At 35.8% G+C, this 144,179-nt stretch overlaps 2 protein-coding genes and 1 non-coding gene across 13 annotated transcripts; all 3 read left to right on the top strand.

Moving 5' to 3' along the window:
* The first annotated feature begins 24,574 nt into the window (after positions 1–24,574).
* Positions 24,575–41,941, top strand: LOC138712167 (UPAR/Ly6 domain-containing protein crok-like). Of its 3 annotated transcripts, none has more exons than XM_069843659.1 (3): positions 24,575–24,786; positions 32,362–32,505; positions 38,324–41,941. In XM_069843659.1, exons 1-3 carry the CDS (start codon positions 24,741–24,743, stop codon positions 38,554–38,556), a joined length of 423 nt encoding a protein of 140 aa, XP_069699760.1. In that variant the 5' UTR covers positions 24,575–24,740; the 3' UTR covers positions 38,557–41,941. The 3 variants fall into 3 exon arrangements, 1 of the variants encoding a protein (XP_069699760.1); XR_011335649.1 differs by lacking the exon at positions 24,575–24,786 and adding an exon at positions 28,905–29,811; XR_011335648.1 differs by lacking the exons at positions 24,575–24,786; positions 32,362–32,505 and adding an exon at positions 36,204–36,479.
* Positions 41,942–42,349: 408 nt separating this feature from the next.
* Positions 42,350–141,984, top strand: LOC138712166 (uncharacterized). 9 transcript variants are annotated; one of them, XM_069843654.1, is made up of 5 exons: positions 42,351–42,661; positions 64,173–64,254; positions 127,809–127,919; positions 131,636–131,788; positions 136,601–141,984. In XM_069843654.1, exons 3-5 carry the CDS (start codon positions 127,844–127,846, stop codon positions 136,822–136,824), a joined length of 453 nt encoding a protein of 150 aa, XP_069699755.1. In that variant the 5' UTR covers positions 42,351–42,661; positions 64,173–64,254; positions 127,809–127,843; the 3' UTR covers positions 136,825–141,984. The 9 variants fall into 9 exon arrangements, with proteins under 9 accessions (XP_069699758.1, XP_069699755.1, XP_069699752.1 ...); XM_069843651.1 differs by having other exon boundaries at positions 64,162–64,254; XM_069843657.1 differs by lacking the exon at positions 64,173–64,254 and having other exon boundaries at positions 42,350–42,661.
* Positions 44,351–44,422, top strand: TRNAY-GUA (transfer RNA tyrosine (anticodon GUA)). Its single transcript has one exon. It is a non-coding gene; the product is annotated as a tRNA-Tyr (tRNA).
* Positions 141,985–144,179: the final 2,195 nt, after the last annotated feature.

Here is a 144,179-nt window from a genome sequence, read left to right as displayed (position 1 = left end):
ATTACATGCTTTAAGTTATATGGAGTTCCGGTCCTTTCGAACGATAACTCCGATTCTGGTTTAACTTTTATCATGTTGCGAAAAGTACTACTGTTTGTAGTTTATTTTACTGAACCGACATTCGAAAGACAAACAAAAATTTTCATCAAAGTCAGATACTTGCCTTAAATATTACAATGTGAACCGTAAGTCAAGTCATCAATTTCAGGGGTTCAATCTTTGAGATATCACGAACAGATTCTAAGTTGAATACAATTTTGCTCGCTTCTGCTTACGTTTCGAGAAAAAATGTTTCGAATTAAATGTTTATTAGCATATTCTATTGATTAAATTCCCAATATCCTCAATCAGTTTTAAAAAAGCAGTGAATTCTGGTAATGTAAGATAGAACAAATTTTAGTTTATGTATGTATGTATGTATGTATGTATGTATGTATGTATGTATGTATGTATGTATGTATGTATGTATGTAATGTAATGTAATGTATGTATCCTATGTATGTATTCTCTCTCGCTATCATAATATTAACACTCGATCATAACGCGATAACACGCTAGAAATTCCACTTCACACATCATCTCTGTATTCCCCATCTTTCACTGTTGCTACCTCTCATCACTGGAACCCTCTGCCGCCTGAAGTCAAGGGCTGCCGAACATTGAAATCTTTCAAATCCAAGTTAGAAAATTATCTTATGACGAGTTGCCAAACTAACTTACTATTATGACAAGTGTTGTATTGCATGTTTCCACATATTCACATTTTTTTCATGTTCTAGTGATATTTAACTTATTTTATATTTTTGTTTTCATATTTTCCAATAATGGTATATCTATAATGTGATAAGCTGAGCTATATATAATCATAATTTTCCTTACTGTGTGTACCTAAAAATATTGTATTCATTGTATGCTTTGTACTGCACTATTTTATTACTATTATTATTATTATTATTATTATTATTATTATTATTATTATTATTATTATTACTATTCTTATTTTTATCATTATTATTATTATTATTATTATTATTATTATTATTATTATTAATAATTGTCTTATTTTTTATACTTTGTATGTCTCATTTATTTTGACCTGCTGTTCACATTTTATTATGCTTTTTCCTTTCTTTCTGTATGTTATATATTATGTCTGATTTCTACTTACTTGTTGTTTACATTTTATTATTATTATCTTATTCAGTTTTGTGTGTAAAATTGTAGTGTACTTTGTAAATTTGTAGTGTTTTTTGTAACGCAGTTTTACTCCTGGTTGAGTGTTAGAGAAGGCCGTATGGCCTTAACTCTGCTAGGTTAAATAAATTATTATTATTATTATTATTATTATTATTATTATTATTATTATTATTATTATTATTATTATTATGGCGTATGTGTTATTACAAAGATCAGCGCTTGTGGAAAAAATTGCATTGATTTGTATGTTAAAATAGAACTGATCTATCAAAGTGATATCTTCCTCTTTTATAGTAACTTCTGATATCACGTACAATTGGTTTGATGCACTTCATGTGTCCCAGTCCGTCTAGCATGCTTATTTAAATAAACTATTAGTGTCTCCACGACGACTACTTAATGGCAATCTGGATCAATGAAATGCCTTATTGGTTACGTAAGAAACTGGATATACCACTCCGATCGAGAGAGAACAATTGCATGGAACACATACACTCCAACGTCTGAATTTTATGAAGAGGACAGGCTTCAAATTCAGCTAAGTCTAACAATATGTGAAATACATGGGTCATTCAATAATTAGTGGCAACATTTGAATTAACAACAAAGAAAACATTTTTGGTACAGTCACATTGTTGCAGTGCTCAGAAGTAATGTCCTCCAACATGAAGAACCCTTCTCCACACCTCAGGGAGGCGACGGATGCCATCCACAGCGTCTTGTTGTCCTAATCTTCGAACAGGCTGCTCTACTGCTGCTATAATTGCCTGTCTGGTTCTAAAGCAACTCCTCTAAGTGGTAATTCCTTTTCGCGAAAAGGTTAAAATCACATGGACTCGTACCTGGAGAGTATGGAGGATGCTTCAGAACTTCCCAGTTCCATCTGCGAAGTAAATTAACCACATGGGCAGCTATGTGAGAGCGAGCACCATCATGTAGCACAACAGGATGAGAATTTAGGAGATTTAGACGTTTACAAAGCACCGCTGGTTGTAAATGGTGTTCCAGAAAGTAACTGTACTATGCACCGATCATAGATTTCCGACAGGAACTGAATGAGTGAGAAGGATTCCGTCAAAATCATAACCAACAACGGTGTTCTTCCAGCAGCGCTCTTACAGCGTTCACTTGGAGATGACGGTCTGCCAGCTCCACGTTTTTTATGAACATCTTCCTTCCCGCTGCGAAATTCATGTGCACACCTAGCCACGGTACGATATGGTGAAGTCTCTCTACCACAAGCTTCCAGTAATGCTGTATGGCATTGTCGAGCATTCTTGCCTCTTGCAGTCTGAATTTCAATAAAGCATCTTTGTTCGTATTTCCTAAACATTTTAGAGCGCTATAGAGAACAGTCTACAAATTAAACTCACTACAAATATCTCATAAACAAGTTTATTGTCTTCAAACTCACAGATAACACACATAAGATGCTCTTCTTTCTCATTATTATCATCTTGCATCATTTACAGCTGATAGTGCCACATACAAATATTGTTGTCACTAATTATTGAATGACCCATGTATACGGTGGACAAAGGTGGTGATGGAGCAGGTTTTCCTGGTATATTACGCTTTTCTCCCGCTAAAATTGTATCTCTTCTCTCTTCATTGTATTTTTTTTTCTTCCCTTAACTTCAAGCAAAAGCCACTTTGCAACATGTATCCATTTCCTCTTTGGTATCAACATATGAGCCGTTCAGAGCAAAAGTGGTGTAAGTCAAAATTGGGTAATGAGGTTTAAAGTAAAAATTCTGTAAGATACAGTGCAAAGTAGCAATTAATATGTCCTTCTTGCTATCCACTGACTACTAATAGTTTAAATAAATTGAATATTAATTGCTTCTTTGCGCTCTATTTTACAGAATTTTTACTTTAACCCTCATTACCCATTTTTGACTTACACCACTTCTGCTTTGAACGGCTCATGTCAACGCGTATGAACACAGAAAAATAAGCAGCAGAATATGCATTTCTAATTAACAGAATTTCAAGATGTTGAAGGTCCATAAACAAGATGACAGGGCTCCTTCTGAAATGGAACAAGTCCACAGTTCAGCATATAAATCAGACATCGCAAAATTGTGTTTCGTGAAACAACGCCTGAACTTTGACGTTAGTTCCACTTACAACAACCCTCTACGCGCTGAACCCCTTCCTTTAACGCTGCCCGTGCTGCTTAGCAGAGGCTTATACCATCTGGATAGTGATTTGGCGTTATAACAGATATTTCTGGATAGCTGAACAAACTAAACTGTTGACTTCAAGGACGTGATAAGTTGACATGTATGACGCAGTGAAATCCTTTTCCGTGATTATAAACGTTTGGAAAGTGCAATTGAAAGAAAATGACTTTCATAATTTTTTTTGTCTGAAGTCACTTTCAAATGTTTCTGATTCATAAATAGGTAAATACTGCGACAACCTCGAAACATTACTGTCAGAATTTAGAGATAGAAGGTTTTATGATTTTAAACAAATGCAAAATGATTTCGCTCTTTTTTTCTAATCCTTTTAACACACCCATTCTGAAGGTACGACCAAACTTACAATTGGACGGAGTTACGCAATAAGAGACCAACCGCCAAAAACCTGTTTTCGAGATATTGACCACTGAAATAAATCTGGTTTTATTAAATATTTTATGCAAGAAGTATTGTAACATTGATACAATTACAAAATAGCACAAATAATAGTAAAAAAGGGCTAACCGATTTTTAATAACAGACCAGCAGTTGATTTAATATTGCAAAGCAAAATAAATAAATAAATGTTATGCAATGAACGAATTTTGCTTATAAATAGCAACAAAATGCAAATATCGCATTCTTGATTTTTTCCGAGTTAAAAAATCCAGCCAACAACAGAATTGTGCAAATGTCTCTCTCTTTTTAATTATCGGTTGGTCTATTGTTGCGTAACTCCGTCCAATTTGAGGTTGCTGATCTCCAACTGATACCTTTGTGAAAAGCAACCGTAAGGATTGTGTTGGTTTAGGTATATTTAAAAATATTGGCTCCTCTAAATATCCACGTCTTAGATCATTTGCTGCCACAATCGCAATTATGTTCGGTTCTACTTATATTTGTGAGTATTCCTTTTCAGATTAAATATATTAAAATAAAGAAGAAGGACACACTTAACAATCTTCGTGCACATTTGGCAGTGATTACTTTGAGGCAACCCATAAATTTGAGATCTTACCGAATGAAAATATTTTAATAAAAAAATAAACGAATCCACATTAAAATAATATAATCCTAAGAAGGTATTCATTTCTTCTTTCTCTTGTTATTTCTTTATTATGAACACGGAAGGTAGTGATGATCACAAACCGCCTCTGCTATCTACTTACTGCAACCGATGCTCCCCACTCCTGTCTTCATCGTGTGTGTAGCGGGTAGTATTTATATTGCGTCATGAATTTGTGACTTTTGCGATGCCTGATATAAGCGATGAATAAGGCCGTGACATCGGTACATTTGTATCAGTTTCAGGTCGATTGAAGATGAACACAAGACGCCGGACGTGTTTCAAGTACATGCAGCGGAAGAGAATTTGACACACGCCTAAGCAAGCACTTTCCGTGTTTTGTACACGATTATTTCGTATTATAAAATCAAGACAATACAATCATCGTATATAAGGGTAAAAGGGGCCATACAGATGTTTGACGGAAACGATGTAGCTTCCATAAGTAATGCCCAAATTCTTCTTGGTGACCCAAATATTAAAAAACAGTGTAAATATATTTCATATAATTTTGGATTTATCACCTTACAATCGAATGTCTCGAAAAGAATGGTGTGAAAATGGTGGAGCAAATTTCGACAGCAAATAATCTCAGCTCAAAAGTGAATGATCTGCAAGATGATATAAGCAAAAAGATGTGTGCGAAGATGAACACAGTAATAAAAAAAACAGTGGTTTCAATTCATTATGTAAAATTGCAAGAGTTTTGTCAGATGATAAGTGCGATTGTTATCAACTTGATGTAGAAATGGATGATGTGAAATATTTTACATATGCGTCCTTGGTTTCAGCCGATGTTGAACGCAGTTTTTCCGCATACAAGGTTATACTATCCGACACTCGGAAGTAATTTTCATTTGAAACTTTGAAAATGAATGTTGTTGTTTATTGCAGCAGGAACCGAAACCAGGAGAACAACATGCAAGAAAAGTAAGGTACGGAATACTGGGTGTTCATTTCAAAGTGTGTCATGACGTCACTGTTGTGAGTCAGCGATTTGAAGCGAGTTTCAGCTTTTATGTCAGAGAAGTTGCCCATTAATCAAGGCGTTCAATCTGAACTTGAGAACGTGTACGTTATAACTTGAACGTCGTAGCAACAGATGGCGGTCTGTACGGTCTGTGTGCTACCATAACCTTTTTCGAACTGTGTTTTGCGCGGGCAAGTCGTACGTAAGGTATTTGTTATCATCGGTTGCGTACGACAACATTCCACAATACAAATCAAATTCTCCGTGTCCATGTTGAAATCAACAAAAACGTAAGTAATCATCTTAATCCTCTCCACATATCCCGACAGTAAGAAAACAACAAACCTCATTACGTGTTTCCAAACAGTTCACATTCCTGCCACTACAGGTGTTACCGTAGATATCAGTAAGTACTCTTCAGAATGAACGCCGTACTTGCTAGGCAACTTCTCTGGCACATAAGTAATACGCCTCTGTGGAAGTGTAGGAAGATTGAATTCTCTAGGCTCAACGACTAGCCACATGACGACAACATACAGCGAGCCATGACACACTTTGAACTGAACACGTAGAAGATGTGATAAATAAATTAAAGTAACAGTTAAATATAGGGGAAGCAAAATTGTACGCCATATACGTTTTTAGCATTCTAAAACTGTAACGGAAAACTCTAAATATAAAAAAAAAAAATCTTTTCAGATTTATGTTTTACCACATTTGTGACAGTTTGATTTTCAACAATTATTCTCAACCTCACCAGCATTTTAGACATTTCCGATATTAACCCTTATATACAATGATTGTATTGTCTTGATTTCATAATACGCAATAATCGTATACAAAACACGGAACGTGCTTGCTTAGGCGTGTGTCAAATTCGCTTCCGCTGCCTGTACTTGAAACACGTCGACTACATTTTATCAGGCGTCATGTGTTCACCTTCAATCTAATAGAAATATACCGATGTCACGGCCCTAGTGATGAAATAAACATATCAGATATTACTGTATTCTCATAACATAATTTTCCGTTTCAAATATCACACACTGCTTGCAAATAAGTACAGAACTCGTTCCATCTTGCCCTGCTGAGTAAATATTTAAAACCAATATTTGCGAAACTTGCTGGAGATTAAGAACGTGAGTATAATTCATCGATCAGGTTTTCCAGCAATTATCAACTCTGTGTCAGTCATGTTAACTTCAAGGCTGGGATTTATCCCTACTGAAACCTCTTAGGAGTGATGGCATACGTCAGCTTAACACGATAAGCGGATTCTGCTCGCCCTTGTCTCTAGTAGTCCAGTCTGATGGACGTAGTGTACAGTACATGGCTTTTGACTTAGCCGGCAGATGTATCTCTGAATTAAAACAAAAATCCCATGCGTCACGTAAATAAAGCCTATCTGATATACACAGAAACATTAACGTAAATTATTTAACTCAACGTGCTTGCAGTTTGCAAAGAAGTGGTTATATTTTATTTCCTCATTAAAGAACATATTGTCGTCTTGCAAATTGATTTCGAGATACAGTGGACTCTTCTAAGTTCATTAAAACATAATTGAAAGTTCAGTCCAATAAGAATAGTGGGTGTGACAGGTGAAATGAATACAACTTCTTATTGGTTATCCATGAACGAATACAGTATTATGTTCTCCAACCAGGAGATAAACCGTGAAAGGAATGTGCTTACTATTGCATCATCTATTGGAGCGAAGTAGATAGATATACTACCGTTATAACGTCAATTTAAAAACCATGCGCTCTCCTGCATATGTTATTTCCTGTATGGAGGGATTAAAAGACCATGAGATTAACAGTGATCTAATTTTGTAACTAGGGTAGTATAAAAATGTGTATATCAGTGTTATGGTTTGAGCTTTGAGAGATAGCCAATAGAGATACGAGTATCCACGTGTGTGATCTTATGACATCAACATTCATTCACAGCATCACCCCGCTTCTTTCATTCCCTGGAGACTTTCTCGTGGTTGAAGTATAGTACTGTACTTGCATTTTCTGCCCGCCCCGAGACTTGTGTATGCGCTTCTAGTACCACAGTGGGTTTCGACAGTTCCGTCTCACAAACGGCACAATTCTCAAATAGAAAAAGAAGAGTTCATTAATAGGGACCGGATTTTTATGTAATTACATATTATATTCCTTTTTCCACCTAACCGTATATAAATAACAAATCTTTTCGAATCTTGTAATTACGATTAATATATTAAAATTTGATACTACATATTTTTACATATTTACCCCACATTACATATTATGGCTTGGTATTACATAAATTTACATATTTTGGGGTTTTATTCATTTTTACTTTTTTAAAAGGGAAAGGAAAACTTCTGCTGGGGAAGTTTACAATTTGAAATACACAGATTTAAAAAGCCTTTTTACCTACCCGAGAAAGGATATATTTCGGGACGAAACATAACATCTTAGTTCCAGGAAGTAAAAGAGGCACTCACCCCTTACCGCCCACTGTAAATATAAGTGAACAAAAGGCAACCTTTCTCATACAACTAATTTGTATTGTAAAAATCAAGAAGGGAATAATCTCTTACGCATCTCATAAGCGGACGACATAGTAGTAGGGTCTAAAGACCTTACAAAGTTACAAGAAATAATAAATATCACGGTAAAATGGTACAATAAAAACAATTTTGATATAAATGTGAACAAAACAGAAATGATGATACTCAGAAATGGGGGAAGACACCAGAAACAGAAAAATCATTATGAAGAACAGAAAATTAAAAATTGTACCAGACTACAAATATCTAGGCTTAACAATACAAACCAGCGCAGATATTGATATTAAATATTTTCATTATTTTACTATTTTGGTACATATTCAGCTTATTTTTCTTACATAAATATGTACATATTTCACACCTTGATATTAGGCCTACATAAAAATCCGGTCGCTATTCATTAATTTAAAATCAGTGATCAATATGGATGTCTTAATCAATAAAATATTCTGTTTTCCTTTAACAAAAGTATCACTACAAGACACAGAACCAATTCCCATTCAAATGGCAAACCCATTTCTTAGTGCCGGAATAAGGGCGTGTTTAATTCTCCTACGTAAACAGTCGAAGTATAGCATGTCGAACTTGATTTCTGTCGAAATTAAGAGCTTCCACTGTACTCTAAACAAGGGATTTCGTGATGAGAGAACTTGAAAGTAGTTGGAAGACATCGTGGATTTTAAATCTAAAGTCTTACTCCAGTCGAGTTATAGTCGAATTATTGCTAAAGTTCAAAAGCTCACGGCGTAAATGTTCTAAATCCAAATCTCATGTAAATGAGTATGTTACGGTTAAATCCCTCAGTCTCAACCGAACACACTGAAGAGACATCTTCAGAAGCCTGCTGAGAGCTCCGGAAAGAGCTTGCAGCTACTATGAAGTCCGCAAGCATCGAGATGTCAAAGTGATGGATAGAATTAGGCTGGGTATAAAGTGGAGACGACAGTGACGCGGATATCAGTGGAGGCTGATTGCCGCACAACGAGATAATGCGTCGCGGCCCACGGGGCGGCAACTCACACAGGGGCCCGCGGCCCACGTCTCAATCAGAGCCACGAGTCAGCGCCCACCACTTCCTCCTACCACCCGGGAATCGCGAGTCAGTCCTGATTCACTCAGTCGATGGCTTCTAAAGTTACGGATCAGATTTCTATCCCCATTATATCCTGCGACAAAGCGGCCAAGCCGCCCTTAGTGATTTAGTAGTGTCCGCATTTACCGTTGGGTCCGAGGCTTTCGGGTTCAATCCTGACCAAGAGTTCTAAATGTTTAGTACCCCATAATATTACACATACAAAATGTGAGATGTATACTAGGTAAAAATACTTAAAGTTATGCCACAGTCTAGTACAGGGACATCATTTTATTTTTACTAACATTTTTAATATTAACTTGGCTATACCTCTGCATCAACGCCGTTTGCTACCCCCTTCCACGACTGGAGTTCGATGATACTGGCGTAATATACAAACAAATCACTTTACTAGGTACAGGAGGGAAGACAAGTAGTTCATCCATTTACGTAAACTAGGAAATATCGCGCTTTTGAGTTTGATCATTTCAATTTTGTTTTTGTTTAATCAAAATACAGTGCAGTATTAACAATGAGTGTTTTTACTCACGAACTGAACTGTCCATGCGAACGTATTCATTATGCAGTGTATATTATACTATCTACAGCACATTAACGTACAATATAGAGAATGAAGTTAAATTGAAAAATAATCATAATGTGGATATTTAAACACATTTTTTTAAATGGTGGCCGTTCATTTAGATACAGGCTTCAGTTCTAATGTGCATATTATCGCACTATAGACTATTGTATGTAGTTCCAATTACCAGGTTCGTACTTCGTATCAGTAACTCATGTTGAAATAATTCTGCACCTACTCTATAAAAGATACCTTACGTACTGTAAATTCAATCTTCACTTCTGCCTGATCCGAAAAGATAAAATTACTCAGACATGCTATCTACTGTCCGTCCAAGTGGTTACGTCGCAGCGTCGTAGAAAGGGACGAAATCACGTGACAGTTAATTACTTAACGAGGTCCTTTTATTTAAGTTATTTTAAACAGTTGTATAATATTACGTAGACGTCCAAATCCTAACAGAAATTAATATTCTCAGAAAAGAGCTAAGTCAGCCCAGCCACTAGCTGGCGAATAAAAGCTGGTGTGGGAAACCGGGATACGACGTAGGCAAATGGACGACAGTACCTGTGCGAAAATGATTCAATATTGAAAGCTCTTTCGCCACTGGAAAACGCGAACATATTTTTGGAACGTACTGTTTACTATGACCGTAAGGCTACTATGACTGTATATGCGGTCTTGGATCTGTGTGGAGGACGGTTGAACTTCATTAGTACAAGGACATCATTTTATTTTTACTAACATTTTTAATATTAACCTGTTTATCCCTTTAGAGAACCGGAAACACCGCTTGCTCCCCCCTCCAAGACTGGAGTTCAATGATACTGTCGTAAAACACAAATCACTCTACTAGGTATAGGATGGAAGAAAAGTAGTTCATCCATTTACGTAAACTAGGAAATATCGCGATTTTGAGTTTGATAATTTTCATTAGGTTTTTCTTTAATCAAAGTACAGTACTGTATTAAGAATAAGTGTTTTTACTCACGAAGTGAGTTATCCATGCGAACGTATTCATTATACTGTCTACAGCACATTAGCGTACAATATAGAGAAAGAAGTTAAATTGAAAAATAATCATAATATGAATATTTAAACACAATTTTGAAAATGGTGGCCGTTCATTTCGATACAGGCTTCAGTTCTTTTGTGCATATTATCGCACTATAGACTATTGCATCTAATTCCAATTGCCAGTTTCGTCCTTCGTACTAGTAACTCATGTTGAAATAATTCTGTACCTACTCTACGTACTGTGAATTCAATCTTCACTTCTGCCCGACCCGAAAATATAAAATTACTCAGACATGCTATCTACTGTCCGTCCAAGTGGTTATGCCGCAGGATTGTAGAAAGGGAGGAAATCACGTGACAGTTAATTACTTAACGAGGCCCTTTTATTTAAGTTAAATTAAACAGCTGTATAATATTACGTAAACGTCCAATTCCTAAGAGAAATTAATGTTTTCAGAAAAGAGCTAAGACAGCCCAGCTTTTACAGAGGGGCGAGCAGAAGCAGGTGGGGGAAATCGGGATGCGACGTATGCAAACGGACAGTACCTGTGCGAAAATATGATTCAATATTGAAAGCTCTTTCGTCACTGGAAAACGCGAACATATTTCTGGAACGTACTGTACTCAGTAACTCAGTACTGCTTACTATCTGCGGTCTTGGTTCTGTGTGGAGTTGGAACTTGCTTAGTAGAAGGGGTGGGAGTGAAGTACATTCAAAAACTCAGGTACAATAAAAATTGAAGTAAAAATAAAATGATGTCCCTGTATAATGGAATCAATAGAAATTTATAAAGACTATTATGCTTTTACTACGTCATACTACTTTTTAGGAATAAAACGATACGTAACAAAGTCTTTCAACCAATCATGGCTGCTTATCCTACAAATTGTATCACCTCCCTAACATTTGTTTCTTTGTGTGCCAACATTGTACTTTCAATAATCGTACCTTTTAAAATGATTCATGTTTATTTCATCATCATTAATTAAAACTTTTCTTTCATTTACCTTGTTTATATTATTTAGATTATGTTATAGCTTCTGCTGTATGAGATAATGGATAGTCACGTATCCGAGATTGTTTAATACACATTGTGATTCACGAGGATTTACCGCTCCTTATGCAGCTTATTTCCGAAGACATTCTGATCAAAAAATGTCATATAAAAATTTATCCTAATCTCAATATTTTCAGAATTACACTAATTTGAAATTGTTTGTAAAATACAATTATTCTTGAGTTAAATGCTACAGGCTCATGTCAGTAGATTTACTGGCATGTAAAAGAACTCCTGCGGGACGAAATTCCGGCACACCGGCGACACTGATATAACCTCGGCAGTTGCGAGCGTCGTTAAATAAAACATAACATTTAACATTTACATACACTACACACATAGATTACATTACATTACATTACATTATATAACATACATACATACATACATACATACATACATACATACATACTCAATGTGCAAACAGGCATTGTACTATCGTTTGAGGCAGAATGGAATTACAAATTAACCGGTTAGACTCCATTCACGACAAGAAGAATAGCTCCTTGTGGGATTAGCAGCGGCGTGGGGTTATACGACCATCGCCTCATCGTGTACAGTTGAAGTTCAGATAATTCCCGGTGCGTATTATCTTCTTCAGGCGGAATAAAGTAGCCGCCATCAATTTTCTCCTTCACAGAATCTTCCTGACCTCTTAATTAGCTTCTGGCCTTCACCTATTTTATGAGTCATCCAATAAAAATCAGTAGTACAACCAAGTTAATAATTTACTTATTACTTATGTGGTGTAATGAACTTACAGTAAGTAGACGTTTAAATTGAAGTTTGGTTAACAGAATTAAACAAATCGCACTTTAGAAACTTCAGCTTCGCTCACCTAAAAGGCCTCTCTCTGTCCTTGATTTACGACTTGATAGAGGGCTCCAGACTAGATTTGCCTGCCAATTGATCATTCATCGCCTACGTAAAAATTAATCTCTAAATACAGAACAACAAGAAAATATTATGCGTGGTCTAACTGAGCTTAAACCAACGTCCAGCTGCAGACTTAAATTATCCATCCATCGTGAAGAATAATCTAGATTTTTAACAATGCATTGTGACTTAATTGTTCCAATATTTCGTGACTATTCATAAGTTAAAGTTTTAGGGCAGAGTCGAACCGAGTGGTTACAACACCAAGTTGGACAAAAGACAACCTAGTCAAAGCGGATGTAGGCCCTAGATACAGAGTGTCCCATTTATCTTGACCACCCAAAATAACTTTGTACGCAAGCATCAAATGAAAAATTATTTCATTCAAAAGGCGTACAACTGAAAGGGAGAAATAATACAGGACTCCTACAAACGACATTTCTGGTTTCGAACACAGGTAATTTACGTTCTATGAATCTGAGGTGCATGAATTTGTACCAATGGAAAGAGAAACTCAAAAAGTTTAGTTCCTTACTTTAAAGATGTTCAATGTGTCCCCCCTTGGTAACACGGCACACATCAAGCCTATAGTCAAGTTCCACGTAGGTACGAGGATTTTCCGACCCCCAGATTCTGAGGTTATGTCTGTTCACCTTACCACAAATATGAAAAGTGGCTTCGTCAGAAATACCACGGAACGAATAAATTCATCATCGTTTCCAATTAAAGTCTGCATACTTATGCAGAAATTTCTTCGTAGCACTTTGTCCTCTGGTTTTAGGGCTTGAAACAACTGTAGTCGGTACGGTTGAAATCGCAACCGCTTGCGAAGAATCTTACCTTAAAATCAGTGTACCATTTACGGATTGTATGTCCACAAGGTATATCTGCACAAACTTTGTTCGGTAATGCCGTTGCATATTATTAACCAACTGGTTCGCATGAAAATCAAGCACACAAAAAAGCCATTTCGGCTCAACAATGAACACATTTGTTTATATGCGCTATTGTGAGGCAACGTTACCAACTAGGAAAACAATGTTGCTACAACTAAACTTTTCGAGTTTCTTTTTCCATTGGTGCTATTTTCAGACACCTCATATTCATTGAACGTAAGTTACATGTGTTCGAAACCGGGAAGGTCTTTTGTAGGAGCCCTGTACTGATTGGGAGACAATCTTGTTAATGAGATACGATTACTACCATTGTTTCTTTAAATGACACTATATATTTACTATTCAGTTTTCAATTAAGCTGTCGCCCTCGGTAGCGCAGTTGGTATAGCGCTGTTCTTCTATGCTCGAGGTTGCGGGTTCGATCTCTGTCGAGGTCGATGGCATTTAAGTGTGTTTAAATGCGACAGGCATTTACTGGCATGTAAAAGAACTCCTGCGAGACAAAATTCCGGCACACCGGCGACGCTGATATAACCTCTGCAGTTGCGAGCGTTGTTAAATAAACCATAATTTAATTTCCAATTAAGCCCGTCAACAGTTGTCCAAAAAGTATCACAGTCGGTCATTAATAAACGGATCGTTATTTCGTCGGCTTGGAGTGTAAACCTGCTAACCACGAAAAAGAAAATTTTACAAGGCAAGCAAAAAATTGAGTTTAAATTAACTGTGAAACTTTAGGACCAAGTCCGAAGTACAGGTACAAATATCAACTTTACTTTGGATTTGGTCGTAAAGTTTCAGAGTTAATTTAAACTCAGTTTTTTACTTGCCTTGTAAAATGTTCTTTTTGATGATTAGCAGGTTTACACTCTAAGCCGACGATTTCATGTCTTGACGGCATGGTTCCTGTGCATAGTACATACAAAGGAAGTGATTTGACTTTAAATTGATGTAAACAATACATAGTAGGCCTACATTGCAGATACCCAGGGTCGCGTAACCTGTTCCACGTAGTTTTCGGTTACAGTAAACACATGAAACCAAATGTAGCACAGACCACTCACTCAGTCATCGGTGTTCAGCGGAATAAAACCAGAACTGCGTGAAATGGGTTACGCCACTCTGAGTATCATCTGTAATGTATACTACGTATTGTTTACACCAACTTAAAGTCAAATCACTTCATAAAACTGACAAAGGATTTTCATCATCATCATCATCATCATTATAATCATCATCTTCTTCAAGGTTTAGGGCCTGGTGGCCTGTTCCTTCCTCTTGGAAAGTGTCCTCCCATCTATTGCGGGATCTTCCGACATTCCTCCTTCCTTCCGGTCTGTAGTTCAGTATTTTTTGGGAATCTGTCTTCATTCATCCTTAAAATATGTTCTTTCCAGTTTTTCTTTTGCCTTGCTAATCTGTCGTTTAAGTTGAAAATTCCCAGTTCCGTCCTTATGTCTGTGCTTCTTTTCTGGTCCAATAGAATGTAACCTGCCAATGATCTCAAAAATCTCATCCCTACAGCCTCTATCCCTCTTCTTTCTGATCGAGTCAATGCCGAGTTTTCGCTGCCATACACAAGAACAGGGACTGCCATTACTTTATAGAATTTTAGTTGGGTCTCTTTTAGTGTTTTCCGTTATTTTTATTGTACCGCACATTCTCTGGAAGAATTTTCCTGCTCTAAATGTCGCCCTGAATCATCTCGTCAACGGTTGACCTTACCTTTTGAATAATCCTGTATATTAGATAGTAATATAATGTCCATAGCGAGGAGGATTGGCACCGTTATTGGAATTGGTCACACAAGTTACCTATATTGGTTCATGACTTAATACTTGTAACTAAGAAAAATATTTTAAAGTGCAGCACCTTACCAAAAATTTAGCTGTTTTCATATCGATGTTATAGATACATACTTTATGACATAAAAAGAAGCAAAATGAACATATTTTGTTGCACCTTTTCGTGAGATTGCACATTTATATGGAAATCAGCCTAGATTTCTTTGGCCAGAATTCTGCAAGTAATCCAGTCATGCGGACAGAGGCGGTATAGCTCAACTTAAAATGATGCAAAGAATAACGCTCCGAACGAATCCGTTCCGTTAAATGAACACCTACCTTAAGAGTAGGCCTATCGTATCCGAAAATAAATATTTTCAATATGAAAACAAAAGAGGTCACGAATTCACTGGACCACTGTTTATTTTATAGTTGAAGCTGAGGTAAACAGATAGGAAAACCACACAGGAGTGCTCATCATTTGCTGTCAGTTGTTACCAGCCGGCGGTGTAGCCTTGTATGAAATGCCATCCTATTACCTCTTTCTGCCGTGCGGATAATGTGACCGTTTATTGATTGTGACTGTAATGTCATCTGTCACTCCAATATGCGCTTGTGGCTTTAACCCGCTGCACCACGAGTACGGGTCAACAGATTAATTGGCGTAATGTTTAGTTTTAATTATGTTTGGTACTACTTAAAGAAACATTTTAAATATGAAATACACCATTAATTAATTCAACCAATCAAATTGATTTGTAATTTTGTTGAATGTGGGTGTGATATTTAGAGCAATGGGTAATGTTTATGGTTCTAGAGACTTCCAATTTGGCTGCTGGAGTCTCACTCTGTTCCGAGATTAGGTTCGATTGTAGGCTTAGATGTAATTGATGGTTTAAGAGGAGCTTTCTGCAGGGACATCACTTTATTTTTACTTGCATTTTTATTGTACCTGCGTTTCTGAATGTACTTGACTCCCACCCCTTTCACTAATGTTCCTGCTCCCGTCAGCCACACAAACTTACGGCCGCTGTTACATTCGAAGTCTGCTAGCAGTGAAGTAAACAGTCCAGAGTATAGTGCGTTTCAGAAATATGGTTGCATTTTCTATAGAAGAAAGAGCGGGTATTAATGGAAATTTTGAAAAATACAATTATTTTGAAATTGGAGTATTAACTCAGTATGAATATTACTTTCCAAATAATTAATATTAAAGGTTCGTTGGATTCTGGTGAAGGTGCGGTATGGCCAATAGACAATATGTGTTGGATTGAGACTGTATTTAACACACATGCATTAAACACGAAAAAAAACTTGCAGCCCTCAAATTAACACTTTCAAATTATTAGTGAAATGTTGAATTCTCCGTCTTTTTTGTTCACTAATGTGCTCAGAACACCTGGAATACCATGCAGTGTAGCCTACTTCGATATTGTAACAAATTCAAAAGAAAAAATAGTCCGAAAAAATAACTCAGGATATGAAATTCGCTAAAAACAACAAAATAATAATAATTCGCGAATGTGTTCATATTTCGCTATTAGAAATCTATTTCGCGATTTGTCGTGATAATTTTATCCGCATATTATTAATCAGAATCACTTAATTCGTAAATATTAGTAAAAATCTAATGTATATCTATTATGTCGTGATTTTCGTGATCTCCATAAACACCTGGCCCTGCTTATTTCGCACAGGTACAGTGTGTAGCATGACTGAATAACTTTATCTGTGTGGACTGAGCAGAAGTGATATTAGAGTTATCGAAAGTACGGTAATATGCTGAATAAAGTAGCCATTATATAATGAATACAACCGCCTGAAGAGTTGAGTTTTTGAAAAAAAAAACTGTTACTACTCTACTGTATTTTGATAAAATACCGTAAAAGTAATAAACAAACTGAAAATCGTAATATCGCATTTCCCTGTAACATAAGTGGATACACTACTTTTCTCTCCTCCTATAGCTAGTAAAATGATTTGTTTACATATTGCACTAGTAACACCAAACTCCTGTAATGGAAGGGGGTAACAGTGTTTCCGAGTATAGCCAGGTTAATGTTAAAAATGTTGGTAAAAATAAAGTGATGTCCCTGTATTAACAGCAATAGCATGCAAGCTTTTATGTCATTGCACCTGAATGAAATATTTGTTCAACGTGAGTGACAAGTAGATACTGAACACTGCTTGTAGCTTCCTTATTTTTAATATTATGAAGAAACTCTATATATGTAAGTCACAGGGTGTGAATACTTCGAATATACAGAATGGAACAAAAGGTAGTACATTAATTGTAGGATGCAATTCCTTAAAATATAACTAACAAAAAAGTCTAATATTATTTTGCTCGTTTTTTGCGAGATTTTTTAAGAAACAATACTTTTATGCCGACATTTCGATCGCGAATTTTACGAATACTGTTTAAAATATGCTGTACGTCCAACTGCACACTAATGCAATGTAAACATCACAGCAGCTGATCAGTTGCGAGCACTACAAAAACCGTCTGCCGTCTCGACAGCGATGCCAGATTTTTAGACCACCTGTACGTCACTCGACAATCAATGTTTCCAATATTTCTTCAATCGATTAATTCGAAATCTGTGAATTTTCTAATTAAAATACTGCTGCAATATAAACATAACAAACGTTCTCTTCGTTGTTATACAAGAAATTAAACGTATTTTAAACAGTATTCGTAAAATTCGCGTTCGAAATGTCGGCATAAAAGTATTACTTCTTCAGAAACCTCGCAAAAACGAGCAAAATGGTATTAGACTTTTCGTTCGTTATATTTTAAGGAATCCCATCCTACAATTAATGTACTACCTTATGTTCCACCATGTATATTTTAAACTACGAGTACGTTATTGTATTTATAAAGAGTGCGACAACAAATCGGTTTTTAATAACACCAAATTTAGGACACGCATTTAAAAGTGCCAGAGGAATTTTAGTGTTAGACAGAAATGTCTGAAATGTTGAAGGGTTATTACGACGCTGTATCAACATCTAGGTTATTTAGCGTCTGAATGATATGAAGGTGATAATGCCGGTGAAATGAGTTCGGGGTCCAGCACCGAAAGTTACCCAGCATTTGCTCGTATTGGGTTGAGGGAAAACCCCGGAAAAACCTCAACCAGGTAAATTGCCCCGACCGGGATTCGAACCCGGGCCACCTGGTTTCGCAGTCAGACACGCTGACCGTTACTCCACAGGCGTGGACGAAATGTTGAAGGAAGATAATTAAACCTATAGGAACATGATGGTGCTATGTGTATGCATATGGAACCTGGAAATAGTTCATAGCATATTATTCATACTTACGAGCCGCCATTGCTCTCTTACTTTCTCCTCTTTCTTTTTTCCTATCACCTTTCCCGCTTTCCTCTTCCTCAACTTTATTTCGTTCACATTCCCTTCCGCTTTAATTTTATAATTTCCCTTTATTATTTTAGTCTTTCACTTCTTCATATCTCTGTCTTATTTTATTTTCACTTTCCCACTTGTCCTTATCTTACCTCTTACCTCTTTTCCTTTTGGCTCCTATAATATATACTCTAGGCCCAGTTTCATCGACAGGAGTTAAAACTTAACCTCGTGATATACAGTTTTAACTCTAGATTTGATTAAAATTCGGTTTCATCAACAGAAGTTAGTTTTAACACTGGGTTAAGCTTGGGGTTAAGTTAACACCTACTTTCAGTTGGGTTAAATGTTTAACTCGAGGGTAAAAACAAAATGGCTACTGTAAATCATGTTTTAACGCAGAACTGCTCTATTTAGACAATATGTTAAATGGTGTTCCTAACATAGACCTCTGAGAAATGATTTTCAAAATCAACTTGAGGGACAATTTGTAAGGAGAAATAGATTGTCGAAAGCAGTGGTCAGTAAGATTGTCGATGAAAGTCACAAGCGCTTAGAATACACAACGGACAGAAACAGGCCCCCCCCTCTCTCTCTCTCTCCTATGCTACAGATACGTACTATTAACATTAAGATATTATTACGCTGCAGGGTGTTTTCATAATATGGAGACAATGTTGGAGTTTTAAAAGCTACTGTTAGTAGAATTGTCTCCAAGGTGTCTGCAGCTGTAGCATCAATGAGACAAAGGTATGTCAAGTTTCCTTCCGTTAAATAACGTCCATGTATTATTGACGACTTCTATCAAATGTACCATTTTCCTAACGTTTTACTTGTTTGCTGGTTCTGACGATATCGTAGGCAACGCTATTGAACTCTTCTGCAATTCTTTCCCTTTATTTTTAATCCCTCTTCAATGTCTTTATATTCAATTGTTAATTCAATTAGCAAAGATTTTTCTATTGCCGAAAAATTTGATCGTCTGCTTCTCTTCCTAGCCTCTTCCATTTTCTTGGTCACTATTATGGAGTTGTGGAAGAAACAAAAGAAGCGTGGAACAAGATGCGTTCATAAAAACAAATTCTCGGTCACGGCCTTCTACTAGATTAGGACTCTTCCTCGTTCCCTCGAGGATTAAAGTGAGGTTAGTTAACTCTTTGTTAAAAAGGATTGGTGAAACGCACTAGTTATAAGAACGAGTTGAAGTTTTAACCTGAAGTTAATAAACTCAGGATTAATATAGGCTATATTATCCTCTGTTGATGAAACAGGGAATTATTTACTATTCGTCTTCTGTCTCCTTTCTCTTAGTTAACCTCATTTTCCTCTCCATCTTTTTTCTTTTCTTTTATTTTCTACTCATCTTATTCACTTTTATCACTTCTTGAATTTTTTCCTTCTATACCACGGCTTCTTCATTTCCCTTCTCCTCTTTCACTTCTCTTATTACTATCTTTTCATATTTCCCTTCTGTTTTTCTATTTAATTCTATCCCTTTCTTTTCATAATTCCCGTCCACTTTTCCACACCTCATTTTCTTTAAAGTTATCGCTTTCCTCCGCTTGTTTTCTTCATCCTCACTTTTCCCTCTTACCTCTTCCTTAATCTCATTCCACCTCTTTGACCTCCATTTCTTCTAATACGTCTAAACTCACTGACATAGTTGTGTGTTTAATTACGTCATTTTAGCCATCTTGTAATTCCTCGTTAAGAGACCGCAAACATCGCCTGAACTGTGTAAGGTGCCGCTCACGAAACACTGAGTGGCAATCATGCAGATTAATTAAATGAAAGAGAAACTGCAGATGTGCGCAAGGTCGTCACAGAATCATAATGGGTCACTATGCAGACGCTGGTTGTTCCGGCAGCGTGGCGTGTAGCTGGACACAAGGCCGGTACGTCGACACATAGCCTACATAAGTTGTTGGAAAAGTTTTGAATTCTGGGCTGTAACTCGTTTATTAATTGTTGAATGTGGAAGATGTTATACTCAAAATAAAGTTTCAAATGTTCTCTTTCCAAGGAGTAGAGATTTATCAATACAGTCCTCTGGCAGCCTGCGGAGAAGAATGAGACCGCCTGTTGACGACACTGACAACGCATTACATTGGTGACTTTGTCAGAAACTAAACGCTTGTCCATGGAGCAAAGGCATCCGTCCTTCCCTCGTCTCAAGAAGTTCCAGACACGGCCATCAGCTGGCAAAGTCATGGCCACCATCTTTTGGGACTGTGATTGAATTTCTGGAAAGTGGTACAACTAGCAACTCAGCGCGCTACGTGCAGACGCTGAAGAAATTGAGTGCACTTCCGTTTAGAGTTCGCAGAAAAATTTAATTATTCGCATGGCATGAAACAAGTCCAGCCGCGCTGGAGAGCTGCAGTTCCAGAATGTTTTACCACATACCTTACAGCCCGACCTGGCGCCATATGACGTCTGGCTCTTTCCGAAGCTCAAAGAACATCTGAAGGATACACACTTCGCGTCCGACGAACAGTCATCAATGCAGCGACGACATGCAGAAACCAGTGCACCAATGGCGGAACTGCATCAAGGTCTATGGGCACTATATAAAAAAATTATGTACTCTTGGGAAAGAAGATATTTCAAACTTTTTTTTATTTTGAGTGTAATATTTTTCATATTCATCAATTAATAAACGCGTTACAGGCCAGAAGGCAAAACTTATTGAAAAACTCCCTATTAATACGAGTACATTAAAATACTATAAATCTCAAAATCTTGGACAAAATGAATGTTCCAAGAGTTTCTAATGCAGCACCCCCGTTTTTTGTCAACATTTATTTATATTTACAAAAAACCTATTTAAAAATAAGCTAAGTTGTACCAATATTTGAGTGTAGGAGAAGACTGGTACAGCTACCATATTTTCTGGACTTCGACAATACAAACAGGTGCTGTAATCATCAGCACAGTACAGCCATCTTTCTTCTTCGATTACTATAGTCTATCCCTTGATGTAAACATTGGCCGAAGTACCCAGGACGGAAGGTATTGTATTTGTGGAATAAATAAAATTGGCATTTGTTATATGGAGAAAGTTTTTCCATCAGTTCAGCCTGGACTGACAATTGGAAACAAATCTCCATTCTCATTCTTGATCACGTTTACTCTTGCTTGATATCCTTTCTTAAATTCCTTTATGGCCTTATATAAATCTCTAATGTTTTTATTCTTACTATTTGTTTTTACTTCAATCAGATTTTCCTTCAAGTAATCCCTCTTTTTGTTTCTAAATGTATGACTCGCTTCCCGCCTTTCATTGAAATAATTATCTCTACTCGCCTGGACTGGATCCTACAAGAATTCCAATTTTTCCTCTTTCCTTCGCTCTACTACCATGGAGCAGTCTTCATCAAACAAAGCACGGTTTCTTTTTCTTAGTTTCGTAATAACCTATGCTCTGCTCAGCTGCAATTTTGATATTGACTCTGATATTTTCTCACACACTATTAATATCTAACTCTTTTTCAACTTCGTCGGAACTTCCTAAAGCGGCAAACCTATTTGAAATTTCGACCTGATAGTATTGCTTAGTTTCCTCGTATTTTAATTTCGGAATATTGAATCTACTAATATTAATTAGTTGCTCTACTCGCTTAGCTACTGATAGTCTTCTTCTTAATTTTCCAATTACCAAATAATGGTCAGAATCACAGTCTACTCCTCTGCAGGATCGAATGTCTACTATACTAGTATGTCTTCGTTTATCAAGATAGGGTAAACTAGGTAGTTATTGACCAGTATACGGTGATTGACCGGTTCCTTTTTTCAAGTATATTGTGAATAAACTACGATCGTGATTTCACTTTTTGCTGCATATACCTCTAGTAACAACCCTTATTTGTGGTTAGTTGTCGCTGTTCATCCCACTGAGTTAGTGTCTGTTGTCTGAGAGGACTGAAATCGACTGGAAATGCAACTGAACTTAAACAAGTGTAAGTAACTAGAGAAATTGCTAAGAATAATGCACGCAATAATTTATTTATTCTGCAAAGGATACATAAATTCTGGTGCTCGTTTTTACACTCACAGTGTGAGAAAAGGTATAAGGTTTCCGACCACAGAATATTATTTTGTAAAAGTTTTTATATGACATAAAAATGCCCCGTGGTCAATCACTATAAAGTGTATGTCCGCAAACTACAGTGATTGGTCGTTCATAAATTATTTGTTAGAATAATAACCAATGTGCTTCAATTCTATATATGTTATCGGTTAAACGATGGGGATTTTTACAGGACTGATACTATATTATAATGCCTAAGCCAGGTAAAGTGCATTATACAGGGGAAGCTTTACGAAACGCTACAGAACCTGTCCGCAGTGGATTTGATTTAAATGAAGCTGCCAAGAAGTTTGGTGTCCTAAAAGCAACCTTAGCGTCCAGAAACAAATATCCCGTTAAAGGAAAAGTGTTCTTTGGTCCTCGTCCAGTGCTGGGTGAAGCCATTTGTAATAACATCAGAGAAATGACACACACTTGCTTCTGATAAGGCACAAAAGAGAAAAATGGAAGAAGAGGCAAGAGAAGAAAGGAAGCGAATAAGAAATGAAAGGAAAGGCAGCGAGAAGAGTTCTTTTCTTATTTTTTTTAACTTGGTTATTTAACGACACTGTATCAACTACGAGGTTATTTAGCGTCGATGGGATTGATGATAGCGAGATGGTATTTGGCGAGATGAGGCCGAGGATTCGTCATAGATTACCTGAAATTTGTCTTACGGTTGGGCAAAACCTCGGAAAAACCCAACCAGGTAATCAGCCCAAGCGGGAATTGAACCCGCGCCCGAACGAAACTTCTGATCGGCAGGCAAACACCTTTGCCGACAGAGCTACGCCGGTGGCGAATAGTTCTTAATGAAAAAGATCAGAAGAAGAGAAACGAAACAGACAAGAAAAAAGTGAAAATTGTGAAAATGTGTTGTTCAATCACTAAGAAATGAGTATTCAATAACTGTTCAGTAGACGGTCAATCACTAATAAGCGTGTGGTCAATAACTGTGCAGTAGACGGTCAATCACTATAAGCGTGTGGTCAATAACTGTGCAGTAGACGGTCAATAACTGTAAAAGTGGACTTGTTGTGTTTATTTAATTTATCTTTGCATTAAAATTTTATTTTTTCTTTTGTTTATTGATTTTGATTTGTTTCTGAATCTTCACTTGATCCAGTGCCTTTAAAATTCTCTCAATAAGTTACCACTGTTTTCCGCTATTTCATTGTTTTATTATTCATTAGCTTAAGTGGTCAATCACTATACAGTTTACCCTATGTTCCATTTGATTGTGTGTCAAGCCATCTGGAGAAGTCCAAGTATACACAATAAGGGACATTAAGGGACTTAAGTTTTATAAAACAATGATAGCCGCTATCTTAAGTTACGGTAGCGAAACATGCACAGTAACAAAAAACAAGAACAGAAAACAGAAAGTTTAGAATTGAACTTCCTGAAACTTCTAACCGGACACTCCTGCGTGGACAACATAGGAAATGAAGAAATAGAGAACAATTACGAATATTCACATTGAAAGAAAAAAATAAAAAATAATATAAATGGAGAAACACGTGGGAAGAATTAAGGATATCGAGTTCTAAGATATAGACCGATAGGATCGAGACGAAGGGCGACCGAAAAGAAGCTGGGAAGATTGCTAGAACGAGCTTTGAGGTTTGAAACTCGAGTAATGGAGATATATTCTAAGGAAATTAATCCCTTTTCGCTGGTCTCAACTCTTATATTCTATTATTATCGAGGGACTCTAGTGTAGAATCTCGTCCTCAATCGATCATGTTAAAATTTCCTTCAACCGAAAGTCTGTATTATCAGTGGTTTTTAAGAGAATGCAACTGTTTTACTTAACAATAATAGCCATGGCCCACATGATGCTAAACTTAAGAAATGAATGTCGGTCGATATCGGAGAATGTGATATAGCCTATAGGTACTAAGTGTGTTTTGTACGCAATTTTACGTAGAATGATATTAATTTTCTTGGTGATGTGTGGAATTAATTACACAGAGTTCTAATTATATATTCGCAGCGTTGTAAGTCAGCAAGGAATTTTTCGAATGTTCTGTAACTTAGTAAGGACTAAATATGAAGATGATATATATGCTTCTTCTCTCGCCATTTTTTTGTTGTGGTAAGTTGGAAAATAGGATATCGGTTGGATTAAACCTGTATCATATTCTCACGGTTTTAAATTTAATAAATTAGAATGGGTACTGATAATTGAAGGGTTCAGAGCCATAGTGAGCCAAGCACCATATTATTTAGAAAAGGAGGAAAGAGTTAAAGTCAAGTGAATACCATAATTTAATCACAGTCTAGTATATACAGTCACGAAACTTAATACGTAGTAAATATGCATCTATACATAGTTGTTAACCACTAGGATAGCTAATATCGCCTCATTACAGACAATGCGAAATAGTACCGGCACAGTCCATTGTTCCTAGCACCCTCACAACTCGAGCTTCGTGACTGTATATACTAGACTGTGATTTAATGAAACATATAGCAAGTAATATAAAGTATATGTATATTAAAACTAAATGATATGTCAGTCTTCATTAAACTATGGTATTCGTTCAACTTTAATCTTTGCTTTCTCCGTTTTTAATAGATGGCGCTTGGCCCACTATGGTTTTGAACCCTTCAATTGTGAATATTCAGTTCTTTCTTTACCCCTGTAGTCTGGTAGTGTTGAATTCCGTTTTTGAGGTGAGAGGCAACTATGCAAGCGGATCCATTGCTCCTATATGATAAAATTACAGACATGGAAGATGACTAGCAGAGATGTTGATGTAAGTGAGAGAAGTTTAGTATTTTTTGTAACCTTTCAATTAGGAACAATTTTTTTTTCAACGTTCCATATTACGACTTTTTTTTAGGAACATCAAGAATTACTTAAATGTTTCTAAATTAAGAATGACACTCATAAAAGATACAATGCTTATTGCTTGTAAATAGAATTACCAGACGTCCGGATTTCTCCAGTCAATTCTTAGTTGGCCAGAGAGAGAAATCGTCTGTCTAGAGTCCATTAGAAGAATTATGTTAGATTTTTTTTAAATAAATTGTCCTGTTTTTTATTTTGTAATCTGGTAACCCTATTTGTGAAGTGTGTGCCCACCGAAATAACGGTTTTTGTTACATAGCGAAAAAGAAAGCTATAGATCTTGTTACACCTGGAAGACAGATGCGTTAGAAATATAGCAGAAAAAGTCGCTGAAGGATTCAAAAAGTGCTATTTCCTCCTTATTTACTACATAGTGGGACTGTAGAACTTAAATCTATACTACTAAAGAATCACATCTCTATAAACCAGAATATTATTTGAAACAACACTTGAACAAATATTTTAGTCTTTACTTGATGCAGGCTCCCATTTCATACAAAGTGTACAGGAAGTAACTTATAATAGTTCACAATTCTGTGGTTTAGTACAAAAATACTATAACACTCACATACTTTTTTGTGAGAAAATCGAAGTAAAATAAAAATTTAACAACGTAAGCATTGTACAGCAAACAATGGAAATGCGGTTTGTTTGTCATATCTCTTCTATCTTTGATGTTGGTACTTAGGCCTACACAATAAGAGATATGACAAATAAAAGGTTTAGATCTATGTTAATCATATCATCTAACTTTCTGAGGGTTACAGGGTTCTTTCACTGAACCACGGAATTCAAACGCCGAACTAAAACTGTGAAATGCCTTGCTTACGAAAGAGTGACGTCAGTAGCTACGTTGATATGTATTAAAAAGAGAGAAAATTAAAAAAAAAAAATGTAACATTATTACACGTGTCATGTGTGAAGTTTAGTATTGTACGTTATTATCAGCTACAAACTATTGTGATGCTACAAAAACTAACTTAGAAGTGTTTGTTCAAATTTACGTTATTGTCACCCGATACCAAAAAATATAACTTTGGACATGCTGTTAATCTGTAAAGAATGTGTAAAGAAATTTTTTCGAAATTATTGAATCAATTTTGCTTAGGAGCCAATTTATCTGGAAATGGAACACATAAAATGAAACGTTCCTTTCTAAAAGGGCCATGGCCCAAAAAAATGTTAAATTTGAGAAAAGCTGAAAAAACTGATCTGTGTTGCTCTTATTCAATAAATGACATTATTAGCATTGTTTTTAGTAGGTTATTTTACGACGCTTTATCAACATCTTTGGTTATTTAGTGTCCGTATTAGCATTGTGATGCCAGAGATGTGATAATAATGTATCTATATAATATGGAAATGACAATCAAAAATTATTTTCTGCTTATGTTATAAGTTTCCAAAAGCCTGGACTTAAGCCCATTTAGGAAAAAAAATTAATGTTTTTTTCTGAATACGTTTACGACAACTCGATACATAACCACAACAAAATCTTTATTGTGCTCGTTTTTGCTTCCTTTTCGAGATAAGAATTGTTTTAAATGAAACATTTCATTGCGTGTTTTGGGAAAGCTATTGATTTAATTCCCAATATGCTCAATCAATTTAAGAGAGCAGTGTATTATGATAACAAATTATTGAAAGAATTTTAGTTAATGTCCTTTAAATTTGCAGAAATTTGATCCGAACAAATGTAACACTGTAAAATTTCTTTGCAAAACGAAAATTTACATGTGTTCGGATCTTCTTGTTTGAAAACTCCCTCAGTCCTGCTAAAGTTCCTATTATTCTTGTAATTTACAGTATTCACCTTCTTCTTTCTTGAAACATTATCTTGATCCATTTTTACTTTCGAAATGAACCAACAACGATACAACAGTCAAAGTACTACCAACAGAACATTAAAATACAAATTATTAGATATATTTTGATTATAATTATCAATCCAATCTCATATATAAACCATGGTTGGCAACAGTTTTTTTCCAAACGGACCACAGTCCAGGACTGACGTTCATTTGTAAAGGAACAACATTCCTACACCTACAGTTCACACATACGTATCCACTGGACTGACGCTCTTTGTTGTAAAATATGCGTCGACCCCAAAACTGCAAATTCCTATGGAAAACTCGTTTTGTAAAAAAGTAGACTGAAGCCCTTTTGGAAAGGAGCGATTCAAATATAACAATTTTTATGAAAAATTAATGGCTATTCATTTGAAAATAAAAACACAAAATGACACTCCATTTCAAGAATCGTCAGGCGACTTTCTTACCGATTTCTTGTATCATATTCTGTAAGCACAATAATTAAATGATGAGGGTAGTAACGCTATCAATCAAAATAGTATTGCTAAGAGACATTTATTATTATTATGATGATGATGATGATGATTATTATTATTATTATTATTATTATTTTATATTTTATACCCATTATTGTTCCGATAAGTTTGTTAATTTATCAATTTTCTTAAAGTTCGTCCGTCAAAAACTTATCTTATATATTAGTGTGATATTTTATTTCATTCTACTTGATGAGCGTTTTCGGTTTTTATAAACCATGTGATCTGAAGATGGTTTATAAAAACTTAAAACGTTCATCAAGTAGAATGAAATAAAATATCACACTAATATATTAGATAAGTTTTTGACGGATGGACTTTAAGAAAATTGATAAATTATTTATTATTATTATTATTATTATTGTTGTTGTTGTTATTGTTGTTGTTGTTGTTGTTTCTATCTTTCTTTGCGAATTTTGTTATATTCCGTTCCCTAGAAGAAAATCCGGGTAGTGATAATTTTGTCTGGATCTCTTTTTTTCTTCAAAGGCAATGTTCTTCCGCATGGCGTAAAATCTGTGACACAGCCTTCCCCCCGCTTTATTTCTCTTCCGAAAGGAGAACGGCAATGCTGTGTCTTCACAAAATAATAATACAGAATTTTAATTTTGCAGCAGAGGTCTGCGCAATTAATGTAACGTACCATCAACAGATGGAGCTATCATACGCAATGTTGCCTTGCGTCATCTATCGACGAAGCTACGACTCTTTACAACAGTGCAGCCACTGACCAAGAATAAAATATACCAGATCTCAGAGAAAATTGTACCAAACTATACTTTTTCTGTACCAAATCTAACAATCTCTTGCACCCGCCCAACAAATTACAAAATCTGGGAAAAAGCATAAATTCATAGGCCTAACAGAAAACTAACATCAAATTTGTTGCTATCACTTTACTATATTTACTGCAATACGAGTTTTATTTTTTCATTACATAGGCTACTGTACCCACTGTTGTCTCAAGGTCATTTCTATTAATTATCCTAGACATCACCATAACAAAAATCGACAACAAACACATCTTCAAAATATACAGAAAACCAACCACCACCACCACACACATACACAACACATCTAACCACCCCATACAATACAAACATGCTGCATTCAGGACAATTGTACACAGATTACCCAACATACCCATGAACCAACAACACTACAATGAAGAAGTGAACACAATCAAATACATAGCACAAGAAAACGGATACAATCCAAATATAATAGACAATATCATAAGGAAGACAAAACAAAAACTTAACAAACACAAAAATACACAAAACACAACACAAGAACACAAGAAATACATCACACTAACATAAGAAAACAAAAGCACACATAAGATCGCATCTTCATTCAGAAAACAGAAATACAACATAACATACAGAATAGAAAACACACTACAAAGACATCTCAACACACTAAAAACACAAACAAATAAATACGACCACACAGGTGTATACAAACTCAAATGTAATAGTTGCGGCAAGTTCTACATAGGACAGACAGGCAGATCATTCCAAACACGCTACAAAGAACACATTAAAGCTATAACCAGAGGACACAATACATCTACATACGCCGATCACATAACCAATACTAACCATACATACAATAACATAAATACGGACATGGAAATCCTACACACACAACCCAAGAACCAAAATCTCAACACACTGGAACAATATGAAATATACAAACACACTAAAACATACCCCGATCAAATCCTCAACACACAGATCAATTTCAGTACACACACTATTCGACTCCACAATTCAACACCTTCCAACAATAAAACACACCCTCCTAACAGGCAGAGAAGTTCGAGATGACGCCGCGATCTAGTAGGCTCTGATGATGGTGCGTGAAGCACTGAAACAGCTGTAAGCCGGACAGATATTTCATATTTAACACGAGTAAGTCGACTAGTTCATCAATTAATTATTAATTATTATACCACTGTGTCAATAGTAGAAACATTTTTCGGGATAACAGCAAAGAAGAGCGGTGAAGGAAAGAAAAAAATAGTTTTAAAAGTAATTAATTAATTTATATCCCCAATTATTAGATTTAATTTCAAGCTGACTAAACATCCTTGTTGATCGATGACAATCACGCTGTTTCTACCAGTAAGTTACCATTGGTGGCTCATAAAACATCTGTATAATTCTCAGTTTTCATATCATTAAATAAAAAAGTAAGATTGTTCTAAATTATGTAAAATTGTAGGAACCGTGCGTATTAGCGTACAGGCAATTTAAAATTGTACAAAACCCTTATAACTATACAGTACCAAAAGTAGCAACACTGGTCTACACAACCTACCAGCTGTCTTGATTGGTCACTAGATGGCAGCACACGTTGGAAAATCGAACGAGTGAATAAATCTCACCCTTAACTCTCTTCACTGCGCATGCGCGGCATGTGATAAGGTTAGTGGGTTAGTTTGTGGATATCTAATTGATGTGAGGCCGAGGATCTCAAATCATTGAAATCTTTTCACATATTCTTCGACCTCACGTCACTTACATATGTATCTTTCCAACTAACCCTCTAACCTTGTCACATACCTTGTAAAAGACTTTCAGACAGCTTCAGAGCAGGCGATAACTTCCATACGGGCATAGGCGATTAGAGCATGCACAGTGAAGAGAGCCGAAGTGAAATTTATTCACTTATTTTAGGACCCACTTCTTTATTACTTATGGTAATATTATATGTGAAATGGTTACGCGAATGAAAGATTAAAAGTAATATTTAGTAGTAATAGTGGTAGTAGTAGTAGTGGTAATAATAATAATAATAATAATAATAATAATAATAATAATAATAATAATAAAATCCGTGACGCGATAAATCATAAAGGTCTAAGACCGACCAGCCAACTGCTGGCCTCACGTCCACATGTCCCAGCAGAGGCGAACGATCATTCAATCAGTACGTGGGCTAAGTGCTGTCAGCATGATGATTCACCCAATCGTTGCAACTGGTTTCCGTAACCGGATTTTGCTACCTATCGTGGCTCCCCAAATTCATCACGATGCTGAGTGGATATGGGTCCCATATAATGGCCGAAATATCATGAGAAAATTCTTTCCCTATGAGGACTCGAACCAGTGGACACTCCTTAACGCGAGTCCTATGCATGATACCTTTTACCACGACGTTTCGGCGTGGGATAATGATGATTTATCTTATTTATTTATTTACTAATATTTTAGTGTGCTGTACAACAACCAGAGGCCAATAAATAATATTTCATCACAAATGACAAACATGACTAATAATGACAATAATTAAAAATAACGATAATAATTACCAATAATGATAATAACTGCAATAAATGTACATGAACAGACTTTCATGGACAGATGTGAAAATGAAGAATAGCTCAATTGAAACAATAATAACAAAACATGTGTTAGAGTTGAATTACTGTAGAAACTAATATTAAAACAACAACAATAAGACATTCAAACTATACATTAAAATGATGCAATTTCATACCGTACAAATTGCCAAGTTTTATGCATATTGCAACCGGTGAAAGAGATTTAGACTTAGGCCTAGTGGTATGAAAAGTTTTTGAAATCTTAATCCTTTAGAAGGAATGCGAAGGTAGGTACTACTTATGATGGATTCACAAAGAATGTCACTCTTTATAGCCTTAGAATATAATAAGTAATCAAACTCAAGACGTCTGGCATAAAGACTAGAACAGTTAAAACAAATACAGGTTAGTTCATAATTGAAAACAGAGGAAGTTAGTAGAAATATTTTCCAATTTAACCGAATCAGTAGAAATAATAGAATTCCAAACAACAGATGCATATTCAAGTTTGGATCTGACTAATGTATTGTATAAAACTAGTAGAGTATCAGGAGTAGAAAAAAGAATAAGTTACAGACTTATAGACCTTATAAGTCCAATGATGATGATGATGATGATGATCATAACAACAACAAAAATAATAATAATAATAATAATAATAATAATAATAATAATAATAATAACATAAAAAGTGAATTGTTGATATCCCAAAACCGAGAATTTTTGTCGAAATTCATTTGTGGCATTATTAGTTGTAGCAGCACTATTAGTAGTAGTAGTAGTAGTAGTAGTAGTAGTAGTAGTAGTAGTAGTAACATTAGTCTAGTAGTAGTAATAGTAGAAGCAATAGTAGTGACATTAGTTATAGCAGCACCATTAGTAGTAGTAGTAGTAGTAGTAGTAGCAGTAGCAGTAATAGTAGCAGCATTGTTAGCAATAAAAGCAGAAGTAGTATGATTAGTAGCGGTGTAGTATCAGTAGTAGTAACAGCAGTAGTGGTAGAATTTTTATTAACGATGTTTTCAACTATGAGGGATTTGCTACAGAACAAAGAGATTATAACAGACCTCTATTTAAGGAGCAGTAAGAAAATGTGTTGATTTACGAGTATCTACACTGTAATTTTTTTTTCCAGCGGACGCCATCAAATGCTATCAGTGTCGCACAGATCGGGACGCAGACTGTGGGAGCCCCAAGCCTCATCCCGACTACCTCAAGGAATGCCCGCTGAGACCAGACTTCCCAGGAAATCCTTTCTGCAGAAGTATTTACCAAATCTGTGAGTAGACTGATTCTATTTAATTAACTTTGCAAATACTGACCCTAGCACTGAGAGCAGCAATGTTCTGTACTACCAGATTTGTATGACATAGGCCTACACACTTAAAATGACTTCACTTTACTTCTTGTTTCTGGTCGCTTAGTATTGTGATCGATAGATCGACTTATCACGTTGTCTCCGTTTCCTTTCCTGTCCTATAGGTGTCCGCCTTTCCGTTCTCTACATATCTCTATTTAATATCGTTCAAGCGTTCGTTTGATACATTGTGTTTGTATCATATTAATTTACATTCAATTTAATAACCGACATTAATTCGATTTATCTTGCGCTTACCTGAATAACAACTGGGCTATATAAATGAGCGTTTGGAATCCTTTAAGCCAGGCATGTCAATTGATGCCCACAGGAGCAAGCGCGCGCTTTACAGCCCAGGAGAGCCTGAGCGCTTTACAGCGGAAAGGAAAGAGACAGACGAAAGAGGTGGTATATGGCGCTTGGTCGAGCTATATTCAGGGATGGCCAGCACTGATTCAATAGATAAAGGGAAGAGAACTTATTAAAACTGTATCCATGTTAATTTTTAGATTTTCCTGAGAAGTATAAGTGCATTATAAGAATGTGAGTTTTAATTTTAATGCTTATTTTTCACAAGTTTGATTTTTTTATTCAAAAGAAATATTTTCTCAACTTTTTTTTATAGAAAAGTGAAATTTTCAGGTATAGGTCTATTTATTTAGTAGCCTTACAGAATGTTTTCATAAATCTAATATACTGAAGATAGTGTATTGAAAATTTTGAAAATATTCGCATGGAAATTGTTTGTAAGGAAATGAATTAACAAAGCAACTACTGTTACATCATAAGCAAAAGATACGTGCCCATGTGCTGTAAAAATGTCAGGTCTATAGCTTCAGCAGATTTCGAGAAAATAATTTAATATTCTGATGATAGGAAGTTGCTCACAAATATCACCTTAAAAGCATAATGCGATAAGAGTTTTGTTATGTAATATTAGTTACAATTAAAACAGATACAGTAGGCCTACCTAGGTAACTTTACTTTGTACTGTAATATTGTTTTGATTAGTTTATTGATTACTTTTGTAAGGCTAAAGATACCATCAATATAAATTCCAACTTATCATGTCATACTCAATCTCTTTCTTTGGAATATTACTTTCTTTATGGATGATGTATTTCATCCACTTAATACAGTATAATATTATACTACTATGGAATTTAAGTGAATATTCCTTCTTAACTCTCTATTGTGTTATTAACATTTAAAACACAAGTGCAATATTATTATTATTATTATTATTATTATTATTATTATTATTATTATTACTATTATTATTATTATTATTATTATTATTATTATTGTTTCTCCAATGGGGGGTAGCCCTATTTTACGTATGTATGCTAGGGCTATAGTTTTACACAAAAAATAGGCCTAAGCATAAAACAAATTGAAAAGAAAAATAAATTAGCTTACACAATGGAAATAAAACCTACACAATCCGTAATTTAAACATTGCGATTGCAAATCAAACATCAGTCATCAATTGAGACATTCAGAAAACAGTTACAACACATAAACAAAACATTTCTTATAGCGGTACTCTGTAACACAATTAAGCAACTTTCCCAAACATACATCATAAATTAATACACAATAGTCACACAAACACAATCAAGCATCCCACAACTATGACTCACATACACAACAAATCAAGCATCCTCTACAACACATACACTTCAACATGATAACTATACTTTTAAAAGTTACAAATTTGGCTGCAAAAGAATAAATAGGACACTGTTACTAAATACTGTTATTTCTATAAGGTCTTAAATACACCTGTAATAAATATGTGAAATTCCTTTATGCAACATTGCTTCAGAAGAACTTCTGTAATTGGTGGTGAGAAAGTTGTATCGCACATGCTAAGATGGGTTTCTAGCCGGATCTCTTGCGTTCTTGTAGCGGACACTCAAATAACAGGTGGTCGACTGTTTGTGTGGGGTGTTCACAGGGATATGAAGAGCCGTTTGGGTTGTCAATTTTGAAACGTTCAAAATATGAATTAAATTTTCCGTGTCCAGTCAGAAATTGCGTGGATATGTAAGATGGCTCATAATTCTTTACGTTTAGTCTATCTTTAACTGTGGGAAAATATAGTGATTTTGTGAAGTGCAATATTAAGAAATCAGTGTTAGTACTTTTGTTTTACAGACAATATAGATAATATTAAACAGAAAGAAGCCATATAAAAATAACGACATAAAATTTCACGTTCCGTTTGAAGTTTGTGCACCACTGTTTTCTTAATCCAACAGGTTGCTTATTCATATACACAACCCTTCCTCTTTCCAAACTTAGCGCTTGCTGCCCGCGCACGACGTCAAGGTCAGAAAAATGCGCTTGCTTTGACACCCACTGCTTTAAGCCATTAACTTTATTAATATTATTACAACCTGTTGTCACATGAAATGCCAGAAACCAGCGAGGCGGTTATACATAGTAATTGATCCATGGACCTCACAGCTATGAAGGTTTCAAAAAGTAATACATGGGCTGTAGCTGAACATTCAGAAAGTGGAAACCCGAATGGAGAGCAATGCTAACAGAAGCAGTCTCGTGCTGAATGCATTCCAGACCATGCGCTGCAAAGGTAGTTGCCGTAAGAATATAAAGTAATTGTCGAAATTGTGCTTGAAAAATTGTCCTGGGTTCAAATATTGGCGATATGCAATAAGACTGAATTTTTTGATAATAAATCATTGCATTTATTTGTGAAATATTTTATAATCTCCCACATAGATTGGTCTGAAATAACTGACTACATTTAGGTTTTTAATATCGCACATTCTTGCTTAAAATAAAGTAACATAACACATGTAAAATGTAATGAATTAAGTACTGAAAATAATGATTATACATCGAACTGCGAGAGTGACAGTTCTGAACAATATAACACGTGGATATTTTAAAACAATTTGGATTTAGATCATTAGGAGATAAGATGCTATAAATATAAAAACATAATTCCAACATGTCGATAGAATGCAAGACATTAAGAGCTCTAAATCAAATTTCAAATGTCGACCAAAGAGAAAAATACGACGTGAAAAAACAAAGGTTGATGATTGTTTTATTTAGTTTTATTGATATATTTTGAATTTTAAGGTAATTTCAAAGGTCAGTTTAATAATATATGAGGTGTACAAACAAGACTGTTATATCGTCGTTGTTCCTGCAATAACTCCTATGTGCAAAATATACAATTTTTCAGTAGGAGGAAAAAACACATTTATTATGCTATGGCAGCCGTACATAGGAGACTGTGAATTCTTACATTTTCGAAAGAAAAAAATATAATTACATATAGGAGATTTTATTATTTGCTGTATACTATTTAAGGTATTTAATAGAGCAAAAATCTGAAAATCCTGCACGACCTTTGACTACTAAAACAACATGTGTCAACATGAACGTTGAAAACTGTAATCAGTGCAGCAAAATTTTATTGCAATCAGTTTCTGCTTCCTGCGATACCACTGCAGGCTTTCTATTTATTCTTTCATGCTCGCACTTGCTCGAGTTTCTCATAGATTCAAGTCCGTCGGGAATGGTTCTGATCTTAAGGAGAGGATATTACTAGTGCCAGAGTGGTCCATCATGCATTTGTTAGGATTGAACCGGTTTGTCTGGTGCGAACTGGACTATCGCACCAGAAAACATGGAAATTATCTGCAGTTTATTTAAATCATTAGGTGAACTGAACTTCAGTCGCGCTTTAAACGTAATCATATGACGCGAATGGAGATAAAATCTTCTCCAACTACCGTAATACACTTGTTGCTCTTCCAGTAAACAGAAACCTTTAAGCAAAGAAATGTTGAGGCGAATACATTAAAATATTAATATTGTCAGTTTATTCATAATAAGTTCAAATACGTAGTTGCCCGGTAAGTATTTATTATAGATAGGTAATTGCAATACTCAAATATGCATGGAAACTACACGAAATTATACTAAAATGTGTCTTGTAAATATGTAATGCTGTAACTAATATAATTGCAATTAAAATAAGCTTATTATCGCATTTCCATCTCAGATGCCTGGAATATAACACGCAAATTGTCAGTAGTATTTAATGTCGCTTTCAACTTCAGGGGTTATTCAGCGTCGAAATTCAATGTGAACTAGAAGTGACCGATAAATTTTGCATGGAGCCCTCTAGCAGGGGCAAGCTTCTTTCACATGCTGTAAATCTACGACACAGGACCTACAGCTTTACTTCCCTCCCATACAAGTCGATCTGGTTGGCGAGTTGGTATAGCGCTGGCCATCTATGCCCAAGGTTGCGGGTTCGATCCCGGGCCAGTGTGCTTAAATGCGACAGGCTCATGTCAGTAGATTTACTGATATGTAAAAGAACTCCTGCGGGACAAAATTCCGGCACATCCGGCGACGCTGATATAACCTCTGCAGTTGCGAGCGTCGTTAAATAAAACATAACATTTTTTCCTATACAAGTCCGTGCTAAGGACATCGGCTACCGTATACAACGTACTATGTATTATTGCGGCCTGTGTTAGCGAACCTATGTGATTATCAAGGTTGGGATTTTTAGGGAAAATTTTCATAGGAAAAATGGAGGGGAAAAGATGCAAAAATAAGACCAAAAAGAGGACAAAAGGTGCTGTTTCACTTAACTATTTCGGCGAATGCCTTTTGTTATATTTTATGTATCTAACTGAAACCGAGCCATCCAAAACCACGTATGTATATGTACGTCTGTATAATACTGGGTGAGCAAAAACTATGGAACATTGCTTGTAACATTCTTATTATTAATTTTATGAAGAAACTATTTATACAAAAGTTGTAGGGTATCAAATGAGGAATATTTTGAACAAGTTTTCAAGTTCTATACTTTTCAACTTTGATTAATAATTTTTGCCATGTTTTCAATGCATATATATTTTCCCTTATATTTTATATGTGAAAATCATAACCCTGTAGATCTCCTTTGTAGAATATAATCTACAGATATCTGCGTAGAAATCGTATGTAAATATATACAGTAGAAAAGTGCACTTAAATTTTAAATATTTTAACTTACAGAAAACTGCATTAAAACAAAGTAATTATGAATTACATGCATCGCCATACGAGTAAGTTATTTAAAGAATCCATTTAATGGGCTTATCTGCAATGATATCTCCCACAAAAAATATTTTTAAAGGGTAATTTTCTCACTTTTTGAAAGAAAATATAAAGAATAGGAGTTTTCATCGGAAATCACTACCCAGTTCCCTTAAATAACACTGGAGCCCACGGTGAAATAAATCAATTTGTGTTCTTCAACATATGCCATGATGTTGCACTAGTGATTTTGTAAACATTACTAGCACGTCTAGCCGCGAAACCAGGTGGCCCGGGTTCGATTCCCGGTCGGGGAAAGTTACCTGGTTGAGGTTTTTTCCGGGGTTTTCCCTTAACCCAATATGAGCAAATGCTGGGTAACTTTCGGTGCTGGACCCCGGACTCATTTCACCGGCATTATCACCTTCAACTCATTCAGACGCTAAATAACCTAGATGTTGATAAAGCGTCGTAAAATAACCTACCAAAAAAAATTGTAAACATTACACAGTTCATGCGAATAGGTACAGAACCTTAATAAAGCACACATTAAAGTAATCATCTGGTATTTTACTGTACTTAGAGACCATTCTGAAAGCGATAATTTGCACGCAGCAACTTACATACATACATACATACACGTGTTCCTATTTTGTTGCAGTGTACTTCACGAAGGACTCGGACACGGCCGTGATCCGCGAGTGCGGGTATAAGCGGCACAGGGACCGAGACTGTTACCAGTCCAAGTGGGCCAACGACGTCTACCAGGTCACCTGCGACTGTAACAGAGAAGCCTGCAACACGGGCGTTCGGCCACTCTGTGGGCTGACAGCAGGCCTCGTCCTTCTGCGGGCTTTGGTACAGAACAACATTGCAAATGCATTCCGTCTCTGATGTTCTGGTTGAGAGATAATGGCTCATTGTCACTGTTTCTTAGGCTTCACTTTGGCATAGCAGAATAAAAATGATAAAGTGGTTTGTAGACGATTATTATTTCAAGAGATAAATATGGTTATATACCAGTATACAGCAGTGATCGAACTGGAAATAAATAATTACTTGTGATACAACTACCGGTACTGTATTTTGGGAATTTCTTAAGGGGAGAGAACGGTATTTTTTGGTAAAAAAAAGTAAATTAAAAAAAAAATTCTTTAAAATACACTGTGATTATGTGTGGAATGCATTGCATAACATTTTGTGGATATTTGTGCCCTTATCGGATGTTGAGACGCCATTTTTAAACTTCCTGCGCTATGGATTTTTAAGTCACACGCCCCCTTTTATTGTTGTTTCCGGTAACTTCATTTTTTTGCTGCACTGCCATATAAAAATGGATATAATTTCTGAAATATTAAAGATACATAAATGAAATTTAGAACACACATTCTGTAGACTATTAGGAAACTTTCCTCTGTAACAGAATTTTGTTAATGCTCTTCATTTTCAAAATATGTCTGTCTGTTTGCAAAAAAAGGAAATCAAAAAGTGTTATTAAATTTTAATTGTTTATTTTACAAATGTAAAGACTAATATCAAAATTCTGTTACAGGCAGTTTGTAGAGCATGCTTTTGCAAGTACATAAAAAAAAAAACAGTTTGAATCTATCTTTAAGAATGGTTTAGATATATCGGTTTTAGTGAAATCCTGCATTGGATACATTTTTTTTTTCAAATCTGGCCCCCCCCCCAAATAATTTTTTTCAAAATATTTATATTTGGTTGAATTGCTACTGCCAGGAGCTCTCTACATACCAAAAATTAATATTTTACACGGAACAGGAAAAAAGTAAAAAAAAAAATACCGTCTTCTCCCCTTAAGTATGACATTGCTCCGACGTGCGAACTAAATAACGTATATTACGTATAAAGAGTGTTCCAAGTTGATGTATACACTCTTAGAAATACTATTTCACAGGAAAGAAATGAGATATAAATACGAATTTTTCAGTTTATGATTAAGAAGCCAGTGGAAAGCATGGAAACATGTTCACCTATTTATAGACAAACATGGTGGTGCAATTATGGTTCGATGAACGTAAATAGATACTGAAATGTTATTGGCAAGTGGAGAATGTTATTGAGGTTCAACGACGTTGGGGGGGGGGGTTGAATTTGGATCACAACCACCAACAATGTTAACTATCACAAGAATTCGAGACAAGTTTGAAGTCGGCGGAACAGTGCAAGATGTGTTGAAAGGGCGGTCCGGAAAAAAGAGAAGTTCCACCGATAACGAGAGTGTTGATGCAGTCATGCAGGCTTTTGCACAATCCCCAAAGAAGTCAATGAGGCAATGTTCTCGTGAGATTGTAATCAGCAAATCCAGTGTTCATCGAGCTTTGCGAGCTCAAAAATGGAAGCCTTACATTCCGAGACTTGTCCACGCACTAAATGAGGACGACCCAGAGATGGATGCGACGAAGAGGAAGTGCTGCGGAGTTCCCGCCTCGATCTTCGGATTTAACACAGTGTACGCCACAAAACCACAAACACTGGAGGACCTAAGAGTTCAGATTGAACATGTCTGCAATGATATTACATTAACAACAATCCTGTTGGTATGTCGCTCTGTTGTACGTCGTTGTTGGGAGTGTACTGTGGCGGTAGAGGGCCAATTTGAACATGTACGGGGTTAAGGAATATACAACCGCAAAAATCCTATTTCTGTCTCATCTCGTTGCTGAGAAATAGTGTTTTCAAAATGGGTATACATCAATTTGGGACACTCTCTATAAGACATCACAGAAGAAATGTCTAAGAGAAGGTACAGACTATGACGGCCGTTCCTGAAAAAAATTGTAAACACTGCACTAATTAATAAGATTACTAAAAACTGGGCTCATCTGCTTTCAGCAGTGTTTCCAAAATTCATTTCTGATCCAACTTAATTTATAACGCGTTTACTAGAGGAACATGTTCGTTCTAGCCACAAATCTAAATTAATTTTTTACTTATCACTAGTCTTAGGAAGTTCGTACCAAAACATTGTTTTCAAGTTGAGTGCAGCCAGGCATATACAGGTATTGCACAGGAATACTATACTCTCTTCATAAAAATAATTCACAGTAAGCCTGTTTCCGCAACTATAAATGAATTTAGTTTTCGCTACATTGCAATAATGCGCAAAGTAGATAAGCAGTTTCATTACATACTAACGTTTTCAGTGGAGTTATGCAATTTAATGAGCGGTTTTCAACGTGACAAGTTAAATTCTCCAATCAAAAGAAGTTTAATGCAATACTTCAAGAATTTGCCGATAACCACAGTAAAAAAATGAAGAACCATTTTACTGGAAATTATGTAATATGGAAATTTAATCTATAAAAATGAATGGCAGTCTAGTTCAGGGACATTGTGCTATAAAAATATGTGAATTACCTATCCTTACTTAGGATATATGCTATGAAGAGAAACCGTCTTCTTCAAAACCTAAGTCAAGTATAAGTTGCATTTTGAATAACTGCCTAGCATTTTGGTCTTTTAAACTGAATATTTTCCCTTAAGTCTACATCGCCAGGGAATATTTTTTCACATTGTACCGTTGTAAATAATCTTATATTCGGAATGCTACCGTGTTCAGCAATATATGACAATTGGCATTCCGCAAGTTTCGACTCTTGAATAGCTGAAGGTCAGCTATCATGGTAAATATTTTCTTGGCCATAAACCCCACCCCTGTTTTCTCCCTTGAAATATATTTTACTCTTTTCTCTCTATCTCTCCGACTGTCATCTAATGATTTTTTAATATTAAAGAAGGGATAAAGAAATTGTTTTGCTTTGCATTTTAATTGTACAACAAGTTTGATTTAAAGAATACACTATACAGCACCACCGTAGACGCACACTTGTCTCGGTGAATTTTGGAGTGTGTATTTGCAGCACTTCTTGTTTTTCAACCATTATTTTATATAATTCTGGATTCCAGTGCTGTAGAGGTGGACAATTTTTGTTTATGAACATCAAACAAAATACATTAGGATCAGCAAGAGATGATCTAAGATCTGTACAGATCTCCGCGTACAAAACTTAGGCACTCATATGCCGTATGACTCCATACAGACAAAATTTTCTTTTCCCCATACGATTAATTAAAAAAATTGTAGCTTCCCTTACGATGTAAGGCTCCGTATGGCCTCCATGACAGCACTGCGTGCAGGAAGCCTTGCTGAAGATTCAATAGCAAACTGGAAAGTAGAGAAAACGATGTGTTAAGTCGAGGAAGAGTTAAACTACGTGATCAGGTCAAGATCCACCCTGCGAAATAAAGTCGAATAAGAAAGAAATAAAGATAGAAAGATAGAAAGATAGAAAGAAAGGAAGAAAGAAGGAAAGAAAGAAAGAAAAGTGATCTGTAAACGGTTTTAGACATGAAAAGAAATGCTTAACCAAAACGTGTTGAGGAAACTTCAGTAGGAGGTAATAAAACGATATATTGCTCTCATCTGACATAGGTCATAGAGCAAAGGTCTTGCAGTCATATCAAAATACGATATAACCTATAACGCCTTCCTTTTATCTCCATCTGGAAACGTGAGTAAGATCTGGGAGTTACTAGTATATATTTTTACATTCACAAAGAAATCGTATAAACATGTAGGCAAAATACTGATAAGGGAATTCATCATATCTCTATAATTAAGGGAAACGTTCATGCTGTTCGTGATGGTTATTGTGAACATTAGGATTGTGAAGACGTTCTGAATTTGAGGTAAATAAAAAAGAGAGAATAAACAACAAATTACAACTTATTTTAAAAGATACGCGGACGTCAGCGGACTCGAATCATTACTTGATACGATTAAAGGAATGCTCAGCGGAAAGTGTATGTCTGCGCCACAGCACTTATACAACCTGCGCGGCATCAATCGGAGGTAAACCGGAGGTCTCCGATTGAAAGCGCGCAAACAACTGCTCCGGAGAAAAACCTAATCATGAGCAGCACTACGGAAGAGCTTTGCATACTGACTACAGCGCCAGGTGTTCAATAGCAATAGGTAGGCTGTATATAATTTCTATTTTTCGTAACCGGTTATGCACGACTCTACTCTGAATTATTCAAATCTGTTTCACAGGAAGCTTTACCTGAAAGATTAGATTTGGATAATTCTTTCAATTTGTTTAGATCTGGAGAGAATTTTAGAATGTAGCATTTATTGTGATTGTGTTGTAATAATTGGACTAAGGATTTGCATGAGAATGCATGCTTTTATTAATACGTCATATTTAAGAAGTACTCATATAGGCCTGTCTCCGCGTTTCGAACAAAGAATTATCGAATGAAAGCAATTTTATTTTGCTTATTGTGCATATTTCAATAGTTTTGCTGGAAAATGCATATTTTAACTTAATATTACATATCATTGTTTATTTTGCTATTTTTTTTAAGTTTTCAATAGGTACTTTTTAAAACTATAAAACGTTCCTTGAAGTGTGAGGGATGATTGCTACAATCAAGTTCAAGGAATTCGTGACTCTTGCAGAGGGCTGAACAGTCGAATATGTTTGGTTGTTTATCCGCTTGGTTTTGAGCCAGCCTCCAAGAAGAAAAGAAACAGCTTATTCACAGTTCAGAAAGAGACGATTAAGGATACCCAGCTCTTTAAAATTTCCAGAGGGTAGATCGCTGGTTCGCCTGGTATGCAGGAAAGCCTAGAATTCCTAGTAGCGTTACCACTAGTTCCTACCTAAGGTCATTGAAAAACTGTCGACTCCTTGACAATAGTTGAAGATGCAGAAGAGAGGCTGAAATAAGTACGGTGAAGTTCTCTTAAGAATTCATCACAGTATGTCAGCGAAGTAGTGGTCTAACAAGCAAACATTCTGATGGGGGGGGGGGGGCAGATAAAAAAGTTATTTTTTTTTCTTTCACCATGTTAATAATCTCAAAAGAAGTGCTTATACAAGTTCTAGCCACTCGACCGCAATTACGAGGGCCGTAAATAAATAAGTTCACCAGGGGTCGTTAACAGAAAGAAAACACAATTTCATTGAAAAAATTATTGGAACAGACACAGCAATTGTTGAGCTGTTTTTCAACATATTCCCCACCGGAATTGAGACATTTGTCATATCATGGAATCGACAGAGAGGTGCAGACGGTTGTCAAACGCTGGTTCCGATCCTAGGCGGCTGATTTCTACGACACAAGGTACAAAAATTGATCCTATTGTATGACAAATGTCTCAGTTCTGGTGGAGGATATGTAGACAAATAGTGCAACAATTGCTGTATCTGTTTCAATAAATCTTTCCGTGCAATTGTGCTTTTTTCTGTAAACGGTCCCGGGGAAAATCACTTTCTGGAAGATACGATGAAAGAGTAATGAAACGGAGAAAAATTCTTTCCGGCGCCGGGATTTGAACCCGGGTTTTCAGTTCTACGTGCTGATGCTTTATTCACTAAGCCACACCGGATACCCACCCCGGCGTCGGACAGAATTACCTCAGTTTAAGTTCCAACTCTTCGGTTCCCTCTAGTGGCCGCCCTCTGCACTACGTCATAGATGTCTATGAACGTAGGACTGAAGTCCGCACATGTGCTGAGGTGCACTCGTTATGAGTGACTAGTTGGCCGGGATCCTACGTTCATAGACATCTATGACGTAGTGCAGAGGGCGGCCACTAGAGGGAACCCAAGAGTTGGAACTTAAACTGAGACAATTCTGTCAGATGCCGGAGTGGGTATCCGGTGTGGCTTAGTGGATAAAGCATCAGCATGTAGAGCTGAAAACCCGGGTTCAAATCCCGGCGCCGGAGAGAATTTTTCTTCGTTCCATTACTCTTTCATCGTATGATGACGCAGAATATCTGCATGGAAATATCATATGTACTTCGGTACATTAAAATAATATATACTTTCTGGAAGGCCTCGTAAAATTGCGGTCGAGTGGCCAAAATTTGTATAAACACTTCTTTTGATATTATTAACATGGTGGAAGAAGCAGATTTAACTTTTTTATTTGCCCCTATCAGAATGTTTGCTTGTAAGTCATTTGCAGAAAGTGGCATCTGTGTTGAAGGGGCAGATGAACTCTAGGCTAAGCATTAGAGATCTTACAAGGACACCTTTTTTTTTTTTTAACTTTCCCTAGTCGTATCTTCTGATGATGAACGTTCATTTTCAGCATACAAGGTTGTATTAACTAAAAAATAAAAGGCGTTCCTTCTCAAAAGAAAGCGAAAAAAATCCTGAAGTTTTATCATTGATTGACAATTCGTTTTCCTCCCTTGAGAGAGAGCGGTCGGATCTCCTCACTAAACACGCGCATTACGACCGTCTATAATGCCGGTAAGTTGTATATGCCGGGCATTCTATTTGTAGACACATCTATCTGAGATTCAATGTCTTGACCTAGATCGCAAATATTTTTCTGATGGAAGAAGGGGGAGCTAACGTAGAAAATATAAGAAGGGCCAATAAGCTGCAGTGTATTGAGAGTTGCATAGCGGAAGTGCTCTAAAAGTAACATACCAGAGGAAGTAACAATGGATTCCTTGCAGAAGAGCTAACGTAGCTGATTTCAAACGAAAATATCAGAAAGGAAGTGAGATTTCAGAAATGTGACTGAAGCTAGAAAGCGTACTGTGCGCTGAAAACTAACTGAATGTCCTCAAGAAATGCCGAATTCGCTTGTGACACACATATTTTGCATGTACAATAGAGAGAAGGGGACAAGAAGTTTATCTTGAGTTCAAGTGATGCGCTCGGGGAAAGAATTCAGAGCAGGCCAGACGAGCAGGCGCGGGTTTCCATTTTGTGCTGCAGACACAGAGGAGACGCGCATCAGCGCCCGAAGAAAAAACTCTGTTAGGAATACAGCCAATTTAAAAAACTTCCCTTTGTACAAATAATCTTTGTAGTAAGACGACTTCATTTCAAGGAATAAGAGGAAATAAAAAAACGTTTTATACGAACGGTACGAGATGCTAATAAATCAAATAGTGCATGGAGAAAGAAACATATGAGATGATGTCGAAGTATTCTTCGAAGGAATATACTATAAGAAGCCCCACTTATCTCGACATTGTGTTCAGTTATTTAAATTCTGTATGTGGCCTGGGGAGTAGGCCTAATTAATAAAATTCAACAGGTGTGACAAACATGAAAATTATGTCAATTATGACAAATTTGTTCAATATATCATGGTTCATAAATATTACAAGTTCCCTTACGTGTAGGGAAAATATTGAAAATTTTCAGACTTAAAAGAACTTCTTTTATTAAAGCGACAATTTTATGTCAAATCTAAAGTTTACTTATTACACTCTAGATGCATCTCAAGTGCGCGTGCGATAATCGATTTCAATATTGAATGTTTTGGACAAACAATTGATTATTATTATCGAAAGTAAAGTACGAGTAAATAAGCGGTAAAACTGAAAATGTAATGTTGTTCACAATATATCAAGTAATTTTGGTAAGAATACGATCTTAAATTTGATTTGAGAAAACAACGATGTGCTTTTTGGTAAATTTTATTCTAGCTCAGCCATGGGTAGAAAGTTGAAGCTTGGAAGGTATTGCAGAAAAAACAAAGGCCATCGAACTGGAAGTATACGAATTTTCTCTTTGAATATAAAACCACTGAAATTGAAGGTAAGGTATTCATTATTAACAAGGAATTTTAAATCACATAATATTCACAAAACAAACATGAAGCTCTCTGTGCAATTGTGGAGATAAACATACTGCGAGTTATCGTCTAATGCCCAAAGTTTATTTCATACGTTAACCTCACCACGCCGAAACCAATACTACGAAGTGAACTCAGAATGCAACCCCCATCACCTTCGGTCTCAACTTCAACTTGGGCTAAAATAAAGTTTATCAATTCTCAATCACCATCTAGACAAACAACTCAACCGTTACAGACAGAATTACATGAACTTCATAAATTGTTCCGTTCTTTTAAGATCCAAAACTTTCTACTGGAACTAAAGGAGATTTTTAAGCAAGTGTCGTTATTAATATGTTCAATACAAGACGTCATGATGACAATTCAATATGCCAACGCAACATGGTCAATAAAACTATTCTACCCTGTCGATCATTAATTATACAGGACGTTTAAAAAATACGCGGCATAATTTCAGGTATGTATTTCCCACATGTAGACAATCAAAATAGTTCATTACAACATGTGTCCGGAAATGCTTCATTTCAGAGTTATGGCCTTCACAACATTGAAATTCACCGGAACGTTTTTCTTTCCGCAGGTCGTTGTCATTACAGAAGATGTTCAAAATGTCCACCTCCTGCTTGAATACAGACCTCACATCGATGTCTCATTGACCTGCGAACACGATCCCAAACTCCAGGAGTATTGCGTATGTCCTCAGAACATGCCACAATTCGATTCCGAAGGGATTCCAAATCAGGCACCGGAGACGAATAAACCAATGATTTTAAATGGCCCCACAAGTAGAAATCGAGAGGGTTCAGATCAGGTGAGCGTGGAGGCCAAGCAATTGGGCTACCTCTACCTATCCATCGATCAGGAAACCTTCGATCCAAGTACCGGCGAGCCGTACGACTGAAGTGTGCAGGAGCGCCATCATGCAAGAAGTGAATGTGTTGACGATTGATCAGTGGAGTGTCTTCTAAAACATGAGGTATGGTGTTTTCCAGGAAGTTTGTGTACGCCTGCCCCGTAAGTCTGTTTACAAGTACATGGGGTCCAACTAATCGATCACCAATGATACCGGCCCACATGTTGAGGGAGAACCGCGCCTGGTGATGAGATGGAACAGTTGCACGTGGGTTTTCATACGCCCATACATGCTGATTGTGGAAATTTGTTATGCCATCTCGTGTGAACTGTGCTTCATCTGTAAATAATACTAAGGCAGGAAAGTTCGGATTTACACCACACTGCTGTAAGAACCACTGACAGAACCTAACTCGTGCAGGGTAATCTGCTGGTGACAGGGCCTGTACACGTTGCAAATGATAAGGATACAATTGATACTCTTTCAGCAGTCTCCAGACAGTCGTATGAGGAACATTGACTTGTAACGCTACCCTTCGTGTGCTGATAGAAGGAGTCATGTTCACAGCCTCCAGAATCTCCTCCCGTACTTCTGGAGGTGTAGATCTTGGTCGTCCCCTCCCCAAACCAGGAGAGTTAAATTTTCCATATTCGCACAGACGGTAATGGAGACGTACAAATGTATTCCGATCTGGACATTGTCGCTGTGGATACCTCTCCTGGTACAAACGACGAGCCAGCGCAGCATTGCCGTCCGCCTTACCGTACATAAAGTGTATCTCTGACAGCTCTTGATTTGAATTCGTCATGTCGCACAGTCTAACGCCTACACAACACTGAATGTAACCTTCGCCTCGGAATGAACTGTCAGAGTGCCCTCTTAATGTCTCCTTTGACGGCAACGACCTGCGGAAAGAAAAACATTCCGGTGAATTTCAATGTTGTGAAGGCCATAACTCGGAAATAAAGCATTTCCGGACACATGTTGTAATGAACTATTTTGATTGTCTACATGTGGGAAATACATACCTGAAATTATGCCCCGTATTTTTTAAAGAACCTGTATATTGTAATGTCAATAGGCTGAAGTTTCAGGTATGAGAATTATAGGTGAATCTAAACACTCTGGCCTCTTCATGTCTGTTCTGTAAACATCACAAGGGAAACACCTCTTTTTGGTGTGATACTTGAAAAAATGCATAACTTAGGTCATGCGCCACGTCACGTGATTGGTTGGTTGGTCCACCATAACTATGAATTGTAAAGTTGGCTGACAAATATCATATCATATATTCATTACTTTACCTAATTATTTATTTTGACCATAAATATTACAATAAAATCATGTTTATTTTTCCGTTCTGGTAATGTTTTCAACAATAATTATTTAAACAAACTGATAAAACTTGACACTTAAATGGTTCTAAATCTGTACTTGATTTTATTCGCTTATTGGAGTAGTGACCTACATTGCTAGGCATTCTGTGGACATAAATATGATTTAAAACAGTCTACTTGTATTACATCGCCTGAGACTTTACTTACAGGTCTCTTGTCACAGAAGTTTTAACTTTCCCTTCATGGATGTGTTCACTTCAAAATGCTCACAATCTTAGTATGGATTTCAGATATCTCCGACTTATCTCATGAAGCATTACTAACGTCTATAGCTCTTTTTATGAGGAACTGCTGCAGATATGAGAAAGATGGTAAGCAATCGAGTGCTCTGATAACTTGCAGCGCAGTAAAGAAAAATGTTTCTTGTTCGAGACACCATGCCATTCACGACCACTACACATATGAATCAGCTTATAATATGAGAATCGCATCATAATATTTTTTCTCAGATTAAGTAATTATAGTATATGTAGAAATTACGTTACGTACGAAAAGATGTGTGACAGTTGAAATCTGTCATCCACTTCATCATCGGATTAGTTCTGTTATTCTGTTTCAAACAGATTTATAAAGAATTTATTCTTCTATTTCTCTACGATTATAATTGAACATTTAATAAATCTATTTTTACGTAGAGTTATTCTGCCACATTCTTAAAATAGGTACGCGCCATTATTATTTATGTTTTCCTATTCTGTCAAATAAATTGTTTATTCATTCATTCATAGTTTTCTGCACAAGGGCAAGTCCTTCAATGAAAACCCAGCATTCTCCAATTTTCCCTCTTTTCCGCCTCCCCCTTTATATCCACATATGATCCATACATCTGACCTTTTTCTGTCATAAATTTTTTCCCTTTCACCATTCCTTCCAGTGCATCCTTTAGTAGACAATTTCTTCTCAGCCAATGGCCCAGTCAATTTCTTTTTTCCTTCCTGATCAGCGTGAATATTATTCTTTCTCCATCCACTCTTTCTATACAAGCTAATATTTTATTATTCTAATATGGCAGAGAAGTGCAATGGATTTAAGCTTCAAATATAAAGTATTCCTGAAAACTTTTTATTAGAACATAATTAATGGCAACATGAGCCAATACGAATTTACAAAATAGAGCATCACTATTATAGAACAATAATGATATTAATTCTGGTGGATGATTTCTTTAGTAAAGAGCAACAAAAAGTGAAATATCATTTTGTTGTATTTTGAATAGTTTTGAATATATGAATTACGATATCGTGCAACGCTGTGTAATCAGCAGGGAGTGCACATAATGCTGTGTTGCTCTGAATAACACCTTCACCTGGCTTGTTATTAACAGTGTCAGTGTAGCAGGCGTTCAAATAATTTTTCCGGAGTGTTGATTCATGCGAAATATTGAAGTTGCAGTATTTGCGTAGGAATGCTTAAAACTTTGGAACTCAAGTTTATACCATGGTAAGTTTGCAGCAAACATTGCCATGCACAGATTTTTATTAAATTCACTGGTAAAAGACGAAGAATATTTCAGCACCACTTGTGTAAGAAGAACTTGTTTCTTTTCGACGGAGCACGTTTTTTATTTCTCACATGAAGTTCAATTTTTAATGCTATTCTAATTGTGACTTCATGAAGCACCCAATGCGTTTTTCACACACTTTGCACAGCACGATTTTACCATCGTAGTAAAGAAATCGTCAATTGAAATCCAGTCCTTTAACTTGGATGCGAATGGCAGTAGACTAGCAACTTGTATCACCTGATGTCAAAATAAGCTTCTCAAGAAAACAGAAAAAAAAAACTATTGTTTTCTTTTAGAGCAACTGATTGGGGGTGTTTGTGCGAAACGGTCATACCTACAGGGTAACTTTCACTCTTTGCTTTACTACGTTAACAGTACAATGACTCACCCTTCGCATTGGTATTTGTTCCTACTTTACCGTTACTTCTTAAGGCATATACAAACTATTAGCATTGCAAATAGATGTCCATTTCTTGACAGAACACTTTATTATTTTCAATTATTAAATTATTTTTATGCACTAGAGACGAAGGGATAAGCTTTATAAACAATTTTAAAACGCATAACTTAAGAATTAAGTAGAGGGAAAAATTGGTGAAAAAATGTGTATTCTTTCAAAATATGCAATATCATTCAAAATATTTATTACGTACACCAAAATATATAAAAATATGTAACTTAAAGCTTCGGGATAATGATCTCTTTGATATGATTCGCCGAAATGTTAGCTTCCCTTATAGCTATATATAGGAACAGAATATGTAATTACATAAAATCCGCGCTCTAGTTATAAGGTGAATGTAGACAGGTCCCACTCAAAGTTACGTATATTATTTATGATTATGAAGGTGTATTAATCACTCATTCTGTTCCAGTTGGAATACTCGTGAATGCTGCATACTACAGTCACTTTTTGGAACGCAATTTACGAGCAGCAATGTGCTTGAATACCTAATCCATAGTCATGTATAGATATATTTATCCATGCCATAGTGCTTCACGATGACGCTCGTTGTCATGTGGCTACCCAAGTGATTAATTTTCTTAACAGGTGGAACTGGGAAATTCCAGGGCATTCTCCGTGTTCACCGGATATGTTTCGAAGTTGGGGAATCACTAACCGCATCCCATATTAAATGTTTCCTTCAGCCAACAATAACCAATAATTATTTTAAAACGACAGTCATGGATCAGTCCCCTGGTGTTGTGACAATTTAGATCAGTATGAAGTTCTCTGAATATTGTCAGCGCTTGTTTCTTACTCAGTATGATCACTGTTACGGTAATCAAACTTGACAACAGCGCAGTTTTGAAGTCAGTATTGACACATGAAGAAATCAGGACAGGCGGGACATTGTCCGGAAAAATAAAGTGGAGAATTTTCCAATTCAGAAAAATTCTGTCTCCTCACAGCAATAGAAACGAGTTCGTTCCCCGCGGGTTCAGAGCGAGTCGAATCTATTCTAAAATAAACAACCATCTTGCTACAACTGGATTGGAGTGGTCGGGTGCCGATACGTGTGACGTCATCAGAGAACGACCCACTGCACAAGACTGAGATCTAATTCGAGAGTTCTGCAGCGAGCTGCGAGGGAGTGTGAACCTGTCGCAGCTGATGAACCAACTGTAGGCACTCGTCCAATTCCCTCGTCTACACAAAGGTCCCGGCAAACTGTCTGTGCGGGGTCGGTATTGCAGGACACTTCTGTTTCTGTTATAGCGTACATGCCCGAGATTAAGGGAAGAAATAGGGAGAAAGCAGAACTTGCTGATAAAATTAAATACAGAAAAAGAAGCAACACAAATGAACGGAAACAAATACGAGAAAAACAGAATAACATAATTAAAGTAAGTAAATAAATAAGAGAATAAAAAAGACAAAATAACTATGAAAATAAAAACGAGGCAGAGAGTATACAAAGGAGTTGAGAAAATCTCTGTAATTGTGTGTAACTTCTACACAGGAATTTGGGTAGAGGGATTAGATCTACGATGAATACCATTTAAGTGTGTCTAATGAAGGTAATGAAATAAGACATGAATAACAGTAAATCCTTCAACAATAATACATTAATTATGCATTAAAACAGACTGTACTATTAAAATGACAAGCACTGAACTATTTTTGAGGAAAAGACAATTAGCAATTAACTGATATAAGCCTACTGTTATGAGCAGAGCGCGGATTTTGATGACCTAAAAAAATCTCTAAAAATGACCTAAAATATTGAAAAAATTACCTAAAAATAAACAATCCTATACATAAGTAGTGGGTTTGGAATTGAACGGGTTATATCAGCTGCATGTCTATGGAGATGACATGAATATGTTAGGAGACAATCCACAAACTATTAGGGAAAAAACGGAAATTTTTCTTGAAGCAAGTAGAGAGATAGTCCAAGTAGTAAATTCCGAAAATACAAAGTATATGTTTATGTCTCGTGTCCGGAATATAGTACGAAATGTAAATATAAAAATTGGAAATATTATCCTTTGAAGAGGTGGAAAAATTCAAATATCTTGGAGCAACAGTAACAAATATAAATTACACTCTGGAGAAAATTAAACGCAGAATAAATATGGAAAATGACTGTTATTATTCAGTTGAGAAGCTTTTGTCATTCAGTCTGCTATCAAAAAGACTAAAAGTTCCAATTTATAAAACAGTTATATTACTGACTGTTCTGTATGGTTGTGAAACTTGGACTATCACTTTGAGAGAGGAACAGAGTTTAATAGTGTTTGAGAATAAGGTGCTTGGGAAAATATTTGGGACTAAGAGGGATGAAGTTACAGGAGAATGGAGAAAGTTACACAACACAGAACTGCACGCATTGTATTCTTCACCTGATATAATGAGGAACATTAAATCCAGACGTTGACATGGACAGAGCATGTAGCACGTATGGGCGAATCCAGAAATGTCCCCAAAGGTATTTTTCCCTCTGGCCTCCCAACTAACACTCTATATGAATTTCTGGATTCGTCCATACATGCTACATGCCCTACCCATGTCAGACTTTAAAATGTCTACTTTACTTCACGAGAACCTGTTTGTAATTGTGAAATATAACTAAAGCATGAATTTTGAGGAAAATTATATTGATAGAACTTTATTGGCTAGCATAGGCCTATAAATGAAAGAAAGGTTCTAGATTATTTTTCTGCAAGAGTCGAATTTTTTTTTTATTCTCGAGAAATGAACACAGTTTCATCGATCCGCTCCATTAATGAGAAGCCGCGAACAAAATAATTATTATTCTAAGTTTTAAATTTAATATAATATGATTTCATTATTTTCATTATTAACAACTTAAAATACGTTAAAAGTTACTCCATTAATAATATCTTAATGACCTAATCTTAATCCATTTAGATCGTTGTAATGTTTTTAAAATAAACCAAATTCCACATCACTATGTTCTATTAAAGTAGGCTAATGTGAGGGCCATCATCAAAAAGGGTGAAAAACACCGAAGCGGTATGTAGAACACAGTAACATGAAATTCTGTTTAAATTTAAAAAGAAAACAATTAAATTACGTCATTATTTAATGCAAAATAATCGTATATTTAAATTTTAATAGCATAGCTCTTAAAGAATTATTATTATTATTATTATTATTATTATTATTATTATTATTATTATTATTATTATTATTAAGCGTAGCAGGTTACAGGAAAATAGAACATAAAAGAAACGAAGAAATAAGAGAAGAACTTGAGATATATGAATTAAACAACAAAATAGAAGAATATAGAAATACATGGATGTCTCACATTTCAAGGATGCAGGAGGACAGGATACCATATAAGTTTTGGAAATATAAACCTCGGGGAAGAAGAGATATTGGAAGACCAGCCAAAAGATGGATGGACCAATTTCAGTAGCTGCTACAGGAATCAATTTCGTAATGCATGAAGGATGATGATGATGATGATGATTATGATTATTATGATTATTATTATTATTATTATTATTATTATTATTATTATGTTAGCGATCTCCATTATTTAGTAACTGCTCTGCGGACTCCAGCGGGCACTAGACAACACAGGACACAAAGCTAATTAATTCAAAGAAAATACATTTTGAACATCGATAAGTACGAAATCTATTCGATAATTTTGAAATAGAAATGCTTCGTTTAGGGACATGTCAAAAAAAAGAAGCTTAAAAGGTTTCTGTAAAGAATTTGAAAGGAATCAATACCATAGCATAGTATATACAGTCACGAAGCTCAATACGTAGAAAATATGCATCCATAGATAGTTGCTAACCACTAGAATCGCTAATATCGCCTCATTACAGACAATGCGAAATAGTACCGGCACAGTCTATTGTTCCTAGCATCCTCACAATTCAAGCTTCGTGACTGTATATACTAGACTGTGTCAATACTATGTAACGAGACTCCTTGTTTGCATAGTATTTATTCCATGTAGTAGGAAGCAGTGACGAAGGCAAAAAAGAGCAGTGAACGAGACCGTTTGTGTCAGGAAGTGACCTTCATCCGAACGATAATGAGTTTTCAAGTGGCTCTTTGATGTCAACAGCGTACTCTAAGAATAGCAGAAAGAATTTTTGGAATTCGTACTGAAGGTCTGCCGTAGTGTCTTTCAAACTGTAGTTCACGACCTGCTGGAGGCTCGAAAGAACTTAAAATCAATGCTATACAGTGAGAGAGAGAACTGATGTTTCTCAATAATGTTCTTATATGAGATAACCTTGGAATATAAAAGTAGATAGATGGATTTATTGAGCATATTATACATACAGAAGTACTATATTATCAGAATTTTCTCTTAAATCCAATGCATGGGTTTTCTGACCGTACGTGCTGTATAAGATAAGTCCTATTTTGTAGATTTCACCCTCCTCACTTATGATTAGATCCAACCACTCTCTAAAAGAACACACAGATTAAAATGAAAATGGCACAAACAAAACATATTATATAATATATCCTAAACTAAAACAGGAAAAAAGTGTATAATTGAGTAGTTACCATTCTCCCTTCGTCAGTTCGCATCACAAACTTCAACAGCTGAAGTTCTAATCTGTCTCGCCTTCAAGAGGAACAATCCAGTCTTTTGTTCCCATTCTCTATTCCCCATGAGGTCAAGACATGCAAGCGAACTTCTATTCTGACTTAGCATCGAGGGTGGTAGATATTTTCTCCGGATATGTTCCAATTCGACACACCGCAATAAAATGTGTCTTGAGGCGTCCTTTTCTCCGCACAATGGACAAATGTGCTATCCTTATTATACAGAGTGCCCATTTAACTCTTTCACCTTCGATAGCGTGTGAAATATTTCAGATATACACAAATCGACAATTTCAAGTTAAATTACATTGAAGGGGACATCTGATATACCTAATGTATTTTTGGTACATGAAATAATTATCAAGATATTAGAGTCACCTTTCTTTTTTTTTAATGGGAATCAACTATGTTTTGTACTTCAAATGTTCCGTCAGCTCTGTCTAATAACAACTGACTACTTTACAGACTGTTTGAATGTCACCGGTAAGAGTAAACATAAACAATGTCTGATGCACCCTTCTTTGAGTCTAGTTCATAATGTTGACGTAATTGAAGATCGAACACACCCATGGTGCTGTACACTACCCAATACAACCCTTATTTCTTCAGTTCCGTACTAAACAATTGAATCACATTTTCTCACATCAATAATAATAATAATAATAATAATAATAATAATAATAATAATAATAATAATAATAATAATAATAATAATATACTGCATTTACTTCCATATTAGACTCCTTTTTTCTTTTCGTTTTATTGCAAAAAGAGTATGGGGATCTAATATGCGCAGATGTAAAAGAGTAGTAAGGAAATTAAGTTTCATTTAGTGTTCTGCCCAAAGGCAGGTCTTTCACTGCAAACCCAGCATTCTCCAATCTTTCCTATTTTCTGCCTACCTCTTTGTCTCCTCATATGATCCATATATCTTAATGCCGTCTATCATCTGATATCTTCTTCTGCCTCGAACTCTTCTCCCGTTCACCATTCCTTCCAGTGCATCCTTGAGTAGGTAGTTTCTTTTCAACCAGTGACCCAACTAATTCTAGATAACGGTAGACCAAATATAGAAATTAATTTAGAAACAATAATGAATTCTATGTGAGGCAGTAGAACAAGTGGACAGGTTCAGAAACTTAGTGTGTACTGTAAGTAGTAACATGAGGTGCAGCCAGAAAGTCAAAAGGGGGATAGCAATGACAAAGGAAGCTTTTAATAGGGAAAGGCGGATCTCCTCCGGACCCCTAGAAAAAGAACTAAGGAAGAGACCAGTGAAGTGCTTTGTGTAGAGTGTGACATTGTATAGGGCAGAAACATGGGCATTATGGCGAGGTGAAGAGAAACGACCAGAAGCATTTGAAATGTGGATGTGGATATGAATGGAACGTGGAAATGGACAGATAGAATAAGAAATGAAGCTGTGTTGGAAAGAGTGAGTGAAGAAAGAATAATGTTGAATTTGGTCAGGAAGACAAAAAGAAATTGTTTGGGTCAATAGCGGAGAAGAAACTGGCTACTGAAGTATGCACTGTAAGGAATGGTAAACGGGAAGAAATTTCAGGGCAGAAGAAGGTATCAGATGATAGACGGCATTAAGACATATGGATCATATGCGGATACTAAGAGGAAGGCAGAAAATAGGAAAGATTGAAGAATGCCGAGGTTTGTAGTGAAAGACCTGCCATTGGGCAGAAAATTATGAATGAATGAAAATACATTTTTCCGCGAAGTCAATCATATTCAATTTAAATGACACAGAATAACTCGCTCGCTTGTTGCTTATTTTTACATTCACAGCTGACACTGATCTCTTTCTCTGAATGACTTCAGAAGTACGGTACGCGAAAACCGGTACCATTAGTAGAAGAAGAAAAGGAATTTGTTTCTGTGTCTGCGCTGTGAAAATGGAAGAACTAACGAGATAGAGAGTACGGTAGGTAGTGTGAGGATAAACAGCCAAGAGAGATGTTGTTCCTCTTTATCAGCGCGAAGAAAATTACTACTGTATTTGGTCTCACGAGATAACGAATGGACCTATACTCTTATATTAGATGAAATCTCAGCGTGCGTTCCGCTAGCGCTTCGCTTCATCATTATCTTCCGACGGAGCTCTCGAAGTTGTTTTCTATTTGTCCGCTAATAATTTTCGCACCATTTCCAAAATCTCATCAATGTCTGAAGCGAATCTACTTCCTCAATAATCTTCATTAAACTCAAATGTGTACAAATTTCAGCCATTTTTGTTTTGTTTGGTTCTGGAGACCTGGCTCGGGACCTCGCAAAGTGAGAGTGATTGTGAAGTATGGTAGAATGATATATTATATTAATGGTGAGAGGAAACGGGAGAACCCCGAGAAAGTTCCTGGCGTCCGCTTTGTCCACCGCAAATTCCTTCGTGATTCAGACGGAGATCGAACCCGGGTCCCCATTGTGGAAGGCAGAGAGGCTAACCACTCCGCCACGGGCATAACGATTGGGTTGCAAGGGATAGTGAAGTGTATTCCATAACCTCTCCTACTCAAATTCCATCCTCACCTTCCCGTGGTGCAACCTGTTTTTAACAAACGAGAGTCCACACCTGTGGAGTAACGGTCAGCGCGTCTGGCCGCGAAACCAGGTGGCCCGGGTTCGAATCCCGGTCGGGGCAAGTTACCTGGTTGAGGTTTTTCCAGGGGTTTTCCTTCAACCCAATACGAGCAAATGCTGGGTAACTTTCGGTGCTGGACCCCGGACTCATTTCACCGGCATTATCACCTTCATATCATTCAGAAGCTAAATAACCTAGATGTTGATACAGCGTCGTAAAATAACCAAATAAAATTAAAAAAAACACAAACGAGGTTCTGGGGATCGAGTCACAGCGTATAATTGTTCCATCAAAAATATAGGAAATGCCATTTCAGCTTGCTTACCTGCCATGACATGGATAAGCGTACCCTAAAGTGGTGAAGAGGGATATTGTTGGCGGAGTTGTCTGACAATCCTTCCGGGGACTCTCTAACCAAAGGCAGATATGGTCATCCAAACAGTTTGGAGGTTGTGTGTAGGTGAAATATGTCTATTAGTCCTCCTTGAGGGGTGGGAACTGTCCTTCATAGGCCGCTCGGGTGTTCCCTTTATACTACCCAGGTTGGAATGGTGTGCATGCACTAAGGCTCCCCGCGCTACAGATTCCCCTGCGCGCCGCCTCCGAAGTGTCCTACAGTCTTTCCGTATAGGCCTCATCGCAGTCCCTAAACCCCAGTCCCAAGAGCTACCACGAACCCAGTGGAGAATCCACGGTTCATAGCACTACCACCAGCAACGAATGACCACATATCCATGGGGTCCAAATTCAGTGGCGGCCTGCAGCAGACTCTACATCGGAGCAAGCCCGAAATATAGGAAAGAAACCGAGATGATGATGAAAGAGGAAAAGTGTAATTATGATGGCGAAATGAGTGCGGAGCCCAACGATGGAAGTTACCCAGCAATTGTGCTTCAATTAGTTGAAGGAAAAAACCTCAACTAGGTAACTTGTCTCAACCAGGACTTGAACCCGGGCCCGCTCGTTTAACGGTGAAATGTGCTGTTTCTCCACAGAGGTGAATTGTGTAGATGATATAACGCTGTAACATAAAAATACGGTGGCTACATTAAAACTGTTATAAATTGGTTTAGTTGCCTCATGAAAGATGACTATTAGTGTCACTTATGAGTTCAAAACCTGTCTTCGGACAGTTGACTAAACAACAATATTCTTTGTCACTCTCCTTTAATGGAGAGTAAGAGAGTGATTGCCTTTATTGCCAAGAACTCAGCATTACTTAACAACTTCAAATAAGTAAAATTGTATGACAACATGTTCAGGGTTTTGCTGTAAATTGTATGTATATATCCAATGCCTACCCACTTCACTTTACGTGATTTGGGTTTCGCATATTGCGGATATATGGCAGGACTGTGATCAATTTTCTAGTTACACACCACTTTGGCGGGCCACACTGTACATGTGCATGGATGGGCAACTCGTGCTCCCAAGGTGCTAAAAAAAACCTTGAAAGAGAGAAAGACAGACGAAGCCAGCCGCAGCAATTACAAGTTGTTTGTAGTTTCGCTGCAAAAGCCACGGTGCGCTCTGGCGGCTCATGCAGGTGATCGTGATATCTATTCCATGATTTGAATTTCAGAATGACGCATGGTACAATAATTATAGTAATATTAGACAGACTATACCTCAACACATAACAAAATTATATTATTTTCTTGCTTTGTAAATTAGTTTAGTACTGGAAACACAAACTGAATACAACCTTTTCAAGATACAACAAATATAGCTGCAACACGTATTTATTATTACACTGTTTGTTAATATGTCTTATTATATGTCTTATTTGAAACGTAGAAAGCGAGAATTTACAAGTCTTTATACATTAAAGAGTATTCCTCTGTTGTCAGAAAGATAATAGTCTGTATTCGCAAACAATAACAAATTCAAGGAAGTATTTGTTACATGTCACGGCAGATGAAATAAGCTTATTTCTGAGCTCTTTCTTTACTTTGAGAGCTTTTACACTTCTTTCTTGTATTAAACTCTGCCTCAATCTCATACAGTATATATGGAAGCAAAGAGTATATTTGGAAATTCTGACTTAGGCAACATTACGAACAGTTCCATTCCTGATTTTGCTGGAATCTGAGTGGCGTGCTGTTATGTATATTTATTAATTCGAGCTATAAATTTTCAGGATTTTCTATCGGCGTAAGCCAAAAAGATTTCAGAAAAATTTCGATTCCTTGTCAATTGTCACTGTTTCTCCAAACTTAGTGAATTCTGCTGTAGGTCTTGAAGTTGTATCTTATATTTGATAATAAGATTTTCTTATCACTCTTCAAGATGGTTTATAGTCAAAGAAAGTGAAGTTGTCTATGTTCTACATGATACTGCCACATTTCAAATTTATCCATAAAAATATTCTTAGCTAGTTCATTATATGTCGTGCAATTCTGTAATTCGCAAACACAACGTGCTAATGATATTTGATATCAGTCCCACCTTGTTGATATCTCATTTTTACCTTCAGCTGTTCTAAAGCAGATGCAGACAGCATTTCTTTACTAAAACCTTCACTGTTTATTTGTTACATAAAATGTTATGCGTAAGAAAGTGTAATAGAATACAAGTTTTAATTCTCTTCTCAATAAAAAGGATTATCTTTTTACTCGTAACTAAAGAGAAATGATCTAGGGATTATATTGTTTTTCTCTTAAAACGAGCCGCCACTTACTGCAGACACGATCGAACTTGTGTCTTGAAAGAATCGCACACAGACTGTACAGATAGTACAGAGTCCGTTCTACCTGCACTGAGATTATGTTGACACTTTGAGAGCACGAGTTGCCCTCCCATGTACATGTGTATCTGTGGAGAGCTATGTCGTGTACTAGGATTAATTATATTTTTCTGTAAAATAACTCAGTGCATTCGCTTAAGACCTTCTGAAAGCCCTCATGATATGCAGGCCGACCTTATAATGCCATAAGATAAAGTTCGTCCATTTTGATTTCACTTGATGTGTGTGTGTGTTGTGTGTGTATATCTAATGCCTACCCACTTTACCTGTGTGATTAGGGTTCCGCATATTGCGGGTAGATGGCAGCACTGTGACCCATTTTCAATTTGTACGCCACCTTCGGCGGGCCACGCTGTACAGCTGTCAAAAGAAAAAGTGGCCGCTCTCCTGTATCAAAGTTCCCTTCGGGTATCATCGCTACAATTCGGAGACAGGCGATGTTACATGTTGTTGGACCACGTTGCCTGATATCTACAGTTATAATTGAAGTATACTGTGTGTTATTCGGTAGCATAATGGTAGCATTCAGGCGTCTTATTCATGAGGTCCTGCGTTCGACTACAACCTCGTGCTTTTTATGTCCTTTTTTGTTCTGTTTTTGAGAGAGACAAACTAGACATAATGGCTCCTTTTTCTTTTATGATTATTTTAGTAATTAACATCAGGTTCATTAATATATTATGCCATGACTTTATCATTATCATTATGATATTGTGGCTGCAAATGGAAGGAAAAAAGATTTCATTCTCAATAAAATATCTTTCGTGGCATAAACATAACAAATTTACTGGCGTCGGCCTTAAAATATTCAAACAATTAAGCGTTCAAAAAACAAAACAAAAAGCCATAATTCAATATTTAGTCTATCTTCCTCTTATCTCGATCATCTTGCAGTCGAGTGGGCATGGAATTGACTAGTCTTTGCAAATAGCGACTGTTCTTAGACACGATATTCCAGGCATTCTGAACATACACACATAAATGTTCTGTCCATGGGCAGGTCTTTAACTGCAAACCCAGCAATCTCCAATCTTTCCTATTTTCTGCCTTCCTCTTAGTCTCCGCATATGATCCACATATCCTAATGTCGTCCATTATTCTTTTCAACCAGAGACCCAACCAATTCCTTTTTCTCTTTCTAATCAGTTTCAGCATCATTCTTTCTTCACTCACTTTTTCAAACACAATTTTGTTTCTTATTCTGCCTGTCCACTTTACACGCACCGTTCTTCTCCACATCCACATTTCAAATGCTTCAATTCGTTTCTCTTCATTTCGTCGTAATGTCCATGTTCCTTCCCCATACAATGCCACACTCCACACAAAGCACTTCACTAGTCTCTTCCTTAGTTCTTTTTCCAGAGGTCCGCAGAAGATCCTTCTTCTTCTATTAAAAGCTTCCTTTGTTCATGTTTGCAGTTTTCTTAGGAAGGATAGGCCTAAATGCGGTAACATCCCGTTGCTTTCCGCACACCACAATCTCTTTCGCATTTTATTAAATTCCAAGGGGCCCAAGCGTGGAGATGAGGAGAGTGGATTTGACTAATTGGGCCCTCCGGACTTCACCGAAAGTCACGGCAAGGGTTAAATATTAATTCTATCAGGATGTTTGACCCGGTCAGAGACCGGGAAATCTCAATTAGCCTTTGCCCCACGCATCCTGGACTAGCTTCTACGAATCATCAGAAGATCTTAGAGTGTGATTGGGCCAATTTTTCCAAAAATGTTTCCACACTTTTGCCCTCGTAGCTCAGCGGACGAACATCGGAATTTAGATGTCAACGTCTCAGGTTCAATTCCTCGTTACTCCTTTTCATTTTATTGTGGTTCAATTGTATGTAATAATACAAAAAGAAAAACTAATACCAGTATTATGCAACTGGATTTTTCCAAACCTAATATTAAATTTGTTATTTATATCGCTAAAGAACGATTACAATATAAATAACTTGAATATTATTTACACAGTCTCACTAAAGAACGATAACAGAATATAAATGATAAATATCGGTTTGTTTAATTAATATATTGCGAAAGAACAATAACAATATAAATAACTTGAATATTGTTTTATAATGCTAATGAAGGAAAACAGAATATAAATGATAACTTGAATATTATTTAAATCGCTAAAGAACGATAACAATATAAAAAACGTGAATATTATTCATATCGGAATTTCACAGATTTATTACAGATGTATTTAAGAAATTGTAGAAGAATAGTAATTAGTAACAGTGTCCTATTTATTCTTCTTGGAGCCAAATTTGTAACTTTTAAAAGTGTGGTTACTATGTTGAAGTGTATGTGTTGTAACGGATGCTTGATTTGTTATGTATGTGAGTCAGTTATGTGATGCTTGATGTCGTCGCAATGTCGTAATTATGGTTTGATTGTGTTTGTGTGACTATTGTGTATTAATTTATGATGTATGGTACGGAAAGCTGCATATTTGTGTTATAGAAGTGTTACGTATGTGTGTTGTTAATGTTTTTGTATGTTACAAATTGATACCTGATATTTGTTTTGCAATCGCAATGCCTAATTTACGGATTATTTATGTTTTGTTTACATCGCGTAAGCTAATTTAATTTTCTTTTCCATTTCTCTTTATGCTTATCTTTTTTGTGTATAAAACTATAGCTCTAACATACATATGTAAAATACGGCTAACCCCCATTAGAAATACAATAATAATTATTATTCATATCGTTATAATACGATAATAGAATACAAATGATGACCTGAATTTTGTTCATATCTCTAAAGAACGATAACAAAATATAAATAACGTGATATCCATAAAGAACGATAACTGGATATAAATGATAATTTGAATATCATTTACATCGCTAAAGAAAGATTAAAAAATAAAATGAAAACTTGAAGAAGGCCCGAACCCACGACCTTTGAATCATTAAACAAGCACTCTACCACTGGTCCACGAGGCGTAGATATGGAACGCTTTCATAGTTCCGGAACTGCTTGTACAAGCACATGCATCGTGTAACATCGCCGCGACCCGAAGTGGACTTTGAAAATATTCGCTGTTCACGAGTGCGGCCACTTTTTTTTTTTGACAGCTGTACATGATGGATTTCACCTGATGTTTGTGTCCATAAATTCCATGCTCGCATGCGATTTTCAACCATTTTCCAGTATATTCTCTGCGGGTGTCTCCTGAACGTTCCTTGTCATATGAGCATAATGTGAGATATCTTGCTATTTCTCCTGATCTTTGTTACTGATGAGAGCACGGGCGTTAGCGCCTTGAATTTCCTTAAGTTTATTGCTTTCAGTAACGTCAAACTGATTTATCGCTTGTTGCACAATTTTGGTCGTAATTCCCACTATAAAACGTAAACTTCGAACATGAATTCATAAGCAATATTCCACACTATCCGCTCGTATTTATTCTTGTGCAAGTAGGAATTATTAAGAAATGTCTGTCGGAAATCACTTACAACCAGTTAATACTGGTTTAAACGCGAGACGAAGCAAAGGAGTTTTATTTTATCGCGCTTCATGCGACGCCCAAGGCACGAATTTGTGTCGACTTACGGAATATGCTGTGTTCTGTTGTTAGTTCGTATCGCTATTTAGCTATTAACATACTTACGCCTATTTTATGAAGAGAAGCTAGAAGATAAAGCTCATGAGCTATTCACAGAACATGATGCAATGGAGAAAGGAATAATTTCATTTAAAATCTTCCACAGTCTTCTTTCAGAGCTGAATAGACTCATTGCTGAGGAGAAAGAGGCCCGCTGCTTCAGATGAAGAAAGAAATCACCTGAAAACAAATCGTTTCAGTAAGTACTGTAAGTTTCTATTCACGAACGCGAAGTTAAAATGAGAATTTGATAGTATTTACTATACTCACATTAAGTAGGAAATGTTCAATGCTTTCAGTTGTTAAGGTACGTACACGTTGGAGCAACGTTAAACGATAAAAGAAACGACCTAGCGACGCTTTGGTATTATCAAAGAATCAAGTGTTCATATCTGAGCAACGAGGACGCGGGAAGCGAACATTTTGATTTATCAGTAGAAGATATTCTATACATCCACTTAATGAAAGAAGATATATAGAAAATATCAGTTGCTAGATTCAAGGTTATTATAACTTAGTCCTAAATACGTACAAAATTGAACCCGTTTCTCATCCCTAAGGTAGTATAAATTCATTATGATGTGATTGGTTCTTGTGGCCACATCACGTATCACGAATAAATACACAACTGATCAATGTGTCAATATCCATGATAATTAATTTAAAATGCCAAAATAACAAAAAATCGATTAATATTGTATTGATAACCACTGGTCATTATACAGATTAGTATTATCTTAATCAGAGATCATATGAACTACAAGAGCGAAGAAAATGGAGTTTTTCTTTTTCGTCGCTTTTATCGTGTATCTTCGCTTTTATCGTTACTCCAATATGCACACCTCAATGACAATGCATGCTTCAATTCTCTCTGATATAGGATCGCTGCTTCTTTTATCGTTGGAGCAACGATAAACGATAAAAGAAACGATCTAGCGACGCTTTGATATTATCAAAGACTCAAGTGTTCATATCGGAGCAACGAGGACGCGGGAAGCGAACATTTTGATTTATCAGTAGAAGATATTCTATGCATTCACTTAACGAAATATGATATCTTATAGGAAATATCAGCTGCTAAGTTCAAGGTTAATACACCTTTAATACGTACAAAATTAAACCAGTTTCTCATCCCAAAGATAGTATAAATTCGTTGTGTTGTGATTGGTTCTTGTGATCACGTAACATATGGCCAATAAATACACAACTGATCAATTTGCCAATATCTACAATAATTAATTTAATGTGCCGAAATAATAATAAATCGATTAATATTCGGGTATATTGATAACCACCGGTAATTATACAGATTAATATTATCTTAATCAGAGATCATATAAACGACAAGAGCGAAGAAAATGGTATTTTCTTTTTCGTCGCTTTTATCGTGTATCTTCGCTTTCATCGTTACTTCAATACGCACACCTCAATGACAATGCATGCTTCAGTTCTCTCTGATATAGGATCGCTGCTTCTTTTATCGTTTATCGTCGCTCCAACGTGTACGTACCCTTAGATAGCAAAGCTAGAAATATGATAATGAAATGTAATCGTTCAATGGATGTGTTAGAAAACTATAAAACTCATATTGTTAGTTTTCAGTCTATATGGCTACAAGTTAAACGAACTCATGTTCGATTCCCGGAGAAAAATGGAGATTTATGTTTTTCCATAAATTTATTAATTTATTTATTTACTTACTTATTTGCTTACTTACTTATTTACTTACTTATTTATTTACTTACTTATTTACTTCCTTACTTATTTACTTCCTTACTTATTTACTTACTTACTTATATATATATATATATATATATATATATATATATATATATATATATATATATATATTATTTATTTATTTCAAATGGCAGGTACAGTCTTAGAAAAGTGTTTTGTCCACAGGTACTTTATAAGTCCCAGAAAGGAGGCAGTGCGCATGATGAAACATACAACGAAACAAAACTAATTTTATTACCTCAACTAGTCCTCCTCTTGTCATATGTCCTCTGATCATGCGCACTGCCTTTTTTAATAATGATAATTTTTATTAATTAATTTATTTATACTGGCAGAATTAAGGCTATAGGACCTTCTCTTACTCTCTTCCAGGTCAAAATGTATACAAGCAGTGAAATTTAACACAAAGTTAAAGAACAGAATACTAACATATTACAATAAATAGCACCATAACAAAATCGACACTAAACAATATGAAAATAATACCATAATAGAAAAAAGAAAGTAAAATACAGATCTAAAGATTGGAATATAATAAAAACAACTAGTTAGTACAAATAGTTAACAGGAAAAACGTAAGGAAGAACACAACAATGACATATAATAAAATAAGAAATATAAGAAAAAAATACGAAATTAAAATAAAATTCACAATAAAAAGAGTATGATAATAAATTCATCTGATGATCAAGACAGCACAGAAAAGGAAAAGAAAGAAAAAGAAATATATATCTTTACAAAACTATCGCAGAGAAAATGGCTAATAATTGAAAGTAATCTGAATTGAAAAAGTGCAATTTTAGTTTATTTTTGAAACTAGATAATGTCCGACAGTCTCTGACACGTTGTGGTAGAGAGTTACAGAATTACTATTTAGTGCGTAGTGTAAGGCAAACTATTGTGTCTTTTCTAATATTGAGAACACTGAAGGGATTACTCATTCGTGTGCAGTGTAGTGCAAGCTATTGTCTTTTTATGATTGTTTCAGAAGACTGAAGGGATTACTCATTCGTGCGTAATGTAATGCGAGCTACTGTTTTTTTTTTCTAATTGTCTGAGAACATTGAAGGAATTACTCATTCATGTGTATAAGAGTGCAAGTTAATGTGTTGTTGTGTGTTAATGTGTTGTTGTGTTAATGTGTTGTTGTGTGTTAATGTGTTGTTGTTTGAGAACATTCAAGAGATTACAAATAGGCGTGTAGAACAATGCAAGCTGATATGTTTTTTTATAATTATGCGGGAACGCTGAAAGGATTACTCAGTCGTATTACTCTATTACTTTTTTGTGGTTTGAAAACACCGAGTGGTTAATTATACGTACGTAGTGTAGTGCAAATTATTGTATTTTTTCTGCCTGAGAATGATGAATAACATAACAGTACTGAACCCAGTTTTTTTATAGTTTTAATTTGTGTTTTATATTGTACTGGTTCTTATAAGAACGTTGTTCATAATGATCTCCCCAATCATCCCTGAAAGTCTGTAACAAAATCACAGAATCACCCTGTATATTTCATAACGTTTCGAAAGCTGTATCTATCTTGATCCCCAGGTGTAAAGAAAACAAGGTGAGACGGAAAATATGTCCTATTTGTTACAATTGAGGGCGTGCTATTTTAGAACGAAGTTTGTTGTACCTATAGCTACGGAACCACTGACGTAGGCGGTCATAGAACCGGCCCGACTCTAACCTGTACAAACCGGACGCACGCCGCCACAATTTGAACACGGCGCATGAGGGCTTCACTCACAGCTGCGATTTAATCAAGGCGCGTGGGGCGAAGCTAGGGGGTTTGTCTTAAATCCGAGGTTTGCTTAAAATTAGTCGTCCTTACGCAACACTGTTGGGGTCGCATAACGCCACAGTCTTGCCCCAGTATGCAGAGTGGTCGGCCGGTGTCGAGGACAAAATACTCCTGAGTGAAGAAGGTTCGTTATCTTGTTGATGTGTGCTCAGCCATTCATGTTACTTCTGCAAGAAATGTGTGAATGCCTCCGCACGGAGTTTATTGTCGCTTAAAATAGTTGAAATTACTGTGCTTGAAAATTCCTGAAATCCGTATGTTCATCCGGAAGCATTCTTCTTTCATTAGTTTACCAAAGGCTTCGGACTTCGGACATTGCTTCTCAAATTACGGTACGTGTGACTTAGGTTTGATATGAAGTAATAGAGTTTTGAATAAAACATAAATGTTATTTTTTGCAATGAAACAAAATTATAATTATTATACAGTGTGATTATAAATGAATTGGACACTTCTAATTTTATTATTCAGTAACTAAATTACAAATATATTTCATATATTGAGAAAATTACTTCTAAAATCCATAATTTAGACTATAGGCCTACGTATATTATATATAAACATGTAGTCAAAACAAAATAAAGCAAGGAGATGCACTATCACCTTTACTTTTTAACTTTGCTCTAGAGTATGTCATCAGGAAAGTCCAGGATAACAGAGAGGGTTTCGAATTGAACGGGTTACATCAGCTGCTTGTCTATGCGGATGACGTAAATATGTTAGGAGAAAATCCACAAACGATTAGGGAAAACACGAGGATTTTACTGGAAGCAAGTAAAGAAATAGGTTTGGAAGTAAATCCTGAAAAGACAAAGTATATGATTATGTCTCGTGAAGGGAATATTGTGCGAAATGGCAATATAAAAATTGGAAATTTATCTTTCGAAGAGGTGGAGAAGTTCAAATATCTTGGAGCAACAGTAACAAATATAAATGATACTCCGGAGGAAATTAAACACAAAATAAATATGGGAAATGCCTGTTATTTTTCGGTTGAGAAGCTTTTATCATCCAGTCTGCTGTCAAAAAATCTGAAAGTTAAAATTTATAAAACAGTTATATTACCGGTTGTTCTTTATGGTTGTGAAACTTGGACTCTCACGTTGAGAGAGGAACATAGGTTAAGAGTGTTTGAGAATAAGGTTCTCAGGAAAATATTTGGGGCTAAGAGAGATGAAGTTACAGGAGAATGGAGAAAGTTACACAACACAGAACTGCACGCATTGTATTCTTCACCTGACATAATTAGGAACATTAAATCCAGGCGTTTGATATGGGCAGGGCATGTAGCACGTATGGGCGAATCCAGAAATACATATATATATATATATATATATATATATATATATATAGAGTGTTAGTTGGGAGGCCGGAGGGAAAAAGACCTTTGGGGAGGCCGAGACGTAGATGGAAGATAATATAAAAATGGATTTAAGGGAGGTGGGATATGATGATAGAGAATGGATTAATCTTGCTCAGGATAGGGACCGATGGCGGGCTTATGTGAGGGCGGCAATGAACCTCCGGGTTCCTTAAAAGTAAGTAAGTAAGCAAGTCAAAACAAAATTAAGTTTATAGACTTTTTAAGAATATTCATATACGAGTATTGCAATAGTTGTAAAATATTTGTTATTGTATGTAATTTTTGCTTGTAATAAAATCTTTGTAATCTTAAAATAATAATAATAATAATAATAATAATAATAATAATAATAATAATAATAAATATACAATTGTTAACATTCTGTGAGCGAATTTTAGGGATATATAATTTACACTTTTATTTTATTCACGAAATAGTCCTAATAAAATATGTCACTCGAGGTCTGAGATTACTATAAATAAATATTATACCAAAACTTACAAGTCGAAGTGCTACAGTTCCTTTCCAAATTGACTTTGACTAGATTTTTGGATGTAACCTATTCACTGGGTAAGTTAATCATTTTAAATCATCAAATTATTTCGGATAAAACTTTAATATGGTAAAATAAATTTAAGTAATTTAAAGAGGTTGAAAATATTTTCTTTCCTTTCATGAGATTACGATTACAATTATTTTGGATATCAAACGTTAATATGGTAAAATAAATTTAAGTAATTTAAAGAGCTTGAAAATATTTTCTTTCCTTTCATGAGATTACGATTACAATTATTTTGGATATCAAACGTTAATATGGTAAAATAAATTTAAGTAATTTAAAGAGCTTGAAAATATTTCCTTTTTCTTTCATGAGATTACGATTAAGTCACGTTCATGAACTACAAACCAGATTTGGTTACTACAGCATACAGTTCATATACCTGTACCATTGTGACTGTTTCTTCATCAAAAGCAGCTTGGAGTAGAGCACACTATATTGTCTCTATCATTTAAGGTAAAAAAGGTAAAAAGGTAAAGGTATCCCCTTGACATAGGCACTTGGGGGGCATGGAGGTAGAGTCCCATGCTTTCCATGACCTCGGCACTAGAATGAGGTGGTGTGGTCGGCACCACGCTCTGACCGCCTTTTACCCCCGGGAAAGACCCGGTACTCAATTTTATAGAAGGCTGAGTGAACTTTGGGGCCGTTCTGAAAGTTTGGCATCGAGAAAAAATCCTGTCACCACCTGGTATCGAACCCCGGACCTTCCAGTACGTAGCCAGCTGCTCTACCAACTGAGCTAAGACGCGTATTTATTTTACCTCAGAATTTTACTTTTATAGAATACTCTTGTTGATTAAATATTTAAGTGTACCACATGTTGTTTGACTAGCTGAGTTGACGTGGTCAAAAAAATTGTAAGTTTAACGTAAGTACCGCCCTCTAATACAAGTATAGGATTCTTTTACGCCCCGTAAGTTTACGAAAGTCCGTCGCAGTGGTTCTGTGGTTAACATACATCAGGGATGTCAGGGATGTTATGCGTGCTCTCAAGAAACCGCACATTATTTCCTTAAGAGCGATGTTTATATTTTATATTGCTAAAAAGTGAACCTACTTGGATATGTATTGCTTGTAGTATGAGCACGTACTACAGGCGCTTTGACATCTCTGGCGTACTTGATTCCCAACCAAGTGATCCGTATTTCGATTCCCGGTATGAGCTGAGTTTTATCTGTATTCTATAAACATTAAGTTATCCGTTAACAAACAGAATAAGAAGCGGTATAAATCGCAATTTATTTTTGATAACATATCGCACGAAAACTCATCACTAACACCTACTGCACGCACATTACGAAATGCTCTATGAGACTATGAGAGCTAGGCGTCCTCTGCTTCTATTCTCGATGTTATGAACATGTGTCCTTGCCTGCTTCACACGGTTCCCTATCGTCATAAATACATTCACCCTTAAAAGACAGTAACAAGAAGTAGTGCTAGAAATTATACAGTAATAATATCTAAACTAAATATCGCGTCTGTGGCTACAGTGCTAGCGCGCTGGCCTTCCGTCCAGGCGGCCCGTGTTCAATCCGTTCCCGGGTCCAACCCATGTTACTCTACAGCGGTGGATTTTGATATTTTGATAACAACTGAATAATATATTAGTTGTATGTTAAAGTACGGTATATGTTGTTATACTGTGTTTTGTAAGTACCACTTATGCCTACGTAGGTCTATTAATATGTATATATATATATATATATATATATATATATATATATATATATATGTGTGTGTGTGTTATGGAGAGAAGTTGGGTCTTAATTTTAGGTGAAGGGGCGCAATCTACGAAGTAAGGCCAGTTGTGCAATCATGCACGCTCAAAAGACCCGTGCGCTGTATTTAAGTATATTATGTTTGTGTAAAGGTAAAGATAAAGGTAGTCTCTATACTTCCCATGAATAGCATATGGGGCCATGGAGGTAGAGCTCCATGCACTCATTGATCTCGGCACTAGAATAAGGTGGAGTGGTCGGTATCTCGCTCCGATCGCTTTTATCTCCGAGAAAGGCTCGGTACTCAATTTGATAGGAGGTTGAGTGAAACTCAGGGCCGTTCTGGAAGTTCGGTCACGAGAAAATCCCGTCACCCGGAATCGAACCCCAGACCTTCCACCACATAGCCAGCGACGGTACATGAACTCTGTCCACGGTGGTATCAAAGTTATTAAGCATGAGTTCTGTCAAGTGTTGTTTATGAACTCACTCCCGCAGAAAGTTGTCTACCTCCTTCCATCTGTTTCATGATGAACTCACTCTCGCAGAAAGTTATCTACCTGTTCCCAGCTGTCTCATGACATTTATGAACTCACTCCCGCAGAAAGTTATCTACCTGCTTCGATCTGTATCATTATATTTATGAACTCACTCCCGCAGAAAGTTATCTACGTGTTTCCATCTGTCTCGTGACATTTATGAACTCACTCCCGCAGAAAGTTATCTACCTGTTTCCATCTGTCTCGTGATATTTATGAACTCACTCCCGCAGAAAGTTATCTACCTGTTTCCATCTGTCTCGTGATATTTATGAACTCACTCCCGCAGAAAGTTATTTGTTTCCATCTGTCTCGTGATATTTATAAACTCACTCTCGCAGAAAGTTATCTACCTGCTTCGACCTATTTCGTGATATTTATGAACTCACTCCCGCAAAAAGTTATCTGTTTCCATCTGTCTCGTGATATTTATGAACTCACTCTCGCATAAAGTTATCTACTTGCTTCGATCTTCCTCATATTTATGAACTCACTCCCGCAGAAAGTTATCTACCTTCTTCGATCTGTCTCATAATATTTATGAACTCACTCCCACAGAAAGTTATCTACATACTTCCATCTGTCTCCTGATGTTTATTTTGGCGAGGTCCGCAGTTCCAGTGCACATATCAACACTACAGCCTTACTGCCACTAGAATGAGTTCGTGCTGCTGCAAGTCCTAAGTATGTTTAACCCTTAAATTCGCAAAATATCCTATAGGATACAACAGGTAATAGACTATATGCTCTAATCTTAATAGAACAACAGAAAAAAAAATGGTAGGAAAATTAAAATTTCACAATACTATAATATTGTACAACATACTGTATAAAATATGGACATTGCGATAGTTGTTTTCTTTACAGTCCGACACGATTTAATAAACTAGTGTGAGAAATGAAATTCAGCCAGTTTAAGGATTAAATTCGGAAGAAGGTTAAATACATGAGAACAGAGTTCACGTGCGAAAAAGTTATAGCAAATACCTTACTATAATAATACCGGACAGCTAGCAGTTCTGCGCGCGAACGACGCTGGTGCTGCTACCTAGGCGGCCGGTGTGGTGATACTCGCGAAACAAGCTGTAATCAACTGCAATGTATATTTTTGCTTGGCTAGTTAATAGTTTTATTAATTAGTGTTGTGTTAAAATGTCAGGATGTAGATGTGATGTTTATAATTGCTACAATTACAGCATTACAAATTGTTCCAAATCGTACTAGATCATAAAACGTGAGTCAACAAAATTCTTTATTAGACCTAATTCCTTTGTCTCTGTGTTGATAGAACAATAAAAATTAGTTTTCTTTATTTAAGCCTAATAAACGAATAGAAGTTAAAAATGTATTGAAAATTTTAAGGTTATTGTTGTCCACTTGCCTTTACTAATTATTACAAGCATCACATTACTATCAATTTTATCTTTGCAGTTGTCCGCAATGCGTATATAAAGCGTTATTGTAAATTCATTCTTAATGTTAAAATTAATTTTGTCTCACTAAAGCAAAGAAAAAATACGCAACAATTAACTACGGAAAGTAATGCGAAGTGTGCAATGTTTCTCATAATATCCAGCTTTGATACAAAATAATAATGTCACTATTCAACATTTCTTAAATGTCTCGTATATTATTCCACATTTTTAGTACCTCACGTTTTAAACAATAGTCCGAATCCCGCTATGTTAAATATTTGTATTTGTGGACGTATTTCCACGCCGCTCCGCTAGATGTCAGGTCCGCGATATTTCGCACTCACGTCAATGCTGCTAACATACAGCTGTCCGGTATTATTATAGTAAGGTATTTGGTTAGAGGGACAGAGTTCATGACACTTGTAGCCGTCTGCTCTAACAACTGAGCTACCCGGCCGTCATATATATGTAACGATTGAATATATCCATATCTATCTAACTATTGAGTATTCGCGGGTTCAATCCCTGGCGGTAACAACAGTTCATTAAGGGTGAAATAGGAAATAGGAAGGAAAAACATTACGAATATTACAAAGATCACTTATTTGTGGCACGCTAAGTATACCTCTTCATAGAACATCTTGTTATTCATAATCTTTTACAGTATCCATCTCGCGTCAATGGAATTCCTTGTCACAAAATATTAGGGGCTGCAAGACATTAAGCACCTTTAAAAACAACTTAAAAGATAACCTTATTAGCATTTCACTCCAATCATACTGATTTAAATTATCACTGATAACATTGTTACTTCTTTCTTTAGACATCATCCTGATAGTGCTGTATTTTCAAAATTGTCTCATAATAAGCTCTTTCTATTATCTAATATTATTTGAAATATATTAACATTCTATGTATTTTAGCTTAATTCTGCTACACAGTTTATTTCACTGTTTAATTAATATCATAGTATTTTGTTGTTTGATTCGTAAATAACTCTTGTATACATGTAACTTTCATCTAAATCAAATTGTTGAATTCTTTGTAAGTTCATGCATATGTATATATACTTTTTGCTGGTTGAGTGGAAGAGAAGGCCTTAACTCTGCCAGCTAAAATAAATTATAATAATAATTATTATTATTATTATTATTATTATTATTATTATTATTATTAAATACATCCATTTCTAAAGTATGCAAATAAATATTTGGGTCCCTGTACAAAGATTTATAGAACGTAGAGGAAAACTGTCCCTGAATGAGGAACATAAACACAAAGAATTTATTTGCCCGAATTTTGCTTGCCACCATCCTACCACTGGGGAAATGAATTCCACTTTACAGGTGTTTTCACCTAAGAAATTCGATAAATATTCTTCACACTACCAGATTAGCAGAATCTAGAAATGCATCAATCGACCACTTCTGAATTATTAGAAATCAGTTAAACATCAGAAGCATATTTTGCAAAACCACTGTTTAACAAACACTTGAGACACGTGCAATTTCTATTCAGAGTACTATTTTCACTTACCCCTCACTTGTTGGTGGGCGAGCAGTTGATGTTTATTTTAAACCTGCCAAATTATTCAGTCATTAGCATGTTGCCAAGAAACTTATTTCAGTAAGTCTTTGACACCTAATTTAAGAGCCTACATACTCTACGTTGCAACTGTGCAATTTAATTGCTTCTGTGCATATAAACAACATTGTTCCTACTCTGCCAGATGTTAGCATTACGTAAAGCAGAAATGATAGCCTTAAAATATTTTTTCAACACGAGTCCCAAGACAGACCACAAAGGACGAAATCAGTTTTATTTTAAAGTAGTGGAGAGAAGTGAAATTGAAATAATTAGCGTATCCCATATTTTCAGACATTATTTACATCGGAATAAATAATCATGGCCCTTTGATACAGTGTGTTTCAGGAGGAAGGGGCACTACCTTGAGGAGTAATCGTATTAGAGATTCTAAGGAAAAATATTACAAATATTCTAAACGGTGTTGGAGAAAACTAATCAGAACTAAGAAACGGAGTCCAACGCTATGCAGTAACGGTTAACATGCCTGACCGTGAAACGGGCGGGCCAAGTTTCAAATCCTGGTTGGGACAAGTTACCTGGTTGAGTTTTTTTTATAGATTTTCCCTCAACCAATTGAAGCAGAATTACTGAATAACTTACGGCTTTGGATCTCGGATTCATTTCGTCATCACAGTTAAATTTCCTCTCTTTCATCATCATCATCATCATCATCATCATCATCATCATCATCACCATTGTCATCATCATCTTCATCATCTCTGTTTCTTTCCCAATTTCGGACTTGAGTCCGATGAACTTGGATCCCGTGATATGTGGTCACCAGCTGCTGGTGGTAGTGCTATATGCCATGAGCTCTCCCCTGCGCTCATAGTAGCTCGAAACCACCACAAGGACCAGGAATGATTTTGCTATACTTTATAATTACTGGAACTGGAAAGAAACTAAATTTAGAACATTTACTAACAAATGATAATGGAAAAAACGACAAGCGTATCTCGTTGCTCCAGGAATAAAAATGCGATTTTCAGTAAACATTTTTAAGACTTATGGTAATATGAATGCATAACTTTCTTTTGAATAACCTGGTACACACTAAGAGTAGAGCAAAGTTACGAAATGTTTCTTTCAACGAAATCAAACGGAATCGAGCTGTCTACGCCCTGGGAAATGCTTGTTGGTGATTGTGCGAACCTTTCAAGAGCTGAAGGGTTTCTGAAAGCAGCAGACATGCATGGCTCTAAAAGACAGTAATAATGACATCGATTACCACTCTAGGAAATTCGTCTCTTAATTCTGTCGCTAATGACGCAACCCCACCCTAAGGACACGAGCTGAATGGAGCAGCTTAACCCAGTTGCTCGCTCTGAAGCAACGGCTTAATGGAGTTGGGCATAAGCGCATCGTCATCAATTCCACACGTACATACACAAGATTCAACGGGCATTTGAACTTGTAAGAACCACGAAAGAAATTCGGTCAAACCTAGAATAACGATACTGGATAAGCACGTGTCTGCTAACTCTCAATACTGAACTATACCGGCATTGGCTTGCGGTATATGCTCAGTCTGGGCCAACAGCCTGTGACACAGGCGGTCCGTGTTCGAGTCCTGATCTATTGGGAGGGGCACGAGCTAGGGATTGACCTCGCAAATAGGCCGGTTTTGTGGGTCCATTGTACTAACCGGAATGGTGTCAAAATATGACATAATACATTTCGTTAATACTTCTGTAACATATTTGGGCTAACGTTGTTCACACACCACAAGCTTACAAAAATGCTTTCAGTCAGTGAAGAATAGAGAAGTGATATTACTTGTATGTATTAAAAATTCTGATGTTCAAATTCAAGCACGGCCGTCAATTTACGAAATATCTGATATTGCTCTTTGTATAAAAATTATTGTCCCTCGCCGTGTCGTCGTGGTCTAAGACATCCTGTCTAGGACTCGCGTTACGGAATGCGCGCTGGTTCGAGTCCTCGTGGGGGAAGAGATTTTCTAATGAAACTTCGGCCAGTGTATGGGACCGGTGTCCACCCAGCATCGTGATGCACTTGGGGAGCTATGATAGGTAGCGAAATCCGGTTGCGAAAGCCAGCTGTAACGGCTGGGGGGATGATCGTGCCAACCACACGATACCTCCATTCTGGTTGGATGATCGTCCACCTCTGCTTCGGCATGTGGGCGTGAGGCCAGCACCCGGCTGACCCTTCACGGGCTGTAGCGCCACAGATTATTTATTATTATTATTTTATAAAAATAATTTATTTTATAAAAATTATTACTCTGAAGGTGAAAGCAACGGTGAATTGTTTAGAGAAGGTGTAGTTTTGACTTTTTCCATTGCTGGGGATGGAAAAGAAATTCACGTCGTTTGGAAGCTCTGTTCCATCTTCGTCTTCAGGTGAATAAAAAATGGAATGAGAAGGGGTTTTGGGTTCGTTATGGACAGTTAAGTCTGTTTAACTCGGATTACAATTAAAATTAAGATCTGTATGAATTATTTTAGAATATGACATTATGATGGGATTTATTGTCACTCAACCATTTTGCCCTGCTGGCCCTTCACATTAATATATTCTGGCCAGCATTCCCATTCTTAAATTACTTAATCAATTTTAAACCTAGTGGGCCACTGATGCACTTAGTTTCCTTTATTCAATGCTGTGTCCTTCCGTGTCCATTATTTTTACTTATCACTGCATCTATTTCGCACTTTATTCATCTGACACTATGTAATTATATATACTTCTAAAATCTATCTAAAACTAATTTCCCTATACCTACCATTACGTTTACTATTTACTTCAGACTCTATTTTCACTACACATACTTTTTATTACCGTTTTTATATATTATTTGAAGGGTTCAGAACCATAGTGGGCCAAGCGCCATTTACTAAAACCGTAGAAAACAAGAGTTAAAATTAAGTTATTACCATAATTCAATGGAAACATATAGCAAGTAATATAAAGTATGAACATTAAAACTAAATTATATGTCAATCTTCATTAAACTATGGTATTCACTTAACTTTAACCCTTGCTTTCTCCGTTTTTAATAAGTGGCGCTTGGCCCACTAGGGCTCTGAACCCTGCATTTGTTATACTCATATGACAATATTCTTTTTCGTATTCTTCACCACACCCGATACTATCTTCCTTACTTTCCTACTTCTTAATTCTTACTGACATGTAATATGGTTAATTCAAACACCTCGCTCACTCTACTATTTACATCACTTCACTTCAATTAATTTACTACCTTCATATTCCACTTCAAATACTTGGAGTGTACTATAAGTAGTAACATGAGCTGCTGCCAGGAAGTCAAAAGGAGGATAGCAATGGCAAAGGAAGTTTTTAATAGAAAAAGAAGTACCTTCTGCGGATCTTTGGAAAAAGAACTAAGGAAGAGACTAGTCAAGTGCTTTGTGTGGAGTGTGGCATTGTATGGGTCAGAAACATAGACACACGCCGAAGTGTAGAGAAGCTAATAGAAGCATTTGAAATGTGGATATGGAGAAGAATGGAACGTGTGAAGTGGACAGACAGAATAAGAAATGAAGCTGTGTTGGAAAGAGTAGGTGAAGAAGGAATGATGCTGAAACTGATCAGGAATAGGAAAAGCAATTGGCCGGGTCACTAGCTGAGAAGAAACTGCCCCCTGAAGGATGTATTGGAAGGAATGGTGAACAGGAGAAGAGTTCGGGGGAGAAGAAGATATCAGACATTAAGATATATAGATCATATGAGGAAACAAAGTGAAAGGCAGAAAATAGAAAATACTGGAGAAAGCTGGGTTTGCAGTAAAAAACCTGCCCTTGTGCAGGACACTAAATGAATGAATGAATACTATATTCTCTCACTTTACATAACTTAAACGACTCATGCATTGTTCTGCACTGTGTCCTTCCATGTCCTTTCTTTTCTCTTATCACTTCGTCTATTTCGTACTTTATTCGTCTTTTCTCTTATCACTCAAAACCTATTTAAATCTAAATCTAATTGTCCACACCTGTGGAGTAACGGTCAGCGCGTCTGGCCGCGAAACCAGGTGGCCCGGGTTCGAATCCCGGTCGGGGCAAGTTACCTGGTTGAGGTTTTTTCCGGGGTTTTCCCTCAACCCAATATGAGCAAATGCTAGGTAACTTTCGGTGCTGGACCCCGGACTCATTTCACCGGCATTATCACCTACATTTCATTCAGACGCTAAATAACCCAGATGTTGATAAAGCGTCGTAAAATAACCTAATAAAATAAAAATAAATAAATCTAATTTCCTATCTCTCACACTACGTTTACTATTTATTCCAGACTCAATTTTCACTACACCAACTATTCCAAACGTTTCAACCTTTCTTTCATATTTCTTAGGCCTTACTGGTATGCATCATGATTACTTCCTACTCCTAGCTTCCTACATCACTTCATTATTTCAATTATTACCTTTACACTATATTTACACACTTCGCTACCTTTGTAACATTATGATCTTTTCACTCTTTCACTTTTTCTTTCCAATATCCTTTGCCACTTTTTCCCACTTACACATCATTTTCTTAAATTGTAGGTTGGTTTTTCTTTACAATTACATCTTTTCTTTACACTTTCTGTTAGCTTCTCATTGTCAGTGCTTCCCTCACTATTCGATCTATCTCCTCTTCTTTTCTTTTTATCTTCATTCCCGGCCTTCACTTGACTCTTCACCAGCTGACAGTCTTCACTCCCCTATCCTCTTGCTCGGCCTTGGGATGATGTCATCAATAATTTCCCAAAGTCTCGAAGCCGCTACCTTCGTTGTCACGCCTGTTGAGGTTCTTGGCCTCGCACCTATGGAATTACTGGAATCTGCTGTGTCTAGATGTTTAAACGCATCCGCACTCTCTTGTTTTCTTCACCTTCCATCTCCATCTGTTTCGTCCATTTCTATACTTGAATGTTTCCTCACTACGTCTCTTACCTTGTCTTTCAGGTTTTTCTTTTTTCTGTATTTACATTTTCCTCTAATTCTGTCCGGTTTATACTTTCTAGGCAAAATTCTATATCAAAGAGCTCACCATTGATGTTCAGCTTTCTTTGTATAGCTTTGCAAAATGCACATTTCCCCTTGCTACCAACAAAAAGGTACCAAAATCTTTCTCCTACATCTCACTCAGGCGCGGTTATTCAGGTGAAGTAGGTGAACTGCCACTTCACCTATGTACATGTAAAACACAATTTTATCTCTTATTAATAATTAATTCTAGTTATTACCGGTACCATATTTCTAAAATAAAAAAAAAGTTTTCTTTTCAGTCGTCATGAACAGTGTTTAGTTGTAGGAAATAGTACCTGTAACCGTCCACTGAATAGAATAATGTCAACAGTTACGAGCGCCGAGCGGTGTCTATTGGAACTTACAATATTGTAGAGGTGAAATTATTTGGGCTCCCATTTTCATATAGCACTTGGTTTCCATGGTAACGTGACGTCACGCACTAAAGAAAGATTGTATGAGGGAAGTGCGTTTCTGAGTCTTTCAGTTATGGAGAACTGTCAGACTTTTTGTAGGTGGAGTAACCAGTTTGCAGATCTAACGGTACTAACAATAGAGAAGGGTTGAAGCTCGTCTCCAAGGCCGGGAGCTATTATTAAAGGGCTATGAAATTTTACATTACTATGTACTACCTGACTCGAGAATAGTATCCTCATTCCTTGTGTCCAAGCAGCCACCCCTGCAACGGTAAATTAGCTGGCTCTATGTTATTTTATCAGGAATACAACCCACATAGCTTTGCATACTCTCCACCCTCAGTGAAACTCAGACATTTTATGAAGACATTATCGACAGGTTTCCGGCTTTAAAAGATAGAGGACTGACTTGGTATGCAAAAATAGGGTGAGTCCTGAAATAAATTAATTTTTCTGTTTGCATGTGCTCTAGAACTAGTAAGATTGTACTTAATTTACGAATTGTAGGCCTACTCATTATATTGGTAAAGCTTTTCGTGCATTTGTGTATGTGCACTTCACCTATTTTTTTACGACGAGCCGCTACTGATCACTTCGTATTCGAAGTCATTATTTTAGAATTATTAGGAAGAATGAAGTGAGGGTATTAGTCAGCAAGCGAATTAGCTGAAACTGTCACCTTTCATACAACTCAAAAGACTCGCTACTTGTTAAATAGAAAGGTCTGTGTAGCCACTGACTTTCTCGCTAAGTAGCCTCGTAAATGGAGTGATAATCATGGAAGTGAAGCTCTGTAGCCACGGAAGGCATGAGTCAGCAGCTGAATGTCATTACCAACGTGTCATTAAGCAGTAATATGAAGTCACTTTTCCACACGTTTCTTACAGCCCGTTTCAATGGACTCTGCTCAGTAATTAAAATGCTGATGTCATCTATTCTATTCGCTAGCCAGAATTAAGAAACCTTTTTTGCTCAAAATGACAATTATATGAATTGCTAGTTACTTTTTTCTCATTTATGTCTCGCTCAAAGTCAAGGTTTTTACGTACTCTGTATATGTGACATAAGACTCCGTTTTTCTCTCCTTCTCAAAGAAGCCGTGCTAAGAATTTTATCGATGTTGGTCTGATTTGAAAGCGCAGAAATTAAATCTAGCCACAAGAGTGGCATCTGTTAAATCTCTACAAAATAGCGAGTAAAAGTGTCGTAAAAATATAGGAATTATACTTAGTTAAGATTATAAATTCCGTTATAATCATGTAGAGATTTATGGGTATTTGACGCAGATTACATCTTTTTCCGCACCGAGTATGAGCACCCGTTTCGGAGTCCGTAATTCAGAATCTCTACTTGCGAGAAAGATCATATTCTCTTTGCACTCGAATAATTTCTAGTAAAGAACTCCTAGTTTTCAGGAAGGTCATAATATTTTCTTTGCACTTGCATAACTTTTAGTAAAGAACTCCTAGTTTTCAAGAAGGTCATAAAATTTTCTTTGCACTTGCATAACTTTTAGTAAAGAACCCCTAGTTTTCAGGAAGGTCATAAAATTTTCTTTGCACTTGCATAACTTTTAGTAAAGAACTCCTAGTTTTCAGGAAGGTCATAAAATTTTCTTTGCACTTGCATAACTTTTAGTAAAGAACTCCTAGTTTTCAGGAAGGTCATAAAATTTTCTTTGCACTTGTATAACTTTTAGTAAAGAAATCCTAGTTATCAGTAAGTTCATAATATTCTCTTTGCACTTGAATAATTTTTAGTAAAGAACTCCTAGTTTTCAGGAAGGTCATAAAATTTTCTTTGCACTTGCATAACTTTTAGCAAAGAACGCCTAGTTATCAGTAAGTTCATAATATTCTCTTTGCACTTACATAATTGTTAGTAAAGAAATTTTAATTGTCAGAAAGGTCAAAATATTCTCTTTGCACGTGCATATTTGTTAGTAAAGAAATCCTAGCTTTCAGAAAGGACATGATATTATCTTTTTAATTCCATATGCTGTGTAACTCAACACATTTTGCATTAGATAAGCAGAAACGGCTACTAATAAATATTGTACACATAAAAATAATGGCTTATCGGAAAACTAAAAAATGTCAATAAACTGGATAATAAAAGCTTCTCAACCGAATAATAACAGGCATTTTCCATATTTATTCTGCGTTTAATTTCTCGAGTGTCATTTATGTCTGTTACTGTTGTTCCAAGGTGCTTGAATTTTTTTAATTTTTCAAAGGGTAAATTTCCAATTTTTATATTTACATTTCGTACTATGTTCTGGTCACGAGATATAGTCATATACTATGTCATTCAGGTACTACCATATGGTGGTAGATGAAAGAAACGCACTGTCCGATATTACCCGATGTCCGATACTACCCGACTCTCCCCTACTTCTATGAAATCTATGAATAACTGATGTACTGTGCCCTTATGCTCCCATTTTTTTTCTAATATCTGTCGAATACAAAAAAGTCTGATCAATAGTCGATCTATTACACATAAAATCACATTGATAATCCCCAATAATTTCATCTACATAAGGAGTTAATCTTCTCAAAATAATATTGGACAAAAGTTAGTATGACGTCAATACTTTTCCTTCGATGAAGCACCGTTAAGCAGGAAAAAAAAATAGTCTTTGCCCAATGTTTGCAGCGCTCTATTGCGGTAATGGCCCGAGAGAAATGACTGATTGCTATATAAGCAGGTAGGTTAAAATAATCTGAACAGCAATGTCTTCAATCTTTTTTTGCAAATTAAACCGTTTAGCCATGAATTAAAATTGAATAATAGCGAAATAAATCTTGCAACGCAGCGCATGTCGCGTGTTACCGACTGCGTACAGCAAAGGGAGAGGGAAAGGTAAGGAGTGAGGGTCGTGTTTACTTAGTTATTGCGGCAGTCTTGATGTTACCAAATGCTTCATAGAAACATAACGATTTCCTTTAAAACGATGAATTTTAGAGAAAAAACGTTTTTAGATTTTTCAATTCTCTCCTCATGATCTATTACCAGTTTCATCTTGGTGCAGAGGTTACCATCCACTCTGTACATCTCAAACCCTAAAATATGCATTTATATTCTCTATAAAATTTTATTATTATGAAAGATTTCGCTAAAATGCCTTCATACAACAATCAGCAATGTATGTAATCTCAAAATATGTTTACAATTTTATTAAAATTCGCATCCTTAATAATTACGACATGATTAAATCAATTTCTGGAATATGAACAAAGCCCGTCCGATGCCCAAAGCAGAAGTAGGCCTATTTACTAAATTGAATGAAAATTTTATATATTCCAGGATCTGTAAGGATCGCGAAAGAAGGAACAGAGCGAAGAATTCTTGTGTCTGTGAATGTATTCAGCTCCAAATTGAAGCGTTCAGAGCGGCATTGTGTATGTAAAATAGATGCGAAAGTGGGGGAAAACACTCCAGAAAAGAGAATATAAACAACACATCTACACTGAAGGCGGAGGAGAGCTGGACATCAAATGTTACAATGACTACATCTTCCTGCTGAATAAGCTCAGTATACAAACGACATCTATCCCATAGAAATGTTTTGGGGGGCTCAAAAATTCTTTAGCTCTCATTTATAATGAATGCAGACGAGCAAATATAAGCAGAGCTAACAATCTTCCTCCACGCATTGAGTAACTTAGCCTCTAGGTGAGGCTGAAACACTACCTCACACTTGTTTTTACTTGAGAAAAAAGATTCAGTTATTCTGACATATACGTTTTAACCTTTCCTGATATCAAGTCGTTCTTGGAAGTGTACCAGTTACCATGTCTGCTATAGTTTACAGAATCTAATCAGCTCGAAGCTGATACATTTTTAAGTAATATAAATTCGTCCTCGGTGACTATTTTAGAACGCAATATGGAGGTCAACCTCAAATACGGGAAGGAAAGATTTCAGTTCTGAAAGAATAAACTGGGGACTAAAGGAAATCTGTTTTTCTTATACCTTCCATGAATGAAATGGGGGAAATGGTAGGAGAAATATTTAAAAGGTACGCGAAAACGCGTCTTTGCAAGGAAATTTGGGGTTGAGAAAAAATGAGTATGTGGGCTCCAAGCCTGTTGTTCACTTGTCTCACTTCGAGTTTTGACGTTCCACTGAAGAAAGTTTAGAGAGTTTTCAAGGAGAAAGCCGAAAATGAACGTAACCTAACAGCTACCACATAATGGAGTGAGAGAAGCATGACAGAACAGCATCAGGACAGAAACGCCGGAAGACGTAAACTCGCCCCAAGTACCGAAGGGAAAATGCGAAAACCAAGGGTCCTATTTCGAAGGCTTTAATTTGGAAAAAATAATTGTACGAAGGGTGTGTTATTCTGTGGCCCATTTCTTTTAGGGCTTATTCCGACATTTCTCTTAGCGCGTTTAGACGATTTACGCAATTATTGGGATTTACTCCTTGCATTCTCTAACGCGTTTTTTATCCAAAAGTGGGAATAAATATTTGTAAATCTATATATATATAATTTGAACTGGTAATGGAAATTACGGGAAAACGGCTGAACGGATTTTAATAAATGGCCCCTCATTTTCAAGCTTGGAACCAAAAGTTTTTCAGAAAAATAGTAGTTTTCAGTGAAATGTCAATTTTCCTATTTTCCAAAATCCATCTTTCGTGAGTTCGAGAACTATTGCATTTCAGAAAAAAACAAAACACACACTACAATAAACAATAGGCTATTACACGAAGGCCATAACCTGCAGGATTGCCGACATATTTAGAGCTCAATTTCAATTGGTTATTAAAAACTTTAAGACTTACTAAAAATAATTCACAGGTCTAATTCTGCGATTTGTAATTTTCTGAGTACAGCTGTGTATTAGATATTAACATCTACAAAACTTGAGGTGGCTTGATGACATTATTACCATTAGAAATTAAATATTATTAGTCTATAGTTAATGCATGATGTGACTATTTTTCATTAATAATTATACGTATTAATGCTACAGTGATGATATGAAAGTGAAACGTTTTGGGGTTATATAAGTAGATGTAGAGAATATCTTAAATTAGATCTTCATTTCTATAATTTACTGAGTGGCGGCTATACAGTATATAATTATAACTACAAAACTTTCGTAAGATAATAATATTGTTATTAAAATTCAAATACCTTTATAGTTATTAATCAAGTGGGGATGGGTCTTTTTCATATAGGCCTACTTAATGGCGGTGTGGTGTAGATATTTATGTGCGTCATTCTCTTCAGTATTGGCTTGAGAGAGCGCAAAAATTACAGTTCCTAAGGAAAGAGCAAAAGGTATTATTTACTTATAAAATAAGAGGCCTACAAAATTTTGTAGTCTCCCGATCATTTCAGCAAGATCTCTTAGCAGGATAAAATGATTTTACCTTCTACATTTCAAACTTTACATCCAGCAGCTATATCAAGATGCTATGTCTATTGTTCGAAAGCATAGTAAACCTGACATTTTTTTAACTTCGGCCTACAACCCACAATGACCTGAAATAGCTACTGCTTTACTGCCACATGACAAACCCACCGATTGTCCTGACATTGTTACTTGCGTTTTCGCGTTGAAACACAAAAACCGAAGGTGATAGGTTCAAGAAAAAGTATTTGGAATAAAAAAAATCATTCAATGGGAGTATGTTTCATTATTATGGAAGCAAATAACTTTAAAAATGTCTGGTATTCTTCGTTGAAAATAAATCTGAAAAATTTTTATTTGAACGTCTAATGAACTTAGTTTGCAGCATTTGCTGCACAAGCCACTAGTTATGTATAAAATTCGTAATAAGAACTTCCCATGAGAAAGTAATCATGGTTACTCCACTGAAAAATCTCGACATAATATGATACTTAATGTTCATTTTTGAATGGAAGCTTCCGGCATTTGTTTCTATATATCCATAAGGTCATCATAATGGAGCGAGTGTAATTCTCAAGACATAGATAAACGATGTGTTTAATACGCCATGTGTGTTATTCACATTGAGTAATATTCTTTTGTTTTGTCAACAGACTAATGCAGCCATGTATTAAAATCAAGAAATGTCATACAAACTTATTTTTTTTTTAATATTTATTAAGGGCGAAATGCTTGTTGCAACAGAGCATTAAAAATGTTTTTTTGAAACTTACTTCAGAACAAGAGTTTTAGTTGAAGAGCAGTCTTATAATACATAATGTTGATGATTGCGTGAATGAATTTCTGCCCAATTGACCACAATTCCAGCAAATTTCTCGACGAAACTTTCTCAGAATTATTAGAAGATAAATTCAACATTTTCTGATTCGTGTTACAAAATAAATACATGTTTTTAAATTGTACACAATTAAAAAATATTAAAATACTAAGTGTGAAATTCAAACTTTCTAAAGAACCACAAATTATTAAATCAGTTAAATCGTCTGTCTTTGGTTAATCTCGGCAAACAAACCTATAACGTCATGAATGTAAAAACAACTGCGAGGAGCTCCCATTCAAAATTGAAGTGGAGTATAGGTCTAATATATTTCGCAAAACATGCTTTTAATACTTTTCGCTGCACCTGTACAGATTCTAAAACGCAGGCCTTATAGCACTCTTCGTTGTACCTCTACCTTCCCCCCACCCGGTGTTTTCTCCCCCATTTGTATGTATCCTGTGCCTTACTATCGACGAGCGTGTCACAAATCCGCACTTGGGGGTAACGGCGTCGTGTGAGATTATATCAAGAGGCACTTAGCTTCAACGCCCTGGCCCGGCACAAGTGAGCACCCACCTCCACGCAAGCGGAGTTCACATGCTCACCTGACTGGATCCGATGAATGCCGAGTCCAGAAACGAGCCTTGAAGACTGCTGTGAGCTGTTGACACGTGTAGAAGCCTACAGTGTTACCAGTCCGGGGGAAAAGTCTCTAAAACAAAACAAGGGGATTCTCAGGTTATAATGGAGACGAAATATAATAGGGTAAAGATTGATAATATTGTGATACTGATAATATTATGATAGTTCTTTTTGAGAATTTTTTACAATTTTACTGAGCGAGAGAAAGATCGGTATTTTGCGTCAACGTAATAACGGAATGTTCGTGGACAAGTTGCTGCACAAAACTGGTCCTTCTCTAGCTCAGTAAAATTGTAAAAAATTCTCAAAACGTGCTATCATAATATTATTAGTAACACAATATTACCAATTTTACCCTATATGTAGTCCGACTCTCCTTACTTTATATCTTAAGGGTGAAACCTTACCATTTCCCCCCTATTACTACATAACCTATGCTACTGCATTATGGTGATTTTCTTGTCTAGTCTTCTTTTGCAAACTTTGTTTTAATTTCGATACCGACAAATAATACAACTGTCAGTTACTTTCTGTCACATTCACAGCATCATTTGACTTTGAAGACGCTGTCAATATTCATGAAACGAAAATTAGTAGCGAGTGTTATTTGAAACTTTGAATGTAATAAATAATAATAATAATAATAATAATAATAATAATAATAATAATAATAATAATAATAATAATAATAATAAATAACACAGTAATAATTAAAAATTAATAGATAAACAGTATACATTTTAAAGTGGTATTACTTTTAGGAGTTCGTACTAATCATTTCAAGTAATAATAATAATAATAATAATAATAATAATAATAATAATAATAATCCGTGACGCCACAGCCCTTGAAGGGCCCAAACCGACCAGCCGGCTGCTGGCCTCACGTCCACATGTCGAAGCAGAGATGGACGATCATGCAACCAGAATGGAGAGTTGAGTTATTTTACGACGCTGTATCAACATCTAGGTTATATAGAGGGAAAAATTGGATCGGTGTCGGTTAGAGTTCCCGGGTAGCTCAGTGGTAGAGCGTTGGTACGTTACACCAAAGGTCCCGGGTTCGATACCCGGCTCCGGAACAATTTTTCCCTCGAAATTATTCAAATCAACTTTACAGGGAGTTATACCTGAAATCTTGATTTGCATAATACACGTCACTGTTCGTTAACAGAAAACCACAACTTAAGTCACACGGAGTTAGTGTGCACTCGAAGTTGGTTGCTTGACGGTTGTCAGCCCACTTTGAGGTCTGTGGATATAGAGGGAAAAATTGGATCGGTGTCGGTTAGAGTTCCCGGGTAGCTCAGTGGTAGAGCGTTGGTACGTTAAACCAAAGGTCCCGGGTTCGATACCCGGCTCCGGAACAATTTTTCCCTCGAAACTATTCAAATCAACTTTACAGGGAGTTATACCTGAAATCTTGATTTGCATAATACACGTCACTGTTCGTTAACAGAAAACCACAACTTAAGACACACGGAGTTAGTGTGCACTCGAAGTTGGTTGCTTGACGGTTGTCAGCCCACTTTGAGGTCTGTGGATATAGAGGGGAAAAATTGGATCGGTGTCGGTTAGAGTTCCCGGGTAGCTCAGTGGTAGAGCGTTGGTACGTTAAACCAAAGGTCCCGGGTTCGATACCCGGCTCCGGAACAATTTTTCCCTCGAAATTATTCAACATCTAGGTTATTTAGAGTCTGAATGAAATGAAGGTGATAATGCCAGTGAAATGAGTCCGGGGTCCAGCACCGGAAGTTACCCAGAATTTGATCGTATGGGTTGAGGGAAAACCCCGGAAAAAACCTCAAGCAGGTAACTTGCCCCGACCGGGATTCGAACCCGGGCCACCTGGTTTCGCGGCCAGACGCGCTGACCGTTACTCCACAGGTGTGGACACCAGAATGGAGATATTGTATGTTTAGCACGATGATCCCCCCAGCCGTTATAGCTGATTTTCGCAACCTGATTTCGCTACCTATCGTAGCTCCCCAAGTGCATCACGACGCTGGGTGGGCACCGGTCTCATACACTGCCCGAAATTTCATGAGAAAATTTCTTCCCCATGAAGACTCGAACTAGCGCGCATTCCGTAACGCGAGTCCTAGGCAGGATGCCTTAGACCACGACGCCACGGCGCGGGACAATCATTTCAAGTGGTCAGACTAAATAAATTTTTAGGTTAAGTCTCATGAAACAAAGTGATCAATCAAATCAATTAATTATTTCATGTTGCTAGAAAATAGTAATATGCGTTACAAGAGCGGTATGTTGAAGTTTTCATGTTCGAGGAAAAGTTTGAAAAAGCGAAACGTTGTTGAGCTTTTTTATTTCCGAGAATTGAAAGAAAACATACCGCTCGTGTATCGTACATTATTTTGTGCGAAGATCGTTTATTACATACCTGAAAGAGGAATTTCTAATTAGTTGCAATGAAATCTCCATCTTGGTTTCTGTTCAATGACGGCAAACTTGCAAAACAAAAATATCTATCTTCAACATTGTTGCTTTAAAATGTTTTCTGTGTTTACTATACTCCAGCAGGCCGTGATATACGTCTGTCTTCCCCCCCCCCCTCAGTCTATAAATGCGAACTTAAAACAAACGGTAAGGTTATGTAATGATTTATTTTTCATTTTAATATTTTAACAATATTATTTATATAACATATTGCAGTAATAACATCGGCAAGTTTGTTGATTTTTTCACGGCTTCCTTAATGTTACTTGCATCACGAATGCAGTAACTTTAGTGGAGTTGTAGAGTTTACTTAATTTTTGCAAATATTTAAAAACAATAATTAACAGTGCAGTTTAGGTGAAATTGCAGTGGTAAGTTTCCAATTTATAATTATTACTATACTGAACGTCTCTAAAAATAATATGTTAAAAGCCTAAAGCAGTAAAATCAATATGTCACTTAAGGGGTAAAAAGAGGGAAATTGTTAGGGGAGAATCGGGTAGTATCGGACAGTGAATTTCTTTCATCTACCACACGATGATAGTACCTGATTCACATGGTTTCGTTTCTGTGATGTCGCATAGAGAAACATAACCATGTCATTCAGGTACTACCATATGGTGGTAGATGAAAGAAACGCACTGTCCGATATTACCCGATGTCCGATACTACCCGACTCTCCCCTATGTGTGTTAGGTTGGGAATACTGAATGTGGAATTTTAGACTTTCCGCGGATTGGTTTTGTGCGGACACCAAGCAAATACGCACGATCTCGCACAAAATATATTTTATTACTAAGATTTATTTCAAACCATCCGTCCTCAAGTAAGGTTGACCACTGGGATCCGGAATTAACAAACATAAAAGATAAAGGGAAATGAAACGACCAAAATAATGATTCGATTTGTGCATTAAAACAAAAATGTACGTGTTAACATATAGACGATAGTGTAGAATTTGAAGAGAGGCCTTCAGAATTTCCATTAATCAATCATAAATAATAGTATTTAAACAAACAGGTACATATATTTAACCCTTAAATTCACAAAGTATCCTATCGAGTACAACAGGTTAATAGGCTATGTGCTTTAATTTTCGTAGAACAATAGAAAAAAATTGGTAGGAAAATTAAATTTAAACAAAATTTCACAATACTATAATATTGTACAACATATAACATATGGATGGACATTGTGATAATTGTTTTCTTTACAGTTCGACACGGTTTAATAAACTAGTGTGAGAAATGAAGTTTCATCAATTTAAGGGTTAATATTGTTATGGTAGATTACATAGCATTGTGGTTTTATCGGTTTTGATAATATCTGATAACAGTTGGCAAGATTGAAAAGACGGCCATATTAGCTTTCACGAACTAATCACACAGATTTTTTATTATATCTCTGCCGCTATGCAACGTCACAGTTTGCGGTGACGTGGAAAGGAGATAGCAAAAGACTGTAATGCTTTTTAATACTCTGATGCCCACGACCAAAATAAGCCACTTGAAATTTAACAATCACTCACCGGCAGAGATATATTGGAGCATCTGTACGTAAACCCCAATACATTTCTGATTAGCGACTTTTATGGATATATTTATTGTACGTTGGGGCGAAATCTGGTGTATTTTAAAGTAATGTTTATTTTATCTTCAAATCTAACGAGAAAATTAATAGATATTCCCAGCTTTGTGAATCTCCGAAATAACTGCTCTTCACACCCATCCATGTCAACGAGACAGATAGAATCCCCAACTTCTTCATTCAGATTCTGCTTGTGTGTTGTATGTGTAGGCAACAAGCAACTAGATCTATGTGTAACACAGTTCATTCGTATACTGCATTTAATTTCAATGCAATAATCGAAAAGTGAATAATGGACCCTAAATATGAACAGTATTAGGCTTATAGCAAAATTTGAGACGTAACTTCAATTTCAAAGGTTAGTTGCGTCCAGTGGGGGAGGGGAAACAAACAAGAGCTTATTCTACATATTGTAAGAGCGAAATTTTTGCAAAATTAAATGATTAAAAAGCAAGCTCAGACGCAAAAATATATTAAGTATTATTATCCATATTGGTCAACTTACATTCCAAAGTGAGAAGGAATCAATTAAATTGTCTCTAAATTAGCAGACTGCGGGATAGGAATGTTAATTGCTGAATATTGTTCTTTTGTGTCGTGAAACCATTACAATAATTTTGAATATATTTTGTCCCACTTTTTTTCTGCCTTATGCAATTTTCTATTTGTATACTGTACACTGGGGAAAAATATCAAGGTTATAACTAGACCTCTGACTTTTTAGGCAGTTAAAAACTAACTTTTAGGTACCTAAAGGAGACTATGAATTTATCAAAATAGGCACTAAAAACATAGATTTAGTGCCTAAAAATACTATTTCAAACAGCTAAAAATACTATTTGATGCAGCTGAAATGTAATTTGTATCCACACAAACAGTAGGGTAAACATTGGTAATTTCGTGATAATTTCATGAAAACTAATTTAAAATGCAAATGTTTAAATATATCCTTATTCCAATTTTTTCATCTAAAAGACGATAACTTGCTGTACAAATCTGGAGACATAAAAGATTGGATACGTTCTTGAATATGTGCCAAAAACCACTTTTACAACTTAAGCTGAAAGGTTGGTTATTTCGTGATAACCTTGGTAATTTCGTGATATTGCATTGATAATTTCGTGAGAGGTAGAAGAATTGTGGAAAAATTCATTAAAGTCAAATGAAATTCTCATTTATTGTTACAAGACTTCAAACATAGTAATTCCGTCTAATATTCATAGCAAGACAACATAGAAATACATATCAACACATAATAAGAATGAAATCAAAGTAAAAATTGAAATTGAAAAGTGTTCCTCTTTGCCCTGAAAGGGTGAACGCTTTTACTACGGACTTTACTATAGCCTATATTACTAGGGTAACTCCAAAAGTAATGCATAACATTTGTTTAAAAATTATATTTTTATCCTACAGCTTTGTTATTTTCACAGAATGTAGATGCATCCTTAAGGAACAAAATGTCACTTTTCCACATAATCCCTATCCCTTTCAGCTGCCTTACGTAACCTAGGAACGAGGGCCTGTAGACCAGCACGGTAAAAGTCTGCACCAACACGTCTGAGCCACTCTTGAGCAGCGTGCACAAGGGAGTCATCTTCTAACCTCGTTCCGCGGAGGGATCCTTCAGTTTACCAAAGAGATGGTAATCGCACGGTGCCAGTTCAGGACTGTAAGGCGGATGTTTCTGTGTTGTCTATCCGAATTTTCTGGTCTGGTCTGTGGTCTTGTAAATGACATATGGCTGTGCGTAGTCGTACAATAGCAGAACATCCTGTTTTTCCCGATGTCGTCGAACACGACTCAGTCGAACTTGAAGTTTCTTGAGAGTTGCAACATACCCGTCACAATTAATGGTGGTTCCGTGTGGCATGATGTCCACAAGCAAGAGTTTTTCTGAATCGAAAAACACAGTAGCCATAACGTTTCCTGCCGAAGGTGTACTTTTGAATTTCTATTTCTTTGGTGAATTTGCATGATGCCACTCCATTGTCTGTCTCTGTCTCGGTCCAAAATGGTGGAGCCATGTTCCATTTTCTGTCACAATTCTTGCAAGTAAGTCATCTAGACTTATCATTGACACTTAGCATGATAACAAATCAAACAGAAGCTACATTGAGCCCATTGCGTCTCTGTTTTCTTTTTTGTTATCACATCTTGTCTTCAGATTTCTAAAATTCCTATTGTAATACATTTTATACTATTTTAAAAATTGTAACACTTAATGCTCAACAAAATTTCCCCTCAAACAGCTAAGATTTCTATCAGTAAAGCTAAGCCTATATGGCGACTACAGATGTATCTAAAATTCCAAAAACATTTCCTAAAATTTCATGAAGATACAATAAATCTTTGTACCAAATATCATATGCTTACCTTTAGTAATAAGCCTGTAATGTAATTACAAACATCCACAAAATTTGAATGCCTGAGAAGTCGACGCTAACTTGCTCTCTCCAAACATATAAGCTCACTGAAGCAACTAAAATAGTCACACAAAGCTTAGCTGTATGTTTCTGGAAACTGGATAACATATGCAATCCCTTGGCGGAAATTTGGATCTCGTAACACCATTGGTTAGTTCACAAAAGAGCAAAGAAAAAGTATCACGAAATAACCACTGCCACGAAATTACCAATGTTTACCCTACCTATAAAATTGCAATTAATTAGTGAGTATTAAGCATTACGGTATACAGTGACAAAAACGATAAAAAATATTGCGAATAGAAACTCTATTTTTCTAAAGTTTTAAATTATGAATACCGGTACGTAAATTTTAATGAATTCATCGGCCTCATTGTTCTAAGGCTGTTAATACATAAGTGCTCATAGTACAATTAAATTAATTAATTTACCAATGAATTTACAATTAACACATTATTCATAATTTTGGCATTGCAACACAAAGTTTTTCTTTAATTTTCTATTGTGGAACTTTGCCTTTTCTTAGACAGAACCACTTTGTAAGCGAAAAAATTCTTCCCAATGCTTCCAAATTGATGGATGCATATTTAAATCTAGCAGTAATTGCCACGATGATTTCTTTAGGAACAACTGCATTCTTCCGATTCATCACATTTGTACCGTCTGCTCAAGTATTCTATAAAACAAGACACTTTCCTGGAATTTCTTCATCGGTCTGGTTGGAGGAGTTAGTATAGCGCTTGGCATGCTATGCCCGATGTTGCGAGTTCGATCCTGAGCCAGGTTGATGGCATTTAAGTGTGCTTAAATGCGACAGGCTCATGTCAGTAGATTTACTGGCATGTAAAAGAACTTCTGCGGGACAAAATTCCGGCACACCGGCGACGTTGATATAACCTCGGCAGTTGCGAGCGTCGTTAAATAAAACATAACATTTACATTTAGCCTACATTTAATTTCTTCATTTCTACAACCAAACTATTACATGATATTTGAGCCAAACCTATTCCATGACATGTAAAACTTTCTCTTTCACTGCTACACGAAAATTAATAAATATGTAGCCTACGTAACAAATATAAATAGGCAATTTTAAGTTATAAACCCTTAAAAATAGGTCTTAATGGGCAAAATAGGCATTTTAGGCGCCATAAAACCGCTTTCAAACATTCATATTTATATTTTAACATTATCCCAATGAATAAGTATAGGTGTTATGACCCACTGTATCTTATTATTATAGTTTAAAATGAAGTTATTAAAAAAATAGAAATAATATGAATAATTACAGGCCAATATCACTGTTACCTAGGGTTGCCGCACTGTCTCGGATCCCGGGCAAACACACTATCGTCCCGCCTATGCCGATTTTGAAAACTACTTGGATCCCCATTACCTCTATAGTCTGTGGCGTACTCAGATATCGACAGGGGAGCACGGCGGTCAGGTTTTTAACGTTTTTGTTCTGCTTTCCTTTAAAGAAGACCTGTTCTTGCTTAGAAATGGAATTATTGGTTTCCCTGCAGATCTTGTATTTCATTTAGCTCTTTGCAGTCAGAAACCTCTTGAGAAGAGAAGTTAAAAGCCTTTTCGGGTTTTTAGTTAAGGGGCCATATATCTCTATGCTCCCTCTTTCCCTCCCTTAAAACGTCCTTGGCCTTAAGATCATTTCACTGCCTTCAAAAAACGTTCACAGAAGGAAACGTTTAGTAAACGATTACAAGTTTAATATGAGTTTGAAGTTCATCAATGTATACTGTATATATTTCTCATAAATACGGAATGGATTTCTATGTACTAAAAAGAGTCAGGACTTTATGAAATCCAATTTAGGACTTTTAGAAGTTTATATAAAATTCACAATTAATAATTTTAATTTCAGTAGGTAAATGTTCCAATTTACCTGGAATTTATATATGAAAAACTGGTGCTGGCAATGAGTGTTACTGAATTGAAGACTGAAATTCTATCAGTGAAAGTGACAGGTTGCTGATATGTCAGTTCCAGTGAATTGACGCCAAACATAATTTGTAAGCTCTCGCCTAATCTGAACAATCTACCACCCCTTTCATGCTAGGATGGACTTTTCTAAACAAACTCCGGTTCCAAGAAATTAGGTAAAATCTTCTTCCCTCCCCTTCCAAGACCAATATGAAATGAACTTGTTGGTCCAGTATTTGTCTGTAAGAGAATTTTTTTTACATTTTAAATATAATTTTTGTACTTTTTTTGGTTAGTTTTGCATTTTTAGTACTGATATTTTTATTTTAAATACAGTATGTGCGAAATACTCAAAAGGCACTTTTCAGACACTAAAATAGGCATTTATAGAAATTTATGATTCATTTAGGTGTTTTAGGTCTTATAGAATTTTAATAGGGGGATTCTGTGTACATAAAATGTAGAGATACCTGAATAACATACGTCTAGGACAAAGCAAAAAAAAAAAAAAAAAGGTATAGAACTATGGTCCGTCCAAGAATCTGTGGAGTAACTTCGTGCATGACGGCGGAGTCTATCTGTGCCATAGTGTATTGCGGGCAGCATCAGCTCGAGTCCGCTAAGGGGTAAGATGCTCGTGGTAGAGGGTAGAATTCAGACAGAAATTATCCCCTCCTGCAAGCGATTGCTCGCTTCGTTCAAGCAATGCCTTTCCCCAGAGCAGTCATTGGTCCTAGCCCTCCCACATACCACTTGCAGAGAGGTCTTTTTTCGTCTTTCTACTCTACAGATACCTGGGATGGACCATAGAAATCCGTTTCCTACTCATAATTAATGACATTTTTAGGACAGCAATCAGAAAGAAGTAAATTGTAGTTTCAAGACAATATTATATCAGAACAAGTCTAGTTATATTGTCTCATCTGTAACAATTCACTGCTATGAGTAACGTTAGCGTGTCTGGTCGTGACACGAACGGACTCGGGTTAAAATTCTGATTAGGACAAGTTACCTAGATGAGGTTTATTCCGGGGGTTTCACTCTCAACCTATTAAGAACAAATGCTGGATAACATTTGGCGCTGGTCCCTGGACTCATTTCGCTGGCATTATCGCATTCGTTTCACTCGGACGCTAGATAACCATAGCAGTTGATAAAGCTCTGTAAAATAAACTGATTTTAAAAAATCTTCAACATATAGCAGTACATCAGAATATACCTCTTTCTTTTCCCTTAATTCTCGCACTCGTTCCAGTCTACTTTATTCGTTTCGGCGGTTCACTTCTTTCACACCACGCTCTCGTTCGTTCTGCCCTTTATTTCGGAATGTTTTCCAGCAGAAAGCTTCTCGGCAGTGTAATGTCTGTTCAAGCTAAGAAACGTACTAGACCAAAACAATATGACGTTCACCGACTGATTGCGATAGGTTGAAAGCCAAAGCCAATAAACGCTATAAAATATAGTACCGTAAATATTTTATCATAACTAACATTTTAACACATATTATGTCAATTTAAATCAGTGCAATGTAATTAACCATTATGCTAGATTAAAATAAAGCTAATATACCTATACATTAATGTGTACTTATATTTTCTGTTCACCACGGTGTAGTGATACATTAGTGTCGTTCTTGGCTTGGATAGACAATAATTTAACTCGCTGGTTTCGATCTATTCTATAACATCACAGCACTATACAGAAAAGGCACTACCCGACTGCACCCCACTTCCTCCAATTTATGTATTAATTTGTGTAAATTATTGGAAAACCTCAAACAACGACTACTTTATTTTGCGATGCGATAACATAATGTAGGCCCTACACAATTCCGTAGCGGTAGCGACAACATGCAAATCTCTATTAAACCATTTGACTCAGAAATTTGTTTCACAGCGTTCGACTCGATCGTGTCTAAAGAAATTTCATTTCAGAAATAACAAAGTAAGTTCATATAAATAAATCGTTCGCTACTGTGGGAGTAGTAGAATTTTTAGTTCCTTATTCTCGGAGAAAATAGGAAATTCATCTTCTCTTCCTACTGGGACTGAGTGTGTTCCTCTTTTGCAGTTCCTGAGTATCCGTAATCTGTAAATGTCCAAAGTTGGTTTATAGCTAATTCTCAGGGGATTGAGAATGAAGCGAGCCAACCGACCAGCTCCTGGAAGGCAGACTATGATGAAGAAACAAAGGAACGTAAAAAAGAGGGTTAGACAAGAAAACATTTCTAACAAGTTAGGAGACAATTTAAAACAAATTATGATATGCAAACCAAGGGACAGTAATTGAAGCGGTGAGATCAATAACCATTCAAGTCCATTTACACAAGTTTCGAGAAAAATGCAAAAAACTTTTTTTTTATTCCTTACCTAATTATTATTTTTTGCACATAATATTTCTGGTTGTTTTCAAGATCAAGACAAAGTAGCATACCAACTTTTAAAGTCGTAACACTTGTGGAAATATCCAAAATTTAATTTCAAATTTGCCAAAAAATGAATGGCCAGAAGTGGAATTGTATGGTTACTAATCTCACCGTTTCAATTTAGACAAGAAAGATTTCATGATATTCGAACAGAAAATATGGCAAGACCATTATTATTTCTAGTTTTCTACTAGTTACATTGTTTATGATTAAAAGCCACACACCTCGCGATGATTGATTGTCGGTTTTTCCAATCCAGTTTTCCCAACGTGTGGAATTCCCAACATAGCCTGAGTTCCAATGATCATTTTCCCAGTCCTATTTTTCCACTCCAGTTGTCCCAATCCATTTTTTTCCAAACTACTTTTCCCAGTACCATGACAACTTACTTGACCCTCTGTTGTACATCTCCTGACAACTAAAGGTGTTCTATTGAATTATCATAATACTACTAATGGGGGAAAGGAACTGGTCACCTTACCCATTATTTCCTGGCCTAGTTGCTTCATAAACAGTGTCTTGGTAGCTATCACTTGTGAGGTTCAGACCTGTCTTCGGATAGTTGACTAAACAACAAGAATGCTACTAATGTCGTGGCCGAAATTGTAAATTAAATTCTCGTGGCAAGGGAAAACTTTTAAATATTGATGGATATTAATGTTACAAATTCAATCATAACCTTCCGAATACTTCCATAACTAGCAGAAACAGGGACAAGAAATTATCAAACAACATTTTACCAACATTCCTGAGATATATGAAGAGTATAGAGGAAGAAGTTAAATTTTAACTTATTTACGAGCATTTGGGCACAATTTGAATTTTTTTTAAATATGATGTGGTACCATACATAATTAAAAATTGGGTAATTAAATTTTTAATGCATGTAATATAGCCTATAGACTAGAGATGAACAACGATCGAGAAAGCAAGACTAACAGCGCCCGCAAAGTCGAAAAACCGCACGACAATGTTCTATACGGCGTCGCGTCGTTGACGTAAAGACTGCTTGTGAGTGTTTCGAGATGTCGAGATTGAACACTCCCGAAGTCCCGAACGTCAAGCAGCCTTGAATCGCCACAGTTGTTTATACCTGACTGAACTTTTATCTACTTTGGCAACTGTTATATATGTATAAACAATCAAGTAGCCTATTTGAAACATCATCTCTACCTTTCAGTGTATGATAATCCGTTCCCCAATCTTTATTTAATTACTAGGCCATTATTAAAAGGCTAAGAATTTTCTTTTCATAGGTTTCAGATCAAGTGTGCAATTTCAAGTAAAAAGATATTAACGTTATGTTTTATGTTTCTTAGAAATACAAATTTATTTGAGAATTTTTTTTTCTATTCATATAACCATAGGTAATATCATATAATAGAAACAAAACATTTTGATAACTAAGATACTGTTCTTTTTGTATTTTTGTCTCATTTAAACATTTATAATGTTATTTATTTCAATGATGTATGTTATTCAAAGTTACGAAATCTTTCCACGCCAACCAAATGCTATTTCGAGAATGATGAGCGAGACTCGAAGCGCACGAGAATGACGAGACGAGACGAGACTCGAAAGACAAATGCAACGAATACAGCGAGCGAGAGCGGCAGTTAGTTTTGTTCATCTCTACTATAGACCTAATGTATAAAGTACCATTAACAATTAATGGATAATTTTATTAAGCCTTTCAACAATGTTGTGAATAAGTTTGGGAAAATAAAAATTTGGGAAAGAAATGTTGATGATCTGAGGTTGGGAAAGATGAACTTGGAAAATGACTAAGTTGGGAAAAGATGACATTTGGTGCTATTTTATTTGGAAAATTATATTTACTGAAAACACCGGGTTTGGAGCTGTTAGTGGAAAAAATGAATTGGAAAAAGTGTCCTCCAGCACTCGTGGTATATGTTTAGCGATAGCGATCATTAGACTGAAAGAGGATGGTATCTACCACCAATGCGTTAGGGCTACATTAATTTATACCCTCTACCAGCTAAAATACACCAGTTGTATCAGATGAGGCATGAGATTAATGTTAGTAGTTCGCAATATAGGCCTACGGGCGCCAGATTAATTTAATTCTAACATCCACTGATATTACCGGAGTTAAGGAGTCACCGCGAGACTGTGATAGTGACGGTGATAACAGAGATAGTAGTGTTAATTTTTTTGATAGTGGTGTTGGTGATTGTGATTTAAGAAAAAATATTAATGGGAGTAAAATGTGTGAAATATTATGTAGAATACGTCAGAAGACGAAGCAAAAAAAAAATATAATAATGTACAGATTAAGAACTACATAACTGTCCAAATTAATTTAAAGAAGTGAACCATAAACACAGCCCGGATGTTTAGTAATTTATAATACATAAACTAGACTAACAAAGAGGCAATTAAAAATGAAAATGGCATTGTAAATTTAAAAAAAAAAGACGAATAGGCAGAGTAATTAAAAACATGAAATATAGAACCTTTAAGTTTAAAACGCCATAACATTTTATCAGCTAATTTATATGATATTCATGCAATACACCTTGTTATTGTTTGCACATAACTACCAGGTACATATTTAGATTTTCTAATGTTAATCTCTGCCTTCCATTGGATAGAACAGTTTTCACCACAAAAAAATAATAATCGTTGTATATCAACTGACGAAACTGGTGCATGTGTGAAACAAGCTAGTGGCTCAACTTTCTACAACAACGGATATATTTTTTTTCTGCTCCGTCTCCATCACAAGATCACACATGTCTCGAGCGTTACGTACATAGTGGCAAAAAAACCGGACCGACCCTTGTAACTGATACAAAAGAATCCTGTGCTGTGTATTGTGTCAAACTGTGGTAATTTCAATATGGGTAGTGAAGCCAGAGGTATGTACTGCTATTTAATGTAAAAATACGCAGTTATCTTTACCGAATAGAGGTAGAAATGTAATATTGATGCCAGATGAAAATAAAACTCTCAAAGTTTTTTCGTCTGTAAGTTTGAGGCACTGAAGGAAACAAAAGAACAAATCGAACAAATGCAATAAATTTCATTGTTACAATTATACAAGATGGATGTGTTTTGTGACTAGCAAAATTTGAATCTGTGACTCTGAAATCAGCTACAAGGGTCAGTCCGGTTTCCCCCCCCCCCCCACTACTGTACATTTTTGCTATGCATGAAGCTGCATATTCATCTCTCTTCTCTGCTCTGTCAATTTGCATCAGCACATCGATCTGACATTTGTAAATGCAGACTTCATGTTAATCCTGCTACACAATCATATGGAATGGTGCTTATGTTATTTATATAATAGTAATAATAATAATAATAATAATAATAATAATAATAATAATAATAATAATAATCCGTGGCGCTACAGCCCGTGAAGGGCCTAGACCGACCAGCCGGCTGCTGGCCTCACGCCCACATGCCGAAACAGAGGTGGACGATCATCCAACCAGAATGGAGGTATCGTGTGGTTAGCACGATGATCCCCCCCAGCCGTTATAGCTGGTATTCGCAACCAGATTTCGCTACCTATCGTAGCTCCCCAAGTGCATCACGATGTTGGGTGGGCACCGGTCCCATGCGCTGGCCGAAATTTCATGAGAAAATTTCTTCCCCCATGAGGACTCGAACCAGCGCGCATTTCGTAACGCGAGTCCTAGGCGGGCCTTAGACCGCGACGCCACGGCGAGGGACTGTTATTTATATAGCTTAATCTTATATTCATAAAAATGGATTGATCGATTACTTTTTAACAATTTTTATCCTTGTGTATACAATTTTTACTGCTTATGGCAATATTATAAATATTATCCATTTACGTGTGACTCTATATGTATAATCATAATCCATTATGCTTTCGGATCTATTTCATAAAACCCATGATTTCATTGACTGCTTGTAATACTTTGTTCATAAGATTTTGTACGTTTATTGGAGATCTGATGATGGTTCTTTGAACAGAAAACGTTCATCAACATATTAAAATAAAATATTTGTGTTATTGCGATATAATTGGATAAGTTTGACGATATTATTAATAAAACTTTGTTAATTCACACAGCTTTTCGGACCCAATATGTTTTTTAAATTTAGTGTAAACGGACTTTTACCACAAATGTAGTATCGCCTTTCAAAGTATAGCAGATTTGTCATATTTCCTGTAAGCCAGTATTAAACTTTTCACTAATGACATTTGGGAGGGCAAAAGAACATTTTAATCATACTGAAAATTCAGTTTATGTAATAAAATAAATCCTATAAATGGTTGAAATTGTAGAACAGTCAACACTAAACTCGCACATGAAGAGTAAAGTGAAGGCATTCAAAATGTTGCTTCTTAACTCCACTCAAAATAAGAAATAAATAAATGTAATTTAAACTTATTTTAAAAGAGAAAATATACACTTATTCTTAAAACATACAGCAAGAGCTTAATGTAGATAACAAAGGCAAAATAAAACTGGCTTTATCACTCCTAAATACCTTCTCTATGTAACTTGACACAATATCAACGCAGTGATAAAAGACATTTTGTCAAACATCCGAGTTCTAACCATTATATGACACACAAAATGTTAGCAATATTGGAAAAAAAGACATAGTCAGAAGTCGTGTATTTGCTGTTGTCTTCGTTAAGGCTGGTTCACAATAAACCGGGAACGGAAACGACAACGAGAACTAGAACGGAAATATTGTTAAATAAATGAATTTGAATATGAGCATTTACAATAGTTAATTTTGAATGTTCACATTTAAATACATTTATTTTAACATTATTTCCGTTCTCGTTCTCGTTGTCGTTTCCGTTCCCGGTTTATTGTGGACCAGCCTCTACTGTCGCTCCTGTTCCTGTTATGTACACACTTGAAGTAATGCTGACAGATATCCACGGAGATGAAGAAATAATGAAAAAGCCGGCCGAAGATGCACATGACATTCCTGTGCAGCCTGTAGAAGGGGAACTGTGTAGAAGTTCAATCGATTTTCACTTGCGGACAGATTCAACAGAAGTCTTTGTGACGCATTTAACCGAACGTTATCTGTAACAAAGATCACGTAACAAGAGCCTAGAGGTAAGAAAAGAATTCCACGAGATAAGATTACAAAGAAGAGAGTGAGAAATGAATGGAAAAAAAGGAAAATAGGCGAAGAAAAGCCTGAGGATAACAAGAAGAATAGATACACTCAACAATTTAAGCTATTTACAGTCGTTTCAAGGTTGTCATTAGATCATCGACTTTCAAGGGAAATGAAAATAGTTTGTGCAGCTTTCCTCGGAATGGAAAGTGAAATTGGGCGTCTAGTTTCATAGATTCATGTCATGTAGATCAGCGCTTGATATTCCGTAATCATATTTATTCTGAAAAAATCAAAAGGCACTCAGCTTTTCTAAAACTATATCCCTTATTCAAATCACCATACGTGGGCATTTGGTCTAAGAAAACATTTTAGGCTTATATTACGTTAATCAGAGCCAAACTTCTCTATGCTTATTCAGCATGAGTAACGTAAACAAATATCTGCTTTGCTGTTTTCGAGGTGTTCAAAGATCAGTTCTACGCACTACCATCGGCGCAGACTACAAAACAAGCAACAGATTCTTAAACGAAGTTCTCAGCAAAGAGTCCATAAAATAATATTCTTGAATAAACAACGTCAACAGTCTTTGCAGACTTTACAGAGCCACCCAAGTCCGTTAATAGGGAAATCTACTGGGGGTGAACAATCCTCCGCGCGCCATCTTCCACTGTTTGCGGGTCTTGGGCAAGTGAAGCCGATAACTGCGGTGAACAGGTGTCAGGAAATCCGGAGTAATCTACCTACAGTTTGGCGCCAGTTATTACTAATAAGCACTTAAAAATAAAAACTTACAAATTTATCTAGGCCTACAGTTTATCGCGTAAGTTACTACAAATAGGTAAGTGATTTCTAGGGGAATTTTCTAGAGCCATGTCCAATGTTATATAGAGATCTTCTGTGAGCACAGTATGTGGCTGTCCACGCTTCTAATCAAGAACACTTCCCGTTTCACGTAATTTATTTACCAATCTTTGAATCGAACTTCGATTTGGAACTTGGACACCAGGGAATCTCTCTTGAAATAATCTCCTTACAGCACGAGTCGATTCTGTACGTATGTACAGGGACATCATTTTATTTTTACTAACATTTTTAATATTAACCTGTCTATACCTTTAGAGAACCGGAAACACCGCTTGCTCCCCCCTCCAAGACTGGAGTTCGATGATACTGGCGTAAAACACAAATTACTCTACTAGGTATAGGAAGGAAGAAAAGTAGTTCATCCATTTACGTAAACTAGGAAATATCGCGATTTTGAGTTTGATAATTTTCATTAGGTTTTTCTTTAATCAAAGTACAGTACTGTATTAAGAATAAGTGTTTTTACTCACGAAGTGAGTTATCCATGCGAACGTATTCATTATGCGGTGTATATTATACTGTCTACAGCACATTGGCGTGCAATATAGAGAAAGAAGTTAAATTGAAAAATAATCATAATATGAATATTTAAACACAATTTTGAAAATGGTGGCCGTTCATTTCGATACAGGCTTCAGTTCTTTTGTGCATATTATCGCACTATAGACTATTGCATCTAATTCCAATTGCCAGTTTCGTCCTTCGTACTAGTAACTCATGTTGAAATAATTCTATACCTACTCTACGTACTGTTAATTCAATCTTCACTTCTGCCCGACCCGAAAATATAAAATTACTCAGACATGCTATCTACTGTCCGTCCAAGTGGTTATGCCTCAGGATTGTAGAAAGGGAGGAAATCACGTGACAGTTAATTACTTAACGAGGCCCTTTTATTTAAGTTAAATTAAACAGCTGTATACTATTACGTAGACGTCCAATTCCTAAGAGAAATTAATGTTTTCAGAAAAGAGCTAAGACAGGCCAGGTTTTAAAGACGGGCGAGCAGAAGCAGGTGGGGGAAATCGGGATGCGACGTAGGCAAACGGACAGTACCTGTGCGAAAATATGATTAAATATTGAAAGCTCTTTCGTCACTGGAAAACGCGAACATATTTCTGGAACGTACTATACTCAGTAACTCAGTACTGCTTACTATCTGCTGTCTTGGCTCTGTGTGGAGTTGGAACTTCATTAGTAGAAGGGGTGGGAGTGAAGTACATTCAAAAACTCAGGTACAATAAAAATTGAAGTAAAAATAAAATGATGTCCCTGTATAACTCATACATGAATACTCGTTGGGGAACAAAATATCTGAATTGAGCTATATTAATTTAATTAGTACACTGTTGCCTAGAGAAAACATGCTTATCTTGAAAGAGTACAACTCACACTGATGCCTGACGCAACTTTCAGCGCTGTGGAGGCGGAAAGCTTAGCAGGTGGTTCCACCGACTAGCCGTGAGCCGTGAAATTGTGCGCGCGCGAAAGATTGTTCACCTAGTATTTTCACTTAATGTATACATCAAACTAGAGTCAACTTTATCAACGCTGAAGAAAGAAGTAATCTCAGTCTTAATAAACTAAAAATCTTAGGGTTCAACTAGGAGTCAAAAGTGAAAGTATGGTCTCTGTATTACAATCAACGATTTTGGATGCTGGCTGCTAATTCTGTAAACGCCGACTGTTCATTATTCCACCTAGTTCCATTGCTCTTTTAAGAGGGGAGAACAGATTTGATTGGGTGGTAGGTGATGAAGAAAAGAGACGCAGAAATGAAACATAGTGATGATATCGTCTAGTCCAACCGCCACTTTTGCCTGCCCTGCCATATTGTCTACATCTTTTCTTTTTTTAATTGGTTATTTTACGACGCTTTATCAACTGCTATGGCTATCTAGCGTCTGAATGATATGAAGGTGATAATGACGGCGAAATGAGTCCAGAGTCCAGCGCCGAAAATTTCCCAGCATTTGCTCTTAATGGCTTGAAGGAAAACCCGGGAAAAACCTCAACCAGTTACCTTGTCCCAACCTAGATTTGAAACCGGGCCCTCTCGTTTCACGGTCAGGCTAACCGTTACTCACAGCGGTGGATCTACATCTTATTCATGAAATAATTAAGAAATAATGTCTTCTTTGATAAGAGGTTTGCTTCGTGATGAAAATAACTTCGTAAACTGATAGTTTATAATGGTACTGAAAATCATAGCGAGCGCCTTTCTATTCTACGGTGTATCGTTTACTGGTTAATTGCAGACAAAAGCTGACATACTGACGTGTAACATGTAAGCTACTCAGCAAATTAAGGGGAGACGAGGAAGTGCGAAGAACTGCTGTAATTAAGCAAAATGGGGAAAACAAGATGAGAACGAGCTTAAGTCGATAAAGAGATTATTGCAATTTGACAGTGAGGAACAGGGCAGAATGCAAGCAACTTTGAGACTGCAAGTGGATTTCAAAATATGTTAGAGGATTCATAATAAGCTTGTAATTGCTTGAAACGCTTATGTTGTCGGTTGGTTGCTTTTAGATTTTAACAAATTGGTTATTATTCTAAGGATTATGAATAAGATTGAAAGTAAAATAAATTTATTATTTATATGTTGTATTATTAATCACAAAGTATATGATTATGTCTTGTGACGAGAATATTGTACGAAATGGAAATATAAAAATTGGAAATTTATCTTTTGAAGAGGTGGAGAAGTTCAAATACCTTGGAGCAACAGTAACAAATATAAATGACACTCGGGAGGAAATTAAACATAGAATAAATATGGGAAATGCCTGTTATTATTCGGTTGAGAAGCTTTTATCATCCAGTCTGCTGTCAAAAAATCTGAAAGTTAAAATTTATAAAACAGTTAGGCTATATTACCGGTTGTTCTTTATGATTGTGAAACTTGGACTCTCACTTTGAGAGAAGAACATAGGTTAAGGGTGTTTGAGAATAAGGTGCTTAGGAAAATATTTCGGATTAAAAGGGATGAAGTTACAGGAGAATGGAGAAAGTTACACAACACAGAACTGCACGCATTGTATTCTTCACCTGACATAATTAGGAACATTAAATCCAGACGTTTGAGATGGGCAGGGCATGTAACACGATGGGCGAATCCAGAAATGTATGTAGAGTGTTAGTTGGGAGGCCGGAGGGAAAAAGGCCTTTAGGAAGGCCGAGACGTAGATGGGAAGATAATATTAAAATGGATTTGAGGGAGATAGGATATGATAATAGAGACTGGATTAATCTTGCTCAGGATAGGGACCAATGACGGGCTTATGTGATGGCGGCAATGAACCTCCGGGTTCCTTAAAAGCCAGTAAGTAAGTAAGTAAGTATTATTAATCTTTATTTTTCTTTTATTTATTTATTGAATATATATATATCGGCCTCATGTCTATATACCTCAATGGAGGTGAACGATCATCGAACCAATACGGATGGTATCATGTGGTCGGCATAATAATCTCTCTAGTCGTTATAACTGGTTTTCAGAGCCGAATTTCGCTACATATCGTAGTTTTCCAAATTCATGACGATGCTAGGTGGATACCGGCCCCATACTTTGATAGAAATTTCAAGAGAAATTTTCTTCCGCCATGTCATGAAAACTCCAACCAGTGCGCATTCCGTAACGCAAGTGCAGGCATGATAACTTTTGATCACGACGCTACGACACAAGAGATGTGTTATATAATTCGATATTTACTTATCAGTCAACTTTACAATTCATAGTTATGGTGGACCTTTACAGATGTGTTATATAGTGTTCACAAATTAATGAAATCTGGATAAATTTGAACTCCTATGCAGTAATAACAATAACAATAACAATAATAATAATAATAATAATAATAATAATAATAATAATAATAATAATAATAATAATAATAATAATACCGGTACCAATATCCCAGGCGTTACATGAGGCCTGAGGCAGCTTTGTGCATTCCAAAGACAATTCATTATGCTGTGTGTATATAAATTGCATTATCTATGTGAGAAATCGTTGTTTAGTAAGCTTTCTTTCTAATATATCATTTTTATATCTCATTTTGACTTAATTAGATGTAGTTTTAATTAGTGTAAGTAGGTACATTTATATTAAGGACGTGAAAGTTGTTTGAAAGATCGGGAATTCTGGTGCTAATTTGATGATCGCCGTACACTCCTAATGGCTTAGTTAAAAGCCTTTAATTTTCCGCTTCAGATCATTAATCCTCGTTAAGAGCTTAAAATTAAATTGACGGTCAATGCCTCCCGTATCCTAAGCTCATAACACTGTACATGAGATGTCAAAACTTTGTTCCTCAGTGTAGATTCCGTAATTTTAATGTGTTTAATTTCAATTATAATCGAGGAACCGCGCAGCAAGAACTAAAGTAGTAGTAAATGCTGTGCCTTTATAAAGTAGGCCTATAGCATGATTTATTCTAGCGGAAATGTTACCGGAAATGATGCTATCAATAATAGCTACATTTAAAATTACTCCATTATCAAAGAAAATTTTCCATTTTGTAAGACAGTTCAAGAACAGATGGATGGATGGATGAGTAAAGATGGTGAATGAATTAATGAATGAATGAATGAATGAATGAATTAATTAATTAATTAATTAATTAATAGATGCATAGGTAAGTAAAGGGATGGATAAATGACATTGTAAAGATGAAGTTATCTTTACATCTATCCATCCCTGGATGAAATAAAAGGAGAGCTGGATGGACAGATGTATTAATGGATACGTAGACGTAATGGTTGTGCGAATAATATGATTCGATGAATGGGCGGATTAACGGATAGAAGAATAAATGACAGAATGACCGACTGGAAAGATGAGTTTTTTTTAGTTGGTTATTTAACGACGCTATATCAAATACGAGGTTATTTAGCGTCGATGAGATTGGTGACAGCAGAAAAAACCCAACCAGGTAATCAGCCCAAGAGGGGATCGAACCCGAGCCCGAACGTAACTTCAGACCGGCAGGCAAGCGCCTTAACCGACTGAGCCACGCCGGTGGCTGAAAGATGAGTGAAAAATGCTTGCCTAGATAGATAGATACCTGAATGAATGGATGGACGGATAGATGAATGAATGGAAAGATAAAAATGAAAAGTCGTTACCAAGATGTATATATGTATGTATGTATGTATGTATGTATGTATGTATGTATGTATGTATGTATGTATGTATGTATGTATGTATGTAAATTTAAAATTATTGTTTATTTAACGACGCTCGCAACTGCCGAGGTTATATCACCGTCGCCGGTGTGCCGGAATTTTGTCTCGCAGAAGTTCTTTTACATGCCAGTAAATCTACTGAGATGAGCCTGTCGTATTTAAGCACACTTAAATGCCATCGACCTGGGCCGGGAACGAACTGTCACTGAAAGGTGCACTGGAAGGAATGGTGAACGAGAAAAAAGTTCGTGGTAGAAGAAGATATCAGGCGATAGACAACGTTAAGATATGTGGATCATATGCGAAGACTAAAAAGAAGAAATAAAATAGGAAAGGTTGGAGAGTGCTGGGTTTGTTGTCTGTGATGAACTAAGTAGGCTAAGTTTTTCTGCACTAGCGACATCTATGGGCCAAACTATAGAGTCGGGGCGAATGACGGCAAAGTTAAAGGTCCAACCCTTGGAGGAAAAAAAAAACTATCAACGTCAAAAATAATCAGAAGGGATGATGATTTTTTCAAGACTCTGGAAATATGAAAAATCTCTCTAATAACAAAACCTTGTTCTTTTATCGTGTTTTTAATGTGTTCGTGACTTCTGGCAGTACACTCGTAGATCGAAGTGATTGACTACGTTCTAAATCATGTATCACTGTTTATATATTAAGTGGTAATCTAAAAACGAGAAGAGAATTATTGCAGAACACCTTATTCAATCTCCGGATTGCTATCGATGCCATGCAAACTGATAAGTGTGTGAAGGTCGTTGGTAATAATTACTAACACTTCAGATCGATATGTGCGTTAAAATTAGTCCAGAGGTCAGGAACTATTGCCTTCAAACAGCTCAAAGTAACTATGTGTCAAGTGAAACATCGCTAAAAAAATTTAAAGATAATTTCTTGTATATTCGAGGTCGAATGATTGCTACGCTCTGTATCAGAGTCGAGGTTTGCGATGTCTTACATTTCGGTACCCATAGGAGGGGCGGTCAAATCAGCGCTCGCGGTGTCAGACTTTTGAGTTACTAAGGTTACTCCAGTGAGTGATACATCGTTTGAAAGGTACGGAAAATTATGAAAATGGCCAAAATCGCCGCCTTTTCAAAATCACCTGTATCGCTGTATTAACTATTAGATATCTAGCATCGATTGACTTGGTAATTCTGGGATGGTATTTGACGAGATGAGGCAAAGTATTCGTCATGAAATTACCTGACTTCAATAATCATATTAAGTCAAAAAGTGATGAGGCGCACCCTCCTTCGGATTGAAAAAAAAATCGGAGTAGACTATCGGAGACATACCCACAAGTTTTATGCATTAATACATCTCTTGGGATGGGATGTTGCTTATGCACCCGCTCCATTTGTGTTGCATATGCCTCGAAATTGTGAATTTTCTCTCTTCACTCAGTTTCACTCGCGAATTTTTGCAATTTAACTTGTTGACTGCTGATTGTTGCTCAATTGAAACTGTAGCTTTGTTCGTTACGAATTGTTTGACACTACTACGAACGTTCTATCGCTTTGTTTTATAGAGTTACACTACTTCGGCTGCTGCGCGACCCGCCAATTCGTGCCTCAACTTCCCCCTAGCGCGTATCGCTAAATGACGTCACCCGCTCTAAGTCAAGGATACGTTGGATACATTGACCCTTCGTCTGTCGATCACCGTTTTCTTGATTGGAATATGTCGTGTAGTTCAGAAATTATAGGCATGACTTGTGATTTGCTGATTTTTGATGAAGTGAAACTTTAACATTACGAATTGTTTGATACAACTGCGAACGTTCTATTGCTTCGCATTTTCGAGTTACACTGCCTCGCCTGCCACGAAACAAGCAAATCCATGTCTCGAATTGACCCCCCCCCCTTGTACGGTAGATGCCGTCACCCGCTCCAACATAAGATCATATTGGATATATTGATCCTTCGTGTATCGATCGCCGTTTACTTCATTGGAATATGTCGTGTAGTTTAGAAATTATAGGCGCGACAAAACTGGCCTGAAAATGTGTCTGTTCACTTTCTGGGATAGCACCCTACTGAACTGAACTTATAGACGTATTCACATCAAAAAGATAACCCCTTTACACGCAATCAAGGTATGAAGGTGGTGCTTTCATGAGCTCGGCACTAGAATGAGGAGGTGTGATCGGCACCACACTCTGACCGCCTTTGAGGAAAGACCGGATGTTGAATTTGACAGGAGGCCGATTTCATTCAGGGGCCGATCTGGACGTTTAGGCAACAATGAAAATCCCTTACCATCTGTGATTAAACCCGGAATCTTTAGACCACAGCTAGTTGCTCTACCAACTGGGATACTAGTAGTAGTATTTATTTATTTAACCTGGTAGAGATAAGGCCGTCAGGCCTTCTCTGCCCCTCTACCAGGAGATTCCAACTACAATATCAACAATAAAATTACAATTAGATACTAGGAAGTTCGGTGAAAATAAGATATTTTAAATTATTATTATACGTTTTCTCTTGAAATTAACAGAGACTTTAGCTGTAATGGTAGCAAATAAGTCAATAAATGAAAATTAATGTTAAAATCTGGTAGGAGATTATTTACAATTAGTTGTAAATTCTTTAAATGTCGTATTTACTGTAATTATTTAGCCATATTTGTTCGCTTAATTTCGTGTCATTCTGACTAATAACAAAATATATAAGTTTCTAAGAATTAATTTCGAAGAATGGCCTCCAGTCCTTAAGGAAGCAGAGCACCAACACATGACCAACTGTTTGCATGACTGAGAGGTCATAGCTTTTTAATCTGTCACAGGAACACGCGATATTAGGTTATTAAATGCTTTTTCTCCTATTACTTCCTTGTAGCGTTCCATTTTGTAATCTTATCGCCAAGAATTTAAGATATGATGGCTTCAACAGTAGGCCTAATTCTTTCAAAAGAAATAGGCTACAATCAAAAACTTTAAGTTGAACATCTGAATGTCTGTGAAACATAGAGACCTCGTTAAGAAAAATGAATTCATAAATTTCCTTCTTTCTTCTATTTCTCGTCCTCCTCATTCTGTTCCTCACAATAATAATAATAATAATAATAATAATAATAATAATAATAATAATAATAATAATAATAATAATAATAATCATCATCATCATCATCATCATCATTGATCCTTTTAGATGCCCATAGAACTCCAACACTTTTCTTCTTCTGATAGGTTAATATCAAGCTAATTATTTATCAATGGCTTTGTTCTAGCACAGTTCAGAATCGATTTTGAGTTGCCTGCTCAAGCGCAGTAACTCAATGTACGTTCCAACATGACTTTAATTTATGCTGAACCGGTTCTGAACTCCCAGTTTTCAATTCCAACGTAGGTAATTTGGAACCCATTCGGAACGAGTGAAATTGGCTCTCGATTATGAGCAGGAACTGGAAATTCTGTACAGTTCAACGCATGCGCAGACGGTTTAATATGATATTCAAGTTAAAAAGCTTCCAGACAGGGTAGGTTAAAAAAAAACAGTTGATCTGGAAGATGATAGTGATATGTTTTATGACGAATTAGGTTCAGAAGATGAATATAATTTTGTGCGAGATCGTGCGTATTTGCTTGGTTTCCGCACAAAACCAATCCGCGGAAAGTCTAAAATTTCACATTCAGTATTCCCAACCGAACACACATAACAATTTCCCTCTTCTTACCGCTTAAGTGACATATTGATTTTACTGCTTTAGGCTTTTAACATATTATTTTTAGAGACGTTCAATATAGTAATAATTATAAATTGGAAACTTGCCACTGCAATTTCACCTAAATTGCACTGTTAATTATTGTTTTTAAATATTTGAAAAAATTAAGTAAACTCTACAACTCCACTAAAGTTACTGCATTCGTGATGCAAGTAACATTAAGGAAGCCGTGAAAAAATCAACAAGATTCCAGACTCATCATAGACTGGGGGGGGGGAAGACAGACATATATCACCGTCTGCTGGAGTATAGTAAACACAGAAAACATTTTAAAGCAACAATGTTGAAGATAGATATTTTTGTTTTGCAAATTTGCCGTCATTGAACAGAAACCAAGATGGAGATTTCATTGCAACTAATTAGAAATTCCTCTTTCAGGTATGTAATAAACGATCTTCGCACAAAATAATGTACGATACACGAGCGGTATGTTTTCTTTCAATTCTCAGAAATTAAAAAAGCTCACCTACGTTTCGCTTTTTCAAACTTTTTCTCGAACATGAAAACTTCAACATACCGCTCTTGTAACGCATATTATTATTAATGTGAGGAGAAACTAAGGACGCCGTGAAAGAAGAGTTCAAGAAACGTTCCAACAACGTAAAATCTCGAGTTATTTCTGAGAACGTACTCAACTGGCGCATGCGTCGGAAGATGTGTTGGTATGAGTTCGTAAAGCGTTCTGAATTGCTTGTGAAAACAAATCTATTATTTCAGATTACGATCTTTAGCTAATATTTCAATTTGTTTTAGTTTTTTATTCGTTTCCATATTATACTCTTTTATCTCTTAATGTACAGTGGGTGATCAAATTATTAGGGACACTTGGTAAAAGTAGGAATTTCATCTTCAAATTCACATATAACACAAGTAATTTGGATTTTCTCAACTGGAAAAGCTTTATTGCTCTAAATGGTGTTTTATAAACAATATTATTACATATTTAATCGTGTAATAATGAATATGGAATGAAATAAACAAGAAAACTAATATTTTGTCACACATCCCTTTGCAGTAATTACAGCTTTAACTCTCTTTGGCATACTAGAAATGCATTGAAGACAATTGTTTTTAATTTCTTGGCCGTGATGCCACATATTGATCAGTTTTTCTATCAAAGATTGTTTATTTGTAATAATTTCTGAATGAATTTGCCTCTTCATTACCTCCCAAATATTTTCAATCGGATTAAGGTCCGGAGAGTTACCAGGCCAATCCAGAACCTTAATTTTGTTGTCAGACAGGAATTTTGTTACCTTATTTGTCTAGTAACAGGGCGCAGAGTCGTACATGAAAACAAAATCACCATCTGGAAACCATCCACGGACTTGTGGAAGAAGCCGTTCCTTCAGAACCTTTATCTATTAATATCGTCTCATCATTCCTTGAACAAAATACAGACGACCAGTTCCATTACCATTAATCACAGACCACACCATGAGGCTTAGAGGATTTTTAACAGTCTTCATAATACAGTCATTACAGGCTTTACGCCTTCTAACGAACACAGATTTGTCAACAAGTATCTGTATGGTAGATACATCTGAAAAACATACCTGAAAGAAGAAATAAACAGTACATAAAACACATTTGCACAAAGTAAAATTGTGAGTAACAAAGAAATCATGTGAATGACAAACAACTCACTTTTGTCCAATCATCCACAGTCCAAGACTGATGCAGCTTTGCCCAAGAGAGACGCTTCTTCACCATGTATGGTTTCAGGAATGGTTTCTTGGTTGGAGTGTGACATGAAAACCCTAACTCTTTGGTCCTCCGTCGGGTTGTCATAGAAGATATGTTGATTCCAGCATCTCTCATTGGCGCCTTTCTATGTAGAAGACTGTTAAATATCCTCTAAGCATCATGGTATGGTCTGTGGTTAGTGGTCATGGAACTGGTCGTCTGTATTTTGTTCAAGGAATGATGAGACAATATCAATAGATAAAGGTTCTGAAGGAACGGCTTCTTTCACAAGTCCATGAATGGTTTCCAAATGGTGATTTTGTGTTCATGCACGACTCTGCGCCCTGTCACAAGGCAAATAAGGTGACAAAATTCCTGTCTGACAACAAAATTAGGGTTCTGGATTGGCCTGGTAACTCTCCGGACCTTAATCCGTTTGAAAATATTTGGGAGCTAATGAAGAGGCAAATTCATTCAGAAATTATTACAAATAAACAACCTTTGATAGAAAAACTGATCAATATGTGGTATCACAGCCAAGAAATTATAAACAATTGTCTTCAATGCATTTCTAGTATGCCAAAGAGAGTTAAAACTGTAATTGCTGCAAAGGGATGTGTGACAAAATCTTAGTTTTCTTGTTTATTTCATTCCATATTCACTATTACACAATTAAATATGTAATAATATTGTTTATAAGACACTATTTACAGTAATAAAGCTTTTCCAGTTGAGAAAATCCAAATTACTTGTGTTTTATGTGAATTTGAAGAAGAAATTCCTACTTTTACCAATATCCCTAATAATTTGATCACCCACTGTATTATATAAATGTTTGGTTTTTGATGAATACCTTGATTTCTTTTCTTACTAAAGCTACTTGTCGGCTTGGATAGCGTAGTCGGTAGAATGCTGACTTTCTGTGCCCGAGACTGCGGATTCGATCCCGGCCCAAGTCGATGACATTTAAGTGTGCTTAAATGTGATAGGCTTATGTCAGTAGATTTACTGGCATATAAAAGAACTCCTGCGGGACAAAATTCCGGCACACCGGTAACGCTGATATAACCTCGGCAGTTGAATAGAATATAATTTTAAAAATTAAATTTTTGTCATATTTAATTCTTCAAAAGCTCTACCTGCTCGATCGCATCCTATGCTGCTTACACTGCCTGCTCAATCAACGCTTATGTGAGTATCCGTTAGGTGACAGGTAGTGCACGCCGCTATTAGGGATAATGTTAATGGCGGTGGTGCACTATCTACCATCTAATGGTAAAATAACTGATTGAGCAGGCAGTTTATACACCCATGGGATGCGATTCAGCAGGAAGTGTTCAAAAGTCCGGCGAATATTAGGATTTGTGAAGTGTCAAATTTTTTTATGCGCTTGTAAATTATGAACTGAATTTTAATAACTATAGTCCCGTCGCTCTTATTTCCGGCAATCAATCACGTTGGACGTCGGCTACATTTAAACGTGTGCGTCTTGATATTTGCTGCTGATGACGTTATGCACTTCCTAAGGCTCGATAAATACTTAATACAATCGCCCGCCATTTTGGCTCTTTCGTTGGCGTTCGCAGAAAGCACACGAGGACGTTATTTGCCGCTCAATTATTTGCTCAATTACAGTGCGTCTGATTTATTATCATAAGAGCTACGACACGATAATATTTAACGGTGCGGCAAATAGCTTCCTCGTCTGGTAGCTCGGCAACGAAATAACAAAAATGGCGAACGATACTACCCACTTAGACTTTATAGAGCCTTCACTTCCTAAGGGGTAAGCAAAGAGGAGGAGTAACGCCGGAAATAACAGCGACGCGACTATAAGTTTTTTTTTTGTAGAATTTAAGTTTTTCATGTAATATATTGAAAGTTCTTTACACTACATGAATAATTAGTTTTATTTATCTTTTAAGAAGTAGGCCCATCTCCATTTTTATACATGATTTATTATTACCGACATAGCAGAAATTTTTCATTTCTTCTATGATTTTTTCAAAAACGATTTTTATTCTAATTATTTCTGATATATACTTTAAAAACTAATACTTATGGTAATTAAATAATTGTTTGATACATTTTTAATTGCAATCATGTTATGGCTAATTCACTTCAAACTGCATAGGCTGAGAGAACTTGATCATCGGCGAAGTGAAGTCGTGAAGAAGAAACATTTTAAGGATGAATTAAAACCTACACTATGGAAATACGATTTACTACTCGTATATAAAATAGTTACTTAAGATCCATTCTAACTAAATAGGATCATCGGAATAGCGATAAGGCGAAAATACAGCAGCGACTGAATAAAAATGGCAGTGAAAGTCACATTTTAGGAAGAGAAACTTTTCCATATTCCTCTTGCTCACTATAAATCTCAGGAAGTGTAACCAGGATTTAACTCTGATCTTTATCTGCTTCCTTTGAGTCGACACAACTGTGAATCGTTAGTTTATTTTAAAATGTTACGCAGTTCTCCAAACAAGATCCTTGAGGCAAAGTCTCAACTTGGATTTCGTATTATCTATATTCTAAACACACAATTGCGATGGGATACCAACTTCGGGTCACCCTATAGGTGGCAAGACTCTCTCCCCGAGGCCAGAGGTCATTAGGATGTTCGTGTCTAGCCTGATGACCAACAACAGCTCGCAGTGTGGCTTGCCATTGTCATATAGCAAGTTGCAGTGTTTTGACAGCAAAACAAAGCGCTGTGTTGTCATGAAGGAAAATGGGTAACACGTTCTCGTCGCCAGCCCTTCAGCTAAATGGAGAGGTGAGTCTTTCGTTATCTGTGCGAAACTCTTTGACAGTGCTGTGATAAATTTACATGCTGATGGAGAGCATACGAAGTTATAGCTGGAGATACGCATAATGGAATAGTACTTGCAGCGTAATCTGAATCTAGTAACCACTAGACTTTGGATTTTAGACCCTTAAAACTAAAATTTTTTGTACCTAATTAGGTTCTAAAATTATCAAAATAGACATTAAAATACTCTAGGCACCTAAAATATATATTTTACAATTCATTTTTGGTTTTCAGATAAGTCAGTTACAATGTTATGAAATATATTTATTTAAAGTACAATTTCAGGTAGCTAAAAATACGATTTTGTGTACCTAAATATATTTATATCCACTCAAACTACAACTACTATAAAAATACAATAATTAGTGAGCATTAAGCATTTCGGTATACAGTGACAAAAAACGTGAAACATTATTATATCTTCAGTACACGCTTTAAAACTTTATAATCACTTAAGAATGTAGTTAATTGTAATAACGATTATTTTATATACGCTTTAACATCTGTGGTCATATCGCATGTTAGGATCTGTGGGTATACTAGTAGGTCGTTGTTATAAGTGAGGAGGCGAGACCTGGCATGTGAGCGATCTCGAATTCGATGCCACACTGAGAAGTGATGTTGAAGTATTAGTCAGTCTTTCTCTTGCCTTGTATTTGTTCCCTGTTATTCTAAGCGCTGGTTTTGCGCTATGGTAACTACATGATCGAGGTAATGTCAGAGTCCCTGATTACTTCAAGAAATTCGTGGGATAAGAGTATTGTTGGAATTTGTATTCTAAAGCCAGATAGCTTACATTTTCTTTATTTACTACTTGAATTTTGTCAGTGACAGCCATTTTGTCGGTGTGGTTGCTTCGTTTCTTAGTCTGTCTGTCTATTTCACGCTCCATCCTTCTCCATATCCACATTTCAAATACTTCTATTCATTTCTCTTCACTTCGTCGTAATGTCCATGTTTCTGCTCCCATACAATGCTACACTCCACATTTGAAGCACTTCACTAGTCTCTTCTTTAGTTCTTTCTCCAGAGGTCCGCAGAAGATGCTCCTTTTTCTATTATATATAATTAATAGTTCTAACATTGAGGAATAATAATGTATATTTAAGACAAGAACTTACTGCCAAAATTTTCACTTTCGTCGAAAACGCAATAATGACAAACGTTTCAACAGTTCAGTTTGTAACTGCAAACTAACACATTCCCGCGAAAGAGAGTATCAATGCGTAGTAATTTAGAAGGCTTCCGCTAGAATACAACACGCCTCAGGTCGTATATCGCACTATTTCATATTTGTACCCTATTTCACATTTGTAGCATTTCCTCTACTTTCATTGCAAAATATCAGAATTGTGTTTTTTGCATGTAGATAATACCTTATTTACACTTCTTATAAAGAAAGCGTAACAGTTATCCATTGGCCCATCTCTTCGCATTCACTATTGGGATCGTGCCAGCCTGAATTTCCATCAACGTGAAATAATATTTGCACACACTTAGCCAATCAACGGGCAGCAGATATAAAAGAACTCCATACAAAACTAAATCCGCTTCATAGGGCTTTCAGAAAGCGTTGGTAAACAGCTTCTTCATTTCCAGTCGGACAGAGCCTTGAATTATTGCGCGTACGAACCTGCTGTATTCAACGGGATGAAAGAGCCAGATAACGCCGTGTAAAAACACGCTATCGTGTCAACAATCTGCTGCTACAGCGTCTGCATTTCTACACTGTATTAAGGTCTGGCCAATATTCACAGCATTGTTCTGTCCATTTGTTTGCCGTGTATTGAGCGGATTGAGAATCTCTGCAAGAATATTTACGGCAACAAAAAGGATTACTAAAAGTAGGTCACTGAAACTGGTTTGGCAGAATTTTCTGAACTAATTTCGACGTATTTATTTTACCTGCAACCATAGAAAATATTGAATTCAAAAGATCTCTTTTGCTTTTGTTTATGATTAAGTTTCTGTGCTTAAATTGATGAATTAATGTCTTCAGATCATGTGTCTGGACTATAATATTTATTTTTAATTTCTGAATGTATATGAATTTCTGTACTTCATTTGAGGAATGGAAGCACTGTAATGTTTCTTTTGTAACAGCCTGTACTGATGTGTTAGAAGTCTGCAGGTGTTCAGGCCACCACTTGGAGAAATATGAATAACATTCTGCACAACAATGCAGAAAAAAGAAAAGTGATCCCGGTATAATGTGTAAAACTTAAAGACGAGATTAAATAAAATGATTAGAGTTTATATTTCATTCATATGATATCAGGAAGGTAAACTTCATGTAAAAGTTTCTGTTAGCACTGTTAACGTACGTAGTTTTATTGGCGTATGCATATGTTTCTGTATGAGAGAGAAAAAGAGGGAGATTGTTTCAAGTTATGCCCTATTATAATTTGTAGTAGACCTACAGTTCAAGTCCTATACAACTCGGTCCGAAACATCGCGGATGTGGATGTAACAGTGTAAGAAACATGCCCTCGAAAATACCTTTATTAAATAATCATATTCCTATATACTGTATCACGGTCAAGCTATAATAGGGGAGGTGGTAAGTGATGTCCCTCATAACCCCGTTATATGGGGATTCTATGGTTTTGCTTTGTCCCCACAAAGGAAACGGTTCTCTCTCCGCCTATGTCTACAAACATCGTAATTTTAACCATAAACTAGGCTATAAACCTCTGATTGAGGTTGTGGCTGATATGTACTGTACATCTATTATCAGGCAGTACATCTCACTTGACGATATGTGTCAGAGGAAAATAAATATTGTTTGTATGCATCTGAAGTCTGACTAGTGTAATATTATATAGCTAGTCGGCGATGTATGCAATGGAGTGGGAAAGGAACTGGCCATCCTGCCTCCATTATCTCCTGGCCTAGTTGCCTCATAAGTGGTGCCTTCTTGGTATCACTTGTGAAGTTCAGACCTGTCTTCAGACAGTTGACTGAACAACAAGTAGACTATAATAACAGTTAAACTTGCTTCCTTATGCTGTCTGTCAGGTTGAATCACTCGCTATTGAGAAGCTGTATAATAGTGTAGCGACTAAAATAACTCTCGTGTTCAGTAACTCACAAGATGCGCTTAGTTCGGTAAGAGACAAGTTCAATTTAAATCCAATCTCAATTAGCATTAGAACTTCCTTTAGAAGCCACTCAGAACACCTATGCTTGACATGGGTACAGGATACGTTGGAATCACCAGCAAAGAAAGATCTGCCCAACTTCCGAAGGCAGCAACATCTTCTAGTTCAGACTATGCCTATTCCAAGTGTCCTTTCATTCAGTTCATGAAATAACTAAGAAATACCGTACTACGATAAAGAAATAGTGTGACCATTGGAAAAATATTATATTAGGATCTTTAACAAAAGAACTCTTTTTCCTCACGGTTTCAGATGGAGTTAAATGTAAATTACTGGCACCAAACTTCAGTGTCTCTCAGTTTATATCAGGCGATGTTTCAATTCTTGACCTATGTTTTAAAGACTCTGGGCCGTAATCATAGACATTCTTAGCACGGGTTTCCGGTGGATGATCAGCGAACTAACGTTTTTCATATTCATAAACCAGTGTTAGCGATATAATATGATATGAATCCTGTACAAGAAACCAGTCGATAGCCGGGGCTAGTTTAGCACGCTCTTAGCGCGAGCTAGTGAAATGTCTATGAATAGCATCCTTCATGTCTAAAATTGGCGCATAGAAGCTTATTTACTGACGAAATAACATCATATTTACAGTACAGTATGAATTATGAATCTTTATTGAACACAAATACTAGGCTAAAAGTCTATAAAACACTAGCTCGACCAGTTCTGACTGCGGCAGTGAGTCATGGACAATCAAAAAAGCTGATGAGAAAAGGCCAACAGCAGCTGAAATGAGTTTTATGAGACGGACAGCGGGATGCTCATTGCTTGAACATCGAAAAAATGAAGACATACTGAAAGAACTAAAAATAGATCCTATAGTTCATTTCGTTCAACAATATAGACTTCAGTGGAAGAAACATGTCGAAAAGACGGATCACACTAGATAGCCTAGACTAATGTACCAAGAGGAAGGAGAATTTGAGAAGACCACGAAAACGCTGGCATGAGACCGTAACGGATCCACTAGTGTCTAACACAGCTATGGGGACTATAAGCAAAGTAGGGAGGGAACGTTCCTACTCACCTCACATTCGTTTGATTGACAGGCGAGGGGTAAAGCAGTTGTTTTGCTAAGTCAAGTGCAGTAGTGGATTCGACACACCTTGCGCATCAGTAATTTCTTCGCTCTTATTTCTTGTTTCAAAATCTTTATAGTATTTTGTTTATAGGAAGTACACGTATCATACAATAATTATGATGGCCACCTACTGTCATTAGGCAAATTATATATTTTTCAATTGTATAACTACTCCTTTATCATGTGCACAAAAAATTCTTGAACTGCCTTGTGATTGACATAATAAAGTATTTCTTTTTTAAAAACAATAAAGAAAAAAGCAAAGCTCCATTGTCATTTAACTGCACAATATATTAAAAGATACAATGCTCAACATAATAAATTGTTTCTTTTTAAAACTAATAAAGTAACTAAGCTCCATTGTCATTTAACTTGAAAATATATTAAACACAATATAATGATCAACAAAATCAATTGTTTCTTTTTATAAATACTAAAGAAAGTAAAACTAAGCACCACTGTCATTTAACTTTAAAACATATTAAACAAAATACATGAGATATGAATGAAACGAAATACTACTGTAGGCATATACTGCTGGTTTTCATTTTTTGTTGTTGATTGCCCTCGAAATTTCTTGTTATTAACTAAAAAGGATATATTTGGCTTTAAAATAGAACAACTCAACCGTAATACTGAAACTAAATGCATGTCTGTGATCCTAGACCTGGAGATACTTTTGGTCATATTCATTTTGAAAAGAAAAACAGCTCACAACAGTAAGTTGAGCCAAACATAGATACCATACGCATTGCAAATGTGCGCAGATTAGGTAATTGCTCCTCTGGTAGGTAATCCATTTTTTCCTAAACACTTTAGTGGCGTGCTCGTTTGCATCTCTATAGTGGCTCTGATGCTTGGGTAACATCAAATACAAATGGATTATTGAACAGACACATCTCCATGTCCATTGCAGTTCTTCTGAAAATCTTTCTTGGAAAGAGAACGCATCAAGTAGGCCTAATATGCACTCAAAGTTTTAAATAAGTTCAGTTCCAGATACTTAATAAAATAACAAGTATCTAAATCCTGAAAATACCATAAATATATCTTGTTTTGTATCTTTTCACAAATATTACGAAAATAGCTTTTAAAATTGTAAATAAATACTTGTAAAATCACCGAAGTCAGCTTTAGCCTATGCTTCCGATTAAAGTGGCGTTTAATATTGAAGCGTTTTATATGCGCAATTTTAAACCCACATATTAAGCAACAGACTTTCTTCTTGTTGTAAGTAACAAAAAATTATTTCTGCCGCTCTTCCTGAAACTGACGTCCCGAGATCGAAGCCATACCCGCCACTGAATGAAGAGTGTGTAGAGAAGCACCAGGCGGAGGAGAGGGTAGGTGGAGTGAGGTAAGGCGGCTTTGAGTGCAGTGGCCCTTCGGAGCTATTTTTCCCCATGGTTGGTCTAACACGTGAAGGACATGATGATGATTAAACATAAATATGTAAAACTTTCAGCCACTTTTTTATTATTTTGCAGGCCTAGCTCGGAACTTCGCAAATTGAAAGTGGTTGTGAAGTATTAATGGAATGATGATGATAATAGTGACGGGAAAAGGGAGAACCCCGAGAAAAAAATCCCTCTCGTCTGCTTTGGGATTTTTTGGTGTTCTCCCGTTTCCCCCTCACCATTATCATCATCACCTCTACAATCACCTTCAATCTGCGATGTCAATGCAATACTACAAACATTCCTAGTAAGATTTATAGCTCAGAAGAGATTCTCTGATCTGGCGAAAAACTCATATGGTAGTTATTTCAATCAAACTCGAAAGGTTATCGCTGCGTCAGGCCACGTATACTTTTACATTATTTCATACAGTTCCAGATTGCTTCAGAGTAAAGCACAGATGCATTAAATTGTAATACATTTTCAGACTGAGAATGTGGGGTCTTTATGGACAGCCTTTCTCATTCAGAATGTTGTGTGTAAATTATGTTTGAGAAATTGTAAAAGAAATCATTATTGAGTTCACGTAGGTATACAAAAAATTAAGATTGATGTTAAGATTTGTTTCACAACTTCTTTTAACTCTACAAAGAATAATATATTCTATTAAAAATGGTCCTGGCAAGATACAGATTATTTATAGTAGGCCTAGTGACTACCATATGCACAACGATCGAGGAACAGCGCTCGCAAAGCCGAAAACCCTCACGACAATGTTGTATACGTCGCGTCGCGTTGTTGACATAAAGACTGCTTGTGTTTCGAGACGTCGAGATTGATCACTCCCAAGTCCCGAACGTCAAGCAGCCTTGAATCGTCACAGTTGTTTATACCAGACTGAACTTTTATCTACTTTGGCAACTGTTATACATATGTATAAACAATCAAGTAGCCTATTTGAAACATCACCAATACTTTTCAGTGTATAATAATACGTTCCCCAGTCTTTATTTAATTACTAGGCCCTTATTAAAAGGCTAGGAATTTTCTTTTCATATGTTTGAGATCAAGTGTGCAATCTCAAGTAAAAAGATATTAACGTTATATTTTATGTTTCTTAGAAATGCAAATTTATTTGAGAATTGTTTTTTTTTTTTTTTCTATTTACATAACCATAGGTAATATCATATACTGTAATAGAACCAGAACATTTTGATAACTAAGATACTGTTCCGTTTTGTCTTTTTGCCTCATTTAAACATTTATAATGTTATTTATTTCAATTATGTATGTTATTAAAAGTTACGAAATCTTTCCACGCCGACCAAATGCTATTTCGAAAATGATGAGCAAGACTCGATGCGCACGAGGATGTCGAGACGAGACTCGAAAGACAAATGCAACGAACACAGCGAGCGAGAACGGCAGGTAGTTTTGTTCATCTTCAGTAGTGGCTATAAGATAAATTTCAACGTAAAATTGAAATAAACTAACAATGAACTTCCATCTTGTCATTCTTTCTAAACAGGTTTGCTAAAAGTATTTGGGATATCTTCCTCGCAATTCCCATACACCCCTCCTTCTAAGCATAGCTTCTTTAGTACAGACGACAAACAACCCCTGCAGGGTGGTTGTAGAAAGGCAGACTGACTCCGATATTATCATCAGTAACGGTCATTAGTCTGACAAGAGAAGCACCTCGCAGTCTTTCATAGTTTCTTGACCACCACGGGACACGCAGAGCAAGAGAAATGTGGAAAATATAGTGTTAAACATTGCAAGTGACGAAAACAACAGAGGAATCAAGTGAGTTGTGCATGTTACAGTATCTAAGATAAGTGTGTAAGGAGGTAGCTGTAACTTAAGACCTTCAAAAATCAATGTTTGAAAATATTTTTTTCTTTTATGCAAAATTATTCTAGAAAAAAGTCTTCAATGTCTGCAATAGTTTTCGAGTTCATTGCTCATTTCCCGAAAAGTACATGTTCAAGATCGGTTTCCATGATAACTTAGAATATTGTTCTCAACACATTCTTTCAATTTTATACAAGAAGGTCTGACTTCAAATAAGAATTTTTCAGAATTCAACTCTTGTAACTTCAATTTTTAAGGTTCACTATAACCGAAGCGAAGGTTCACTATAAACGGAAATATTAATGTACTTTTCATTGTATGGTGGTCGGGACCAACGATTTAGGTTCGCTATAGCCGAATGTTCACTATAACCGAATTCACTATATCCAGAATTGACTGTACTTATTCATGTCAAAAATAGTTTAATATTATCAAAGTGTGGCTACTGTAAACTGTTAAGTGCGTGAGGTTTTACGTTCTTCTGTAATGAAGAGATGAGAAAACAGAAAATCAAAATTTCACTCGCGAAGGGGGGGTTATTGGAACAAGGTTCAGCAAGCTTTCAAGGGAAAAAGTATAGATGTTATTATTATTATTATTATTATTATTATTATTTATTATTATTATTATTATTATTGTGCCGTCTAATGTTGAGTAGATTTTCAATGACTGAAAATGTCAGCTAATAAGTCACTATCTCACATTGCAGTAAGTTTTGAGTTTGATGTAATCAGATTAAAAATACGTTGAAAATGCATGATTGTACTTTCCTTTCAGCGTCTGAGGTTATAGAACTATTGTAAAACACTTTTCAGTGAGATGCGTGGGCGTGACAAATCAGTCCCTCATTCCTACTAGCAAATAATTACTTGCCAGTACTACGGAATGAAGTCCAAGAGCTGGTATCCAATATAATGCCAGATATTACAGCGCTGCCTACCGTACCGCAAACAATTCGATGCATCACTGCATATTTGTACTTTGTTTGTACGACCTCAGACTGTTTACAGCGGTTCTGTATTAGAAGCTCCACCCGTTTGTTATTCATATTTGTTTAGACATGTTTGCTCGTCTACCACCAGATTCGTGTGTATTTAGTGTACAATAGTAGAATTGATCTAGACCCGATTTAAGTAAGAGTCGAGCACTTTTACCCCAATGGACCTGTTGTGGCTATATCTTAAAATAAGGCACCTACTGTTGTGTTTCATGGTCCTTTTCAATGTACCAAATATTGTATAAAATTTACTTTATTTCTTACTTAAATCTATTTTCTGTAGATACGTTATTTCAATTTCCGGTCATTTATTCGAATATATGACAATTTTCCGAACTGAATTACTCCGAAATCGGAATTTTTGAAATGGAAATTCCGAAAGGAACAGTTCCTAAATGATAATTTATCCGAATTGATTTTAGAATTTCATTCATTCATTCATTCATTCATTCATTCATTCATTCATTCATTCATTCATTCATTCATTCATTCATTCATTCATTCATTCATTCATTCATTTTATTCCATAGATCTTACATGAGCAATGAAGCTTTAAGATGTGGAACAAGTCAAAATTTTGCAATATTACAATTACAATTTTTACAAATTTTTACAGTTTTACAATTTAGTAATTTTCTACAATTTTTACAAATTTGTGCAATTTTTTACAATATTTTGGCGAGATGCAGTGAGATGAGGTGAGGTCCGAGGATTCGCCAAAATGGCTATCTTTTGACCTTTTATGGCAAATATTTTTGTAATATTTACATTTGATCATCTTACTGGAATTTCTGACATGTTTATAAAACATTTAAATTTGAACTGTTTATTAGAATTTTACAAATCTGCTCTATTTACACTTGATGTTTTTTACTGAAATTTTATATATCTGTTTACAAAAGACTTATTTGCATTTGATATTTTTACTGGAATTTTTCAAATCCGTCCACAATATTTTTCTGTGGTATTCGAGTAAAAAGGGATGTCATTTTTTGTGCAATGGAATTTTGTTCCACAGATGAACACACAGGTTAAATTATACAAGTGGGTGTGCAAAAATCAAGCGAATACTAGCATTTGATGTGTTTTATTTGTGTAGAAAATTATTTTCAACAAGAGTCCGAAATTTAATTTTCATTTATCTCAAAACTCGTTTTTATTACTTAACTCCCTTTACCCAAACAACACAGATTTACATTTTTATCTAATATTTGGCAGGTAAATCTAACAATCGTGTCAAGGAATAATAAGATATTCGCGTTGGGGACACAGACCTATCTCATTTCGTTTATTACAATATCTTATAAGAAAATACATCAAAAGACAATAGTTAGAGCAGATTTCGCATTAAAATTAGCCTATATTCTTCAATATTTTCAAATCAGCATTAATTTTTAGTAGAAAGCATTATAAAATTCGTTTGCATAAATCCCAGAATAATTAACATCAATACTAGTATATTGGATACAAACACAATCCGTCCACTAGCCAGGAGGAATCGCTGTACACAGCCAGATAGATGACATTTTTGGCGGGAGTGATACCAGAAACGATAACTACTCCATAAAAATATTAAGATCCATTTTTTGCCTATTTTACCTCCGTATAATGATAAGTTAAGGATACAAACTCCTGTCCTTTCACAATGGTCACGGGCCTATGTGATCCCCAATCATAATGGCCACTTCACTTCAGATTTATCGATTAATTATAAAATAAATCCAAGCAACTCGATTAATAAAACACAAAAGATCTTTTTCAAATTTCAGAGTTCTTATTTGTACCTATTTTATGGTAAGTAGCACTAGTAATTAAACCAAATCCTAATGACCCACTAGAACACAGAGTAAAAAGATAGGTCCATCACTGAGCAAATTCACTTCTCCTACAAGACATTTAATTTTCAGCCAGAGAACCTAATTCTCGACTTTACTGTATTTAGGAGGTAATTCTATCTCGGTTTAAGTCCTTGCACCAACACTGAGTCACATGAATGATGGATGGTATGAATTTTAATCTGAATTCGGAGTAGGCCTAATAAATATATATTTGTTTTAGGTTTCAGGAGTAATAGAGTCACTGTTCCGGTAACCATGGCAGCGATAAGTGGAAACTTCTTGGTCAAAGGGTTTACTATGGCAGTTATTCTGATGCTTACAGCCAGAACAGGTACAGTAAAAAAAAATATGTTAAGGAAAATATAAGAATAGTTTATTTTAGTATTCTAATTTATAATAGTAATTTACTGCTACAAACTTCCCCTATTAAAGGGCAGGCACTGTGACAAAGTGGTATAAATAATTAAATTGAGTGAACAGAAAATGTTTCGTTAACAGACTAAAATATGAGGTTTACAATTAAAAAATATACATATTGTCATAATCATTAAACAATTCTTAAGGTAACAAATTAATTGTTAGATCCCTTAATAGCAATAATGCAAATCTAGGAAGTGCTTTATCTTACCACACTCATGTCCAGAAATTAGCAAAAATATTTTATTTAAGCAATTTACTATTAATGCTAGTTTTTCTGTCATACATAAGAATATTGACACATCATCAGTTGTGCAACTTACGTGTCCTTCCACCCACTGCTTAAGCCAACGGTTCCCAAACTTTTTCAGCCGCGGAGCCCTTTTTGAAGGAAAAGTTTCTCGTGAAACCCCAAGAAATATTTAGTGTTTAGTTCTGTCTATGTTCTGTGAAGTATATTACACACGATACATATACGGAAGTATGAATAATGATATATTAAGGAAACAGTAGTAAAAGAAAACTTGAGACAATATTATTTAAATATACAAACTAAGTTAAGATATTTTAAAACGTTACAGTGTTACATGTATACCCGAAGCTAATATGAAGAATGTGCCTGTTTCTTGCGAAAGAATTTGTCAATGTCCAGTGTCATAGAAGTCAGTTGAAGACGCATATCGTCTTCTGGTCCAAACGAGATCGATATTTTGTTTTTATACCCGCATATCCCGAAAAGGCCGTTTTACAGAGGTACGTACCCGAGACACGTGTAGGCTCCACTTCTAGCTCTCATTACATAAATACAGAGTATGCAATGGACGAAACATGTGCTTCTTCCTAAAGCCTTCAACTGCAACTGACGTAATTTTCATTGATGTTCTATTATCAGCTTCACAGTTCTGCCAACCTGTGCATATTTATGAAATGACCCTTGTATCGGTAAAGTGGGCTACTAAAATTATTTTCATGTAATAATTAATGTAACTGTTGCACTATATTTCTCTATTTAGGTTATTTTTGGGTGGTTTCGACTAATTTTGAGTAAAATTATCATTGTATTCGATTTTATAGCGATTTGTGCTTTTTGAATGGTGTTAAGTACGCTATCAGTTCAGTAGAGGGGGTCGCATACCGAAGTCTCGTCCAAAAGTGGGTCGAACCTTCAAAAAGTTTGGGAATCACTACGTTAGCGTATTTCAGAAATGTAAAAAGGCCTATTTCTCTGTCATGCTTTTCGTTATCAGTGATCGTGAAGATATCACAAAACACACTAAGCAGGAACGGAAGCGCTATGTTTAGTCTGTTGTAACACTGTATTGTAAAGTCTTTCAATGTCTACTTTTCTTCTGTAATTTCGTTTTTCCGATTTCCCGTATTCTTAATTTTGGTTTAAGCATCATATTACTAAAAATAACAAGATAGCCTATGCTTTTATATGCGCTAAAAGCTTAAATATACATTAACCTCTTATATATGCATATGCACTATAAAATCTTGACATTTGATTACACATACAGTAGACTCTAACTTGAAATTCATTTGTACAGGGTGATTCAGACGAAGTTACCGCCACTTACGGAGCTTATTTCTGAAGACGTTTTTAGCAAAATATGGGTCCTGCTCTCAATAATTTCAGTCACACTAATGTATGTATGTATTTATTAACACTACAATTGGGTATACATACGGTGGCAGGGAGATGTAATATACAATAACATTACAATAATTATATTAATAAAATTTACAATAATTACAGAAATAAAAAATAAAATAAACCTAAATTTAATTCTTACTATAAATAAATGCAATAAACCTAGGACTGTAAATAAAAATTATGCTATAATAACGCCTACTATAAGCAAAAGTAAACCTAACGCTATTAAACCCAACTAATTTAAAGTTATTTGTAAGATACCTTTTCCCTATAATTTTAATGGTAAAAGAATATTACAAATAGAGAATGAACTATTCAAAAGTATGCACTTATCACAGCAATTTTTACAAATCACGCCACTCTTGTAAACTCCTTAAGATTGTGATAAAAGTTTTCCGGGCTAAGATGCCGTGGTCTACTGGTGTTGTTACTACCAGACGTTTCGTCTGCTACTGCGGCAGACATCAGTGGTGAGGAATCTTTGGTCGAAGTGCTCTCCTAGGTGTACCTGTTGTAACTTACGGTTTTACATTAGGATGCAAAATTTAACAACAAAGAATAAAGTCGCTAGGATTGGTGTGATCTGTAACAATTGTTGTGATAAGTGCGCAAGAGTAATGTACGAGTAATTTTGTACTTAAAAATCGAAAAAAGATATTTTACAAACAATTTTAAATTAGTGTAACTCTAAAAATATTGAGAGTAGGGCTCATGTTTACTCAAAATGTCTTCGAAAATAAGCTCCGTAAGTGGGGGTAACTCGTCCTGAATCATTTTGTATAATGGTAACATATGACTTACAACTAAGAAATAAAACCTAAAAATACGCTAAAATCTGCCCCCTTCTGATAACATATATCACTTCGATTAACGACTGGGAAACACATCGAATCAATCATGCTGGTCCAAAGCCAGCTATGTGTAGCGGTCCCGTCACCTTATTACTACGAGATACAGAAATTGAAGATGGTCATCAATTAATCAAAAACCAGCTGAGAAGAACCAGTGATGTACTAGACAAGGGCTCGGCAACCATATTTAATGTCCGTTTGTAAGGATGGGGAACTATCGACCGAAGGAAGCCGCGTTCATTCATCACCGCAAGTTACTGACAAATTGGAAGAGATTAGACAGAAAAACGCGTCATTACACTGGAGTGTAGGCTTCGATATATCCTTTTTGCACTGTTCCGCAGTTCTTTTGGCGCCGGTTCGACAATGGTCGGATGATGGGCGGTCAGCTATTGATCTGGTCAAAACTCCTACAAACAAACGATACCAACATAACTGGCGGGACAAAGTTCTTATCTGCAAAATATACTGTAAATCAGTAGACTGCGGAAGTTCATCTCGAAATGCATATGCAATTTCACAATTAAAAGTAGCAAGATATGCACTATAAAATATATTGTGTGTAGTAAAAATGACAATTTAAATAATAATAATAATACAATATTATTTGTAGCATTATCTGTCTTTTGGGTAGTCTTTAGCAAACTTGATTGGATCCAATTTCCAAGAATCTCTAATTTAATTATTTAATTCAATTATGTAGCCTATAAAGATTTTAATATCTTGTGCTATGCTGACGATGTTGTTCTGATGGCAAATATGGAAGATGATCTACAAAGATTGCTGTATGGATCCTGTCTAGGATGTATAAAGTATAACATGAAAATATCACCGAAAATTACCCAGCATTGCTCATATTGGGTTGAGGGAAAATTCCGGAAAAAACCCTCAACCAGGTAACCTGCTCTGACCGAGAATCGAACCCGGGCCACCTGGTTTCGCGACCAGACGCGCTAACCGTCACTCCACAGGTGTGGACTAAAATAAAAAATATATGGATACCGGTACTATATTGTAAGGGATAATAACTTATTGCTAATAATACTAGAAATATGAAGGTAAGTTGTAAAGGACAAAAATGTGAAATGTGATGAAAATGAGAATCTGTTCCCAATGTTGCAGCGGAGAGCATCATCTGCTTCCAGTGCAATTCGGTGCGGGATCCCGGCTGTTCCGTCCTCATGGACAACAGCACCCACGGCATCTACTACAAGGAGTGTGAGCCCGTCCTAGGCGAGAAGAAGTCCTTTTTCTGCAGGACCATCGTTCAGACAAGTAGGTGTACAGCCCAATCAATCTTAGTTTATTAGCAGCAGTAATTACATTGTAAAATATAACCTTACGGATATAAATTCATGCACACATACCGTATATATTATCATAATAGCCTACATTAATACACATTTATAATACATTAACACATATATTCATAGTATAATAAGCTTACACGAACATATACATTCATAATATAATAAGCTCACATGAACATACATATTCATAATGCATCAATACACATTTATAATACATGATCACATACATTCATAGTATAATAAGCTTAACTGAACAGATACATTCATGATATAATAAATAAGCTTACATGAACACACATATTCAAAATATAATAAGCTTGCATGAACACATATATTCATATTATAATAAGCTTACATGAACACATACATTCATAATATAATAAGCTTAAATGAACACATATATTCATAATATAATAAGCTTACATGAACACATATATTCATATTATAATAAGCTTAAATGAACACATATATTCATAATATAATAAGCTTGCATGAACACATATATTCATATTATAATAAGCTTAAATGAACACATATATTCATAATATAATAAGCTTGCATGAACACATATATTCATATTATAATAAGCTTAAATGAACACATATATTCATAATATAATAAGCTTAACTGAACAGATACATATTCATGATATAATAAATAAGCTTACATGAACACACATATTCAAAATATAATAAGATTGCATGAACACATATATTCATATTATAATAAGCTTACACGAACATATACATTCATAATATAATACGCTCACATGAACATACATATTCATAATGCATCAATACACATTTATAATACATGAACACATACATTCATAGTATAATAAGCTTAACTGAACAGATACATTCATGATATAATAAATAAGCTTACATGAACACACATATTCAAAATATAATAAGCTTGCATGAACACATATATTCATATTATAATAAGCTTACATGAACACATACATTCATAATATAATAAGCTTAAATGAAAACATATATTCATAATGCATGAATACACACTTTCATAATACATGACACACACATTCATAATACATGAACACATAACTCATACTACTTGAAAACACACATTTATAATACATGAATACATAACTCATACTACATGAACATACATATTCATAGTACATGAACACATATATTTCTAATACATGAACATATACCTCATACTGCATGAACACACATTCATAATACATAAACACATAACTCATACTACTTGAAAACACACATTTATAATACATGAATACATAACTCATACTACATGAACATACATATTCATAATACATGAACACATATATTTCTAATACATGAACACATACCTCATACTGCATGAACACACGCATTTATAATACATAAACACATACATTCATAATGCATGGACACACACATTTATAATGCATGAGCACACGGATTCATAATAATCATAATATATGAACACACCCATTCATAATAATGAACAGTCATAATACATGTTCACATACGTACATTCACAGAACATAAACACATATTCATAATATATGAACACAGATATTCCTAATACATGAACACACATTCATAAAACATAATACATGGATACACATATTCACAAAACATGAACACATACACATTCACAATACATGAAAACATATATTCATAATATAAATGAATACACACATTCATAACACATGAACACATATTCACAATACATTAACGCACATATTCACAATACATGAACACACCCAGTAATATAATATGAACTCTCACATTCATAATATTGAATGTATAAATTCATAATATACTACATGAACAGACACATTGATAATAATCATAATGCATGAACACATAAACATAATAATGACCAAAAATTCATAATACATGAACACATACTTCTCAGAAAATTCACTGAATAAACAAAAAGTATATTTAGATAGCCTAATTTTGTTTGAAATGTCATCCTCTACCACCCTTCAGCGTAAAGGCATTCAGTATAGTTTGCAACTTTCTCTTTCGGGTGTGATCCAATTGTAATTTAATAATATATCAGTAATATTTGTATTGTAATAATGCGAATATAGCTTCAACATCATATGGAATCTTAACGAAGATGAACGTGCATTTTCTTTCTTATTTTTTATTATTATTATTATTGTGTTGTGCTTTTGTGCTATCTTTTATCTTTAATCATCCTATTTGTATTTTTATTACTTGAATTCCAATAAATCTAAATCTAATCCGAAAAAGTTCGTTCTATACAAGGACAGAAATAGTCACTGTCTGGAACACCTTTATCTACAGACATAGTAAACCTCTTAAATATTATCGACAGCCGTACAGCATGGGATATTATGCACGCCACATGCACCATTTAAACGCTAGTAATAGGGACTTTGCTTCTTTCTTGGTCTCCACGCACTTGCAGCGCCTACCGTAACAATTACGTGAGGTAATAAATTTCAAGTACACGCAGAAATACGACGGAGTTAATTTGTTAGTTAGGACGTTACACGGTGCCGTGATCTAAACTAGTGACATGAATAGTAAAGGTCGTGCTATTACATCAAATAGAGCTTATCGCGTATAAGGGTCGCAACGGAAATTTAGATATTGCGTGTGTAGAGGACATTTCCATTTCATAACAATCTGGAATATTTTGTTGTAATAAAATACTATAGTCACAAATCGTACAAATTTATATATAGGAACATAATCAAAACACATCTGATATTCTTTATGTCTTTTTTATTGTTACCTTTACCTTTTTAATATAAGAAGGCTAGAGAAAACATTTCGGTTTCAACAAAATACTTCATATTTCAATATTCGCCGGCTGATCACGTAACACTATCCCTCGAAATGTTGTCCTGGCCCCGACTAGAAGATCGTAGGAAAATCCACTGTCTTTCCCTCATCTTTCACATATTGCATTTCTCCACTCCTGTCTATCTTGCGTCTCGTTTTCAAAATTTATCCACCCATCATAACCTAGACATACGATCACAACACTTCTCAGTATTATACATATCCTCCCATCGAACATCCTCATATTCATCTTCTTTCACTGTGGCTGTTCCTCGGCTTTGGAATTCCCTACCGAGTAATGTCAGAGACTGTTAGACATCAAACAAATTTAAGAATAAACTAAGGAAATATTTTTCAAACAATTCTCGTTAGCAAATATAGCTGTTACATTATATAGTGTTCTGGACTGAACCTGGAAATAAAATGAATAGCTCTGTAACTTTAATAAACTATGAAGAACATACCTAGTTGATTCAGTATTTTCCCAATCTCATCCCATAGCTATGTTATTTTTGCATATTACTTGGCTGTAATCCCAGTTTGATAAACTGTAAAGCTCTTCATATTGTTGCACTAACAAAATAAGCTTCCTGTCATCCATCATCCATTTAATTTAAGCTTATATCTTCAATATTACCGCAATTGAAGGCCTTGCAATCGATATAATTGTCGTGACGTACCTTATTTCCATCATGGCTCGTACGGAAATCAAGTTTAGAATTCTCTGGTCAGAATTCCGGACGGAATCCGGTCATCCGGACAGAAGCGATAGGCCAAGTGGGCGATGCTCCATTTAAAATGTAAATATGTATGTATGTATGTATGTATGTATGTATGTATGTATGTATGTATGTATGTATGTATGTATTTACACTGCAAGTGGGCAAGCACCCAGTGGCAGTGGTATACACAATATAAACAATACACAATAAAATTACCATACACAATACAATTATACAATACACAATACTATTATATACACAATACAATAAGAATACACAATAATTACAATTAATAATAAAACATAAAATAACCTAATTTTACAATATATATATATATATATATGTATAGGCCCTACATAAGTTTCAATAGTCTTTCACTTTACTCTCATCTCACTCACTGTAGTGGCACTATGACGCATTTCACTGACACTTTAGTACACATTTCACTGACATTCCATAACACATTTCAACTGACACTATAGAACACATTTCATTGACGCTATAAATTATCACTGATCGGAATTATTCACTGCACTGTAAAACCATAACTTCACTGACTCACCTCGCTTTACTGATAAAACAGTTCAAATAAGACAGATAATTACGCCCTTATGCATACTTATAAACAGAAGTACATTTAAGCTAAACATTTCTAGTCTAAGGCCCTCTTACACGCTATTTTTTAAATAATTTACAATTTAAACCAAGGGAGTAACTAATCAGGCTAAATAAATACATGTCACCTTTAAAAAAATTTAAATGTTAATTGTCACCTTAATTTTATTTGCACTTTATACACAACTTTTTAAGTTATTCTTGAATCTCCTTAAGGAAGGACAGCCCTCAAAGACCGCTGCAGGTGGGTCATTCCAATCATTTATAGTTCTATTTAAAAATGAGAATTTACCTACATCCGGTTTTACCTACATCCGAATTTACCTACATCCGTGCAAAGAATAAAAATCCAAACGAATCCGTTCCGATAAAGGCTGGTCCACAACAAACAGCGAACGGAAACGACAACGAGAACGGGAATATTGTTAAAATAAATGTATTTAAATGTGAGTACTCACAATTCGAGAAGCTTGCCGAAGCCCGGGAAAGGGAAAGTGAAAAGTAATTGTGAATGCTCACATTTAAATATATCTATTTTAACAATATTTCCGTTGTCGTTGTCGTAGTATTTTCCGTTCCCGGTTTATTGTGGACAGCCTTAAGTGAGCACCCAACTTTATCGCAGCATGTTATGGCTTGTTGCAGTCAAGGATCGCGGGAACCTGGTGAGGGTGGTGCGGACGTGCGGCTGGGAGCGACACCCGCGGCTGGACTGCTACGAGTTCGAGGATGAGGACCACCAGGAGATCGTGTGCCAGTGCTTCGACGACGGCTGCAACTCCAGGGCGCCCGGCGAGCTGCGACCGTCGCTGCTGGCAGCACTCCTCGTCTTGCTCACATTCTGCCTAACTCCGTTCTTCTTAGAATAATCAATTAACGTTCCGCGGAAATACTACAAACTTTTACCAAACTGCTTGCGATTGCCATGCCTTCAACTTCTTTATCATCGATTACAGACAACGCTATACCTTAACACGAGGAAAGAAGATTATTTGTATAGTGAAGTGATGATAGGAATTGAGTGAGGGCAAGCCAGAAGTGGTGGGTGGATGGATGGATGGATGGAGGACGATCTCCACTGCCGTTATTCTCCACGTGATAGTCTTACATTAGTTCTGAACTCAATAAACATTAATCTCCCTATTACTACTTTCTTCTCATGGGTGGGTACAGCGGATTACGAATCCATCTGTTCAGGTGATGATTAGACCCTGGATTTTTATGTACTATCAAAGTGCAAAATAAGTACATAAAAGTGTATTAAATATCGGGGAAATATGTAATTAAATACGTAATATTAATAAAATATGTAATTTAAAATCACTATTTATTAATGCATTAAATTCACAAAAATGTCGTCACAATTTAATTGGTCAGTTGAAGTGGGAGGATGTAGCCTGGAAAATCGATTTGCCATTTCCATCTCAATGTATAGCTTGCAAATACAACTTGTCTCTGTCACAATCTATTCTTTTCTTGTGCTTTAAGATTTCCTAGAAAAATATTTTTGTGTCACACACATAATGGTATTTTGACTTGCCTAACACCTGAACCAAACCTTTCGCTAATAGCCTACTTTAAATTTGTAACAAGTTAAATGACCGGCGCACCTGACCATCCCAGATTCTGAGAAAGCATTAGTGCAAATGTATAGAGTTGAGGCACTCCGAACTACTGTTTTTTTTTTTCATAGATAAAGGGTTGGAATCCCCAGTTTAAGGTTTATTTTTATTTTTAAAAGAACTATTCTCTGCAGTCAGCTTTAGAAATTGAAGTTTTTTCTATAGTTGTGAACAGAACATAACGACGTCAGTTCCGGGCCCTCCCTCTTTACCAGCATCGTGTACTATAGCGAGAACAAAGGCAGCCCTCCAGGTAGTGTTATGGGACAGGGACGTTAAGATTTATCTCCAAGTATATATGAAAGAAAATTCAATATTTTACTCTGAAAAATAAAACTAATTTAATACAAAAAATTAAAAACTCAATAACTGCCTAGATATGTACAAAAATGTTACATTCTTTACATAATATGTGAAGTATGTAATATTACTAAGAATATGTAAAAATATGTAAAATAAAACTCAACTATAACCATATCAGAACCACAAATCGCCGACATTTGTCATTTTCAGTAGTCTACAAGTAAAGAAATGCAATATGTAATTACATAAAAATCCGGGCTCTAGTGATGATATATCTGTGAGGGCTGCGTGGCACGCTCCCGCCTAAACAAGTTTCAAACTAACGCCACTTGAAACACATTATCATTAACTGAATCAATTACTTCATTTCTAAGAATATTAATATATAGTTTTAGACAACCATTCCTGAAGTACCGTTAAGCGTGTTAAAAATTTATTATTATGATATAGCGTGCGAAATAGTAAATCATATAGCTGTAATAAGTGTCTAGAAATAGCTATGTTTTTTACGAGTTTGTTAAATTAGGGCTCGTGCCCTAAAATCACGAGTAAAGAACAACACCGTTTAGCCACGAGGTATATCGTTTGTTTACTTCTAAAACCTTGTAACTTCGTTAGAGAAAATTGTACAGGAGAGCAAAAATAACTTATTATTTTTATACCGCAACTTACAATAGTGTTATGTACTTGTTATTTATGAAATATAAAAACATTTGTATACTTAAAGGCATTTTGAAAATATATACAGGTTTCAAATTCGAGAAAAATTGCACTTATGAGGGTTTAGAAGTAAGTCGACGTTATACATTACTTTTTCATCGCCATTAGAATATTTGCAGAGAAACATAACATTTTTAAAATGAGCAAATTATAGTTAGTCATTAAAAATTAAACTGAAACAACCTCGTTATAAGCATCTATTTAGATAGGTTTTCAGAAGAGACATTTGTAATTTCAATACAGACAGATCAAAATGAGTATTTTCAGTACATGTCAAGATCGTAGTCTATACCAAGAATTAACAAAAATAATATTAATAACAATAGGCCTACAATTAATATTAATTTTCGTTAGCAGTTAATAAAATTTCGTTGACACAACCTAGCTGGAACTTTTACTGGTTAGTAAGGTAAGAATTTGTTGTCAAACATTATTTCTCATATAACTTCGAAAAAAATAGTTGTCAATAAAGACATTCTTTTGATGCTTAAAGACTGTAAAAGAAATTATATTTTGGGTAATAGTAATGAAAATAGTATTTTTAACACTAGTATGAAAAGTATTTTTAATACTGGGTTTTAATTGTTTCCGCCGACTGTCAATTTTATTGTTTTCCACCAGATGTCACATAACAGTAATTACAACCGATCAATAAAGTAGTTCAAACAATACCAGGCCTGCCTGTTTTGTGACTAAGAAACGTACACAAATTAAATTACTGCAAAAACTACTTTATTGATAACCATAACTTTTTACTAGTCTTAACACGCTTGCCAGAATTTACAGAAAGTGAATTAGTGTTTAAAACACAGTCTAAATGAATGGGAAGTATCTTTCCGCTATACGTACTTGAACATTATTATATCTTTCACCATTTCACGAATCTGTTGTATGTTATATCGTATTAATTCCTTGATTTTGCTGGTAATAATTCCAATGTTACTCTACCTGCAATTTTTTCGATTTACTTTCATTTACGAACGTCAGTTTAAAAACTAAGCCAAGGTGTTTTAAAAATTTACTGTCAGATGGCATTCAATGCCACACTCGTCTTGTCCATCTATACTCTAAGGACTGTTCATACATTTTTCGCCAGGTATCGCATCTAGCAATTCAGTAAAATATGTAAATACATTATTTAATAAATAGGCCTATTGAACGGCTGCCTAAAAATATTATACAAAACACATGTCAAAATGATTTTATTTTGTTCGGAGGTTTATTACACTCGGCCTGAGGCTTCAATTCGCAATATAAAATATAATTTTTAACGCATGTATCGTAAATAGCCATTTCATAGTAAGGTATAACATCTAAGTTGCATTAATACAGTATTAATTGCGTTCTTTTAAATAATATTCTGCCCATGTAGATTTTGTATGAGAAATTATACTGCCATGAAAGTGTGCGGGAATGTAAATAGTCGTCAAATTACTTTTTTCGTTGACAGACAAAGATGAATAGAGAAAAAACAGGCGAAAAGAGAGAATTACTTCCATTAATATCCTTCCACTTCTGGCTAGCCTTAATATTGATAATTATCTCGTCTGGGAGAACTTAAAGCTAGATGAAGATGGAGGTAAAGGAATAATGTAATAGAAATGGATGTGGTTGATTTGGCAGCGCTGGAAAGTCCTTTAACGTTTTTTTCTTAATTATCTGTGAAATTCATACTACTGTTATTCCAAGAATAAAAGGCAAAACCATAGCTGAGAATGTTGTACGAATTGTGATTCGTGCGTTACGTGTGAATGTTTATAAAATGTAAATAGATTGCATTGAAATGCGGCACGACTGTACAAAGACACAATATTCATCCCTGAGGCCTTGTCGCCGACTTCTTTAGTGTCGTCAAACTAACGCCGAAATAGTTTCTTCAATATAAGCCACAATCAAGTTTTTTAGACAGCTTCCTCTTCGCTATTATTATTATTATTATTATTATTATTATTATTATTATTATTATTATTCAGAGAGTGTGATTTCTTTCAAACCTTTTGGAAGGCTGTGAGTAGCTTCAAATCATAAAATGTTTTGTATTTCCCATTTTTTTGTTTGTATTAGTGTTTTTCACATTTTTTGTTACAATCATTGCGGTATACAGACCACAAGTGTTCAAAGAACTTCAATTTTGATATATCACATTCTGCTCACTTCAGTTACAAGATCTTTCTTCTTATTAGTAGTACGTTAATAATGATCCTAAACGTTTATTATAGGAATATTAACCAAATCGCACGATGTCATATCTAAGTAACGGATTACAATATCCGATAGGGTTTATGATAGCAGTTATGAGATATTGAAAACAATCTAGTGATCATACAAATTTGTACCACGGTTTACTAAAAGAGATGGATATGATACACTGGCGTTTACTAGAAATTGCAGTAAACATTTATACATACACAAGTGTTCTGCTCATGGGCAGGTCTTTCACTGCAAATCCAGCATTCTCCAATCTTTTCTATTTTCTGCCTTCCTTTTAGTCTCCGCATATGATCCACATATCTTAATGCCGTCTATCATCTGATATCTTCTTCTGCCCCGAACTCTTATCCCGTTCACCATTCCTTCCAGTGGATCTTTTAGTAGGCAGTTTCTTCTCAGCCAATGACCCAACATATTCCTTTCTCTCTTTCTGATCGGTTCTGCGTTATTCTTTCTTCACCCACTCTTTCCAACACAACTTCATTTCTTATTCTGTCTGTCCACTTCACACGCTCCATTCTTCTCCATACCCACATTTCAAATACTTCTATTCGTTTCTCTTCATTTCGTCATAATATCCATGGTTCTGCCCCATACGATGCCACACAAAGCACTTCACTAGTCTTTTCCTTAGTTCTTTTTCCAGAAGTCCGCAGAAGATGCTCTTTTTTCAATTGAAAGCTTCCTTTGCCATTGCTATCCTCCTTTTGACTTCCTGGCTGCAGCTCATGTTACTGTTTATATCCCAGTAAATATATATTGTTCCACTGGACTTTAGTAAATAAACAAAAGAACGTATAGAAAAAACTCTGTCAACAAGTTTAACACACATGCGCTGGTGTTTATTTTCCACTCAAATCCTAGTTAAGTTACATTATTATTTCAATTTAAAACATTTCATTATATTTTAGTGAATCTTATTTGTTTCGCACATGTGATAGTAATTTGTTTAAAAAGGTCAAAGAATCCAAGAATATTTTTCCTGCACGTACAGCATTCTATGTGAATAACTGGAACATACTACAGCCAGTTGAATGTGGTGTTTTACATATGACAAACATTTGTATATGAGGAGTGTCTGAGTTGTATGAGGTTGTGAATGGTTTTGTAGCAAGAATACAGTGATGATGTTTGTAAGAATATTGTGATAAAATAAATTAAATATTTATAAGATTTAAAATGTGTATGAATTTATTTTGTAGATATAATTATACAGCGTCTTCAACTTAAGACGCAACCCGATCTCCGGCAGGCGGGCCATACCCAGTGGCGTTGTGCGGTAATTGAACTGCTAAGGGGCCCGGCATGCATTCTTTCTATCCATATTTAGTGTTAGTTGTTAGTTTATCTTCTGTAAAATCAATTTCATGCTGTTTAAGACATAAGATGTTCAAAATGACCTCCTCCAGCCAGCTTGTAAATGAAATTATGAATTCAAACCAATCACAGTCATACATCGCGATAATGTTTGCAGCTAGATTTATCGCGTGGTCGTTCTTTTGTTTAGTCAGTGTCGCCAACTGTTTCCCCGTAAATCGATGAGCGTGAATCCATTAAAATGCATCTTACACGGTTAAACTTATTTTTTTTTTCAACTTTACGCATTCAAGCAATGAACGCAATATTGATATTTAATATTAAGTAATATATTTACGCAGTGAAGACGACGTTCAAAACGGCGCACCATGTAGACATAAAATCTTCATGCATCTTAATTGAACGTACGTTTTAAACGTGATTCTTTCAATATTCTTCCCAGGTTGCACGCATACGCGCATGGAAAATTGAACTGTGTAGATGCAGCTTTAATCTCATTACACACTACAGCGAGAATGCGTTTGTCGAGCTATGGAAAATGCTTTCCTGCAGCACGGAGTAACGGTCGAAATAAGACATAGTTGACATTGGTCCCGCTCTCACCTAACCTAATTGTAACCTATAAAATTTGTATTACGCGAATGAAATTAAATAATTAATTAATGGAAAGTCAGATTTTCAAATTTATGTAACATCAGCGCATATCAAACCCAAAGACCTTGTATAATATTAAACAAGGTCTTTGAACAAACTGCCTTTCGTATGGCGTAATAAAATTCGTGTTTTAATTATCTATATGTAGATGGCTCCACTGTGTAGCAACACTCGCATTAGTGTCAATACATAAGCATTGCTGGCTGTCTCCACTCTCCACACATGTTACATAGTTCATAGTTCTCGGTGTAGTGTGTAATGTAAAGATGTACTACTAAATAAAGTGCGAAATCCTACTTCCACATCTGCATCTTCATCTTCTAATTCCATGTCCATTGTAAACTATCTGAAGAAAATTACACTTCATTCAGATTTGATAACTACGTTTTCAACAATAATTGTTGATTTAATTAATGTATTAATCAGGTTACTTGTTATTATATTATAAAATGATTAAATCAAATTATGATTTCAGCAGATAATGAAAATGTATTTCTGTCATAATAATAAGAGAAAAGCGCAGTACATGTAATTAACCTTGTTAAACCTGTATTTCGCTTTTCGTAATTGGCATTACTGAATAACATCCATTTTCTATATTGCAGTAATCAATATTCATCTATTTCAACTTCATAATGTCTGAATAGGTTAAGTATTCGCAAATATACAATAAATGATCAACATTTTGTAAGCGAATTTTAGGGATATATTGTTTACATTTTTATTTTATTCACGAAATAGTCCTAATAAATGTTACTCGAGGTCTGAGATTACTATAGATATTTTTTCAAACATCTCAAAGATTATTTCAAGAGGGAAGCGCAACAATGGAAGGTTTATAACAAAGACTGGAAAATAACACGCCTGCAAGCCGGACTACTCATTGGGCAAACATGGACAAATGCTGAGTTGGTAGCGATAGGTAGGTACGGTTGGATTTCGAGCTACAGGTGTATATCCTTTCAATACAGATGTAGCCTAGTTTCTGAGAATTTATTCAGTATTTATGATGCATCAAATGAACAATAAAGCTGTAAGAATTCCTTTCCGTCCCTCTTCAGAAAATGTCAAAGAAGAGACTCTATCTTGTAGTCTCATGTCTCACCTCAATTGCCAAAATGGCAAGTTCAGCGATTCCTTCCAAATACCTCAATGAAATATGCCCTCTACCAACAATATCATTCTGTTGCTGTGAACAAAAGAAAGCAATAGCCAGATCTCGATACAGATTGAAGTAAAAATGAAACAGCTCAGTTCAAGGAAACACGACGTCAGAATCTTCAAAATCTGGTAAACGCATAAGCCTCTGTTTCGAAGAAACTATTATTGGAGTGTCAGCACATGAAACAAACGTAGACAGAGATCACTGTGTTGAGTGCCTTGAAAATTATCGCCAA

Source organism: Periplaneta americana, chromosome 13 (genome assembly GCF_040183065.1).
Source record: "Periplaneta americana isolate PAMFEO1 chromosome 13, P.americana_PAMFEO1_priV1, whole genome shotgun sequence".
NCBI lineage: Eukaryota > Metazoa > Arthropoda > Insecta > Blattodea > Blattidae > Periplaneta > Periplaneta americana.
This window is presented reverse-complemented; position numbering and strand designations above follow the sequence as displayed.

Coding starts and splice junctions, on each gene's coding strand:
- LOC138712167 (XM_069843659.1), top strand. CDS start 24,741: ATGAAGATGATATATATGCTTCTTCTCTCGCCATTTTTTTGTTGTG. Junction 24,787..32,361: donor CTCGCCATTTTTTTGTTGTG/GTAAGTTGGAAA, acceptor TTTTTTTTCCAG/CGGACGCCATCAAATGCTAT. Junction 32,506..38,323: donor CAGAAGTATTTACCAAATCT/GTGAGTAGACTG, acceptor ATTTTGTTGCAG/TGTACTTCACGAAGGACTCG.
- LOC138712166 (XM_069843649.1), top strand. CDS start 67,859: ATGTTCATCCGGAAGCATTCTTCTTTCATTAGTTTACCAAAGGCTTCG. Junction 67,935..127,808: donor ACATTGCTTCTCAAATTACG/GTACGTGTGACT, acceptor TATTTGTTTTAG/GTTTCAGGAGTAATAGAGTC. Junction 127,920..131,635: donor GATGCTTACAGCCAGAACAG/GTACAGTAAAAA, acceptor CCAATGTTGCAG/CGGAGAGCATCATCTGCTTC.